This window comes from Oncorhynchus gorbuscha, linkage group LG19, assembly GCF_021184085.1.
Source record: "Oncorhynchus gorbuscha isolate QuinsamMale2020 ecotype Even-year linkage group LG19, OgorEven_v1.0, whole genome shotgun sequence".
NCBI classification, from domain to species: domain Eukaryota; kingdom Metazoa; phylum Chordata; class Actinopteri; order Salmoniformes; family Salmonidae; genus Oncorhynchus; species Oncorhynchus gorbuscha.
The window spans coordinates 17590350-17734528 of record NC_060191.1 but is presented as its reverse complement, the minus strand read 5'-3'; the positions used below and the strand labels follow the sequence as shown (position 1 = coordinate 17734528).

At 43.6% G+C, this 144179-nt stretch overlaps 6 protein-coding genes across 14 annotated transcripts in view; 3 read left to right on the top strand and 3 right to left on the bottom strand.

The window, feature by feature from the left end:
* The window catches only part of LOC124005504 (atrial natriuretic peptide receptor 1-like), a 63218-nt gene extending 22065 nt beyond the window's left edge, over window positions 1-41153 (bottom strand). The window contains exons 1-5 of one of the 2 annotated variants that reach the window (XM_046314829.1): window positions 40235-41153; window positions 38392-39206; window positions 14358-14545; window positions 13297-13410; window positions 10710-10845 (exon numbers count right to left, since the gene is read on the bottom strand). In XM_046314829.1, the coding sequence (XP_046170785.1) occupies window positions 10710-10845; window positions 13297-13410; window positions 14358-14545; window positions 38392-39157 (1204 nt within the window). In that variant the 5' untranslated portion in view covers window positions 39158-39206; window positions 40235-41153. The remainder of the gene's footprint in view (window positions 1-10709; window positions 10846-13296; window positions 13411-14357; window positions 14546-38391; window positions 39207-40234) is intronic. The other variant, XM_046314828.1, reaches the window with a different exon arrangement.
* A 6485-nt stretch (window positions 41154-47638) lies between these two features.
* Window positions 47639-55540, bottom strand: LOC124005479 (interleukin enhancer-binding factor 2 homolog). Its single transcript, XM_046314780.1, has 13 exons — window positions 55415-55540; window positions 55051-55113; window positions 54850-54892; window positions 54502-54606; window positions 51212-51289; window positions 50972-51074; window positions 50628-50693; window positions 50370-50486; window positions 50047-50125; window positions 49809-49896; window positions 49187-49363; window positions 48689-48779; window positions 47639-48588 (listed from the first exon to the last, which is right to left on the bottom strand). The coding sequence occupies exons 1-13, from the start codon at window positions 55417-55419 to the stop codon at window positions 48419-48421; spliced, it is 1185 nt and encodes a 394-aa protein (XP_046170736.1). The 5' UTR covers window positions 55420-55540; the 3' UTR covers window positions 47639-48418.
* Window positions 55541-70568: 15028 nt separating this feature from the next.
* LOC124005469 (cyclic AMP-responsive element-binding protein 3-like protein 4) lies at window positions 70569-75215 on the bottom strand. Of its 2 annotated transcripts, none has more exons than XM_046314764.1 (10): window positions 74966-75215; window positions 74084-74224; window positions 73638-73902; window positions 73378-73520; window positions 72859-72948; window positions 72547-72653; window positions 72209-72277; window positions 72026-72110; window positions 71846-71942; window positions 70569-71754 (listed from the first exon to the last, which is right to left on the bottom strand). In XM_046314764.1, exons 2-10 carry the CDS (start codon window positions 74219-74221, stop codon window positions 71423-71425), a joined length of 1326 nt encoding a protein of 441 aa, XP_046170720.1. In that variant the 5' UTR covers window positions 74222-74224; window positions 74966-75215; the 3' UTR covers window positions 70569-71422. The 2 variants fall into 2 exon arrangements, with proteins under 2 accessions (XP_046170720.1, XP_046170717.1); XM_046314761.1 differs by having other exon boundaries at window positions 74069-74224; window positions 74966-75209.
* Window positions 75216-75419: 204 nt separating this feature from the next.
* LOC124004715 (zinc transporter ZIP1-like) lies at window positions 75420-84251 on the top strand. 5 transcript variants are annotated; one of them, XR_006833514.1, is made up of 4 exons: window positions 75420-75712; window positions 75894-76114; window positions 81915-82106; window positions 83009-83137. XR_006833514.1 is itself a non-coding variant. In XM_046313430.1 (4 exons), the coding sequence occupies exons 2-4, from the start codon at window positions 76018-76020 to the stop codon at window positions 83392-83394; spliced, it is 705 nt and encodes a 234-aa protein (XP_046169386.1). In that variant the 5' UTR covers window positions 75420-75712; window positions 75894-76017; the 3' UTR covers window positions 83395-84251. The 5 variants fall into 5 exon arrangements, 4 of the variants coding, with proteins under 4 accessions (XP_046169386.1, XP_046169387.1, XP_046169389.1 ...); XM_046313430.1 differs by having other exon boundaries at window positions 81988-82209; window positions 83009-84251; XM_046313431.1 differs by having other exon boundaries at window positions 81915-82209; window positions 83009-84251.
* Window positions 84252-84591: 340 nt separating this feature from the next.
* LOC124005100 (CREB-regulated transcription coactivator 2-like) lies at window positions 84592-105458 on the top strand. The gene is given in 15 exon segments (XM_046314032.1): window positions 84592-84995; window positions 88310-88411; window positions 88620-88713; window positions 88716-88729; window positions 88951-89012; window positions 90103-90171; window positions 90569-90669; window positions 90865-90891; window positions 91038-91167; window positions 92059-92297; window positions 94121-94599; window positions 95292-95816; window positions 101067-101141; window positions 101281-101479; window positions 101740-105458. Coding segments are annotated over 15 exon segments (2490 nt in total). The 5' UTR covers window positions 84592-84821; the 3' UTR covers window positions 101940-105458.
* Window positions 105459-106657: 1199 nt separating this feature from the next.
* LOC124005061 (DENN domain-containing protein 4B-like) lies at window positions 106658-141403 on the top strand. Of its 3 annotated transcripts, none has more exons than XM_046313960.1 (27): window positions 106658-107047; window positions 121296-121613; window positions 122128-122380; window positions 122496-122565; window positions 122727-122896; window positions 126395-126636; window positions 126791-126857; window positions 127565-127623; window positions 127809-127953; window positions 128317-128492; window positions 128615-128715; window positions 128989-129204; window positions 129410-129555; window positions 129799-129935; window positions 130134-130248; window positions 131179-131514; window positions 131628-131772; window positions 131924-132076; window positions 133379-133616; window positions 133733-134015; window positions 134175-134455; window positions 134891-135041; window positions 135141-135380; window positions 135491-135590; window positions 135700-135865; window positions 138135-138193; window positions 138295-141403. In XM_046313960.1, exons 2-27 carry the CDS (start codon window positions 121315-121317, stop codon window positions 138438-138440), a joined length of 4494 nt encoding a protein of 1497 aa, XP_046169916.1. In that variant the 5' UTR covers window positions 106658-107047; window positions 121296-121314; the 3' UTR covers window positions 138441-141403. The 3 variants fall into 3 exon arrangements, with proteins under 3 accessions (XP_046169916.1, XP_046169918.1, XP_046169917.1); XM_046313962.1 differs by having other exon boundaries at window positions 106660-107047; window positions 129802-129935; XM_046313961.1 differs by lacking the exon at window positions 106658-107047 and adding an exon at window positions 117040-117058.
* The last annotated feature ends 2776 nt before the right edge of the window (window positions 141404-144179 follow it).

Genomic DNA, 144179 nt, shown 5'->3' with positions numbered 1-144179 from the left:
TCTATATCGGCCATAAGTAATGTCAAACACTTGTGAAACCCACAATTCTGGGTAAACACACGTAACCTCAATGCTTCGTCAATGAGGTGTGTGTTTGGGGGGAAGGGGGTACTGGCAGAGGAAACACAATGGAGGCCTTCCTCAGAAAGTAAGATGCTGTGTCTAACTCTTCACCCAAAAAATGTGGTAAAAAGAACAATGTATGTGTTATGAACGATAGGTGAGACTTTGTCTACTCCATGTTGAGCATTATACGACCTCGTCAATCACCTAAGTTGCCACTAAGTTGTGTGTGCTGCGTTTTATGGAAGTTTTACAAACAGAAGATTGGTCATTTTCATCAACTTTAGGTGCACAGGAAAAAGGTCACCTTACTGGATCCAGATGTATTTTTCATCCTTAAATCTATACTCTCTTAGGTCAGTGATGAATAAAAGGATGATTAAATACTTTAATTTAGAAATGCACATGTTCAGCAAGGGGACAACCTCCTCCGGTTTGGAGCGAGTGGTCGCATTGGCGCTTCGCTCCCGCAGGTAGTATAACTTTTTACATTTCATTATATTTCATTATAGCACAACGGTTTGATTTGTCTAATCTTAGCAATTTCTTCTCAGCTAGCTACATAGCCGTCTTTGTATCAAAGATAATTGCATAATTATCGTATTTCGCCGTCCTAACGTAGTCTTCACTAGCCAGCTAGCTAACGTCCACTGATTAGCTGCACTGGAGAAACTATTACACTCAACTGAACGACTTGATCAGTGTAGTGTTAGCTAGCTACATAGCTGTCTTTGCTGTCTTCGTATCTTCGTTCCAAGATAATTGTGTTGTTTAGGTTTAGAGTGTGTAGTCTTAGAGTGATTATCTTAATTTACCGAGGTTAGCTAGCCAGCTATTTGTCGTCCTTAACGTAGGAGACTCTGCTAGCTAGCCAACAGCTAGCCAACGCTAGCCAACGTCTTCTGAATAGAACTCAACAACCCGGTCGCATTCACAGGTAGTATCACATTTTCATTTCATTTCATTACAGTACAACGGTTTGATTTGTTTGATCGTAGCTAGCTACATAGCTAGCTACATAGCCGTCTTTGTATCAAAGATAATTGTGTAGTCTAGAGCGATTTTCTAGGTTAGCTAGCCAGCTATTGTCGTTCTTTTAACGCAACGTAACGTAAACAACACTACTAGCTAGCCAGCTAGCCCCGAATAGCAGCACTGTAGAAACTATTACACTCAACGGAACGACTTGATTAGTGTAGTGTCAACAACGCACCCACTGCCAGCTAGCCTACTTCAGCAGTACTTCAGCAGTACTGTATCATTTTAATCATTTTAGTCAATAAGATTCTTGCTACGTAGCTTAACTTTCTGAACATTCGAGACGTGTAGTCCACTTGTCATTCCAATCTCCTTTGCATTAGCGTAGCCTCTTCTGTAGCCTGTTAACTATGTGTCAGTTTATCCCTGTTCTCTCCTCTCTGCACAGACCATACAAACGCTCCACACCGCGTGGCCGCGGCCACCCTAATCTGGTGGTCCCAGCGCGCACGACCCACGTGGAGTTCCAGGTCTCCGGTAGCCTCTGGAATTGCCGATCTGCGGTCAACAAGGCAGAGTTCATCTCAGCCTATGCCCCCCTCCAGTCCCTCGACTTCTTGGCACTAACGGAAACATGGATCACCACAGACAACACTGCTACTCCTACTGCTCTCTCTTCGTCCGCCCACGTGTTCTCGCACACCCGAGAGCTTCTGGTCAGTGGGGTGGTGGCACCGGGATCCTCATCTCTCCCAAGTGGTCATTCTCTCTTTCTCCCCTTACCCATCTGTCTATCGCCTCCTTTGAATTCCATGCTGTCACAGTTACCAGCCCTTTCAAGCTTAACATCCTTATCATTTATCGCCCTCCAGGTTCCCTCGGAGAGTTCATCAATGAGCTTGATGCCTTGATAAGCTCCTTTCCCGAGGACGGCTCACCTCTCACAGTTCTGGGCGACTTTAACCTCCCCACGTCTACCTTTGACTCATTCCTCTCTGCCTCCTTCTTTCCACTCCTCTCCTCTTTTGACCTCACCCTCTCACCTTCCCCCTACTCACAAGGCAGGCAATACGCTCGACCTCATCTTTACTAGATGCTGTTCTTCCACTAACCTCATTGCAACTCCCCTCCAAGTCTCCGACCACTACCTTGTATCCTTTTCCCTCTCGCTCTCATCCAACACCTCCCACACTGCCCCTACTCGGATGGTATCGCGCCGTCCCAACCTTCGCTCTCTCTCCCCCGCTACTCTCTCCTCTTCCATCCTATCATCTCTTCCCTCCGCTCAAACCTTCTCCAACCTATCTCCTGATTCTGCCTCCTCAACCCTCCTCTCCTCCCTCTCTGCATCCTTTGACTCTCTATGTCCCCTATCCTCCAGGCCGGCCCGGTCCTCCCCCCTCCCGCTCCGTGGCTCGATGACTCATTGCGAGCTCACAGAACAGGGCTCCGGGCAGCCGAGCGGAAATGGAGGAAAACTCGCCTCCCTGCGGACCTGGCATCCTTTCACTCCCTCCGCTCTACATTTTCCTCCTCTGTCTCTGCTGCTAAAGCCACTTTCTACCACGCTAAATTCCAAGCATCTGCCTCTAACCCTAGGAAGCTCTTTGCCACCTTCTCCTCCCTCCTGAATCCTCCCCCCCTCCTCCCTCTCTGCAGACGACTTCGTCAACCATTTTGAAAAGAAGGTCGACGACATCCGATCCTCGTTTGCTAAGTCAAACGACACCGCTGGTTCTGCTCACACTGCCCTACCCTGTGCTCTGACCTCTTTCTCCCTCTCTCTCCAGATGAAATCTCGCGTCTTGTGACGGCCGGCCGCCCAACAACCTGCCCGCTTGACCCTATCCCCTCCCCTCTTCTCCAGACCATTTCCGGAGACCTTCTCCCTTACCTCACCTCGCTCATCAACTCATCACTGACCGCTGGCTACGTCCCTTCCGTCTTCAAGAGAGCGAGAGTTGCACCCCTTCTGAAAAAACCTACACTCGATCCCTCCGATGTCAACAATTACAGACCAGTATCCCTTCTTTCTTTTCTCTCCAAAACTCTTGAACGTGCCGTCCTTGGCCAGCTCTCCCGCTATCTCTCTCTGAATGACCTTCTTGATCCAAATCAGTCAGGTTTCAAGACTAGTCATTCAACTGAGACTGCTCTCCTCTGTATCACGGAGGCGCTCCGCACTGCTAAAGCTAACTCTCTCTCCTCTGCTCTCATCCTTCTAGATCTATCGGCTGCCTTCGATACTGTGAACCATCAGATCCTCCTCTCCACCCTCTCCGAGTTGGGCATCTCCGGGGCGGCCCACGCTTTGATTGCGTCCTACCTGACAGGTCGCTCCTACCAGGTGGCGTGGCGAGAATCTGTCTCCTCACCACGCGCTCTCACCACTGGTGTCCCCCAGGGCTCTGTTCTAGGCCCTCTCCTATTCTCGCTATACACCAAGTCACTTGGCTCTGTCATAACCTCACATGGTCTCTCCTATCATTGCTATGCAGACGACACACAACTAATCTTCTCCTTCCCCCTTCTGATGACCAGGTGGCGAATCGCATCTCTGCATGTCTGGCAGACATATCAGTGTGGATGACGGATCACCACCTCAAGCTGAACCTCGGCAAGACGGAGCTGCTCTTCCTCCCGGGGAAGGACTGCCCGTTCCATGATCTCGCCATCACGGTTGACAACTCCATTGTGTCCTCCTCCCAGAGCGCTAAGAACCTTGGTGTGATCCTGGACAACACCCTGTCGTTCTCAACCAACATCAAGGCGGTGGCCCGTTCCTGCAGGTTCATGCTCTACAACATCCGCAGAGTACGACCCTGCCTCACACAGGAAGCGGCGCAGGTCCTAATCCAGGCACTTGTCATCTCCCGTCTGGATTACTGCAACTCGCTGTTGGCTGGGCTCCCTGCCTGTGCCATTAAACCCCTTCAACTCATCCAGAACGCCGCAGCCCGTCTGGTGTTCAACCTTCCCAAGTTCTCTCACGTCACCCCGCTCCTCCGTTCTCTCCACTGGCTTCCATTTGAAGCTCGCATCCGCTACAAGACCATGGTGCTTGCCTACGGAGCTGTGAGGGGAACGGCACTGCCCTACCCTGTGCTCTGACCTCTTTCTCCCCTCTCTCTCCAGATGAAATCTCGCGTCTTGTGACGGCCGGCCGCCCAACAACCTGCCCGCTTGACCCTATCCCCTCCCCTCTTCTCCAGACCATTTCCGGAGACCTTCTCCCTTACCTCACCTCGCTCATCAACTCATCACTGACCGCTGGCTACGTCCCTTCCGTCTTCAAGAGAGCGAGAGTTGCACCCCTTCTGAAAAAACCTCCCGTCTGGATTACTGCAACTCGCTGTTGGCTGGGCTCCCTGCCTGTGCCATTAAACCCCTTCAACTCATCCAGAACGCCGCAGCCCGTCTGGTGTTCAACCTTCCCAAGTTCTCTCACGTCACCCCGCTCCTCCGTTCTCTCCACTGGCTTCCATTTGAAGCTCGCATCCGCTACAAGACCATGGTGCTTGCCTACGGAGCTGTGAGGGGAACGGCACCTCAGTACCTCCAGGCTCTGATCAGGCCCTACACCCAAACAAGGGCACTGCGTTCATCCACCTCTGGCCTGCTCACCTCCCTACCACTGAGGAAGTACAGCTCCCGCTCAGCCCAGTCAAAACTGTTCGCTGCTCTGGCCCCCCAATGGTGGAACAAACTCCCTCACGACGCCAGGACAGCGGAGTCAATCACCACCTTCCGGAGACACCTGAAACCCCACCTCTTTAAGGAATACCTAGGATAGGATAAGTATCCCCCCCCCTTTAAGATTTAGATGCACTATTGTAAAGTGACTGTTCCACTGGATGTCATAAGGTGAATGCACCAATTTGTAAGTCGCTCTGGATAAGAGCGTCTGCTAAATGACTTAAATGTAAAATGTAAATGTAATAACACAGGGGAAAAAGTCACAAAATATTTTGATGTTTTGTGGTCATAAAGATGTTATTTTATGGATTAATTTGCTTTTAAAAGACAATGATGTCACCTGATTGACACAGCTAGTGACATTCCAAGGACTGTGATAAATAACTATTTTTTTACTGAACTGGACACAATTAAATTAATTTGAATGGATTTGTGGTGTCCAGGAATGTGTTTGCTCGAAGTCGAACGGCTTGGCTACAAACCAGCTGCCAGCGGAGATGAAAAAGGTAGTTCAATAACAATGTTAGCATGTTTGGTTTCTTTTTGACACTCTTTCTTTCTTTTCCAAGATCTTCAAAAGGCCAAATGACACTACCATGGCCCGCTAATGTATCTTTTCCATTTAATATTTTCCCTGCTTTGAGGAGATCTCTGTTTTTGGCAAAAGTAACAGTCAGTATCTGGTGTGGCCACCAGCTGCATTAAGCACTGTAGTGCATCTCCTCCTCATGGACTGCACCAGATTTGCCAGTTCTTGCTGTGAGATGTTACCCCACTCTTCCAACAAGGTACCTGCAAGTTCCCAGACATTTCTGGGGGGGAATGGCCCTAGCCCTCACCCTCCGATCCAACAGGTCCCAGACGTGCTCAATGGGATTGAGATCCGGGCTCTTCGCTGGCCATGGCAGAACACTGACATTCCTGTCTTGCAGGAAATCACACACAGACGAGCAGTATGGCTGGTGGCATTGTCATGCTGGAGGGTCATGTTAGGATGAGCCTGCAGGAAGGGTACCACATGAGGGAGGAGGATGTCCTCCCTGTAATGCACAGTGTTGAGATTGACTGCAATGACAACAAGCTCAGTCCGATGATGCAGTGACACACCGCCCCAGACCATGACGCAACCTCCATCTCCAAATTGATCCCGCTCCAGAGTACAGGCCTCTGTGTAACATTCATTCCTTTGACGATAAATGCAAATCCGACCATCACCCCTGGTGAGACAAAACCGCGACTCATCAATGAAGAGCACTTCTTGCCAGTCCTGTCTGGTCCAGCGACGGTGGGTTTGTGCCCATAGGCAATGATGTTGCCGGTGATGTCTGGTGAGGACCTGCCTTACAACAGGCCTACAAGCCCTCAGTCCAGCCTCTCTCAGACCTATTGCGGACAGTCTGAGCACAGATGGAGGGATTGTGCATTCCTGGTGTAACTCGGGCAGTTTTTGTTGCCATCCTGTACCTGTCCCGCAGATGTGTTGTTCAGATGTACCGATCCTGTGCAGGTGCAGGTGTTACACGTGGTCTGCCACTGCAAGGACGATCAGCTGTCCGTCCTGTCTCCCTGTAGCACTGTCTTAGGCGTCTCACAGTACTGACATTGCAATTTATTGCCCTGGCCACATCTGCAGTCCTCATGCCTCCTTGCAGCATGCCTAAGGCATGTTCACACAGATGAGATGGGACCCTGGGCATATTTCTTTTGGTGTTTGTCGTAGCTGAATCAGAATTAGTTGGGTAACATAGATAAGATGTTTTATTTTCAGAATATGCTTGTGAGATACTTGTCATTAGAATGTTTCCATTTGGACTATAGGGTTGGCAGTTTGCAGTTATCCCTTCTCAGCTAGGCCTTAGTCACTTGGGGCCCAGAGAGGGGAGAGGTCAGATTTGTCTTCATATGTAATATATATAATAATAATAATAATAATAATAATATAATAATAATAATAATATATAATAATATAATAATATATGCCATTAATGTATATGCCCAGCTGCAGACGAAGAATTTTTTATCCAAAGCATTGGATGACTTACAGTCATGTGTGCATACATTCTACGTATGGGTGGTCCCAAACCATGGGATGCCGACGAATCCCACTACCCTGGCGTTACAAGCGCCATGCTCTACCAACTGAGCTACAGAAGGACCACAAAATGTGAATGTATCTGTTAAACCATGTGATGCTATGCAGAATATCAGAAGGGGAGGAGGACAGAATGGAACATTGCCTTCTTATGGGAATGTGTCTGTAACTATTCCTAAACCATGTGAAGGGATGGCGTGAGTAATGGGGAACCAGTTAGTTATCTCCACAATGTCTGTACGCCAGTCACTCCCTCCTTTTCTCATTGGGGGGAGGAGTATGGCAGTGTCTGGAACCCTTGTATGTCCCCTCTGATGTTGCCCATCTCTAGAACAAGTATATGACCTAGAGGCTCACTCCCCTCCGTGAGTTTGTCCAGGAGGGGGTGTATTTGAGATGGGAGTATCTAGAATTGACAGTTGATATATGCCATTGGATGAGGTAATGTTTTGGTACTATGAAGTACCAAGAACGAGATTAGAACCTCGTTTAGGAGACCAAACTAAACGATCATTTATAGCGAATGCTGTCTGGCTATGGGATACTCCTCTCTCAAGTAAAAGTATTTCTGTGTGAACAGTTCCTATTATCTGTGGTTTGTCATGTTGACTAGGGGGTGAATCTTTGCTATAAAAGATCTCAGTTGCTATTATGTTGACCACTCTCAACTTTTCATTAGAGATACTGAAATGTTGAAAGTCAAATGCTATTGCAAAAGCTTAATTATTATTAAAGGTGAAGTTTAAGTATAACTCTGACTGATGTATGGTTTGCTCTCTCATCATTTGGTAATACAGGAAATTGCCACAACATGTTTTTCAGAGTCAGTAGAAAGGCCTCTTTAGTGTCCTAAGTTTTCAAAGCTGTGACTTTAATTGCCTACCATCTGTAAGCTGTTCGTGTCTTAATGACCGTTCCACAGGTGCATGTTCATTAATTGGGAAACAGTTAATGATGGGAAACAGTGTTTAAACCCTTTACAATTAAGATCTGTGAAGTTATTTAGATTTTTACAAATTATCTTTGAAAGACAGGGCCCTGAAAAAGGGACGTTTCTTTTTTTGCTTAGTTTATATTTGCATGTAACCAAATAATTGATTAAAATACACTGTTTTCCAAGACGTTCTACAGCACTCTGTAGGACAGCACAGTCATTGGTGTAGAGAGGATTATGAAGGAGGCAGTCGCAGGTTTAGAACTACAGAATTTATTTAAGCACCATAGATCAACGCGGGACGAAACCCCAACGCTGTTGTGCTCAAAATATATCTCCATAAACAAAAAGGCACAGGGTGAACCCAAAGTGAAAAATATAAAGTACTCAGGAAATAGTAGGAGAGTCCTCTCAGGAAAACAAATAACATTTACAATGACGGACAAAGACAAATGGCAGAGGGAGTATATATACAGTGATAGAGTGGGGATTGGAACCAGATGTGTGTTATGATGACGAGACAAGTCCAGGGTTGATGAGTGAAGGCCGTTTGCCAGCAGTAGGTTCGGCAGCAGCTAGAAGAAGGCCGTCGACGCCGAACGCCTGAGCTGGACAGGAGGGGGAGCCAAACCGAGGGCTGGTGTGACATGCACCATGGTGTAGCTGGAGGACAACTAGTTTCCGTCCTCCTCTGGGTACATTTTACTTCAATACAAAACCTAGGAGGCTGGTGGTTCTCACCCGCTTACATAGACGTACACAGAAATGACAACTTCCAGAGGACGTCATCCAACCTATCAGAGGTCTTGCAGCATGAACTGACATGTTGTCCACCCAATTAAAGGATCAGATAATGAATATAGTACTAAAAGTATAAGCTACAGCTAGCTAGCACTTTTGTGCACAAAATGTGGTGAATAGTTGACTTAAATAGAGAGAAAGACAACAGTTTAAACATCTTGAACAAATTAGTGAGAGAGAGAGAGAGAGAGAGCTAGCTATATATATTTTTCTTTTAACCTTTCACTTACTTAGTTAGCTAATGCAGCTAGCTAGTTTAGTCTACTCAAACACTCAGCTCAGAGAGGGATGCTATGTTACCTAGCTGGCTATGGCTATCCTACACTGGAACTCTTCCAGGTCAAGGTAAGCTTTTGGTTTTCTTAATTTATTGCCACCGGGGTCCACCGGTGTAACTGCTAAACTGCTTGCTAACTGTACACTGTACTGCATGATTGTAGCAGGTTTACTAAGGCGTTAGTTGTAGTAGCTATGTTTTCTTGACGTGAGCCGCACACAAGCTTAAGATCAGCACGCGCAATACCAAGTGTCGGCTGGAGTGGTGTAAAGCTCGCCACCATTGGACTCGGGAGCAATGGAAACGCTTCTCTGGAGTGATGAATCACACTTCACCATCGGACAGTCTACGGACGAATCTGGGTTTGGCGGATGCCAGGAGGATGTTACCTACCCCAATGCATAGTGCCAACTGTAAAGTTTGGTGGAGGAGGAATAATGTTCTGGGGCTGTTTTTCATGGTTCAGGCTAGGCCCCTTAGTTCCAGTGAAGGGAAATCAATTTTCTATTTATCTTTTTACCCCTGCTTTCTCCCCAATTTCGTGGTATCCAATTGGTAGTTACAGTCTTGTCTCATCGCTGCAACTCCCGTACGGACTCGGGAGAGGCAAGGTCGAGAGACGTGCGTCCTTCGAAACACACGCGACCGTGTCAGTGTGCACTGCTCCCAGCCCGCCACAGGAGTTGCTAGTGCGCGATGGGACAAGGACATCCATTCCAACCAAACCCTCTACTAAACCGGACGACAGTGAGCCAATTGTGCGCCACCCCATGGGTCTCCCGGTCGCGGCTGGCTGCAACAGAGCCTGGACTCGAACCCAGAATCTCTAGTGCCACAGCTAGCACTGCAATGCAGTGCCTTAGACCACTGCACCATTCAGGAGGCAGTGAAGGGAAATCTTAACACTACAGCATACAATGACATTCTAGATAATTCTGTGCTTCCAACTTTGTGGCAATAGTTTGTGGGAGGCCCTTTCCTTTCAGCATGACAATGCATGCCCCCGTGCACAAAGCAAGGTCCACACAGAAATGGTTTGTCGAGATTTGTGTGGAAGAACTTGACTGGCCTGCACAGAGCCCTGACCTCAACCCCATCAAACACCTTTGGAATAAACTGGAAGACCGACTGCGAGCCAGACCCAATCGCCAAACATAATTCCAAACATGGAACCAATTCTCTGCCACAATGTTCATAATCTATTGGAAAGCCTTCCAAGAACAGTGGAGGTTGTTACAGCAGCAAAGGGAGGACCAACTCTATATTAATGCCTATGATTTGTATTAAATGTTTGACAAGAAGTTGTCCACATACTTTTGGTAATGTAGTGTACTTGTCCAGCATGCTGTTGAGAGCCATATGACTTTTTATGGCCTGCAACTAAATCAATCTCTTGTCTTGAAGAGCTCTTGAAGAGGTGTACATCTCATTTTAAAGGCACAAAGCACCCAATAGAAGAACCCGATAGGGACCCTCTGTCAATGAGAAGTATTTTTACATTGTGCTGGTTCTCTCTCATTCTGCCACAAATCACTCAATAATTAATCTACTGAGAAATTGCAAGGAAGACATTGAATGTGTTGTTGTTACAGAACTACCTCCTCAAAGGTGGAAACTGACAAGAGATCATAAGCCAGAGCTCTGAGTTAATCCAGCGACATGAAACATTTTGTTTTCACGCAAATCTTTTGAAATTGTCTCTGTGACAAAACGCAGACCACTGTAGTTACCAGAGACAGAGCACAGAGCTAGTGCTAGACTGAAAACATGTTCACACATGTTCTGAAAAAACACTAGAACCTTCCTGACCCCTGATTCAATGGAATAAAGATCCAGGTTATGAACTGAGGTCCGTGGAGTGGACTGACCGTTGTAAGTGCGGTTCCACATCCTCCTGGTTACGGTTTTCCCCACAGGTCTGTCCTCTGGTGAGGTCATGGTCTCATTCAGGGCGTGGGTGTACAGCATCAACCCGTCGTAGAACCCTCCGGAGATTATGTTCATCTGCAGGGAAGCAAAAGGAAATTGTAGAATAGTCATTAAATCTATCATCATCTATTTTTTTGAGATGGCTTAGATCAACCATACCATACATGTATTAATAGTACATCTATATCCCTCATCCTCATAATTTTCTATCATTAGAAAGCTACTGCATATGTCTAGCTATATTTGTGCCACAGCCATGGATAGCAGAACTTATTCTGCTAACTACTTGTCTCTTCTACAAGCTTCTCTACAGTGTTTGATATATTTCAAGTTAATGCCACTTTCCTATTTCTCACAACTATAATTATTTCCTATCATCTCCGTACCTATTTCTACCCCTTTATTAATTTCACAATTCTGCCTGAGAAACAATTTCCTCTTCCATCTCGTCATCTCTCCAAACAGTGGCCCCAAACCAAAAGAGCTGTCCACGTCAATCACAGAATGGAATATGAGGACAATAACCCATTCAGACAATTCACTCAGTTCAGTTGCATCAATTGGAAATGTACAGACACAATGTCCAGACTGGGTGAATGAGGACCAGGTAGACCAGGGCAGAGCTCTCATGCTCTGTGCCTCTCTCTCATCCTCCAGACTCAGACCTGTCTATTTATTACATTAACTGCACTTAGCTGTCTGTTACAAGTGATTCATCGGCTTGTGAGGGGTGCCAGACAGCCCTGTCTGAAACCAGGACCAATGGCGAGTCTCGCTTCCTCCCGGGGATGGAATAGAATCTCGCTTCCTCACGGGGATGGAATAGAAGCCCTGACGTACAATTCTGGATTTGTGTGCATCGAACGGGGAGGGCAGTTAGATGACATGGCCTGTCAAGCTCTTTATTTTGCTTCCCCTCCTGAAGTGTAAATTGTCAATGACACGAAAGCACACACACGCATGCAAGGACACACACCTCCATCTGGAGTCAGAGATGAACAATGGATTCGAAGGCAGTCAATCTACCATATTGAGGACACATGGATGTATCGTGCCAATCTTTGTGAGTGTGTGTGTGTGCGCACACATGTGTCTCTCTCTCATCTCCTAAACAAGACACCAGTGATTCAGCTGCAGAAGTGTGTAGAATATCATCATTGTGCACCTTTGTAGGGAACATAATAAGAAGATAAGCCCCACTAACTAAATTAGCTTTTTCTTCCAAAATAAATTGAATCAATCGTCCAGGCATTGCACGTGAGCCAATTACATATAAGCCTACTTATCGCAGCCTCTCCATCTTTCTACGCACAAACACACTCTAAGATCTGCAAACACCAATGAACTGGTACTACTGCTGAATGAACTAATACTACTGCTAAATGAACTAGTACTACTGCTAAATGATCTAGTACTACTGATAGTTCTTTGTATGTGTTGCTTTGCCTGTCAGATGTGGCTCAATCAAATGTTTCATAATGAGATGTTCTCTATAATATGATAGCCCTACACTGAGTGTACAAAACATAAGGAACACCTTCCTAATATTGAGTTGCACCCCTTTTGCCCTCAGAACAGCATCAATTTGTCGGGCATGGACTCTACAAGGTGTCGAAAACGTTCCACAGGGATGCTGGCCCTTGTTGACTCCCAATGCTCCCCAAAGTTGTGTCAAGTTGGCTGGATGTCCTTTGGGTGGTGGACCTTTCTTGATACACACGGGAAAATGTTGAGCGTGAAAAACCCGGCAGCGTTGCAGTTCTTGACACACTCAAACCGGTGCACCCGGCAACTAATACCATAACCTGTTCAAAGGCACTTACATGTTTTTTTGCCCATTCATCCTCTGAATGTCACACATACACAATCCATGTCTCAGTTGTCTCAAGACTTAAAAATCCTTCTTTAAACTGTCTCCTCCCTTCATTTACACTGATTGAAGTGAATTGAACAAGTGACATCAATAAGGGATCATAGCTTTTACCTAGATTCACCAGTCTATGTCAAGTTCATAATGTCTTGTACTCTCAGTGTATAGATTATTATATAGAGCTTTATTCTGTGTAGTAGATCTAAGTCTTCATGCCTTAGCATGTCTTCTCCTTCATATTGCCTCAAGTCTGCCATGTTGAGATCAAGTTGTCTTTTTTTAACAAATACTCCTTTTGATCTCAACTCTCTCTCTCTCTCTCTCTCTATGTCTGTGTGTGTGCAGACACTCCTCCTTTTTTACTTGCTCTTCATCTGCTTTGTTCTCTCTGCATGTTTTTCTCTCCTATTTCCTGCTTATAACCTTTTCTCCCTCTCCTTTCAGTTCTTGTCCTCTTGATCACCCACTTTCTTCCTGCAAGAGAGCACCCCCCCCCACCACACACACACACACACACACACACACACACACACACACACACACACACACACACACACACACACACACACACACACACACACACACACACACACACACACACACACACACACACACACACACACACACACACACACACACACACTTCAGCCTCTTACCAGTGAGTCCTCCACCGTAAAGTTGAACATTCTCTTGGCATCTGTCTTCAGGTCCCTCACAAAATCTTTATATTCAGGGTTCTGTGGTTCTCTATAGGTCAGGATTTTCACACTCTGAGACAGACACAAATATTTTTTTATTGTGATTCATAAGACAAAGGTTTCACTGAATTATACAGAATCATACCATATGATGGGGTCAGAAAATCAGGTTATCAATTTCTGCTAATGAATGAATGAACCACAGGTGTGAGAAACACCATTTCTGTGGTAGAAATTAACAGTATGTTCCTCTTTCCCAGGCCTGTCGCTTTTATAAACATGCAACTGTTATTAGAGCCTAGTCGCTCTATTATATGTTGTCAATGTGACCAGTCATCCAGTACACATCCTCCAAAACACCTTATAACATTAATCAAACCATCTCATCTCCCATTCCTACAGTCTGCGTAGATACAGGTCCAACCTAATTCAAGCAGAAAACTAAGGTCTGAGAAGACTAACATGTAAAAAAACAGCAGTGAGAGAAGTGTTCATACGTATGGGTTATGGCATTTGTTCCCAGACCATTAGGACCCACTTAAAATCTGTGTCAACCTAAACGAAATGACCACGACCCACCAGAAGGGCCGTATGTTGTGCACCACTGGTGTACAGTATGTGCATCAGTTACATTTTCAAAACTCAGGCCCTATGTTTTGCTTTTTCAGGCTTTGTGAGATGAGACTGATATCAACACATTGATGGGATGTCACGAAACATATAGTTATGTTGCCTCTCTCCCCCTCGATGGAGAGTCTGTTACTCACTAGGGAATTGAGAAGAAAATTAAAGTACTTCACAGTGAGAGAATGGAAAATCAACAAGATTAGATTTGTCATCTCATCTGCCTGGCAGCACATTTAACAACAATGACAACCATGGAGAAACATAGGGACATCAAAATATGATTGCTTCAGGGCCTGAGTCAGTGGAGAATACAGCAGATACCTGTTTCCAAGGTAATGATGGGAATGAGATGAGGAATGAGATGATACACTCGACTCTGATCCGAGGCTTACCTGGAAGGCCTCCTTGGCGACAAGGTCGTCTTGGTCCCCTCTGGCCCACGGTTGAGCATTCTGGGAGTCCAGGCTGTGTCCAAACATGTCAATGTAGAAGAAAACAAACTCCTCCTGAGGAAGGCCTGCCCGCCGGAAGTGAACCATCAGCTGCCTGAATGTGTCCGGAGAGCAACACACAAACACCACTACAGGGGCAGAGAGAGAGAGAAAAAGGGTTATAAAAAGAAGAGAGTAAAGACAATAGGAGTGTAATGAGTTATTGCACATATGGTCAAATATATTTTTTCTTGCAAAATACACAACAACCCACAAAAATCCTGACTTTAAATTATAGACCTGTCTAATTAAGAATAATATTGTAAATGAATGTGAAATGTAACAACTTCTGAAGCAAAAGCATGTAAGGTAATACAGTGGGGCAAAAAAAGTATTTAGTCAGCCACCAATTGTGCAAGTTCTCCCACTTATTAAAAAGATGAGAGAGGCCTGTAATTTTTTTCCACCATAATGTGCAAATAAATTCATAAAAAATCCTACAATGTGATTTTCTGGATTGTTTTTCTCTTGGTTTGTCATAGTTGAAGTGTACCTATGATGAAAAGTACAGGCCTCTCTCATCTTTTTAGGTGGGAGAACTTGCACAATTGGTGGCTGACTAAATACTTTTTTGCCCCACTGTATGTCACTTTTCTTTCAAGTGTATTCAAGAAGCATCCTAAAAAGCATCCTTTAACCAGAGCATATAGTTTTGATCACTCTTTTGTTGATGAGAATTTTCCTGCGCAGCAGAAAACTTGTAGTGTATTCAAGGTATCAACCCCTACAAAAAAAATCCAATAATTATAATACACATAATAATTCACATTTCCTGTCGCTGCAGGGTTATTTGCCTGCTGTAGCAAACTGGATCAAATTAAGATCCTGCATCTGTAACAATGTGACAGGTCTTCAATGTAGTTCATCCTGCAGGCCAATGTTGTGTGAGCAGAATGAGAAAAACACATGTCTAGCTAAATTGATAAGGTTAAGAATCTCTTAATTGTATTTGAAATGCTTTATTAGTTACTCTGGTTAGCCTAGTCACACTGATCATCTAACAGCAGGAAAATAATCTGGTAGCAACAGGAAATGTTAATTATTATGTGGTTTATAATTAATGGACATTTTTGTAGTCGATACATTTATCGTAAAGGAAAATCAAGCCTGAAATTTCAAAGTGGAAATTACAAACTTTAGAATCCTTGTTAAAGCTCAAATACACTACAAGTTCAACATTTCCTGCAACAGGGTGATCAAATTACGATCTTACATGATGAGAAAATAATACACTAAACACTTCCACTTTCAGTGATCAAATTTTCCTGCACTTTTCAATGAAACGCACATTTACATTACATTTACATTTAAGTCATTTAGCAGACGCTCTTATCCAGAGCAACTTACAAATTGGCACGTTCTGTTAAAGTCACAGCCGTGATTTAACCAGTTTTATAAACGTCTGAGTGTTTTCTATCCACACATACTAAACATATGCATATACTATATTCCTGGCATGAGTAGCAGGGCGCTGAAATGTTGCGCGATTTTTAACAGAATGTTCGAAAAAGTAGAGGGTCAACTGAAGAGGTTAACACAACAAAATATGGAAAAAATCAAGGGGTATGAATACTTTCTGAAGGTATGGTAAATAGGGGTAATGAGATAAAGGAAGGGGGACAGTCTATGTTAGCCCGCAGGCTAATTGTGCTGGGGTATAGTAGTGCCTGTGGCGGTGTGTCCAAGACAGTGATCTGAAACAGGGCTCTATTAGCTCTATGATCAGCTCTGCTCCCATCCAGAGGTTAACTGTCTCGGTCAGACCCTTCATTAGCCTGGGTAATTACTGCAGGCTGCCAAGTACCTGGCACTGCCATGGCAGCACACGGTAAGTGTGTGTGGATGTCAAACCGTGTTCAGCATTCTCTGTGCACCATTGTGTTAGTTTTGCCTGGTCCAAAAACAACCCTTAATAAGCTCTATACCCCATTAGCAGGTTGTGCTGCTGTGATCCTGTGTGGCCTGTTCTAGTACAGGTAGGTCTAGGGTTATCTAGTCTAATCTATTCTAACTTGTCATAGTCTATTGTGTTCTGGGCTGGTCAGGTCTAATGGGTTATTGTGTTATGGTCTACTTAGGGCCTTGTCCAATGACGGACTGGCTATCTGGAGCACTGAGAGTTTTCCCGGTGGGCCGCTTGATAATTGGGGCCGATGCAAATCAAAATATAAATAACCCCAACCCCCGCTTAAATAAAAATAACCAAGTGCTCTGTGTCTGACTGGCCCAGGCGAGTGGGCTGCCGGCCCACTGCAGTTGGGTATTACATCTGTCAGCCTCTCTCTCCCAGCCAATTAGTTTTGGTCCAGTCCATTTTAACTTTACCTGAGCCTCGCCCCTTTCCCATCTCAGAAGACAATAGGGATAAGATAAGCAATGTTTGGGTTTCGATAGTTGGCTATTTAGCTATATCGGGTGCCTCTTGTTGAAACAAGTGTTCGTCAATGTCACTTTTTGTGAATCGACCAATCACAGCCTGGATGGGTCGGGACATTAAAAAAAGGTTGACGTGCAACTGAAAACTTTCAAAATGTTGAACTCATTGATATGCATGAATGGTTAAGATTATTGACAAGTTAGTACTTAGCATTAACAAATTAGAGACTAACCACCAATGAAATGTAGATCATTTTTCTTGCACAAGGATTTAATGATGGAACAAAACCTACAAAAATGATAAATATTGGTTGTGTATTTCTTAAATTGCTGTATTGTCCAATTGGAATTAATATTATACTAGTGGTATATAGTATACTATTACATGAAATTATGAATATACTAACATTATGTAATTAATATTAATATTATACTAACATTATACTATTATATCAACATTATACTTTTTATTTAACATTAAAATATTATACTAATATACTAATTTATACTAATTACTCATCCAGGTTGAGGATAGTGCATCTGCAGTGGACAGATGTAGATTGAGCCAGAGCCAGGACGCCACTGCCACCCCAATTTTGGATTATTTTAAGAGGCCGAAGTCAGGGGACCGAGGTATGTTTTTTAGTTTCCACCCCCAACAAAAGTGTGAAAAGTCTGTGGTGCAGAAGGTTTTATTTTGTAAAGATGGGATCAACTGGAAGTGGCTGTCATACAGTGAAGAGAACCATGCTTTATTCTGCTTAATTTGTATGGCATTTGCAAAGCCCTTTCATGAATGGAATGTCAGACTGGAAGCATATCCATCAGAGAGATAAAGAACATTATGCATAGAGATTATGCTGAGGCCAACTTTCTATGGTCCTCCAAAGGTAACATTGAGAGCCTGTTCATTGGCAGTCAGATGTCTTCTCATAGAGAGCAAGTGAACAGAAGAGGGCAAGTGCTAGAGCGCATTATAGATGTTGTTAAAGTCCTAGGCAAGAGGGATCTGAGCTACAGAGGCATGCAGTCTGAAGCAGCTTATACGCTAGATGACAGCAGCATTGACCATGGCAACTTTTTAGAGATGATAATTCGGCTGAGAAAGTACGACCTGTGTATGAAAGAGCATCTCACTGCCTGCATAGAGAAAAGCAAAACACTGCATGAGTCTGGGTCAAGAGGGGGCAGAGGCTCTCTAATGACTCTATTGTCAAAGACTATCATCTATAACGTCATTACCACCATCCTACACACAATACAGGCCACCATAGTAAGTGAAATCCAGGAAGCTGGCATGTTTTCAGTCCATTTTGACACTACGCAGGACATTACAACACAAGATCAATGCTCTGTCATAGTCAGATTTGTCATCCAAGAGAGTCTTGTGGCTGTGGTGAAATGTATTTATCCCTGTGTTTCCTGTCTCTCTGCGCCATCAAGTCAACCACCGTTTTCTCAGTTCCTGCTTTTCCCGGTCTCTCTTTTCTCGCCCTCCTGGTTTTGACTCTTGCCGGTCCTGACTCTGAGACCGCCTCCCTGACCACTCTGACTGCCCCTGACCTCAAGCCTGCCTATCGCCTGGTACTGTTTGGACTGACCTGGTTTATGAACTCTCGCCTGCACCCGACCTGCCTTTTGCCTACCCCTTTTGCTATAATAAATATTGGAGCTCAACCTTCTGCATCCTGTGTCTGCATTTGGGTCTTGCCTGGTGTCCTTATAGTACAAACTGGCCATGACAGACCCAGCAGACTTTGACCAGCTCTGTCACATTGTCTCCCTGCAGGGAGCCACCATTGGGAGGCATGACCATTGGGAGGCAGGACCTTTTGGAAGGGCTTCGTTCCCAGACGGAACGCCTACAAGGGTTTCTACACCTGTTTCTATATGTGATTCTACACCTGCATTGCTTGCTGTTTGGAGTTTTAGGCTGGGTTTCTGTACAGCACTTTGTGACATCAGCGGATGTAAGAAGGGCTTTATAAATACATTTGATTGATTGATTGAATGGTTTAAGGTGATAATGGATCAAATTCGTGAAGCAGCTCATAGGCAGCACACCACATCTGAGACCTCCCAACCACCCAGTAACCGTTCAACTAGTTGTGGATTGGTTCAATCTACCCCGGCTCCCCGAGAACCTCGCTTACCTACCCCTGAGCGTTATGCAGGTGATCCTGGTACCTGCCGGGCATTCCTTTCCCAGTGCTCCCTCATTTTCGAACTCCAGCCCTCTGTGTTCATGTCAGACCGATCGAAGATAGCGTATTTAATCATGCTAATGTCCGGAAGGGCGCTATCCTGGGCGACGGCTGTGTGGGAGGAGCAATCCGCTTTGTGCCATAGCCTGGAGAAATTTAAGGGAGAGATGAGGAGGGTTTTTCATTCTCCGGTGCCTGGGAGGAAGGCGGCTTGAAAACTACTGCATGTACGTCAGAACTCCTGCAGTGTGGCAGACTACGCATTAGATTTTCGCACATTGGCTGCCGAGACTTTCTGGAATCCGGAGGCTCTGTTCGACACCTTCCTCCATGGACTGTCGGAAGGGATAAAGGATGAGCTCGCAGCTTGGGAAATACCACAGGACCTTGTTCCCCTCATCACCTTTTCAAGTAGGATTGATGGGCACCTATGAGAACTCCGGTGTGAGAGGAGGTCGGGCCTCGGGAACACTCGTTCATCTGTTGATGCTGACGCACGCCCTAAGGAATCCGGAAATCCCCGAAGTGTGTATTTCAGAGGAAAGATGAAAACACCAGAGGTTCCTCGAGAATCATCGACGACGGGTGAGTTGGATACTCTAGAGCCCATGCAACTGGGAAGAGCTAGATTATCGGTTGGGAAACGCTTGCGTAGGCTGAGTTCTAACTGTTGTCTGCACTGTGGAGGTGTGGGACATTATATAGTCACCTACCCTGTTAATAAACCATTTTCTCTGGTGGGTACAAGTACTGGGAGTCTCCTAATTCCCATCACCCATACACCATTTTTTGTGATTCTGCTGTGGGGAGACCAGTCTAAGACCAGTCTAACCAGTATCTGAATGGGCACTGTGTTATGGGTGACTCTTCCAATTGAGCAATAACTCTGGTGCTGATGAAAGAGTTATGGATGCTACCATGGCTTCTGAATTAGGCTTTCCCACTCAAACTCAATCTGTCCCCATGAATGCAAGGGCACTGGACGGCCCCTCAATTAGAAGAGTCACCCATAGCACAGTGCCCGTTCAGATACGGGTTTCAGGAAACCACAGTGAGACCATACAGTTCCTCCTCATCAATTCAGCACATGTTCCTGTCGTTCTGTGATTTTCTTGGCTCCAAAAACACAACCCTGTTATTGACTGGACCACAAGCTCCATCCTGGGTTGGAGCCCGTTTTGTCATTCCCATTGTCTTAAAGCGGCACAGCCGTCCCCGAGAAGTCCTCCTCAGGGCATAAGCAAAGCCTCAGATGTCTCTGCCGTTCCCACTGAGTACCATGACCTCCTAGAGATATTTAGTAAGGCACGTGCTACTTCTCTTCCCCCACATCGTCCTTATGATTGTGCCATTGATCTCCTCCCCGGCACCACACCACCTCGTGGTCGGCTATATTCTCTATCCGGGCCAGAGAACAAGGCCATGGAGGAGTACATTGAGGATTCTCTGGCTACTGGAGGCATGCGTCCGTCTGCATCTCCTGCCGGTGCATAGTTTTTCTTTGTGGAGAAGAAGGACAAGATCCTGCATCCGTGCATTGACTACCGGGGTCTTAATGATGACTCCTCTCTTCAGCTTTCGAACCTCTCCAGGGGGCCACCATTTTTTACAAGCTGGACCTTCGGAATGCCTACCACCTGGTTCGGATACGCGAAGGAGATGAGTGGAAGACAGTATTTAACACGGCCAGTGGACACTATGAGTACCAGGTCATGCCGTTTGGACTCACCAACGCCCCCGCCGTCTTCCAGGCCCTGGTAAACAATGTGCTCCAGGACATGCAAAATTGTTTTGTGTTCGTCTACATTGACGACATCCTGTTTTTTTCCCGGTCTGCCCAAGAACACGTTCTCCATGTCAGACACGTACTTCAGTGCCTCCTGGAGAACCAGTTGTTAGTGAAAGCCAGGAAGTTTGAGTTCCACCGCTCTACAATCTCCTTTCTGGGATATGTCATCGCTGGTGGAAATGTCCAAATAGACCAAGGAAAGTTGAAAGCTGTGGTAGATTGGCCTCAACCTACGTCCAGAGTGCAGTTACAATGTTTCCTGGGGTTCACTAACTTCTACCACAGTTTCATTCGGGGCTACATCACCCTGGCGGCCTCCCTCCCTGCACTCACCTCTCCCAAAGTACCATTCACATGGTCGCCAGCTGTTGACAGAGCCTTTGTGGACCCGAAGCATTGGTTCACCATAGCACCCATCCTCGTCCATCCGGACCTGTCCCATCAATTTGTGGTGGAGGTTGATGCTTCTGATGTTGGAGTGGGGGCCATCCTATCCCAACGATCTGCCCAGGACCAAAAGCTTCACCCCTGTGCCTTCCTGTCCCATCGTCTCAATCCTGCAGAAAGGAACTACGACGTAGGCAACTGAGAACTTCTGGCGGTCAAGATGGCGCTGGAAGAGTGGAGGCACTAGCTGGAAGGAGCAGAACAGCCATTTTTGGTTTGGACCTACCATAAAAATGTGGAATATCTCCGTACAGCCAAGCACCTTAACTCAAAGCAGGCCCGATGGGCTTTGTTATTTACAAGATTCAACTTCACCATTTCCTATGGCCCAATGTCCAAAAATGTGAAGCCTGACTCCCTCTCCCACCTATACAGTTCCTCAGCCACACCCTCAGTCTCCGAAACCATTCTCCCTACCTCATGCCTTGTCGCTTCTGTGGGTTGGGGTATGGAAACCTTGGTTCGCAAGGCACAACGTTCCCAGCCTGAACCTGAAGGGAGCCCGGCTAACCGGTTGTTTGTCCCAGACTCAGTCTGGTCCCGGGTCCTGGAATGGGCTAATTCCTCCAGGCTGACCTGTCATCCAGGTGCCTGTCGAACCCTAGGCACTGTGTATGAGAGAAGTAAGCTGCTGTAGAAATTGTTCATTTAAGGAGGTAGGAAATGTGTTTATTTTAATTTTATTCTATGACTTGCCTACTCACCAACACATTTCTTCCTGTATTATTTATTTTACTGGTCAGATGGTTCCAGAGATTCTTGCCACCTTGCTGCCAATATGTGCTCCTTCTAGCCAGCCTTCTCCTAAGAGCAACACGTTCCCCTTATTCTGTTTTACATATATTTTACAACAATTATTGTTATAAATATTGTTCAGTAATCTTGTTTACATAAAGTGTGGCGTATCACTGGGGGTGGGGGGGTTTGGTGGGCTGGTCTGACTCAAAATGTCCAGGGCATTTTTCATTCCTAGTCCGTCCCTGGTCTTATCTAGTTTATTGTGGTCTGGTCTGGCACCGTGTGGCGTGGAAGTCTCCAGGGGTGTGATGACATTCCTGTAGCACGCACTTCCTGTCCTGGCGGCTCTATTGTTTCAGGGTTTAATGGCCCTGGTCAGGAAGTGAGCAGTGGAACCAAACCAACAAACCCAAGGAGACTAAAAGGGATCTCCCGGGTCGCCCTGGGCTCAGGAGACTTACAAAGGTATAAGGAGGGTCTAAGTGCCCTCCTCCTGGTGAGACTCCATCCTCATCCGGATCCCCTCCAAACAATGGCGCCACACTCAACTTTTAGTGGCACCAAGATATATAACATTTGGTGCAAGACAAGCTGTTGACAACATGAGTGGATGGAAATAAACCAGGATAGCATAACAGCTAGAGGAGTGTAGAGCGGTACAAGAGGGCAAAGCCCAGGCCTGACCCCTGATCCCGGCACCGGGTGGAGCAAACACTATGACTTTACATACCTTTCATGCCTGATAAGTGCACAGTCACACACACTTCCACTCTCATCTTCAGGCAGTCTGACACTTCCTTTGAACTTCCAACCTCAGGAAGAACTGATGGTGTAGTGGTTTCACTGTGGACAGCCAGCTCATACCATGACGACTGGGTGAGAGCAAGAGTGAGGCGGAGATAGCAAATAGAATGTCTGTCACACGTCACCGCACCATCCTGTCTGATTTGTTTAGCTTCACACAAGGTTAGCAGAAGGTGACATTGAGAGATAAGAAGGGTGTTAGAAGGAGAGGGAAGGTGATGAAAGGAAGGAATAAGAACAGTTCTTACTTTTTCCATTTCCTTCTCTCCCTCCACCTTAATTTATTTTTCTTAACTTAATTCAGAGTCCACAACCGCAGAGTAGTGACAGGCTGATGGACCATTATTATATATTTACAAACTTTTGAAGATGTTTTATTTACAAACTTTAATTGGCCGTTATCGAGTCACAGATGTCTGTTTGCTGCTTTGAATTCTGTAGCCCTCTTTACTCTGTCTCTCACAACCACACACAACTTCTTCCTTTCCTAGAAATTGGTGAGTGAAAACATAATCAATCCCTCTGTGTCAGTGTAATCTCCCAAAACATTCCAGAGAAACAAAGACACTTGATTAAGTCTTTGAATTACTGTGATGTAGGACCTGTCAACTTCCTCCTGAACACACGACAATTCCGCAGTCAAGACAGCAGACTTCCCTGGTTCTTGATTAACCATTACATTATCTAATTGCATTACAATTACAAATTGCAATATGCAGACAGTGGAAGTGAATCCCAATTAATATTTTTATGCGGAATATTACTTAGAAACATTGCTGCTTGGCATACCTATTGGGATCTTTGGATGAAAGCAGGAAAACCAGTGTATGGGCACCCGAAGCTGGCACATTAAATGAGAATCATGTAACAGTATGTACCAGTAAGTACCAGTATGTCACTGTGTACTTCACTGACTTTCAGATCAAAGATGAGATGGTACAAGAGGCCACACCAGAGCTTTGAATTAAAGTTACTCGGAACATTGAGTCACACAGACTATTGGTTTTATAATAATTTTGCTCATTTCTGTCTGTGGGGGAACCTTGCCTAAGTTCAATATTTACATCATAGTGTGAACAAACCATTAGGTTTACCCTACCATAAAGACTCCTTATATAAAAGGGTCTGACCACGACAACTATTTAAAATTGGTACGACTTCACAAAAATTTCCTTGATTCCATCCTGAGATGATAACAGGCCTGTTATGGGGCGGCAGGGTAGCCTAGTGGTTAAAGCGTTAGACTAGTAACCGGAAGGTTGCGAGTTCAAACCCCCGAGCTGACAAGGTACAAACCTCCTAGGCCGTCATTGAAAATAAGAATTTGTTCTTAACTGACTTGCCTGGTTAAACAAAGAAAAAATAAATATCCCTAACATTTCAACATTGAATTGTGAGTGGTGGAAGACAGTCTAAACAGGGTCAGCTTTCAAAATGTAAAATTCTCTATGCTAATTGAGAGATTAGGTGATGTCAACAAGAGTCTTGAATTTAGTCCTGTGCTATCTCTCTCTCAGAACATTTCAACATTGAATTGTGAGTGGTGGAAGACAGTCTAAACAGGGTCAGCTTTCAAAATGTAAAATTCTCTATGCTAATTGAGAGATTAGGTGATGTCAACAAGAGTCTTGAATTTAGTCCTGTGCTATCTCTCTCTCAGAACAAAAGGTTGTGTTGTTTTTTATGACACGTCAAGTTCTGACATCATGATTTTCCTCAGCAGGAGATGTACTCAGAGAGTCTGCGTGCGTGTGTGTGTGTGTGTGTGTGTGTGTGTGTGTGTGTGTGTGTGTGTGTGTGTGTGTGTGTGTGTGTGTGTGTGTGTGTGTGTGTGTGTGTGTGTGTGTGTGTGTGTGTGTGTGTGTGTGTGTGTGTGTGTGTGTGTGTGTTCATGCTAGACACCCTGGGAGTTAATCGTCCCAAAATGTGGTAGAGAAGGAATGGAACTACCAGCCATGACTAAACTACAATCCAGTGTCTAGTTTAGAGCAATTATTTTCTAAACACTCTTAGAAAAAGAGTTCCAAAAGGGTTCTTTGGCTGTCCCCATAGGATAACCTTTTCTTGGTTCCATATAGAAACCTTTCTGGTTTCAAATATATTCTACCAGGAACCAAAAGGGTTCTTCAAAAGGTTATTCTATTGGGACAACAGAAGAACGCTTTTAGGTTCTAGATAGCACCTTAATTTCAAGAGTGTACATCCAACATAATACAGAAAACATCCAATTATACAATGTCTAAATATAAAAAGATTTGTTAGATGTTAAACTAGGATGGGAGTGCGTTCAAAGCTGAACCATTACGGCAGAAGCAGCCTCCGTCCCTCCCAGGACTCCAGACTCCACCTGTGATGAACAGCAGGCCTCACGAAGATAACTCAATGTGTGTGTTGACTCATCTGTGTGTAATCATGCAAACCAACAAATCTAAAACCAACCACAACCATCACCACTACCATCTCCCCCTAGCTTGAAGGCAAACTTATAGGCCTACATGTTTGACTCCCCTCCTTCTCCTTGCCTCTCCAGGATTCCAGGATATTAATTTTTAACTAATGCCAGATGGACTGGGCCGAGGGGGCTGAGGGGGAGGAAAGGGAAAGGCAAGGCTGGGTGCGGCCTTGTGGGTAGTTAAGTTCAGCATGGCCACCTTCTGCCTCAGCAACCATAGCGACGGGAGGAGGCGAGCTAGAAGAGATGGAAGCTCCAGGGTCTTGAAGGGGTCATGTCGAGGCAAGGGTGATGTCAACAACCCCACAGAGTTACAGGTCCCTCTTAACACTGGGATAACAAGCTCAACTGCCAAAACTCTCTCGCTCATCAACATTTTCTACAATCTCTACAAAGATCTGCCACCATGAAAGGTAATTGAAAAATCACCCCCTCCCTTTCACAAGTAGTGTGATGTTCTTAACAGTGTATAGACATTTCTTTATAGACAGGTAATCCCATTGGGATGAATTGAGTGCTCCTATCTCGTCGAGCAATTGGGTGTTGTACATTTCCTCAACTAATGATTAACAACCCAAGCATTGCTTTTGGATATGCAGTGTATAACTTTTCTACTCGCATACTGTACTCTCACTAACTTATAGAAGTTATGTAATCACTGGGCATGTGGGTGTGTGTAGTGAGAAGGAAAAGAACTTTTCTTTGATCGTCTTTCTTTGGAAGTGATTATCTTTACTGTATGGCTTTGGCAGTAGATAGAGTTTCTCATCAATAAGATGAATGGGACTGATACTGAACCACCTGTGAAGCTACACCATCCTTGATTAAAACAGCCCGTTCCAAAATATAACTGATTAGCATACCAAGGTGAGGGTGGGGGTGAGGAGAGCAAAGAGAAGGGCAAAATGAAGGTAGAGAAGAGAGGGGGTGGCAAGGGGAGAGCTGTGTCCACATGGGTCCATTATTTTTGTAATACATTTAAGTGATATATTTACTAACATCAAAGTCGAAATGAAAAATCACTTTCACACTTTTTCTAAGTCACCCCAGAAATGTTAAATTAAGGTCAGGAATGTGTGTGAATATACAGTTAAAGTCAGAAGTTTACATACACTTATGTTGGAGTCATTAAAACTGTTTTTTCAACCGCTCCACAAATTTCTTGTTAACAAACTATAGTTTTGGCAAGTCGGTTAGGACATCTACTTTGTGCATGACACAAGTCATTTTTCCAACAATTGTTTACAGACAGATTGTTTCACTTATAATTCACTGTATAACATTTCCTGTAGGTCAGAAGTTTACTGTGACTTTAAACAGCTTAGAAAATTCCAGAAATTATGTCATAGCTTTAGAAGCGTCTGATAGGCTAATTGACATAATTTGAGTCAATTGGAGGTGTACCTGTGGATGTATTTCAAGGCCTACCTTCAAACACAATGCCTCTTTGCTTGACATCATGGGAAGATCAAAAGAAATCAGCCAAGACCTCAGAAAAAAAATTGTGGACCTCCACAAGTCTGCTTCATCCTTGGGAGCAATTTCCAAATGCCTGAAGGTACCACGTTCATCTGTACAAACAATAGTATGCAAGTATAAACACCATCAGACCACGCAGTCGTCATACCGCTCAGGAAGGAGACGCGTTCTGTCTCCTAGAGATGAACGTACTTTGGTGTGAAAAGTGCAAATCAATCCCAGAACAACAGCAAAGGACATTGTGAAGATGCTGGAGGAAACAGGTACAAAAGTATCTATATCCACAGTAAAACGAGTCCTATATTGACATAACCTGAAAGGCTGCTCAGCAAGGAAGAAGCCACTGCTCCAAAACCGCCATAAAAAAGCCAGTCTACGGCTTGCAACTGCACATGGGGACAAATCGTAAATGTCCTCTGGTCTGATGAATTAAAAATAGAACTGTTTGGCCATAATAACCATTGTTATGTGTGGAGGAAAAGGGGGGAAGCTTGCAAGCCAAAGAACACCATCCCAACCGTGAAGCACGGGGGTGGCAGCATCATGTTGTGGGGGTGCTTTGCTGCAGGAAGGACTGGTGCACTTCACAAAATAAATGGCATCATAAGAAAGGAAAATTATGTGGATATATTGAAGCAACATTTCAAGACATCAGTCAGGAAGTTAAAAGCTTGGTCGCAAATGGGTCTTCCAAATGGACAATGACCCCAAGCATACTTCCAAAGTTGTGGCAAAATGGCTTAAGGACAACAAAGTCAAGGTATTGGAGTAGCCATCACAATGCTCTGACCTCAATCCTATATGAAAATGTGTGGGCAGAACTGAAAAAGCGTGTGTGAGCAAGGAGGCCTACAAACGTGGCTCAGTTACACCAGCTCTGTCAGGAGGAATGGGCCAAAATTCACCCAAATTATTGTGGGAAGCTTGTGGAAGGCTACCCGAAACGTTTGACCCAAGTTAAACAATTTAAATGCAATGCTACCAAATACTAATTGAGTGTATGTAAACTTCTGACCCACTGGGAATGTGATGAAAGAAATAAAAGCTGAAATAAATAATTCTCTCTACTATTATTTTGACATTTCACATTCTTAAAATAAAGTGGTGATCCTAACTGGCCTAAAACAGGGACATTTTACTTGGATTAAATGTCAGGAATTGTGAAAAACTGAGTTTAAATCTATTTGGCTAAGGGGTATGTAAACTTCTGACTTCAACTGTAGGTTGATAAACGCCCCATTCACATGATTCCATGGCTTGTGTAATTAACTGATTGAAATTAAACAAGAACCAATCTGGTCTTTCATAATACAAAATATTGTGAAAAAATGTTACGACATTGATACATTTCTTGTGTTCTGTCCAACCATTTCATCAAAGTAGATAAAAAATGCAGACTTTGCCAAATGTTTTTGGTTGTTGCTCTTTTTGTGTGCAGTCAATTGGGTTGCCTGATAGCGACGGCAGACACACACACACACACACACACGTGGGGAAGATTACTACTCCAGATGTTAAAAACAGCTAACCAAACAGAGCTGTCCTGAAATAAACGCTGCTCCTTCCACACACAGCATTAATTTATTGATTAGTCTATGTAGGCTTACCTCTTCAGAGGAGAACTACTCCTACTGTAGCCTATGTGAAATGACGTTTAATTAGTGATGCTACGAGCTCTGAAACCTTGAAGTAGTTGTTTTGCTTGTCCTGTAAGGGCCCACGGCTTTTGTGGAGCGATAGGTAACGATGCTTCCTGGGTGACAGTTGTCGATGTGTTCATAGGGTCCATGGTTCGAGCCCAGGTTGGGATAAGCAGAGGAACGGAAGCTACACTGTTACACTACTAATACAGAGACAGCGATTTGTTACTCCCAGAAAAACTTTTTCTGACAGGAAATAACATTTACAGGTTCATTTTAAGGAATTAACACCAAAATAATTGACAAGAAGTGCAGTCAACTGTGTGAATCCACTCATAAAATATGTATGATCAGTGGACTGGAGGAAATCCTTCACAAGATTCAACTCTTCCTTTCTTTATAAGATTATCTCATTAAAAACCTCATGATCAATTATTGCAAATATGGTCATGGTTATTGCATCTGATAAATGCTGTGCTTGTGAAAGGACTTGGTGAAACAAAAGGCAACAGGGACAACAGACACACGGGTCTCTACATTGCAGATGAGCTGAAGGCAGTCATCAATGACCTTGGACCACAGAAGGTAATTGACAGAATGCACTGGTGACAGAATGCTGTGAACATGAAGGCTGCTTGGTCTAAAGTGGAGGAGTCCTACCCTAACATCACACACATTGGCTGTGCTGCTCATGCATTGAATCTGCTCCTCAAGGACATCATGGCACTGAAAACAATGAATACACTCTACAAGAGAGCCAATTAAATGGTTAGGTATGTGAAGGGTCATGAAGTTATAGCAACAATCTACCTCACCAAGCAAAGTGAGAAGAATAAGAACACCACATTGAAGCTGCCGGGCAACACCTATTGGGGTGGTGTTGTCATCATGTTTGACAGTCTCCTGGAGGACAAGAAGTCTCTCCAAGAAATGGCCATATCACAGTCTGCCGATATGGACAGCCCCATCAAGAGGATCCTCCTGGATGATGCACTTTGGGAGTGAGTGGTAAGCAGCCTGAAACTCCTGAAACCAATAGCAGTAGCCATTGCATGGATTGAGGGAGACAATGCCATCCTGTCTGATGTTCAGACTCTGCTTGCAGATGTAAGAGAAGAAGAAATCCGTACTGCCCTGCCCACTTTACTGTTGCTCCAAGCAGAGGAAACTGCAGTTCTGAAATACATCAAAAAGCATGAAGACTTCTGCCTGAAGCCCATACATGCCACAGCGTACATGTTGGACGGCGGACCAATACAAGGCGGACCAATACAAGGGTTGAAAAATTGGTGGCTATCCGGGCAAATGTGAGGCTTTTGAGCCTGACAACGAGCCATCCTCGACAAGGTTGGAAAGTGACAGTGAAGATGAGGCCTCAGAGTCTGATGTTCAAGAGGTGAACATTGAGGTGGTCCAGGGAGAAGACACGGAAGCCTGAGAGGAAGACAACCAAAGCTTTAGTTTCTAGACTATCATTTTACAGAATAGTCAACTAATTTAATTAAAGTTCAATACGTAACTAAATTGTTTTTTAAATTTCTATTTGAAGGATTCAATCATTTGCAATTATGTCTACTTATGATAAGGTAAAATGTTTATGTTTCTGTCTCCATATGATATGGTAAATATATCCAATGCAAAAAACATCTACATTTAAATGGTATTTATATTAATATCGTTAATTCCCATATATTCCCAATACATCCCACGGAAAATTTCCACCTCTGAATATTATGTACTACCCTACTAACAAAACAAGAGAAAAACTGCTGATCCACAACCATATTTTGAAATTGCACCTTGTATATTCTAGTATTCTAACTCACAACAGAACATTGAGACCTCGACCTATCCCTGTTCTAAAACCACAACAATGCTTAAACCACATGAGGAGACCACTTTAAAGGTCTGTGGAAAATCTAAGACATTTTCATTTTGGGGTGTAGACACACACACACAAGGAGATATGAGAGACCACACTTTCAGTCTTTTCTCCTGGAGTATTGTTAAGGCCCCTGAAGCAATAATGAAACCAGTCCAAAACAATACAAGCCATGTTCTTTTTCAGTAAAAGGGGCAATTGGGTGAAGCAACAGTTGTTGAGACAATGAATGCACCCAAACAACAGACTGAGGTCCCTGCAGCACGCAAACCGTCTCTGGTGTCATTTCCTCATCATAATGGTGTGCGTATTTATTTATTGCTCCCTACCGATGGCGGCAGGGGGTGGTGAGGTGGGGGAACATATTGTGAAAGGCTTCCTCTCTCTTGATGAGTGCTGAGGAAAAGGTCACAGCACTGCTGGTGAGTGTGACAGATGTGTGTCTATGTGTTACGGTGGCCTGGGGAGGCTGTTAAAATATATTTTCGCACCACACACACATTTTTTTTTTTGCACATTGAGCACTCCTGACCCTCACTCTCTCCAACCATAGCGTGAGATCGGTGTTGGTGTTGTTGCGGTATTACTTGTCTCTGAGCTGAGAAGAGCAATGCATAAAATCTGAATATAAAGCAGGTCTGTCTGATCCTCAAACCATCTTCTGTTCTGAAACAAACTGACAACCACCACAACAACATGTAAATCAACTGCTGATTGTGTGCTCTGACAGAATAGAGTTACAATCAGGAACATAATCAGGAAGTATTTTTGTACTCTCATATAGTGTGTAGTCTAACCCAAATGTTCCACTTGCTACTTTTCTTAAGTCATATTTCCACTATAAATCGTCCATGGATATTCTTTTAAATGGAGTTGTACAAATGGCTGTTTCAAGCATTGGAGATTTGCTGATAAATAAATGGGAATTTAGTTTTGATTCCTAACTGGGCCATGGCAGAGGTTATATTCAGGAAACAGCCTTTTTACCAAATTATTATTTATATTTTACACCGGTCCCAATCTAATGAAACATTGCATCCCCTACGATGGCTTTTTCCCAGGCAGGTGTATGAGCAATAAAAAACATATGTCTACGAAGGTTTTTGGGTTAAACATTTCCCGACTGTTAATGCTAAATAGACACTTTAAAATGGGAATCAGTAGTTTAAAAAATAAAGTTGTCATGCAGGTGAATGAGGACCCAAAAGCGACTTGGCGAAAACAGAGTCTTTAATCCAGTAAAGTATTTCTACAAACATAAGACATAATTCCACTCGTAATGACGAGAACAGACTGGAGACTCGATCAAGAACTGCAGGTTGCCTCGGGAAGGCACTTGAACCTAGCAGACTCAGACACCTGCTCTCCACGCAGCATCTGAGGGAAACACGACACGACAGGGCGATACACAGACACAGCACGGTGAACAATAGACAAGGATCCGACAGGACAGGAACGGAAAACAAGGGAAGAAATAGGGACTCTAATCAGGGGAAAAGATAAGGAACAGGTGTGGGAAGACTAAATGATTGATTAGGGGAATAGGAACAGCTGGGAGCAGGAACGGAACGATAGAGAGAAGAGAGAGAGGAAGGGAGAGAGAAAAAGGGGAACGAACCTAAAAAGACCAGCAGGGGAAAATGAACAGAAGGGAAAGCATAATGACAAGACAATCTAAGACAAAACATGACAGTACCCCCCACTCACCGAGCGCCTCCTGGCGCACTCGAGGAGGAATCCTGGCGGCAACGGAGGAAATCATCAATGAGTGAACGGTCCAGCACGTCCCGAGACGGAACCCAACTCCTCTCCTCAGGACCGTAACCCTCCCAATCCACAAAGTATTGGTGACCCCGTCCCCGAGAACGCATGTCCATGATCCTACGTACCTTGTAAATAGGTGCGCTCGATCGACAAGGACGGGAGGGGGGAGGGAAGACGAACGGGGGTGCGAAGAAAGGGCTTGACACAGGAGACATGGAAGACAGGATGGACGCGACGAAGATGTCGCGGAAGAAGCAGTCGCACAGCGACAGGATTGACGACCTGGGAGACACGGAACGGACCAATGAACCGCGGAGTCAACTTACGAGAAGCTGTCGTAAGAGGAAGGTTGCGAGTGGAAAGCCACACTCTCTGGCCGCAACAATACCTAGGACTCTTAATCCTGCGTTTATTGGCGGCTCTCACAGTCTGTGCCCTGTAACGGCAAAGTGCAGACCTCACCCTCCTCCAGGTGCGCTCACAACGTTGGACAAACGCTTGAGCGGAGGGAACGCTGGACTCGGCAAGCTGGGATGAGAACAGAGGAGGCTGGTAACCCAGACTACTCTGAAACGGAGATAACCCGGTAGCAGACGAAGGAAGCGAGTTGTGAGCGTATTCTGCCCAGGGGAGCTGTTCTGCCCAAGACGCAGGGTTTCTGAAAGAAAGGCTGCGTAGTATGCGACCAATCGTCTGATTGGCCCTCTCTGCTTGACCGTTAGACTGGGGATGAAACCCGGAAGAGAGACTGACGGACGCACCAATCAAACGACAGAACTCCCTCCAAAACTGTGACGTGAATTGCGGGCCTCTGTCTGAAACGGCGTCTAACGGGAGGCCATGAATTCTGAACACATTCTCGATGATGATTTGTGCCGTCTCCTTAGCGGAAGGAAGTTTAGCGAGGGGAATGAAATGTGCCGCCTTAGAGAACCTATCGACAACCGTAAGAATCACAGTCTTCCCCGCAGACAAAGGCAGACCGGTAATGAAGTCTAGGGCGATGTGAGACCATGGTCGAGAAGGAATGGGGAGCGGTCTGAGACGACCGGCAGGAGGAGAGTTACCCGACTTAGTCTGCGCGCAGTCCGAACAAGCAGCCACGAAACGGCGCGTGTCACGCTCCTGAGTCGGCCACCAAAAGCGCTGGCGAATAGACGCAAGAGTGCCTCGAACACCGGGATGACCAGCTAACTTGGCAGAGTGAGCCCACTGAAGAACAGCCAGACGAGTGGAAACAGGAACGAAAAGGAGGTTACTAGGACAAGCGCGCGGCGACGCAGTGTGCGTGAGTGCTTGCTTAACCTGTCTTTCAATTCCCCAGACTGTCAACCCGACAACACGCCCATAAGGAAGAATCCCCTCGGGATCAGTAGAAGCCACAGAAGAACTAAACAGACGGGATAAGGCATCAGGCTTGGTGTTTTTGCTACCCGGACGGTAAGAAATCACAAACTCGAAACGAGCGAAAAACAACGCCCAACGAGCTTGACGGGCATTAAGTCGTTTGGCAGAACGGATGTACTCAAGGTTCTTATGGTCTGTCCAAACGACAAAGGAACGGTCGCCCCCTCCAACCACTGTCGCCATTCGCCTAGGGCTAAGCGGATGGCGAGCAGTTCGCGGTTACCCACATCATAGTTGCGTTCAGATGGCGACAGGCGATGAGAAAAATAAGCGCAAGGATGAACCTTATCGTCAGACTGGAAGCGCTGGGATAGAATGGCTCCCACGCCTACCTCTGAAGCGTCAACCTCGACAATGAATTGTCTAGTGACGTCAGGAGTAACGAGGATAGGAGCGGACGTAAAACGTTCTTTTAGAAGATCAAAAGCTCCCTGGGCGGAACCGGACCACTTAAAACACGTCTTGACAGAAGTAAGAGCTGTGAGAGGGGCAGCAACTTGACCGAAATTACGAATGAAACGCCGATAGAAATTAGCGAAACCTAAAAAGCGCTGCAACTCGACACGTGACCTTGGAACGGGCCAATCACTGACAGCTTGGACCTTAGCGGAATCCATCTGAATGCCTTCAGCGGAAATAACGGAACCGAGAAAAGTAACGGAGGAGACATGAAAAGAGCACTTCTCAGCCTTCACGTAGAGACAATTCTCTAAAAGGCGCTGTAGAACACGTCGAACGTGCTGAACATGAATCTCGAGTGACGGTGAAAAAATCAGGATATCGTCAAGATAGACAAAAACAAAGATGTTCAGCATGTCTCTCAGAACATCATTAACTAATGCCTGAAAAACAGCTGGCGCATTGGCGAGACCAAACGGCAGAACCCGGTACTCAAAATGCCCTAACGGAGTGTTAAACGCCGTTTTCCACTCCCCCCCTCTCTGATGCGCACGAGATGGTAAGCGTTACGAAGGTCCAACTTAGTAAAGCACCTGGTTCCCTGCAGAATCTCGAAGGCTGATGACATAAGGGGAAGCGGATAACGATTCTTAACCGTTATGTCATTCAGCCCTCGATAATCCACGCAGGGGCGCAGAGTACCGTCCTTCTTCTTAACAAAAAGAACCCCGCCCCGGCCGGAGAGGAAGAAGGCACTATGGTACCGGCGTCAAGAGACACAGATAAATAATCCTCGAGAGCCTTACGTTCGGGAGCCGACAGAGAGTATAGTCTACCCCGAGGGGGAGTGGTCCCCGGAAGGAGATCAATACTACAATCATACGACCGGTGAGGAGGAAGGGAGTTGGCTCGGGACCGACTGAAGACCGTGCGCAGATCATGATATTCCTCCGGCACTCCTGTCAAATCGCCAGGTTCCTCCTGAGAAGTGGGAACAGAAGAAATGGGAGGGATGGCAGACATTAAACACTTCACATGACAAGAAACGTTCCAGGATAGGATAGAATTACTAGACCAATTAATAGAAGGATTATGACATACTAGCCAGGGATGACCCAAAACAACAGGTGTAAAAGGTGAACGAAAAATCAAAAAGAAATAGTCTCACTGTGGTTACCAGATACTGTGAGAGTTAAAGGTAGTGTCTCAAATCTGATACTGGGAAGATGACTACCATCTAAGGCAAACATGGGCGTAGGCTTGTCTAACTGTCTGAAAGGAATGTCATGTTTCCGAGCCCATGCTTCGTCCATGAAACAACCCTCAGCCCCGAGTCAATCAAGGCACTGCATGTAGCACCCGAACCGATCCAGCGTAGATGGACCGACATAGTAGTACAGGATCTAGATGAAGAGACCTGAGTAGTAGCGCTCACCAGTAGCCCTCCGCTTACTGATGAGCTCTGGCCTTTTACTGGACATGAATTGACAAAATGTCCATCAAATCCGCAATAGAGGCACAGGCGGTTGGTGATCCTCCGTTCCCTCTCCTTAGTCGAGATGCGAATACCTCCCAGCTGCATGGGCTCAGTCTCTGAGCCAGAGGAGGGAGATGGTTGCGATGCGGAGCAGGGAAACACCGTTGACGCGAGCTCTCTTCCACGAGCTTGGTGACGAAGATCTACCCGTCGTTCTATGCGGATGGCGAGAGCAATCAAAGAGTCCACACTGGAGGGAACCTCCCGAGAGAGAATCTCATCTTTGACCACTGCGTGGAGTCCCTCCAGAAAACGAGCGAGCAGCGCCGGCTCGTTCCAGTCACTAGAGGCAGCAAGAGTGCGAAACTCTATAGAGTAATCCGTTATGGATCGATCACCTTGGCATAGGGAAGCCAGGGCCCTAGAAGCCTCCCTACCAAAAACTGAACGGTCAAAAACCCGAATCATCTCCTCTTTAAAGTTCTGGTAATTGTTTGAACAATCAGCCCTTGCCTCCCAGATAGCTGTGCCCCACTCTCGAGCCCGGCCAGTAAGGAGTGAAATGACGTAAGCAACCCGAGCTCTCTCGCTAGAGTATGTGTTGGGTTGGAGAGAGAACACAATATCACACTGGGTGAGAAAGGAGCGGCACTCCGTGGGCTGCCCGGAGTAGCAAGGTGGGTTATTAACCCTAGGTTCCGGAGGCTCGGCAGGCCAGGAAGTAACAGGTGGCACGAGACGAAGACTCTGGAACTGTCCAGAGAGGTCGGAAACCTGAGCGGACAGGTTCTCCACGGCATGGCGAGCAGCAGACAATTCCTGCTCGTGTCTGCCGAGCATGGCTCCTTGGATCTCGACGGCAGTGTTACGAACGTCTGTAGTCGCTGGGTCCATTCTTTGGTCGGATCCTTCTGTCATGCAGGTGAATGAGGACCCAAAAGCGACTTGGCGAAAACAGAGTCTTTAATCCAGTAAAGTATTTCTACAAACATAAGACATAATTCCACTCGTAATGACGAGAACAGACTGGAGACTCGATCAAGAACTGCAGGTTGCCTCGGGAAGGCACTTGAACCTAGCAGACTCAGACACCTGCTCTCCACGCAGCATCTGAGGGAAACACGACACGACAGGGCGATACACAGACACAGCACGGTGAACAATAGACAAGGATCCGACAGGACAGGAACGGAAAACAAGGGAAGAAATAGGGACTCTAATCAGGGGAAAAGATAAGGAACAGGTGTGGGAAGACTAAATGATTGATTAGGGGAATAGGAACAGCTGGGAGCAGGAACGGAACGATAGAGAGAAGAGAGAGAGGAAGGGAGAGAGAAAAAGGGGAACGAACCTAAAAAGACCAGCAGGGGGAAAATGAACAGAAGGGAAAGCATAATGACAAGACAATCTAAGACAAAACATGACAAAAGTCATCTCTGTTTCGGTACAAATCTGAGGGATGGGCCTGGAGAAATGTAACCACTCTCAAATTCATAGACAGAGCTATGGATGCCAGGACTGACCATCCATGATATTAAAATAATAGATATAACCATGTTTTGCAGCTATATAGTTTATATTTACTTTGTTTACAAACACTGGAGTAAAACAAGCTTGTATTTTGGGTTCTGATGGGGTATGGCAGTTGGACTAAGCTCATGAGGCATTTATAAGTTATATTCTTCAAGAATCAATGGGTACATATAATTAATTTATAATTCCAAACATGGATGTAGCAACTGCAGATTGCCCCTTTAACCTAAATACATAAAACAACTCATAAGTTATGCGCACACAGGTCAACTGCACTCCATCAAAATGCATGGCTTAGTGTGGCCATTCTACCAGATCTCAGTTAAAAAAAACTTAACTAAAAGCCATAATCAATCACACCATGATGCCTGTGAATTTGGAATAAGCCAAAGACAACAGTATTCTGGCGCTCCATAAAGTACACATTTGGATCCATGTAACCAAAACAACGAAGTTCACAGTGTGAAAACAAAAAGAAACATGGTAAATCACGCATGCTTTCTTGTTGAACAGAAATACTCATATTTAGTACTTGTTCCAGGACATGGATTACCTCTGTTTTGTTTGAACACATCCCTAATTTGACTCAGTCCATAATTTGCTCACCTCTGGTTAGATATGATGAACTGCAGACCAACAAAAAGCAAAGGGCCAGGGTAATTAGCCCAATGACAGAGTCTGTTTAGCAGGAAATACCTACAGATCTGATATGTTGACTGCAGCTCCCTTATAATGTCGCAGGGCTCTTGACCTCTGTTAATATATGTCTTCTCTGGAGATGTTTTTATACCCGTGTGGGAACGGGAGAGTGAAGCTCATAGAGAACTAATCGAGAGGCTTATCTATCTATTTGTTGACTCACTTGACTTTGCAAAGAAAGTGATAGATTGGAGTAGCAATGGATTATATTTGCTTTGTACTCACTGTGTCCATTTCCTCAAAGGCAGCAGAAGGGTAAACTGAACCAAAATACAGTGAAAACAATTTGAGGGGTTTCATAAAACTGCTGTATCATCTAATGACGCCGATCTTTTTATCTCTGTCTGTCCTAAGGACAGGCCATTTGCAGCAGTGAGTTGTCTGATCTGCACAGCATCGATTGAGCTCATAATTCTTGCTCAGGCTGCCAGGGCATCCATGCCCTGCAGCAAGGATCAAAAGCTAATATCCACGCTTAACAAGCCCTGCTGCTAAGAATCATTCAGAGGGCAGGAGCCATCAAATATCATAGGTAATAAGTTAAACACATACACACACACAATCTTAAATATGAAAACAAGCACATACAGTTTAGTTATTTTTGTACAGCTGTGTCAACAAAGAAATATATGTCATGAGGGCTTAGGCTGAATAAATAACATGCTCCAAGAAGGTTCTTTTCAGGCTGTTCTTAGGCTGACAAGCCTAACCATAATGAAATAATTTCCAGACAGAAATTAAAACGAAAAGACACCGTGCCAACCCACTCAACATTAACAGATTTGCTCTCACAATATGTAGTATACAAAGCTGTGAATAAAGTGTAGTGAATATAGGGGACCCACCTCGGCCATCTTGCTTGATGTTGTGGAGCAGGTCAGAGTAGTTGACTGGTCCAGTGTTCTCCTCAAACACCAGGTCCACCGAGGTGATGTTGTTCAAGTGCAGCTCTGTGTAGAGGCCCTCCACAGCGAAGTAGCACGGTCGGTCGTCCTTCTTGTTGTCACTGAACATGAGCAGCACCTGCTCCTTCCACTCAAAGTGCTTGCAGATATGGAGGCCAAACTTGCCCAGCTTCTTGTGCGTGGGGCCCGTGTTGGTGATGGACGGGTACATGTTGATTCCGTTGAAGCCCACAGCTGGGGCGCCCGCTGTTACCATGGGGATGTCCCAGTGGGTGGTGAAGAGGCCCACTGGGGAGGAGGTGTAGTCACAGCCCGGCCCAATGAAAGCCCAGGGGTCGTGGGCGAACTTGAGGTCAACAGCCATGAGTGGGGCGATGGACTCAGAGCAGATGCCCTCCTCGTTCTCGCTGTTCTCAAACACGTAACCCAGGTGGTGGCCAGGGAGGAGCGCTGGGTCAGTGTTGATGGTGTCAATGGCTCGTTCCAGAGCCGGACCCACACGGGGCCAGGCCCAGGGGTAGGCAGTGTTTCTCTGTGGTAGGATGATGGCCAGCGTGATGTTCCGGTGCTGCCGATGGTCCCGGTGCTCTCTGGGGCGTCGGTGTGAATCACGGTGCCGGGATGACCTGCCAGACTGGACCCACTGGAGACAGGCACCCAGCAGCAGAAGAAAAACCAGCAACAGTTTCTCTCCCTGCATCCTCATCCTGTTAGGCTGTTGAATAATGTCCTTGTGAATTATTTATCCTGTTGAGCTTAAGAGGGAGACATAGGGAGACTATTGTACACACACATACACACACAGTTTGGAGTCTCTTCATGTCTGTTCAACTCTGTTCAAAGAGCTGTTTTTCTTTGTCACAGCTGAATTCCCTCAAACTATTTTTCTTCATGTCACGTTTGAGTGGCCTTTGCACTACCATGTTATAGAACATATATGAGAGGGTGACTCCCTTATACCAGACTGGAGTTACTGAGTTACTGGGCAGTTCTGATCCCTCAAATCAGATATATACTCAGGAGTTGAGAATATAAACAGAATAATTAACCATGCATCAAAGAATGTCAACGTGTGTGACAAAATACTTGTCACAGCTTCCTTTAGTAAGTTATAGTGAAGGTGAACTTTCTTAGACAATTACATGGTTGTTAATTGCCTCTATCAAACTGGTAGACCATTAAGCTTGCACCTGACAGGATATGCAGTGATTTAATTGTTTAACTGCACTCGTTGAGATTTGTTTGGCATCAAAGCCCGGTACACCAACAAATACCTAAACAATGGAGCAATAATCGAAAGTGCTTTGCATGGCATTTTCAAATGCATGTAGGCAAGATAGAGCGGTGTTCAGTCTGAGGGCAATTACTTTTATTCATTTGAAGCAATAGGCTAACGTTACATCTTGTTTATAAAGTATTTTATTAAAAACAAAAACAATTGAGTCATAGGGCGCTTAGGGTTATGATAAACTCATGTTTGAAATCAGATAAAGGATTTTTCTAGTAGATAACAAACATTTAGAACATCTACATGTATACATAACAAAACCTTAAAACGTTATAAGGAGGGTATACCTGTTTGTTTGTTTTCCAGCTAACGTTATTAGCCTTATATTAGGCCTAAAGATTTGTTCTCACATCATAGCCTAACGTTACACTCAAAAGTCATTTTGGAGTAAATGTGGTGCACTGTCTGGCTGTAGGCGATATAATTTAACATGGATTAAAATGTGTTGCAGCTACAAAAACATATTTAACATTTGCCTAAATACAATACAATTACCTTAAATTGAGTTTACTCCCTCCATGTCAAGCTCCGGTTTATGCCGACGTCTTGGCATCTGTGACTGTCAGTGACTGAGGTGAAATACCAGCTGGGAGGCTCGAGCTGTGTGTGGGCAGAGGAGCTGATGGGTAAGCGAAACCCGCGAAAAGGCAACGCGTGGTTCACAAAAGCGGGGGATATCGGCCCAAAAAAACATCAATGAAGTTCTTCTTTTAGTGCGCACAAAGAAACCAGAATAAAATTAATAGGAGAATCAACCGAATGAATGCACAGCCACAGTCAGTAATTTGAGAGGTACTAGCTCCCACCTCTTATTACCAAAGAAAACAGACTGGACAAAGTTGGCGTTGGCTTTCCTGATTCAATTATTTTAGGCTAAGCAAAGACAGTCCTTGATTATTTGCTGTGTCAGACAAAGTAGCATATCTCTGCAGAAAATGTGCCTGTTGTTTCATAGTTGAAGCATGAGACCATTTTGCCTCAATTATAAAATATTCCAGGGAAAGTCTAGCAAAGTACCAGCACTGCTCAGCACCTTTAGCTGTGTTCCAAGTCCACAACTCAGGGAAGCTGATTCTATGCCTGCATGGGTCAGCTGTTGAACTCCAGGGTCAGGAAATCACACGGCATCAGGTAAAGAACACGAGATGACAACTGCCGTCACACACCAAGAAAATCCTCTACAGCCACAGGTCAAAGAAACACGCACACACACACTCTGCCTCCATTCGTCTGGTCTGAGGGTGTGTCCGGCTCCTCACACAGCTGTATATCCATGTGTCTGTGTGTGTATGTTTGGTTTCATGCCAGTATCCCCTGTACTCTGTATATTTCAGTGTTACGCTGGATAGCTTGAGGCTATCCATATGAGGCAGCCTTGGCCAGTCGGAGTAGAGACTGACTGCCTGGCGCTGGAACAGTGTGTATGTGCTTGTATGAAAGTGTTTGTGTTCACCTCGTGGCGGCGTCTTACTCATTCATGCACAGGGGTAGGCTTTCGTTTCCACTGGAGTGGGAGGGAAGGAGAGAGAATGCGAGAAATGAGGAGTGGATCTATACAAATATTTATTCTCAAGCAATTAGCACAATGGTAAATCATTCTACCACAGATGAGCTGTATTTAAAAGCATGTCCAAACAGTCTATGTTGAGAGAAATGTTACCAGTTGTTGAGTGCATGCATCTTTCTCATAAAATATCATGGGTTGAACATGTATATCAGGTTACACACACACAGTAGATTTACATGGACAGTAATAATACTATATTGAACTGATTATGGCAGTAGGCAGATTATGCAATAGTAATTTACACATTACTCTGTTTATCTTAATCGGCGTACAGTCAAAACCTAAGCATACACCAATTAAAACACCAGCAATCTGTCGAATTATGTAGGCCTAAACACGGAAGTTCCAGATGTGAATTTGATCTGCGGATGTGCTAGCACCAACCGAGAGAGCCTCTCTCTTTGAAACGAGTTCGAAACAACTGAATGTATGCGTTTAGTAGCTTTCACAAACAAACTTTATATGCCCGAACTCAGAATCAAAAATGCTTTCCAAAAATAGCACAGTCACAATGGTAGAACATTTATTTTGATTGCCGATCTTCTGCATTTATCAGTGTCATCGGGTAGCCTGGTTTCAGATGTGTCCATGTAAATAGGATTATTAGGGAAAATCGTTCTTCTTGCAAAGCATATAGGTTAATTAACCTAACGTTTTAATCGAACTGTTATATTAATCTGACTATCCACAATAATGTCATTATTGTGTGCAGGTAACCATACTCATATAGTGAGCGAATATTTTTTTCTGATTCAATTGTTTGTGACATGTGAAGGCAATGGTCAGGGCCGCCAACTACTGCATTTGGGGCCACGGGCAACGACCTCCAGGGGCCCACAGAGAGGGTCAGGAAGATTTTAATAGTCATTGCCTTCCGATATTATATTTAAAATAAAGCTAGGGCACCATACATTATAAGCAAGCTGTGTAGGTGAAGCAAAATGCTTGAGTGAAAAATGCATTCTGTACATTTCCATGTGAATGCCATGAACATTGTCCCCCCTTAATCCTTCCTCTGTTCCCTGAAGAGCTGTAGAATCCTACAGTCTTTTCCTCACCCTAATGTCTTCCTCCCCCCTCACATTTTTGTGGTATTCTTTCTCTAGGGCTTATCTTTCCTCTCACCCAACAACAGTTTACAGAGCAATAAACTCAACAAATCCATTTGACAAATAAAAAAATAATTATAGGAGAAAAACAAGGAAGGGAGACGCCCCTCGTAAATCACATTTGCCAGTGAACTGGCTTTCAACCAATCGGTTTATCTCTCTTGTGGCCAATGTGGTAAACTGTGGGGTGTTGGGTTGAGCGTGCAGAGATTAACACAGAGACAGGGAGGTTCTAGTCAGCAAACATGATTTTACTAGGCAATAACATAAACATAACAATGAAATCACGTAGATTTGGCTTGGTCCTTCTTCTTAGCTTCTGCTATGTGTCGGTCTCTCTGTTATCCCCGCGGTGTGCCACAGTGCTCCTTTTATGGCCTCCATGGCTCCCTAATTACCTCTGCCTGGAGCCATACGTGTCGGGGTGCCCAACCTGTGTACTCCCAGCAGAGGGAGCCAAGTCCCCTTTTTCCCTCCAAACATAACAATGGTCATTATGGCCAAACAGCTCTATTTTTGTTTCATCAGACCAGAGGACATTTACAATTTGTCCCCATGTGCAGTTGCAAACTGTAGTCTGACTTTTTATGGCGGTTTTGGAGCAGTGGCTTTTTCCTTGCTGAGTGGCCTTTCAGGTTATGTCGATATAGGACTCATTTTACTGTGGATATAGGTACTTTTGTACCTGTTTTCTCCAGCATCTTCACAATGTTCTTTGTCCTTTGCACACTAAAGTACGTTCATCTTGCTCAGCAGCAGGACAACATTTTTTTTACCTTGTCAGCTCAGGGATTCGATCCAACAAACTTCCAGTTACTGACCCAACGCTCTAACCACTAGGCTACCTGCCGCCCCTAGGTGCACCTTGTGATGGGGACAATGAAAGGCCACTAAAATGTGCAGTTTTGTCAGTCAACACAATGCCACAGATGTCTCAAGTTTTGGCATGCTGCCTGCACGAATTGAATGTTAATTTCTCCATCGTCGTTTTAGAGAAAAACTTGTCAATATGTCCAACCAGCCTCAAAACCACAGACCACGTGTAACCACGCCAGCTCAGGACCTTCAAATGCAGCTTCTTCACCTGCGGGATCGCCTGAGACCATCCACCCGGACAGCTGATGAAACTGAGGAGTATTTCTGTCTGTAATAAAGCCCCCTTGTGGGGAAAAACTCCTTCTGATTGGCTGGGCCTAGCTCCCAAGTGGGTGGGCCTATGTATGTTGCATATTGTGTTTTTATTTTTGTTCAGTATAGTTCCACTTTGACATTATGGGTTATTGTGTGTAGGCCAGTGACAAACAATCTCTATTTAATCAATTTTCATTTCAGGCTGTAACACAAAATGTGGAAAAAGTCAAAGGGTGTGAATGATTTCTGAAGGCACTGTATTTTGTGCTAACACAGACTAGCAGATGCTTCTACATATCCTTTTCACTTGCTTGATCACTGAATATTTCATATTTAACCATGACCTTTACATCAAACCCAACGGGTAACAAGAAAACCATGTCTTGTTCCACTACAGACTAGGGAAATCATGTTGCGCTCTGGCACTGTGCCACCATAGCATTGGATTTTATTACCTCTGTCTATCTTAGCACGTTTCCATCCACAATTGTTACGTGAGTAAAGTCATATTGAACAAAAAAAATCACGACAGCTTTGATGGAAACAGGAAGTTTCGGTACAAATTAAGTATGCAAGAAATGATGGTGGAAACTCCTTTATGCGCAAATATTGAATAATACTCATGATATCGAAGCAAACTTAGTCACTCAATGATATGGCGGTTAGTCTATGACTTGGTAAACTATGCCATTTATTAAGCTAAAGATTAAATACATTCTGATGAACTTCACAGGGTGGTGAAAGTGGACGATGATGTGCTTGATGCTCCTTTCCAACAAATATCGAGGGTCTTGACATGAAAGGTGCTTGACTGCCATTTGACAAATAAAACTATTCTTGCTCTTATCCATAATAATCTCATTACGTAGACTAGCCTACCTGCACTGTATATGCAAGCTGTTGGCTAGAGTGCACTCACCAAGACCAGAGTAGGTACATTTGCCATTTAAAGCAACAGTTCTTGTGACAAAACTATCAGTAGCATTGAAAATGCGATGGAAACACATTGAACTTTACATTTTTATTCAGTACATAAAAACGTTAGTGAAAAAGTACATTTTGTGTGCACTATGTCATCAAATACTGATTTTTATCCGCAACAATTCAGTTTGTTGGAAACACCATTGGTGAGAAAATGTGCATATTTTCTTTATGCAGATTTTGGAATATTTGCATGAAAATCTGTCACCAATTGGATGGAAACCTAGCTATGTATACACACCATTTCATTTTCATCTATGGTTAATACTGTTGATTTTCATCACAATTTTTATCAACCTGTTCCTGCATTATATTTCCTTCCTCAGTTTTGCTAAAACAGTCCATGAAAGGGAGGGGTAAGTGGTGGGGAGGGAGGTCCGTCCATTAGTGGGTTAACAAAGTGTTAGAGTCTGTCATGTCAGCTTCCTCTCTGGTGACCTCTAGCCCTGCACCCCTCTCAAGTACAGATTACTGCACCACTCCTCAGGGCTCCATGCTAAGCAAAACTAAGTGTGGCTTTGGCATTTATTAATGTATTGTTGTTTCCAGTATTGGGCTATTTTAGGATAAATAGGAATACCCCCCCAGTACAGCCAAGATATATATAGGATATATGTTGTTAATTAGATTGATATAAATTACCATATTATGTGGTGATATTTTCCAGAATATCACCACATAAGAACCTCATATAAAGTGAATTTTGTGCAGCATGAACAGATCACTTGGTTGGCAAAATGAACATGGCATTGGGACAGCAGTATACCCTGCTGCAAATTAGGTTTCTGTTATGTCTCACTGTTGTTCCCATGAGATGCTGACTGGGAGGGAAGAATAGAGTTCCTGAGTGAAAGAACTGTTTATTCAATCTGAGTCAGTATACTTACGTACTATTGTGTGTACAGATGAACGTGGTACATTCAGGCATTTGGAAATTGCTCCCAAGGATGAACCAGACTTGTGGGAGGTCAATTTATTTTCTGAGGTCTTGTCTGATTTCTTTTGATTTTCCCATGACGTCAAGCAAAGAGGCACTGAGTTTGAAGGTAGGCCTTGAAATACATCCACAGGTACACCTCCAATTGACTCAAAGGATGTCAATTAGCCTACCGGAAGCTTCTAAAGCCATGACATAATTTTCTGGAATTTTCCAAGCTGTTTAAAGGCACAGTCAAGATAGTGTTTGTAAACTTCTGACCCGCTGGAATAGTGATAAAGTGAATTATAAGTGAAATAATCTGTAAATAATTGCTGGGAAAATTACTTGTGTCATGGCACAAAGTAGATGTCCTAACCGACACGCCAAAACTATAGTTTGAGTGTTTGAAAAATGAGCTTCAGCCTATGTGTATGTTAACTTCAACTGTATATTTTTTGCTATTCACGATTATCATTTGGCTGACCAACTACCGTCATCCAAAATCCATGAGTCACAGGCCTACACACACACACACACACCTCTCGTCAAATACCAGCTCCAAAATGTTAAATGGGGTTAGAGGCTGTTTATTATAATTGTTTTGCCTCCAGTCATTTTACTTTTTTCTATTATCAGAATGGCTCTGCTACAGCATAGCAACGGGATAACCTCTGCTGAAGGCCAAATTCTCTCATGCAGATTTAATTACATTGTCCTCAGTCACTGAATTCCAAAGACATAAATTGCTTAATTACATGTGTGGAAATTGGCTTATATGGACAGGGATAAATTGAAACGTTTCTTACAGAAATATGGAAATTATATGCATACCCATGGTAGCTATTAAAAGGGAACAGTTGAGATTATGTGGAAATTAATAGACTAAAAGGACAACAGTTCACCTGACAAGACAATCCAAACATTAGTTGATTTTATGTACATTTTACATTTACTGTACTTTGCCACTTTTGTTAGTAAGGAAATCTAAAAATACACTGGATACATTCAGTAACATAAGAACATTCTTGGAAAATTTGGGGTAGGGGCAACATAAGACAAATATGGGTTTGAGTGAGAGGACTAACTGGTGTCTCCAACTGGCCACACCTCTACAAAGTGTGCACAGTTCCTAAGTAATTTCAATGCACTTACGACTAAAAGACAAGTCTTCGACTATAAGGTGATTTGAGTCTCCTAGCTCTGCCATTGAGGAACTAGAGCAAGAACACTTGTTTGGAACACAGCCCTGCCTTTACACAATCAAAAAACAGCCCATTATAAATCACAATCTGGGTCAGGTGGGTATAATTTGAAAGCTTGTTCCATTGCCAACATGACTAGCAAAAAGATAAAATATGATCTTACAGTGCTAGGCTTTCTCAAGACAATTCAAAGCAGGTCATAATTGGTGAGCATAGAATGGAGTCATGAGTGCATTCAGATGTGTGGTAGACTGCAAATCTTCACAATACAACAAACATGGTCTCATTCTGTCCAGTACAACCCAGGGTATAACCCCATAACATCTAGTAACTGTACATCAAACTGTACATTGACACTATATTACAAGTTTCATATGGTAATGTGAAGTACCCATTTGTACTCACCGGTGTTTGGTTTGCTTGTATGACATCAAAGTTGTATTTATTACCCTCATCGTCTCATCTTTGAAATACAGAGTACCGGTAATCCTAATTTACAGCAAAAAATATATATAATTTTAAAAATGCCCAATTAGGGGGAGGGATGGGGCAACTTGTCCTACGTGGTGCAAGTTCAGAACAGCTGTGTCAAAACCCATACGGAGCTGTGAAGCGCAGAGCTCTGATATCATGTATAGCATGTTACAGTACAGAGGTCCAATTTAGATACTTGTCCAAATCTGCCATTTTCAACCAGTATACAGCTAGACAGATACTGCAAATCAACAACCCAATGAAAAGCTAACCATTGTCAAGGTCCAAGAGCCAATTATTAACAATTTGTACCACTGATGAGAAAAACTTTTGAAAACAATAGCAAGCACTTTTGTTATTGACACAACAGCATTTTTTTCTCAGAATGGTTGGAACACTCGGAAGGATGCAAAAGTTTAAACCTCTGCCATCTGAGGACAAGTACTCCAATACCAGTTGCAACATTCCATTTGAAGGGGATGTGGTTAGTCAGCTGGAGAATCAACAATAACTACGGCATGTTTATTCAGCTTTATTATTCAAGAAAAGGTTAACACATTGAAAAAGCTCTGTTCACTGTGCGGAGCAGAATACATCCTTGAGTTTAAGGGCCAATAGCATAGTATTTTATGCACTTATATCAAACAAAATAGATGATATTCTATCAGCCATGGCTCGATCAAGATCTCCGTCTAGCCAGAGAAAACCTCAATAAGCCAGCCTTGGGTTTTAATTGCCGAGCACTAGCAGCCTCCCCCTCCCTTCACAGCTCCTCTAACGATTATGACTGTTTCCAGGTCTGCCGTCAAAGGACTCCGTAATTGGGTTCATTGATTAAAGCCCAGTTATTACTGACAACACCACCGCTGTATGTAATAGTCCAGATGACATTATAAACAGACACGTCTCCACTGGCTGCTCAGTAACTTCAGACACCAAACTGACATGATCTATCCATTTTTGACTGTGAGAAACTGTACACTGGAGCGACATCAATTGGGAGTGGACCATAGAAATCAGAATTTTCAATAAAAGTTTTTTTTAATCAAAATCTTTGCCATACAATAAGCCAAGAGAAAATAGTTCAATTTCTGTTTAGACTTGATATAAACCAAAACATAAAAAAAACATTAGAAGCCACACCTTGTGTCCCTAGTATCAGGGTTGTCTGAAAACAAAACAAGCCCTTAAACTAGGCGCGTGTAGGAGACAGTACAAAAAGAAATCCCCATCCCTCCTCAGAATGGAACCATTCAAAACAGTTGAATGACAAACTGAAAAAGTCTGTCACCACAATCACTCTTTAGTGTCCATGACCTCTTTAGCATCCATGCTCTCCATTTCTGCATCATCATCATCATCATCATCATCATCCACCTCCAATTCCACCTCCGGCATCTTCTCATATGCCTTCTCAGAAGGCTTCACTGTCACTCCATCCCACGTGGATGTCTCCACCACTAGATCTGACCAGAGAGGACAGAACAGGTAAACACGTGTGGGGGAGAAAGTTCAATCACTAATAAAAGTGCTGTAAATGCCTCAAGTTCAGGTGAGTTGACTTACGGCTAGCGTCTCCATCCAGACCCAGAATCTTCATGTAGCCGCCATGAGACAACAACCTCACCAGGGTCTGAGCAGTGAGGCACACCATGTCCTGGACAGAGCAAATATGTCATCATCTTGGTATGGTGAAGAAGATACTGAAAATGTATTGTTTGATACACTAGTATTATAAATTAGGCCACGACTACTGTCTTGCGGACTACGGTTTAGACAAGCTAAAAAAATGGAATTCAAACAGAATAATTCAAGGTTACATTCAGAAAGTTCAGGTTTACACTCTTACAAGATAAGAGACCGGCAGGTAGCCTAGCGCTTAAGAGTGCTGAGCCAGTAACCGAAAGGTTGCTGGTTTGAATCCCTGAGCAGACTACCTGAAAAATCTGTCAATGTGCCGTTGAGTAAGGCACTTAACCCTAATTGCTCCTGTTAAGTCATTCTGGATAAGAACATCTGCTAAATGACCAAAAATGCAATGGAGAGAGGCCAGCAGGCAAGTACCTGTTGCTCCAGGTTCATGACAGTGAATACACGGTAGTGTCCATTCTCACAGGGGTCTGCAATTCCAGCTGAACCAGGCAAGAAAAGCCCCGATGACAGCATCTGCAAGCTCCGCCTGAAGGCCACATTGAGGGCTAGCGGCTGTCTGCTGGGGTTGTTCATGACTGCAGAGTGACCCTGGACAGAGAGCGAGAGAAACTGAAAATCTTCACCACGGAAAAACTGACTATTCAGGCAACGTCTTGTGCCAGTACACATATTGACGATTTAGTTTCAACGCTAAAATAGCAGGGCCGACCATTTCTTCTGCCTCGTAAAGTGCATTTTGCGTGGGTAATAAAAGACACCTAGAGACCCTTGAATACGTCTCCAACTGCTGAGCAGACCAAAAACTCTGCTCTAAATTAAGCTTGTCAGGAGCAGGCCCACTACATGAGTTTTAGGAAATTAGAATAAGGCCAACACTGAAGTCTAATGAGCACATTAACATACAGGAGTGCTTTTTTACACCTCTTCAGGCTAAACAATCTTTCCAACGACGACAACTAGTTTGCTTAAATAGGGTCAGGACAGACATACACTCAATTTATGTTGTATGCAGACAGTTGTGCATGGGGCTCACCAGTAAGTCCAACATCCAGGGGGTAAGGGGTTCAAACCCTGGGAAGCGGATCCTCAGGTCCTTCAGCAAACGGACCAGGACCTTCACTCTGATAGGGCAAAACCAGACCACACACACAAATTGACATGTTTGGATAGGTATATTTAACATCAACAACATTTCCATTCTCTATTCAATCCAAAATTGACCGTTAAAAAATAAAACCACTGATGGGTGGGAGTTCGCATTGGCAGCTCACGTGGAGTGGGAGGCATTTTCTTCAAACCAGCGAGCGTGGCGAACAGCAGCCAGGGAGTTCTGCAGGAGCTTCATATCGACTGTAGAGAAGGGAGACAGACAATCACTCAATATGTCTGGCTAAACCTGATGACATTGATGTTTTAGTCCCTCGTGTCAGCTATAACAGCAATATTTCAACGACTGGCTTCTTCGATCAGAGGATACACAGTAGAAGTGAAAGTTTAACAGCGAAACCATCTCCATATCTCTGGTTGCCTCCATCCACCCTTCAACCCCCCCATCCATTGTAAGAGTGCGACTGTTAATCCTTGCTATACGTACTGTGCACATCAGGCTCCAGCTTTCGCATGTTGTGGGGCACGGTGGCAATGAGGATCTTCACAGTGGCGTCGGCCGAACTGATCTCAAAGCCCGTCTCGTTGGGCAGCATGGAGAGTACTGGGGAAACATATTCAAACACATACTGTAGATTACCAATATAATCTCAGAAAACCAGACCTAAAATCGTGCATAATTACGCCAGATACTTCATTAGGTTCTAAGACCAATGAGAACGTAAAGAAAAGTGATGTGCATTACCTTCCGAAGGGTCCTGTGTGCGTAGGGTCTCCACCACCTTGGTTCCCAGAGCGGTCACTGTCTCCACTGGGAGAAACAGACATATTAGTGGTCAGTTGATAATAATATAATAATAATAATAAATGCCATTTAGCAGACGCTTTTATCCAAAGCGACTTACAGTCATGTGTGCATACATTCTACGTATGGGTGGTCCCGGGAATCGAACCCACTACCCTGGCGTTACAAGCGCCATGCTCTACCAACTGAGCTACAGACCATGTTCCATCCACTACCACCATTTCCTCTGAGTAGTGATCATCACGTAATAGTGACATTAGAAATGCATTTAGGTAAAAACTTACCAGAAGGCAATATCTTCAGAATGACAGCAAGGTCTGCAACATTGTGTCCTGTTGTCATAGTGCCTTTCTTGTAGGAGCCTACCTGTCTCATTTCCTCAATTTCCTAGAGTTAGAAAAGTTTGAAAACAATTCATCACATTCAACTCAACTAACTGGTTTGAAATACCCTCATCCCTGCATTTGAGGATTCACCAAACTGTATTTCTCTGGCGAGATTAAATCTGACACTGTAGTACGTACCACTTCATCAGCCCCAGCTGAAACGATGAAGTTGTCAATGACGTTGGTAATTTTGGTGACCAGTGACAAGATGGATGACTAGAAGAAAGAGAGAAAAGGTCAAACTACTGTCTGACGGCAGTTCTAACGTGCTAGTTCTAACTGGAGTCATCTTGGACACTGGTTCAAAATGGTTTAAGAAACACTGGTCTATGAAGCAGACAGCTGGAGTTAAGTAACACATTGGGCGCCACTAAACTATGGAGTAGGCTGCCACCAAGTGTCTGAAATCAAACTGCCATAAACACACAACTTGTTGAGCACTTGAAATCCACATTCCTGCCACAACAGTTCTTGCCCGAGAACATTGCAGACATGCCAGATCTTACAACGTATTAGGTATTTGTAATGGGAAATTATACTACCTATTTTCCTGTATTTGAGTTACTGTGGATATGGATTGATAAATAAACGTTTATTACCTAACTAGGCAAGTCAGTTAAGAACAAATTCTTATTTACAATGACGGCCTACCAAAAGGCCTCCTGCGGAGACAGGGAATGGGATTAAAAATTTATTAAATACAAATAAGACAAAACCCATCACGACAAGAGACAACACTACATAAAGGGAGACATAAGACATCATAGCATGGCAGCAACACAACATGCCAAACATTATTTGGCACAGACAACAGCACAAAGGGCAAGAAAGTAGTGCAAAGCAGCCACAACTGTCAGTAAGTGTCCATGATTGAGTATTTGAATGAAGAAATTGAGATAAAACTGTCCAGTTTGATTGATTGTTGCAGCTCGTTCCAGTTGCTCGCTGCAGCGAACTGAAAAGACGAGCGATCCAGGGATGTGTGTGCTTTGGGGACCTTTAACAGAATGTGACTGGCAGAACGGGTGTTGTGTGTAGAGGGGAAGGGTTGCAGTAGATAGTAACATGATTGTATATGTGGGGAGATCCAGCCAGAATCACTCCCTTGGGGAAGGGAAAAAGGAATTAACCATGAATGTTTAAGTACCATATTTAATGAAGCAGTTTGGTGCCTGTTTATCATTATCTGATGTAACTATGTACTGATGATCTTACCTTTGATCTGTATCGAATGTCTGCCAAGTGTTGAATGTTGTGGATTTAGTTTACTGACAGTAGCTAGGCTTCCATCCAATCGGTGACAAATTTTCATGTGAAGGTTCTAAAATCAGCATAAAAACTAAATCCATTTTCTCACCAGAGATGTGTTTCAATCAAATTACAGTGTGCGCAATGACGTAGAGCACATAACTGTAGCGGTTAAATTCCCATGTACTGAACACAAGAATACAAGTTAAATGGGTTTCTATCACGTTCTCAACTCGACTTTTGGTTTGGTAAGAAATGTTGTGTTATACAGCATATCTCGTCTTGGCAAGTGCACTCTAGCCAACAGCTCAGATACAGTGCAGGTAGGCTACCTACATGATTAAAGAGATCATTTTAACAAACTAAAATAACAGTCAAACATTGATCACCATGTCATCAGAATAACACACTCAAGCTTATCACCATGCACTGTACTTCCTGACGGGCCGCCCCCAGTTGGTAAGAGTAGGCAACAATACATCTGCCACGCTGGTCCTTAACACTGGAGCCCCTTGGGAGTGTGTACTTAGTCCCCTCCTGTATTCCCTGTTCACCCACGACTGCGTGGTCAAACATGACTCCAACACCAACATTAAGTTGGCTGACGACACAGAAGCGGTAGGCCTGATCACCGACAACGATGAGACGGCCTATAGGGAGGAGGTCAGAGAACTGGCAGTGTGGTGCAAGGACAACAACCTCTCCCTCATTGTGAGCAAGAGAAAGGAGCTGATCGTGGACTACAGGAAAAGGCGGCCGAACAAGCCCCCATTAACATCAACGGGGTTGTAGTGGAGTGTCGAGAGTTAAGTTCCTTGGTTTCCACAGCACCAACAAACTATCATGGTCCAAATATACCAAGACAGTCGTGAAGAAGGCACGACAAAACCTTTTCCCCCCTCGGTAGACTGAAAAGATTTGGCATGGGCCCTCAGATCCTCAAAAGGTTCTACAGCTGCACCATCGAGAGCATCCTGACCGGTTGCATCACCGCCTGGTATGGCAACTGCTCGGCATATGACCGTAAGGTGCTACAGAGAGTAGTGCGAACGGCCCAGTACATCACTGGGGCCAAGCTTCCTGCCATCCAGGACCTATATAATAGGCGTTGTCAGAGGAAAGGCCATAAAATTGTCAGAGACTCCAGTCACCCAAGTTATAGACTGTTCTCTCTGCTACCGCACTGCAAGCGGTACCGGAGCGCTTAGTCAAGGACCAAAAGGCTCCTCAACAGCTTCTACCCCCAAGCCATTACACTGCGGAACAATTCATAAGAATCCCCCTTGTTTGTTTGTTACATCTGCAGTCACTTCGCCCCCAGTTACAGATTACCTCAACTAGCCTGTATCCCTGCACACCGACTCAGCACCCCCTGTATATAGCGTAGTTATTGTTATGTTACTTTTTTTCAAACTTTTTATTTTCATCTACTTGGTAAATATTTTCTTCTTCTTGAACTGCACTGTTGATTAAGGGCTAGTAAGTAAGCATTTCACAGTCAAGTCTACATTTGTTGTATTCGGCGCATGTGGCAAATGAAGTTTGATTTGATTTAACCACCCTGTAAAGTTCATAACATATTTAATCTGTAGCTAAATAAAGCATGTTTTCCCGAGGCGTAGTGAGAGGACCACACAAGATCATTGCATGACTCCCAGTTTACGTTGATATGATGGTTATTATATAAATAGTTGTGAATAAAAGGCATTTCCACCACCATCTCACACTTAATTTATCGACACAAAAAAATCCCACCTCGTCTAGCGTATTTTGTTTTTTCGACATTTGGAAAGGTAACAAATTTGCTGTTTCCATCAGACCTGTCGTGACATTTATCCCTCATGTAGTTTACTTGCATAAAAAGGATGGAAACCTGGTTACTGTGTTATTCTGACAATTCTGCTGCAAAATGTTTTGCAACAGAAACCATTTACTCCAAAACAGAAAACAAGTTTCTATTTGACAAATTCAAGTAGGTCCCTCCCCATTTCGTTCCATTTGTTTCTTAACAACATAAATGGATATTATTCGCAGCTTATATTACAGACACAGAACTAAAAAGGGCACTTGCTGCTATAGTGTCTCATCAAACCACCTCACTTGAATTACTCCAGTTGTAAGGTCTGCTGCATGTGAACACGTTTAAAATAGTAAATGGTCATGTGTGTTTAGTCACAGACCTGTTCAACAGAGGTGGGGCCAAGGTCCTGGTTCCTCTTCAGTAGGGCCTCACTGAAGGCTGTCTCATCGGGGGCAGGCTTCAGACGAGGGAAGGCTATTTCACACTGATGGGGAAATTGATATTTATTAACACAATGGTACAAATATAATCTCAGTCATGTTGTATTATGTAAGTAGCAACATATTCCCATCAGTCATCTCTAGTAGAAGGAAACTATGCATCGAAAGAGTGCTGTGAAGCAGGGTCTTGAGAAGAAATGTGGAAGCTCAAGGATGGAAATATTAACCATAACTTGTGTTCAAAACATCAACATGTCATTTCTTTGAAACTGAACAAGAATACTCACCACGTAGAGGTCAAAGGGGATGTGAGGGACAAATGGGCGAAACCTACAAACGGACAGGGCAATTTCACAGATTAATTTTAGAAATGCATTTGAATTTCAATGCATTTCCTGAGTTGGTTTGAGTTTAAATATAATTTACCTCAAACATTACTAAGGGCGCACACTTTGCAATGTTCAGTGTGGTGCTCAGAAGGTGCTTACCCTGGCACAGGTCCTCCCCCCCGAACCCCAAAACGGCCACCACGGCCTCGACCCCTCTCGCCTCTGGCAAATGAACACATTCATTAACTTGATTCAAAGTATTGAACACAAAGCAACATTAAACGACGTTCAAAGTGATGTATTAATAAACAAGTAAGGGGCGTGCTCTAGCACAATAGCTAGCTAGCGAGTTCCCTGAACTCTGTATACAACACGAGGTAACGTTACGCTTACGACGCTAACGTTAGCTAGCTAGAACACCTCGAGCGAAGTTTTAACTAGTGTTTAAGCGTGGTGAAATGCGTTTGGTAATTTATTATTGAAAGCCATCTAAATCACATACGTGTAAATATATGTACTTTACCTCATTATGTGAGACGTTGTGGAAACTTCCTTGAAATCGATATGGAAAATGTGCACTTCTGCTGCTATGAGTGTTCGAACCGGCTGCGTTGGCTTGTTAGTGGGTGTGGATTCTTCTTCTTCTTTTTTGAGGTTTAATGGCAGACTACAACCTACTGTGTATTGCCGCCACCTACTGTTAGAGGTAGTGAAACAAAAAATGCATATTGCGGGAAAGCTGTGTGTGTGTGTGTGTGTGTGGGGGGGGGGGGGTGTGGGGGGGGGGGGGGGGGGGGGCGACATCATACAAAATACAGTATCTAAATCAAAAACATTCCCAGTCCTTCAGTCACAGTTCAAATAACATCCCTACAGGGGCATGTGAGGTCGACAGGATTCCTTGCGATGCCTAAAATCAATTATTTCTTCAATGTCACTCCTTTCTTCCCCTCTTCTCACCACCTCCGTAGAGGAGTCATGTTGGACAGCCCTTATTCTTGCCACCTCCGTCTCCTTCACACTAACAGAGCAATTCAGGAATTCAGGCCCATGTTCACCACCATAATTGCAGCATATATGCTCTGCTGGCATACAATACTTCTCTCATCTATACACACTTGACCAAATAAAGTGTTGAATTATTGAAGAAGAGAAACTCTTCTTCAATAAACAATAGAATGGATAGAGTGGGCTTCCTCACTCTATCAACCACGTGGGTCAGATGGTGAGCACCAACCACTTGATCCAATTCTTCACATATATCCTTTGCTTCTAGCACCACCCCAGACATATCCCCCCCTTGATAGGCACCCTGCTCCAAAGATCCACAACCTAAAATCCAATATCTTATTGAAGCGCAGAGTATGCTCTTTCTGTTCTACTGATAGACAGAAAACCAAAAGAAATCCACTTCTTGTTACACTCACCTTCTCCAACGCATCCACGATTTTCAGACTTAAAATGATTCCCCCAGGTAACTCCATCAATTCAAAAACCCTCACTCTCACCCCAAAAAATATCAGAACTAGGCTTGGATTTACCAACTTCAACTACCACTTTACTTCATTTATTTCCTTTCGTATTCACCACTGATTCCAATCCTTCTCATCTCCACTCGATAACGCCACATTTACATTACAAAAGGCACATCTCAATGGGAATCCAGATAAGTCATGAAAGCACAAGTGATAGCACTTATTTTTTCAACAAATCAATACATTAAGAGCATGGGGAAACATAAATATATATAAATAACATAGAAAGGATAATTGGGCTAGGGGGTACAATATCACATATATTTGTCTTAAAATATAGTTCAATTTCTTTTTGTAGGGTAAGAAAATGTGGTGTTTTGTTTGTAAATTTGAAATTTGTGAATATGAATTTTGGCCAAAAGAATAATGAAATTACATAAAAATGTTCAACTTATTTCTATCATAGGTAAAGAATCCAAGCAGTACATCTCTCCACAATAGTGTAAAATCTTCATAAATGTGTTCAGTTATAAATCTACTGATGTCTTGCCACAGTTTCATTACATGAATACAATGAAGAAGATGCAACACCGTTTCTGGGTGGTCATTACAAGGTACAATTTGAGTTTCTTTTTCTTAAACTTCATCATATAGTGGTTGGCAGGATAATATTTATGAATAATTTTAAAGGAAACTTCCTTAATTTTGTTAACCAGTAGATATGTGTGTGGCAACATCCAAACTTTTTTCCAACAGATATTAGCAATAAAACCGTTCCAATAAGGCATGACTTAAGGTACAACATCCTGCTGAAACAAGGTTCGTATCGGTCTGTTGTTGAATGGACCAAAGCAGAAACAAATCTTTCTTACTAATGAGTCAACAGGGTTAATAGAAGGTAGTTCTGGGGGTCAGGTCTTGACACGTTCCTGAATAATAAAGCAACACCTGAGGGAATGGCATCTAAAACAACAGCAAAATCTTTGGGTGTTACAGGGACCTTGTAAAGTGATGAGAATTCCTTATAACTAAGTAAAAAAACATTTACAAGTTGGCTCACCAATAGGATATTATTTCGGAACCAATATTCTAAAAACAAAGACGTATTTTTATACAATATATCCCGATTATTCCATATAATTTATGTGTGGAGAAAACATGCTTATAAATTAAGGACCATGGCAAGAAAACATGCCGATGAAAAGCAGAGTTTCACTGGAACTTTGTCAATATTATAATTGCAAACCAACATGAAGTTAAGGCCACCAAAAGTAAAGAAGACAGGAATACAATACTACATAGAAGTGGCTCCAATTGATCCTGAAAGTATTATTTAAGGTAGTAAAGTCCAGAGAATTCAGCCCACCATACTCATAAGTGTTCATTACAACAGTTTTCCTAATGTTGTCACGGTTTTCATGTGGTGAAGGAGAGTCGGACCAAACTGCAGCGTGTATATTGCGATCCATGTTTAATCACACAACGTAACACGAATCCAAAACACAAACTCTACAAAACAATAAACATAATGAAAACCGAAACAGCCTAATCTGGTGCAAACTAACACAGACTAAGGCCGTCAAGACACTCAGGACAATCACCCACGACAAACTCAAAGAATATGGCTGCCTAAATATGGTTCCCAATCAGAGACAACGATAAGCACCTGCCTCTGATTGAGAACCACTCCAGACAGCCATAGACTTTGCTAGATAACCCCACTAGCTACAATCCCAAATACATACACACCAAAACCCCAAGACAAAACACACCACAATACAAAAACTCCATGCCACACCCTGGCCTGACCAATACATGAAGAAAAACACAAAATACTTAGACCAGGGCGTGACAAATGTAATGGGTACGGTTTCTCCACAGAAAGTTGAAAAGCATCTGGTCTATCCCCTTGCTTATTTTACCATCAAGATATAAAGATAGAGCGCCATATGTTAGTCTCGAGATACCTTCTGCCTTGGTTATTAGGATTCTTCCTTTTAAAGATAAGATCCTTAGTAATGGTTATGCCTAAATATGTAAGTTCTTCTTTCATTGGAATACCATAATATGAAGGTATCACACAATCTTCGACAGCCATGAGTTCACATTTATTCATGTTAAGATGTAGACCAGACACTTTGGAGAAGGATTGTATCATATGGGAATTTGGTTGGCATCTTTCAGAAAAAGTGTAGTATCGTCAGCCAGCTGGCTTATAATCATTTCTTTACCAGCTATGGAAATACCTTGTACAGGACTATTATTTAAAGAATTTGTAAAGACGTTGGGTGATTAATAAAAACAGATTCTGTATCGCCGATCGAGTGAACATTATTTAGTGAGTCAAAAAACATATTTACGGATTTCTGAGAGTACGTAGAGCTATACAATTTCCTATAAAAATTACTACAGTATTTAGCGATTCATTTTTGGTCATCTGTAATAACACCATCAATGTGTAATTTATGGATAGTGTTATTTGTAGAATTAAATTTCTCAAATCTAAAAGAAATAGGATGAATTCTGTTCTCCCTCCTCAAGTAATTTTTTCCTAGATCTAATAAAGGCTCCTTCTGCTTTTAAACTATAAACAGTTGAAGTCAGAAGTTTACATAGACCTTAGCCAAGTACATTTAAGTTCAGTTGTTCACAATTCCTGACATTTAATCCAGGAAAAAAACGCTTTCTTAGGTCAGTTAGCATCACCACTTTATTTTAAGAATGTGAAATGTCAGAATAATAGTAGAGATAATGATTTATTTCAGCTTTAATTTATTTCATCACATTCCCAGTGGGTCAGAAGTTTACATACACTCAATTAGTATTTGGTAGCATTGCCTCTAAATTGTTTAACTTGGGTCAAATGTTTCGGGTAGCCTTCCACAAGCTTCCCACAATAAGTTGGGTGAATTTTGGCCCATTCCTCCTGAAAGAGTTGGTGAAACTGAGGCAAGTTTGTAGGCCTTTACATTTACATTACATTTAAGTCATTTAGCAGACGCTCTTATCCAGAGCGACTTACAAATTGGTGCATTCACCTTATGACATCCAGTGGAACAGCCACTTTACAATAGTGCATCTAAATATTTTAAGGGGGGAGGGGGTGAGAAGGATTACTTTATCCTATCCTAAGTATTCCTTAAAGAGGTGGGGTTTCAGGTGTCTCCGGAAGGTGGTGATTGACTCCGCTGTCCTGGCGTCGTGAGGGAGTTTGTTCCACCATTGGGGAGCCAGAGCAGCGAACAGTTTTGACTGGGCTGAGCGGGAACTGTACTTCCTCAGTGGTAGGGAGGCGAGCAGGCCAGAGGTGGATGAACGCAGTGCCCTTATTTGGGTGTAGGGCCTGATCAGAGCCTGGAGGTACTGAGGTGCCGTTCCCCTCACAGCTCCGTAGGCAAGCACCATGGTCTTGTAGCGGATGCGAGCTTCAACTGGAAGCCAGTGGAGAGAGCGGAGGAGCGGGGTGACGTGAGAGAACTTGGGAAGGTTGAACACTAGACGGGCTGCGGCGTTCTGGATGAGTTGTAGGGGTTTAATGGCACAGGCAGGGAGCCCAGCCAACAGCGAGTTGCAATAATCCAGACGAGAGATGACAAGTGCCTGGATTAGGACCTGCGCCGCTTCCTGTGTGAGGCAGGGTCGTACTCTGCGGATGTTGTAGAGCATGAACCTACAGGAACGGGCCACCGCCTTGATGTTAGTTGAGAACGACAGGGTGTTGTCCAGGATCACGCCAAGGTTCTTAGCGCTCTGGGAGGAGGACACAATGGAGTTGTCAACCGTGATGGCGAGATCATGGAACGGGCAGTCCTTCCCCGGGAGGAAGAGCAGCTCCGTCTTGCCGAAGTTCAGCTTGAGGTGGTGATCCGTCATCCACACTGATATGTCTGCCAGACATGCAGAGATGCGATTCACCACCTGGTCATCAGAAGGGGGAAAGGAGAAGATTAATTGTGTGTCGTCTGCATAGCAATGATAGGAGAGACCATGTGAGGTTATGACAGAGCCAAGTGACTTGGTGTATAGCGAGAATAGGAGAGGGCCTAGAACAGAGCCCTGGGGGACACCAGTGGTGAGAGCACGTGGTGAGGAGACAGATTCTCGCCACGCCACCTGGTAGGAGCGACCTGTCAGGTAGGACGCAATCCAAGCGTGGGCCGCGCCGGAGATGCCCAACTCGGAGAGGGTGGAGAGGAGGATCTGATGGTTCACAGTATCGAAGGCAGCCGATAGGTCTAGAAGGATGAGAGCAGAGGAGAGAGAGTTAGCTTTAGCGGTGCGGAGCGCCTCCGTGATACAGAGAAGAGCAGTCTCAGAGCAGTCTCAGTTGAATGACTAGCCTTTGCTCACACAAGCTTTTTCAGTTCTGCCCACACAGTTTCTATAGGATTGAGGTCAGGGCTTTGTGATGGCCACTTCAATACCTTGACTTTGTTGTCCTTAAACCATTTTGCCACATCTTTGGAAGTAAGCTTGGGGTCATTGTCCATTTGGAAGACCCATTTACGACTAAGATTTAACTTTCTGACTGATGTCCTGAGATGTTGCTTCAATATATCCACATAATTTTCCTTTCTCATGAAGCCATCTATTTTGTGAAGTGCACCAGTCCCTCCTGCAGCAAAGCACCCCCACAACATGATGCTGCTTCACGGTTGGGATGGTGTTCTTTGGCTTGCAAGCCTTCCTCTTTTTCCTCCAAACATAACGACGGTCATTATGGCCAAACAGTTCTATTTTTGTTTCATCAGACCAGAGGACATTTCTCCAAAAAGTACCATCTTTGTCCCCATGTGCAGTTGTTCTCCCTCCTCCCTCCTTTTTATGGCAGTTTTGGAGCAGTGGCTTCTTCCTTGATGAGCAATAATCTATATATACACTGCTCAAAAAAATAAAGGGAACACTTAAACAACACAATGTAACTCCAAGTCAATCACACTTCTGTGAAATCAAACTGTCCACTTAGGAAGCAACACTGATTGACAATAATTTCACATGCTGTTGTGCAAATGGAATATACAACAGGTGGAAATTATAGGCAATTAGCAAGACACCCCCAATAAAGGAGTGGTTCTGCAGGTGGTGACCACAGACCACTTCTCAGTTCCTATGCTTCCTGGCTGATGTTTTGGTCACTTTTGAATGCTGGTGGTGCTTTCACTCTAGTGGTAGCATGAGACGGAGTCTACAACCCACACATGTGGCTCAGGTAGTGCAGCTCATCCAGGATGGCACATCAATGCGAGCTGTGGCAAGAAGGTTTGCTGTGTCTGTCAGTGTAGTGCCCAGAGCATGGAGGCGCTACCAGGAGACTGGCCAGTACATCAGGAGACGTGGAGGAGGCCGTAGGAGGGCAACAGCAGGACCGCTACCTCCGCCTTTGTGCAAGGAGGAACACTGCCAGAGCCCTGCAAAATGACCTCCAGCAGGCCACAAATGTGTATGTGTTTGCTCAAACGGTCAGAAATAGACTCCATGAGGGTGGTATGAGGGCCCGACGTCCACAGGTGGGGGTTGTGCTTACAGCCCAACACCGTGCAGGACGTTTGGCATTTGCCAGAGAACACCAAGATTGGCAAATTCGCCACTGGCGCCCTGTGCTCTTCACAGATGAAAGCAGGTTCACACTGAGCACATGTGACAGACGTGACAGAGTCTGGAGACGCTGTGGAGAACGTTCTACTGCCTGCAACATCCTCCAGCATGACCGGTTTGGCGGTGTGGGGTGGCATTTCTTTGGGGGGCCGCACAGCGCTCCATGTGCTCGCCAGATGTAGCCTGACTGCCATTAGGTACCGAAATGACATCTTCAGACCCCCTGTGAGACCATATGCTGGTGCGGTTGGCCCTGGGTTCCTCCTAATGCAAGACAATGCTATACCTCATGTGGCTGGAGTGTGTCAGCAGTTCCTGCAAGAGGAAGGCATTGATGCCATGGACTGGCCCGCCCGTTCCCCAGCCCTGAATCCTATTGAGCACATCTGGGACATAATGTCTCGCTCCATCCACCAACGCCACGTTGCACCACAGACTGTCCAGGAGTTGGCGGATGCTTTAGTCCAAGTCTGGGAGGAGATCCCTCAGGAGACCATCCGCCGCCTCATCAGGAGCATGCCCAGGTGTTGTAGGGAGGTCATACAGGCACGTGGAGGCCACACACACTACTGAGCCTCATTTTGTCTTGTTTTAAGGACATTACATCAAAGTTGGATCAGCCTGTAGTGTGGTTTTCTACTTTAATTTTGAGTGTGACTCCAAATCCAGACCTCCATGGGTTGATAAATTTGATTTCCATTGATAATGTTTGTGTGATTTTGTTGTCAGCACATTCAACTATGTAAAGAAAAAAGTATTTAATAAGAATATTTAATTCATTCAGATCTAGGATGTGTTATTTTAGTGTTCCCTTTATTTCTCTGAGCAGTGTATATTATCAAGTTGATTTACATTTATTATCCAGTTTATTTAATCTATATATATTATCCAGTTGATTTAATCTATATTTATTATCCAGTTTATTTAATCTATATATATTATCCAGTTTATTTAATCTATATTTATTATCCAGTTTATTTAATCCATATATATATTATCCAGTTGATTTCATCTATATTTATTATCCAGTTGAATTAATCTATATATATTATCCAGTTTATATTAATATATATATATATATTGTCCAGTTTTTTTGTAACTCAATCAGTTCGATCTTCTCCCCCAAGTGAGGACCTCTGAGACCTCTGAGAAAGGTTTTAGCAAGATTACTACCATATTTTCTAAGGAGTTTGGACACCTCAAATTTAAAGACCTCACAGTTCTTGCAATAAGATTTTTATTCACAAGCCTTTTCCCAAAAGTGTGAGAGCAGACCTTTAACCCCAACCTTAACTATATCATTATTTAATAACAAGCTATTTAGCTTCCAGTAGGATGCTCTACCAAGGTTAGTATCAGGGGTAAATATTTTGATATCAATGTAAATGGCCCGTTGCTCTGTGAGGGGAGTAGTACAAATATTTGTAGTAACACACTCACTATCAATACATTTGGATATAAGCCACAAATCTATTCTGGATTGTCTGGAACCGGTTTTGTTACTCCAAGTGAAAGATCTGTCGGCCAGAAAACTCTCCATCCATAACACCCTAGCATTAAGATCAAGTATAGACAAAGACAAAACAACAAAGATAATATAAAAGTATACATTGTAGGATGAGTCAAAAATGTAGGAGCAGTGAACATAAGCGATAAGGAACCAAGATCTGCACCATTTAAGTCAACTTAAAGTGAAAATAGCTTATACCATAAACTTTGAGCTAGTTGTTATCCGGCTTTTGAAATTCAACTCAACAGAAAATTATGTTCAAGACCAAACCAAGGGTTCTCTGTAGTAAAAGAGAATAAAAACCCTCTTTATGTCACGACTTCCGCCCGGGTCCTCTCCAAGTCGGGTCCTCTCCATGTTCGTGCGGCACTCAGCGACGCCGGTCTTCTAGCCATCATCAATCCACTTTTCATTTTCCATGTATTTTGTCTTGTTTTTCCTCACACCTGGTTTCAATTCCCTCAATCACTTGTTGTGTATTTAACCTTCTGTTCCTCCAATGTCTTTGTGTGGGATTGTTTATTGTAAGTGCTTGTGCACGTGTTTATTGGTGGGCGACAGGTTTTTGTACCCAATATATTGTTATTTTTATGGAGTTGGTTTTGTTATTAAACTGCTCCGGATATTGCCAAGTTCTGCTCTCCTGTGTCTGACTTCCCTGCCACCGGTTACGCACCCCTTACACTTTAGTGTAATCAGGGACTATTCTAAGAAATAAAAATAAAATACTTTTTTTTATTTTTTTAAAAGGGAACTTTTAGGGAAATTTTAAATAAATATGAAAACTGATCATTAAAAAAATTAAGAGTAAAAAGGTTTTACATTTACACATTCTAAGACCCATTTTACTTGGAAATAAGTATTAATATCTAAATAGAACAATAACTGTGTAAAGTCAGAGCAGAGTTGTATGCCCCTTTAAAACAGTATCTTAGTTACTGTATAAATAAAATAAAAAAATACAACTTTCAGTCTTCTTCGTGAGTTTGTAAACACAATAGGCTTTCTTCTGGTCCAGTCATACAAGAACAAGCTAATAAATTATTGAGGTACCTGAGTGTTCTGAAAAATAGTCACCTGAGGCTTGTTAGGTAATCAGTACAAGGAAAATGAGAATACCATGGCTGAAACCATCAATGTGTTCTCTCTGGTGAGATTCTAGGGAGGAATATCAATTTTCGAACCGTTGATGAAGCCTCGTCCTCCGACAAAGTAAGCAGCCTTTCCCTCATTTCGTGCTTTCTTGAATGTTGGCCATAACTTGTTCCTTCTTTCTATGTCCTCCGGGCTGAGATGCTTGGCGAAACGCAAACTATGACTCTGAAGGAACGCCTTCTTCCTAGCAGCTTTCCAGACAGCATCCATGTATAATCTGTCAGTCAAGAGGATGATGATACCCTTTGGTCTTGAATCGTTTTGCTGTTCATTCTTGCCGAGACAATGCACAACATTGATGGTATCACCAAATTCGTTCTTCTCTGCAGGCATAACTTCTTGGCAGATGCGGATAGCCTCTCGTCGCACATCTTCATTCTCCACCTCTGGCAAGCCGTAGTCTCAGGTTCCATCTTCTTGTGTATTGTTCCAGATCAGTGAGACGTCTATGGTAGACATTGTTATTCTGTTCCACCTTTAACACACGTTTTTAACTTTAGCCACTCTCATTTTCCCATCCTTGATTACACCACATGCAAACTCTACAGTCTTTTTCAAGCCTTCGATAACCATGGGGTTCGCACCTACCATTTTCTCAATGGCGTCAGACCTGGAGTTCATGAGTAAGGAGAGGGTAGCCACGATGTCAGAGTCCATGTTTGGTTTTTTGGAGGGTGGAGGTTTGCACTGAGTAACCGGTAAAGACGGGAACTAGTCATCTTCAACAGCATTCGAAAGCATGAGATTATCCATAGGGCAAGCGTAGTTATGGCAGTCAATACTGTCACGCCTTGGTCTTAGTGTTTTGTGTTTTCGTTGATTGTTTGTTCAGGCCATGGTGTGACATGGGTTTGTTTTGTTGTATTTATTTATTGGGGTTTTGTGGTTATTGGGATTGCGGCTGAGTAGGGGAGTTGTATGGGCTTGGCTGCCTGAGGCGGTTCTCAATCAGAGTTAGGTGATTCTCATTGTCTCTGATTGGGAACCGTATTTAGGTAGCCTGGGTTTCGCTTTGTATTTCGTGGGTGATTGTTCCTGTCTCTGTGTAGTGTTCACCAGATAGGCTGTAATAGGTTTCACGTTCCGTTTGTTGTTTTTGTATTTATTAGTTATTTAATGTATCGTACCGTTTTTCTTCATTAAAGTCATGAGTAACCACCACGCTGCATTTCTGTCCGACTCTCTTTTGACAAACGAAGAACGCCGTTACAGAATCACCCACCACACACGGACCGAGCAGCGTGTTAACAGGCAGCGACAGCATGAGCAGCGAAAGGAGGATGAATTATTTGGAGAATGGACATGGGAAGACGTTATGGACAGCAGAGGTATGGAGTATACTACGTGGGAAGAAATAGACAGGTGGGCGGTCGACCCAGAGAGAGTGCCGGAGCCCGCCTGGGATTCGCTGGAGCAGTGCGAAGAGGGCTATAGGAGAATGGAGTCGAAGAGAAAGACACGGCGGCGCAGAAAGAAACCCGAGAGTCACCCCCCGAAAATGTATTGGGGGAGGGCTCAGGGAGAGAGTGGCAGAGTCAGGATTCAGACCTGAGCCAACTCTCCCTGTTAATCGTAAGGAGCAGCGATCAAAGGACTTCTGGACTTGGGAGGAGATATTAGACGGAAAAGGACCCTGGGCTCAGCCTGGAGAATATCGCCGTCCCAAGGAAGAACTGGAGGTGGAAAAGCGGAGAGGCGCTGGTATGAGGAGGCAGCACGGCGACGTGGATGGAAGCCCGAAAAGCAGCCCCAAAAAATTATTGGGGGGGTGGCTTACAGAGAGTATGGCTATGCCAGGTAGCCAAGCCCAAGGCAGGCAATACGCTCGACCTCATCTTTACTAGATGCTGTTCTTCCACTAACCTCATTGCAACTCCCCTCCACGTCTCCGACCACTGCCTTGTATCCTTTTCCCTCTCGCTCTCATCCAACACCTCCCACACTGCCCCTACTCGGATGGTATCGCGCCGTCCCAACCTTCGCTCTCTCTCCCCCGCTACTCTCTCCTCTTCCATCCTATCATCTCTTCCCTCCGCTCAAACCTTCTCCCACCTATCTCCTGATTCTGCCTCCTCAACCCTCCTCTCCTCCCTCTCTGCATCCCTTGACTCTCTATGTCCCCTATCCTCCAGGCCGGCTCGGTCCTCCCCTCCCGCTCCGTGGCTCGATGACTCATTGCGAGCTCACAGAACAGGGCTCCGGGCAGCCGAGCGGAAATGGAGGAAAACTCGCCTCCCTGCGGACCTGGCATCCTTTCACTCCCTCCTCTCTACATTTTCCTCCTCTGTCTCTGCTGCTAAAGCCACTTTCTACCACGCTAAATTCCAAGCATCTGCCTCTAACCCTAGGAAGCTCTTTGCCACCTTCTCCTCCCTCCTGAATCCTCCGCCCCCTCCCCCCTCCTCCCTCTCTGCAGATGACTTCGTCAACCATTTTGAAAAGAAGGTCGACGACATCCGATCCTCGTTTGCTAAGTCAAACGACACCGCTGGTTCTGCTCACACTGCCCTACCCTGTGCTCTGACCTCTTTCTCCCCTCTCTCTCCAGATGAAATCTCGCGTCTTGTGACGGCCGGCCGCCCAACAACCTGCCCGCTTGACCCTATCCCCTCCTCTCTTCTCCAGACCATTTCCGGAGACCTTCTCCCTTACCTCACCTCGCTCATCAACTCATCCCTGACCGCTGGCTACGTCCCTTCCATCTTCAAGAGAGCGAGAGTTGCACCCCTTCTGAAAAAACCTACACTCGATCCCTCCGATGTCAACAATTACAGACCAGTATCCCTTCTTTCTTTTCTCTTCAAAACTCTTGAACGTGCCGTCCTTGGCCAGCTCTCCCGCTATCTCTCTCTGAATGACCTTCTTGATCCAAATCAGTCAGGTTTCAAGACTAGTCATTCAACTGAGACTGCTCTCCTCTGTATCACGGAGGCGCTCCGCACTGCTAAAGCTAACTCTCTCTCCTCTGCTCTCATCCTTCTAGATCTATCGGCTGCCTTCGATACTGTGAACCATCAGATCCTCCTCTCCACCCTCTCCGAGTTGGGCATCTCCGGCGCGGCCCACGCTTGGATTGCGTCCTACCTGACAGGTCGCTCCTACCAGGTGGCGTGGCGAGAATCTGTCTCCTCACCACGCGCTCTCACCACTGGTGTCCCCCAGGGCTCTGTTCTTGGCCCTCTCCTATTCTCGCTATACACCAAGTCACTTGGCTCTGTCATAACCTCACATGGTCTCTCTTATCATTGCTATGCAGACGACACACAATTAATCTTCTCCTTTCCCCCTTCTGATGACCAGGTGGCGAATCGCATCTCTGCATGTCTGGCAGACATATCAGTGTGGATGACGGATCACCACCTCAAGCTGAACCTCGGCAAGACGGAGCTGCTCTTCCTCCCGGGAAGGACTGCCCGTTCCATGATCTCGCCATCACGGTTGACAACTCCATTGTGTCCTCCTCCCAGAGCGCCAAGAACCTTGGCATGATCCTGGACAACACCCTGTCGTTCTCAACCAACATCAAGGCGGTGGCCCGTTCCTGTAGGTTCATGCTCTACAACATCCGCAGAGTACGACCCTGCCTCACACAGGAAGCGGCGCAGGTCCTAATCCAGGCACTTGTCATCTCCCGTCTGGATTACTGCAACTCGCTGTTGGCTGGGCTCCCTGCCTGTGCCATTAAACCCCTTCAACTCATCCAGAACGCCGCAGCCCGTCTGGTGTTCAACCTTCCCAAGTTCTCTCACGTCACCCCGCTCCTCCGTTCTCTCCACTGGCTTCCAGTTGAAGCTCGCATCCGCTACAAGACCATGGTGCTTGCCTACGGAGCTGTGAGGGGAACGGCACCTCAGTACCTCCAGGCTCTGATCAGGCCCTACACCCAAACAAGGGCACTGCGTTCATCCACCTCTGGCCTGCTCGCCTCCCTACCACTGAGGAAGTACAGCTCCCGCTCAGCCCAGTCAAAACTGTTCGCTGCCCTGGCCCCCCCAATGGTGGAACAAACTCCCTCACGACGCCAGGACAGCGGAGTCAATCACCACCTTCCGGAGACACCTGAAACCCCACCTCTTTAAGGAATACCTAGGATAGGATAAGTAATCCCTCTCACCCCACCCCCCCTAAGTTTTAGATGCACTATTGTTAAGTGACTGTCCCACTGGATGTCATAAGGTGAATGCACCAATTTGTAAGTCGCTCTGGATAAGAGCGTCTGCTAAATGACTTAAATGTAAATGTAAATGTAAAGTAGGAGACCTGCGCAAACTCCCTGTGCTTACCGGGGGGGCTAGAGAGACCGGGCAGGCACCGTGTTATGCTATGGAGCGCACGGTGTTTCCAGTGCGGGTGCATAGCCCGGTGCGGTTTATCCCAGCCCTTCGTATTGGCCGGGCTAGAGTGGGCATCGAGCCAGGTAAGGTTGGGCAGGCTCGGTGCTCAAGAGCTCCAGTGCGCCTGCACGGTCCAGTCTATCCAGAGCCACCTCCACACACCAGTCCTCCGGTAGCAGCTCCCCGCACCAGGCTTCCTGTGCGTGTCCTCGCTCCAGTATCACCAGTGCCAGCACCATGCATCAGGCCTACAGTGTGCCTCGCCTCTCCTGTGCTGTCGGAGTCTCCTGTTTGTTCAGCGCTATCAGAGCCTTCCTTCCCTCCTGCGCTGTCGGAGTCTCCCGCCTGTTCAGCGCTATCAGAGCCTTCCTCCTCTACAGCGCTGCCGGAGCCTCCTGCCTGTTCGGAGCAGCCTGAGCTGTCAGTCTGCATGAAGCAGTCAGAGCTGTCAGTCCGCATGAAGCAGCCAGAGCTGTCAGTCTGTAAGGAGATGTCAGTCTGCAAGGAGCTGCCAGTCTGCATAGAGCAGCTAGATCCGCCAGTCAGCCATGATCTTCTAGATTTGCCAGTCAACCAGAATCATCCAGATCTGCTAGTCAACCAGAATCTTCCAGATCCGCCAGCCAGCCAGGATCTACCGGAGCTGGCTACCTACCTGAGCTTCATCTCAGTACTGGGCTTCCTCTCAGTACTGGGCTTCCCCTCAGTTCCGGGCTGCCCCTCAGTCCCGGGCTTCCCCTCAGTTCCGGGCTGCCCCTCAGTTCCGGACTGCCCCTCAGTCTCGAGCTGCCCCTCAGTCTCGAGCTGCCCCTCAGTCCCGATCTGCCACCTCAGTCCCGAGCAGCCCCTCAGTCCCGAGCTGTCCCTCAGTCCCGAGCTGAGGGACAGCTCGGTTCAGTGGGGTTCTGGGTGAGGACTATTAGGCCATGGTCGGCGGCGAGGGTGAATTATCCCAGGACGCGAAGGGGAGGAACTATGACTTTAATGGAGTGGGGTCCACGTCCCGAGCCGGAAACGCCACCATGGGACAGACGCCCACCCGGACCCTCCCTATGGTTTTGAGGTGCGTCCGGGAGTCCACACCTTAGGGCGGGGGGGTTCTGTCACGCCTTGGTCTTAGTGTTTTGTGTTTTCGATGATTGTTTGGTCAGGCCAGGGTGTGACATGGGTTTGTTTTGTTGTATTTAGTATTGGGGTTTTGTGGTTATTGGGATTGCGGCTGAGTAGGGGTGTTGTATAGGCTTGGCTGCCTGAGGCGGTTCTCAATCAGAGTCAGGTTATTCTCGTTGTCTCTGATTTTGAACCGTATTTAGGTAGCCTGGGTTTCGTTTGTATTTCGTGAGTGATTGTTCCTGTCTCTGTGTAGTGTTCACCAGATAGGCTGTAATAGGTTTCACGTTCCGTTTGTTGTTTTTGTATTTATTAGTTATTTCATGTATCGTACCGTTTTTCTTCATTAAAGACATGAGTAACCACCACGCTACATTTCGGTCCGACTCTCTTTTGACAAACGAAGAACGCCGTTACAAATACATTTTTTTATGGATTTCTTCAATGCTCTGAATAATCAATCTTCAGGTGGGCTATTTAATTACCATAAAGCAAAACCAGTATTGTTCCCATTTAATAAATATAAAAAGTAAAGTAAAGCACATAAAATAGGACACCAGCAACCACTAAAATTAGGATAGCAAGTTCTGTGAAGAGTATACATTTGGACCACAATGTCATGCTTAAGATAAGGATATGTTTGGATTGTACACACTGTTTATCTCTTAACCGAATGAGGGCCAAAGGACATTTTTAAGTATGCGCAAAAGATATGACAGTTTGCTTACAGTGCAAAATGAGTCTCTCAGCATTCAGTTATGGGAGCTGCAAACTACATTGAGCACAGATGCCAGTCAGAAACTAGCTAGGCAGTTTCACAAACATGTTAATGTACACATAAGTAAGGTAGTTAGTCAAAAACATAATCCATCGGTGTAGGCTCACTTTCAAGGAGTGTGTGTGTGGTGTACACTAAGACTTGCTTTAAGAATGCATAGCCAAAACAATATATTCATATCTGTGGTGTTTTTCCAGCTACAATCGAACAACCTTCATCCTTCCCACAGGATGTACTAACTAACTCCTCAGAGTTCAAAGTTAGAAACCTTTTCCACACAAACATTAAGAAGTGGTACTTAAATAGAAAAGTCAAAAATGTTTAACCCATTTTGAAGACCATTCCACCGAATCCCAGATTAAACCTTGTTTGCACCACAGCACCAAAAAAGAGTAAGGCAATGGTTAGGCATTGAAGGCACCCAAAGGGGTCTTGTTGAAAACCAATGTGGTAATGGGGCAGCATATTGGACTCGCCCAAGCATATTCCTTCCATTGTCCATAATGAAGGCAAGGAGCTTTGAAGAGCTCTATAAAGCAAATTGAATGCAGTCAAACTAGTTCATCAACACTGTCTACATCTCATCAGCGTGGGCTGGTTTGGTGGGATCAAGGCTTGTGCTCCCTTTTCCTGTTGCTGACAGCAGGCCCAGGGCCAGAGGTTCAGTCTGCCCGTCAACCAGAGTCGAGCTGTTCCCTGGTTGGCTCTCCTCCAGGGCCACACCCTCAATGTCAGTGATTTTGGGACTTTCTATTGGTTGCTTTAGTATTCTGGAAGCATCCGGGGGATCTGATTGACTGAGGTCACGGGAAACGGGTAGGGAATCTGGCTGAATGATATGGTTATCCACATCCTCAGCAGCTTGCAAGGATGAAGCAGGATCTGTGAGGATGTTTCTGGAGATAACTGAAACGGTAAAGAAGAGGGAAGGCTATTTAACTTTCATAGTTTTCATAAGAGAAATAATCCATTATTAATTCCTAAATGGATAACTAACCCCCTTTTGGTGTATAGTCCTCTTCTATTGATGAGGAGCCCCAGTTGAAGGGGCTGTAACTTGGGAAGATGATGAGGCCCAGAGAGAAGAGGATAATCTGATGGGGAAACAACAGACACACGTTCAATTCACTTATTTTAAAGATCACCCTGAAAGTACACAAAGGCATGGAGGTCTCACCATGACGCAGGTGCTGGTCTGTGCTGCTTTAGTGACCGTCTGCTTGATCAGCGACTGTAGTCTGCGCAGCTGAGCCAGGAGAGACCTGTGCATGGAGATATTATAAAAACACCAGAACTAACAAGACACACACATCATCATTGAGCATCATCAGTGCAAAAAGGTGATAGCCAATTTACTTACATGTTGTGTTTCTCCAGCTGTTCCACGGTCCTCTGTAGCTCTTTGTTTTGCGCTGAGCAAGCTGCTGCCCTGAGACACAGAAAATACCTAGGGTCACTGACAGAAAAGTATTCCTACTGTCCGACAGTGTCGGCCCATTGGGGAGAGTCAACAATAACTCAGTGGCAGAATAGAACAGAAGGACCCATTGTCATAACTTCCTACTGCACATGCCTCGCTGTTGTAACACAAATGAAAATGCTAAGGAAATGCAAGTGACTTGTTTGTAGAGGTTATCCACCATGAACTACAAAGTGGGTCCAATTTTCATGGAGCCAAATAGAAGCCTCAGGCCTCACCTGCTCTCAAGCCCATCCACATAGTCCTTCTTCCTGCGACGGCTGTCTTGGGCTGACTGTTTGTTGCGTATTTTGCGTCTCACTTTTTTCAGAACCCGTTCCTCAGCCTAGAAGGGAATTCAGTCCAGTACATTTAGATGCAATTCAACTCAGAGCTAAACAATTTCAGTCAAATCATAAAAAAATATACAACAAAGTCATTTGTCATGTCAAAGTTGTTATGCAAAAGTAATGTAATCCAAGTGCATGCAGGGGAGTAATGGATTTGGGTACATTGAATAGTGTAACATCTACCGTGCGTGTGTGTCTGACCTTGGTAAGGGGCAGGTTGTTGGGCAGAGAGATCCCCTCTTGGTTCAGCAGTTTCTGCTCCTCCTCAGTCAGCGTGAGATCAGGGTAAAGCTGATCAGGAGAAGAGAGTATTGTGTTTATAATCCTCACCGCCATAATCCCATAGAGAGACACTTGAACAACCACCTGGGGTCTCAGACTAACTATCCCCCTCCCCCACTATCTTCATATTGTGCCTATCTTGTGTGCCTATCTTGTCCATTCATTAGGGACTGAGGCCTATGGATTTCACCACATCTTTACAATACATTTGCAGGCCTCAATTATAAGTAAGCAGGAAAGATTGTCACTGTTTACATCTAATTAGATGGTAAAAACATTCCCTATTCATTTGGGATTGAGCCCTGCAACTTTGTCCTAATGCATACGGCAGGATCTTCACAACAGATGCCATTGAATATGGACTTATCTTGGCATTAGACCACTTTTGTGGTCTGAAAATTCTGATTTTTGAGTCAACTTGCCCCTTTTAGGTCTCACCAGTGGGCTATCTGGACTGGTGGGGCCTGAGGTGGAAGCAGAGTGGGTAGAAAGGTGACCATGGTCAAATCTCCCAGCGGATACTTGAGGTAACTCGTTGACAATACAGGACTCCGAGATCAACATCTGAGAACGCCACTCATCTGACATAGGAAAAGAGAGTAAACTCCCACCCAACACACATGGACTCACACACACACACACACACACATGCATGTGTGCAAGCGTACACATACATACATAAACACACACACACACACCGAGTTCTATGGAAATGACATCGACACTATGCTGCTCTGGCTCCGTCTTGATGTTGGCCAGGGTGCTGATGTCATAGACCACCTGATAGATAGTTGTGGGGGCCTGAGAGGGGTCCACCGTGGCAGCTAGGGGGCTCTCGGAGCAAGGTTCCTCAGAGATGCCACTGTCGCTCTCTGAGGAGGTCTCCACTGGGGCTCTGGTAGGGAAGACATCATTTGGGTTGATGGCATAAAGCACATCCTCTGGCTCGCTGTCGTTTAGACCCTGTAACAAATGAAGAGGAATTTGGTAATAATTTAAGCAAATGGTATAATACATGATTACATGTTAATAATGTGTTAAGAAATAAAGTTGAGAAAATATAGCCCCAGATCTTTGCAAATTTGCTCACTATATTGTACAACTAGTTATAATTGGAAACATTCCGCACACTTTGGGGGTCTACCGTGCATTCATCCAGGGTTTTTTCAGAGCCAGCATAGATGACATCAGAGCAAGAAAATGGCCCTTCCAGTCCCCAACTCTCCTCTGTCATACTGTCCTCCTTGTGTCTGAAAAACAGCTCTCCATTCTCTACATCCATGTCCTAGAAGAAACAAAACAGCAGTTAGAAGTACTACAAAATATTTAGCAATTCAGTTCACTTTTGTGTACTTCTCTTATTGCACTGTCAGTGTTACAACTCTTTGTTATTAAAGTATTTGTAACTCATATCTATGTTGTTGTAAATTAAGATTTATAAAGCATGAAGAATGTGTGGCAACTGCTCATTGAGCTGTTAAAGGGTGGAGCTATATATATTATTACTGTTTAATCAGTGGGAGTCCTTTCGCAAGCGGATATCAGCATCCTGGTACACGCACGCACGCGCACGCACACACAGTTGCATTAAAAAACTGATAGGCTTTCTCAATAGCAATAGCAACCCCTCATAAAATCACAATCATTAGACTTTTTTGACCTCAAATGTAATATGTAGACCTACAAGTTAGGCTAGCAAAAATAATAATATCACGTGACCCACACCAGTATTATTTAATAAACTATAGTCTGTCTATACGTATGTTTTCTGTATTGTAGGCCATTGTCGGCATATTTCTGCCAAGTGTTAAGAGAATGATCTCAAACTATTACATTGCGGAACTTGAATAAAGTTGATCCATTAAAATTCAACATTCGTAAACGATTGCCTTATTGGTTCGAATTAGATGTTGAGTTTGACACTATACCTCGGTCATGTGTAGGATTCCCTTCCCTGTCAAGCAGTATAAGTAAGAGTTACATTGTACTCCCCGACTATAGCTTCATGTCACCACAAACAACTTACTTGTCTGCTGCTGTTTTCAGAAGCGATGTTGTTCAGAATATATATGTAGGTCTACTTCAAGAGCATTACAACAATAGTAGGCCCAACCAGAGGAGAAAAATGCAGACGAGTAGTATTTAAAGATCAACCAGTGTAAGACGCATTTCTCCCAAAAATCCAGCTGGCAATTCTTATGTCAATCATCCCGTAGGGCGAATAACCATACTAACACGGCGGATGTGCGTCGCCTAAGCGCAACCTGTTGGCTCTAAAATCACTAACTGATAGAGTATATGGATTTCTCTCTGTTTCTTACTTATGCCATAATGCAAAAACATGTATCTTTTATAAATCAGTACATTTACACCGACGTTGTGCAGTTCATAATCGTCAAATAACCCCGAAGTCCCTCCCACTTTACGCATTTGATTGGCCAGGGCAATTTACCAATAAAAAAAACAGAAGAGGGTGTGAATACTTTGGAGGCAAAATGTAGCAGTGTGTTAGAGATGATACTGGACATACTGGAAAGGATCAGTTACAGTATCGTATTGAGTTCTGAAGTAAGCAAAGGCCTATACTTTTGCCAACATTCAGGGGATCATGGCAAAATCTAAAAGTGCGTCACACCACCTGGAGTTCTGACTTTGAACAGGTCATGGATATCTCAAAGCAGTTTTGATGGTTTGGACTACATGCCTGGCACATCAATGATGGCTGGAAGAGCCTGGTCTGTTGGTGTTCCTTGCAAAAATGGATAGCAGGGTGGTGAGTCAATCTTTGTATGTGCTCACTGCTCTCTTTGCACTTATCTATTTACAATAGACACGGATCATTTTGTCTCATTATTCTTTGTAGTTGATTGACTGATCAACAATGGAAAAGGCAGCCAAATGTTGTGATCTTGAATGCAACTTCGTGAAATTGTATCATTCCCTTTACCCTGTAGGTGGCGGCAAAGTCTGTCCTGCTGGTGGATGGTGGGGAGACCATTTGGGTGCAAGCGCTGGGGGTGACTCCTAGTGTGCTTGGCCAGGGAATTACTGGTGCCATCCAGAGACATGTGACAGAGTATGCCTGCAGTCACTTTCCACAGCTCACTTGCCCGAAAACTGTGCCCAGGACAGACCCATCATCTGAAAAACGGTCTATCGCCTGTTGGCCAAAGAGGTAGGCCTTCATAGCTTGCATGCCAGTGTGGTTTTTATTGAGCAGGGATGTGCACAACTGCAGTCCTTGATGGCCACAGTTCTGAGGTCCAGTCATTTGACATAGAACATTCTCTAGTTGTGTTATTTATAATTATATGTATGGACATGCATCATGCAATGTATCTTGAGCTGAAATAGCCTATTCTCTTCAATCACCTATTGTGTCTATGTTAGGGAATTCTTTCTTGGTGTTGTGAGGTAGGTGACATAGGATCTTTCGTTGAGGAACTACAACAGAGACTCGACCAAAAGTACAAGTACAAGTATGAGGCCTTTAACCCAGTGACCCTGAGCAAAGCAGGCAAAGCAGGCAGAAGAAGCAGTGCTGAGCACACGTGGTTGAAAACCTCTCTGTTGTGTGGCACCATTATCAATGACAGGGAGCCACTGAAGCTAATAGAGGCTAATATGGAAGTGTTTCGCAGGAGGGGGCTGAACTGGGTAGTAGTCTGCCCACTCAGGCCCAATGTCTCTGCACCATACCCAGTGCCCTATTGCCCTCCGTTTAAACATCAACATTTTTGGTCACCGCCTTGATTCAGTCTGTGCTCTGATCCTGGCACAGCTTAGAATCCACTGATGCTTGGTACTTACAGTACCAGTCAAAAGTTTGGAAACACCTACTCATTCAAGGGTTTTTCTTTATTTTCACTATTTTCTACATTGCAGAATAATAGTGAAGACCTAAAAACTATGAAATAACACACATACTCTGCGTCTCACAAAGACACGGCGGTTGGAACCAAAAATCTCACATTTGGACTCAACAGACCAAAGGACAGATTTCCACCAGTCTAATGTCCATTAGTCGTGTTTCTTGGCCCAAGCAAATCTCTTCTTACTGGTGTCTTTTTAGTACTGGTTTCTTTGCAGCAATTGGACCATTAAGACCTGATTCACGCAGTCTTCTCTGAACAGTTGTTGTTGAGTTGTTTTTGTTACTTGGACTCTGTGAAGCATTTCTTTTTTGGGCTGCAATTTCTGAGGCTGGTAAATCTAATGAACTTATCCTTTCGTCTTTCTTTCCTGTGGCAGTCCTCATGAGAGCCAGTTTCATCATAGCACTTGATGGTTTTTGCGACTGCACTTGAAGAAACTTAAAAAGTTCTTGAAATTTTCAGATTGACTGATCTTCAGGTCTTAAAGTAATGATGGACTGTCGTTTCTCTTTGCTTATATGAGCTGTACTTGCCATAATGAGCATGGTCTTTTACCAAATAGGGCTATCTTCAGTATACCCCCCTACCTTGTCACAACACAACTGACTGGCTCAAACGCATTAATGAAAGAAATTCCACAAATGAACTTAACATGGCATACCTGTTAATTGAAATGCATTCCAGGTGACTACCTCATGAAGCTTGTTGAGAGAATGTGCCAAGAGTGTGCAAAGCTGGCATCAAGGCGGCTACTTTGAATAATCTAAAATATCAAATATATTTTGATTTGTTTACAAAAGAAAGATGTGTTATTTCATAGTTGAGGTCTTCTATTTTTCTACAATGTAAAAAAATAGTAAAAATAAAGAAAACCCCTGGAATGAATAGGTGTGTCCAAACTTTTGCCCGGTACTGTGTGTGCATCCCAGTATCCATCCTGGGCTAAAGCAGTTTTGTTAGAACCCTTCCAGTGTCACGTTCTTCAAGGATTATTGAGAGGAGCTTTTGCCAGAGACCTTTAACAATATCTGGAGCTGGAGGAAACACAGTGTCGTTGAGCATTCATGTACATATAATAACACCATACATTCAAAAGCTGTATCTACATGCTGAATCCCAAACCAGGCCTTTAGCCAAAATGTCAGAGAATGTATTTAATATATTAATGTCCTTTATATTGTGTTTGTTTTATTATGGCAAATATACACGGGATAGGATCTCCTGTATACTATTGCAAAATAGGGCAGTTATGACTCATGCAACTCCGTTTTCTTAAACAAGGCAAGGTTTGCCTCTTTATGATCTCACCTCATAAGAACTGGGTTGTGGCATCAGCAATTTCTGCCTCTCAATAAATACAGAAAATAATTGGTGATCTTTTGAAAAACACAGATGGGCCTAAATTCTAAACAATATTATATGCAATCAAGATATTTTTATTCAATACAGGAAGTAATAACATACATTACCTAGTAAGCAACATTTCCATATGTGCATTTCAGGTGCTGAATGAAAGGTTAGAAGACATCTTATAGGGACATCAAATATGTCTGTAACAGATGTCAAAAAGACATTATTTACAGATGTGAAAAACCATTTATTTTCCTGTCATTGATTCTATGGACAAATTTCAACTGCACATACATTCTCAATGAAGCGTTCTATCACAAAAATATAGGAAAGACTGCAACTGAAGACTGCAACAGAATATTTATTATTGTTCCCATCTGTCACATGCACTTAAGGTTAGCTTTTTCAAAAGCTTTAACTTGTGGCCATGATGTTCAAATTAGTCCAACCTCCAGAATAAATCAACAGACCACTTCAACTACAATAACATTCTTAGTAACAGTTAGATGTTTTTTTTCATGCTATGACTGTGATATGTTCTTTATCTACCTTAGTTGAATGCCCTGACTGTCAGTCTCTCTAGATATGAGCGTCTGCTGAATGACCAAATAAAAAACTTGGAATGATGGCAGCCTTGTGAGGAAACAGAGAGAGAGAGATGCTTCTTATAAACATGGCAAGGTGACCGGGCACAATTGCATGGTTAAACAGAATAAATATGATCAATACAGATCGATTAAGATAAGACACAAGTATAGGGACAAAGTGGAGGGGCAATTCAGTGGGTCTGACACAAGACGTACCTCACCCACCTGGACAAAAGGAATGCATATGTGAGGACGCTGTTCGACTATAGCTCTGCCTTCAATACCATAGTGCCCTCTATGTTCACCACAACGCTCACGGCTCTGGGACTGAACTCCTTCCTCTGCAACTGGGTCCTGGAATTCCTGACCAGGTGGTGAAGGTAGGCAACATCACCTCCACACTGATCCTCAAAAAAAGGGGCCCACATGGGTGCTTTCTCAGTCCCCTCCTGTACTCCTTTTATACCCACCACAGTGTGGCCTCACACAGTTCCAACTCCATCATCAAGTTCACTGACAACACAACAGTAGTAGGCATGATTACCAACACTGGCAAGACTGCCTACAAAGAGGAGGTAGGAACTCTGCCGGCGTGGTGCCAGGTAAACAACCTCTCCTTCAACATCAGCAAAACAAAGGAGCCGATTGTGGACTTCAGTAGGAACGAGGCTGGGCACATCCTCATCAACAGAGCCACTGTGACGATGGTCCAAAACTTCAAGTTCCTCAGCTTATACATCTCCAAGGAGTTAAAATGGTCAAACCACATGGACACTGTGGTGAAGGCACTACAGTGACTCTTCAACCTCAGGAGGCTGAAGAAATGTGTCCTGTCCCATCACAGTTTCTACAGGAGCACCATTGAGAGCATACTGTCGGGCTGCATCACAGCCTGGTACGGCAACTCCACCGCCGATGACCGCAAGGCTCTACAGGGAGTGGTACGCTCAGCCAGTATGTTTAACAAGTTTAAACATCACATTAGAGTATGTGTAACAGTATAACTTTAGACCGTCCCCTCGCCCATACCCGGGCGCGAACCAGGGACCCTCTGCACACATCAACAACAGTCACCCACAAAGCATCGTTACCCATCGCTCCACAAAAGCCTCGGCCCTTGCAGAGCAAGGGGAACTACTACTTCAAGGTCTCAGAGCAAGTGACGTCACCGATTGGAACGCTATTTAGCACGAACACCGCTAACTAGCTAGCCATTTCACATCCGTTACATATGGCAGTTTAGTACAGTAGAGCACAGTACGGCACGGTACAGGACAGTCAAGTTGTATTCAGTAGAGTACAATAGAGTACATTAAAAGTAGAGTATAGTTTAGTAGAGTAAAGTAGGGTACAATAGAGACCTATTAAAAAAAGAATTAGATATCGAAAAGACATCAATGTCTGTAAAATCTTAATGGGATGTGTTGGCCTACACTCATTCGCTACAGTATTTCCCACAAATCTAAGGAGATTCCAGCATTTTGCTAAGGCTACTCATAATGTTTCATGGTCATGGCTGCCATCCCATTTCTGACACCAGTGTAGCGAACAACATACTCAGTTCTTGGTGTGAAAGGCAAACACCCTACCAGACCAATCAATAGAAGTCTATATGTGGCCAAATCAACTTCAGTCTGGACCTGACCAAATCTAAACCAATCAAAGACATCTGTTGACGTTGAAATCAAGGCCAGTCCGGACCACAGCAAAAAAAAAAAAAAAACTGCTCCACACAGGACCAGAAAAGAATAAGTCCAAATTACGTTGCCTGACTGTAACGGTTTTCTTCCGCTGAAGAGAGGAGGACCAAAATGCAGCGTGATTAGAGTTCAACATGTTTAATCAAGACCATACACGAGAACACTACAAAATAACAAATGCAAAAACCAAAACAGTCCTATCTGGTGCAATGACAGAAGACAATCACCCACAAAATACCCAAAGAACATGGCTGCCTAAATATGGTTCCCAATCAGAGACAACGACAGACAGCTGCCTCTAATTGAGAACCAATCTAGGCAACCATAGACATACTAAAAACTACCTAGAAAGGAAACAGCCCCATAAACATACAAAACCCCTAGACCAGACAAAACACATTAATCCCCCATGTCACACCCTGACCTAACCAAAATAATAAAGAAAACAAAGATAACTAAGGCCAGGGCATGACAGACTGACTGTACATGCTTCGCGGGTATGTATCCTACTAGATTAGAGAATGCAGCAGAGGTGTGGTACTGGCACTCATGACATTGTCATATTTTGCACATTTACTGGACTGATACAAAGTCTAGAGATGGCTCATGATGTCCTCTCAATCCTTCATCTGTTGCAATTGTGTGCGATTTAATGAGTGATACAATGTACAGTATCTTGTCTCAAAAGTCCACGAATGAATAGACCGCGAAAGTAAGAAGTTGCTCCGAAACAACTGATGAATGATCTGTTTAGCTGACCCCCAATCTTGAGATGAAATATCGACAGCTAAAACGCAGATCTGACTTGAGATCAGATTTCACTGAGCGCTGATGAAACAATGATATGACCCTCCCTCGAGGTCGTTCCAGCCTCATTCTGATCAGCTGACTCACCACTTCCCATACGGAGTGCAATTTTTTGGAATAGCAGTAATGTAATTTTGCTGCCTTTTCCCCACTTGTTATTAAGTCTGTGCCAATACAAGCTGCTCACCAAGGCTGTCCTTTTATGAGATAATACGATAGAAGGTAATACATTATTTATTGCTTGCGATTTGTAATGTGAGAGATGCCATAGGCAGAAAGCTATACGTTTAGTCAAATTGTTGAAAACTTTTGATGGAATAGCTAGTAAAACTTTCTAACCAGCTATACATGATATTATCACAGGCCCAGTAAAGCATTGTAATGTTATCTGATGTTAGATCAGTCACATGCTTTCTATGCCCCCCTTTCCTACACTAACTTTACATTCCAAATCCTTTCACATAGTGTATCTGGGAATTCATATTATTTGTTTGCCAAGATCCTAGAGCAGATGTTACAATGTGACATTTTCACAGATGTCTCTCACCCTAAACCATGGGCACTATGAAAATGTATGCAATAAATGTAAAACTGCGTTTATTTGTATTGACTTGATTTGAATGTAGGCAAATGTTCCTCAAACTTCTCTGGTGTAGGTGGTCTCCCCTCCCCATTTGACTGTAAGCCAATGGAGGGTGTCTGAGAGCTACACTTTGCTGTTTCACTCAGACTTGAGAGAGAAGCAGGTTGTGCAGACATGGCTCTCAGAAAAGGATCTTCTTCTGTTGCCCTCTCCGGGGTGGTCATCTGAAGTGCAGATGAACCCAGCTGATGTCCCTGGCCTGGAGGTAAAGCTGGGAGCATTGGTTGTTCTTTTCTCCATAACACTGGTTTGTGGCTTCGCCCCTTTGTGCTTAGTCAGGGGGGCAGGGAGGTGCAATGTAGACCCAGGTAAGTGGCACTTTAGATCAAAATTCATTTAGAGAATGTGACTTAAAGGTAAAGCCATTTGTATTAAATCACTTTTTGACAGCACCCATTTTCAATTGAATAGAACCTTCCTTACATATTTTCCCATTGTAAAAGTGCTCAGAAAGTTACTTTTTGGACCTGAATGCCAAAATAGTCAAAAGATAAAAGTCCTCAAAGTTGACCTATTTTGCATACACACCATACCATGAGACATACATGTCTTCATCACTGGAAAATATAAACAGTTGAGATTTCTATATTTAAAAGCTTATGAACAGGGTTTTAATATTATTTCATAATTTCTTTAAAAATATGTTTTTTGAATTAAAAAAAAACGTTTTTTCTTAAATGTCAATTACACACAATGTTGACATGTCTGGGAATATCAGTTGTTTAATATTATACTGTCAATTCTCCATAGGAAACCTATTGAAATCATAGAAATATAGATCATAGAATATACATGATCATTTAAGTTGACATTCGACAATGGGTGGACCAGCGGCAATTTTCTCTTAGTAATTAGAAGCTAAAATGTCAATGGTGTACCAGCTAAATTGGAGAGGTCTGAAGGGATAGGTCCATTCTATGAATTATATTTATATGATTAAAATGACATCCGCCCTGTATTCAAGAGCATGTTGTGTTTCAAGATACTCCCACCACTCCCATGGTAGGGAGGAACTAGGGGGAGAGGATTCCCACTTTCATGTGGACTTTAACTCCACCTCGGCCATCCGGGCCTTCATTCTAGTATTTTCTTTATCTCTGCACTCAGTGTTCGAGGGCCTGGCTGTGGGGTTACAGGAGGACAGTCAAGAGGTGCTGGAGATCTGTGTTGCTCTACTCCTCCACAAGAGCATCATCTCTTTCAGTCTAGCCCTAAAGCTGGCCCAGGGCAAGCTGCGGCAGTCAGCCGTGGTAGGTTGCCTCCTGCTCTTTGCTCTCATGTCCCCGTTGGGCACTGCCGTCACCAAGACCAAGTCGTCCCCCCAGCACCAGCTGGACAGGTCCACCTTAGAAGGCCTGGCATCTGGCACCTTTATGTATATCACCTTCATGGAGATCCTGCTCCATGAGCTAAGCTCCCCGCAGAACCCCAAGGTGGCCATGATTCTCACTGGTTTCGCAGTGGTCACTGGGGTGCTGTTCATCAAAATGTAAATATTCTGTAGATCAATCCTTAGAGTCTGATTCTTTGAAAAACTGACAACCCTTTGCACCGTGAGAATGCAATTTGGACTGATAAGCATTAAACAATGTTTACAGCATGAGACCAAAAGATACTCAACTGTACCATTAATTCAAACATATTTCCTTAAGGTGCAGGGAGAATGCTGGTTACACTGGAAACTTTTGATTCAGTAGAGGTCTTTTAGTTTTATTATGTAGATGAATGTTATTCATTATGATTTAAAAAAAGGGATATATGCTAATCCTGCCATGCTTTTAAATTATCCTCATAACATTTTCTATTTTAGATATTTGAAAATTTTAATATATCTATATTTTTTTTACATAAACAATGACATACTTCACAAACATATTTATGTATACCGTGATGATGTGGTCAAAATTACAGAATTAAAAAAGGAAATATGAGTACTTTTGAGTAATTTATAACTCCTGGATTGATATTATAGCAATCCTAATGTTGTTCTGGCTGTGAAATCTGACTAGCAGTGTCCTGAATTGTACACAGAACATTTGTTTGTTCAGTAGTATGACTGCCTAGCCCCTGCATAAACATAATAAGAGCATATACAGCTGGCTATTACTTTAAATCCTTAAAAAGCTAAATGGAGTGTTTGCTCTTTGTCAGAGCCTTACATTGAGATAAACATATAGGCCCTTATTTCACTGCCATGTGGTGAGAAAGCTTTGAGATATAGTCCTCTATTATCTTGTAAAACTTGAGTTTGAATAATTGAAATGGCTGCTCTTGTTTTTATGTTCACTTTTAAACTTTGACTTGTTTAGCTGTACCTGGTTGACTGATGATTAAAAGTAATCTGAAATACTTTTCAACATGTTGCCTAGTTATTTTTCCCCTGGAGAGTGATAGGATTTGTGATGAGTATGATAGTGATCAGACAACCAGTGTGGCAGTGTATTTTACGACTGAATAATCTTGTTTATATGCAGCCCTTTTATTTGAGGAAACCAACCAATACAATAGTTAACGTTTTTTAATCAATATCCAAAATATCCATTATACAGAACTGTAATTTATGTATTGATCGAGCCTTATATATATATATAAAAAAATAAAAAATAAACTACATGTCCCAGATTGCGTTTGGGCGCTCTGACTTTCTCCTCCACTCTTGACCTCCCACAAGTCAGATGGTTTCGACTAGCTAGTTACCACAGACATAAAGTAAACATGGGCTTTATCGTACAAATTCATGAAAAAAATAGCTTTTTGGTCTTCGTTTAAGGTTAACTGTGTTGTTCATGTTAGGTTTAAAATAACATTTTAAGAAGATAAATTGTACAAATAGGCGGCCCTTATCACTTTGTGGCTATGGTAACTAACGTTCGTGACGGCCAAGTCAGATCATCCCACTGCGTGAAGTCGTTTGGCAAAGATGTCTGCTACGGATGTAGGCGGTTGTGGACCCGGAGCAGGACCCAGTTCGGGTGCTGGGTCCGGGGCATCAAACCCTCGAAAATTTAGCGAGAAAATAGCTCTACATACCCAACGTCAGGCTGAAGAAACTGCCGCTTTTCAGGAGGTTATGATGGACATCACCTCTACCAGGGTAAGTCGGAGGGGGGAGGCAAGAGAGGAAAGCTGGAGTAAGTACAGGCCCGGGGCTTGTCAAGAGGGTAAACAAAAAAATAAGAACATTATAAACTAGTATAACGTTAGCTAGCTAACTAACTCTAGCCAAGAATGAACGTTATCCACGATTTGCCTTTTATCTGTTGGAGTTTGAATGTCTAGTTATTTCACCTAACGTTAACTAGCTAACTACGATGTTGATTGCTATCTTATCTAACTTGTCAAAAGTGTCATGAGAACCAGCTAGCTAGTTAACTAACGTTAGCGTAAATAAACGAGTTAGCTAGCCCTGAGTTAGCCACCTGTGGCTAAATAGTATTTCAAATTCAGTAGCTAACGTTAACTAGTTAGTTACGTTACTTAACGTTAGCTAGCTAACTACTTAGCAAGCTAATGTTAACGAGACATTGTAGTTATAAACAACTTTTATATATATTTTCATTTCTCCTACATTTACAAACCAAACTACGTAAGAACTGCTGAATTGTGTGACTGGTTGATAACGTTAGTTACCAGCCATGTTTTGGCATAACGTTAGCTTTTCAATGCTGAGTTAGTTAGCTAGTTTGTCAAATAAGACTGTACATCAAGTGAAGTGGTTCATAGTGGCTGCTGTCAACCAGAACAGATTGCAAACTCTTGGCATACTGCAACCAACTCAATTATTTTTCCACTGAGTTTAACATTCACAAAATGGTGTTTATAGGAACTCCACGGCTGCATTAATTACGCCGATTCTGATGCAAGCCGTTTACTCCAAACATTTTTTTTAACGAAAACGAGAGTTTCTATTGGACAAATTCCGGTAGGTCTTCCCCCACTTTTCATCGTTTGCTCTGTTTGTGTACGTTTGGTTCTTAAACAGGTTTCCGTTGCAAGACAATGTATACACCCCAGAGTTTATTCTAAGGATCTTTCAATTTGAAGTAAATATGCTTGAACTGATTTTCAAACAGATAAAAATTATTAATTTGGTTATTAATGAATTTATGAACTTTTGAACATTCAATCTTTTAGAAACATGTTAATGCCAACAATTTCCCACCTCTACGAATAGCCTATACTTTTTGAGGTGAATGTGATGGAGACTGAGACGGAGGAATAGAAAGGAGAAGAGGGCAAATCAAAATCAGTGATTCAATTTTTTTTAACCTTTATTTAACTAGGCAAGTCAGTTAAGAACAAATTCTTATTTATAATGACTGCCAAACCCTGACGAGGCTGGGCCAATTATGCACTGTCCAATGGGGACTCCCAATCATGACCAGATGTGATGCAGCCTAGATTCGAACCAGGGACTGTAGTGATGCAGTGCCTTAGACCGCTGCGCCACTCTGGAGCCCAAAGACTCACCCTCTCATAAATTGCATTGTTGAGCAGCACATTCAATGGCTCAAGTCTTGGCTCATAACACCCTACTTCCTTCATTCACGGTAAATCCCCATTGCCATCTCAACCACTGCCTTTTCTGGGAATTCCGCTGAGTCTTGTCCTTTACAACCTTCCCATCTAATATACTTTTTGTCAGGGTGGTCCAATCAGCCTAATAGCAAGGCAGGGGCACAGTTACCGGTAAATGGAGACGGAGCATGCTGCGAAACGTGTGTGTGTGTGTGTGTGTGTGTGTGTGTGTGTGCGCAGGCACGAACTATGCAGTAAAGTAGTACAGAATTATGCTGAGACTTCACTTTAATATGTATGTCAAACAAAAACAATTGATTTCAAATTTTAACAAACCATGCAATTCTATGCACAATGACTACTTTGAACAATTTACTCAGTAAATTAAAAACATCAACTGGAAAAACTGTGCAGGTGCAAAGTTTGATAACAGAATTTCGGTAAATTCTCACTCAGTTTTATTCTGTTTCCAGACTTTGTATCTGCACAGTTCATCCTGTAAATGTGCTTTTGTACAATGTTCAATGGAAATTGTTAAAAGTAGTACTTGTGAATAGAGTTCTATGGTTTGTTAAACTTATAAATCAATGTTTTCTTTGTTTGGTATTAATCGGAGTCTGTGCGAATCTGTTACCATGGATTTGCCCACTGCCATTCATTTATTGTATTTATTCATCAGTTTGGTTGTACAGCCTGTATATGTGTGGAGAATTCATATTGTCACCAGTGTGATGAATACTGAAAGCTCTAGCTACTGTAATCCTATTCGCCTGTGGCTAGGCCTATGTTAAAGAGAGGGGATTGAATCTGCAGTAGGGGAAACGGCTTCACCTTCCGCCCCATGGTCGTTGTTATTGCATTTGTTTTGTTGATGAAGTGAAGGTGAGGAGCGTCACCCATCATAGTAAAAATTGTAGCACATACTCTGCTGTTCTATCACTGGTGCAGTGATGTCAGAGGGGAAAGAAACTGTGTTTGTTAACTTCTTTGTTGTAATATTGCAGTTTCACAATTAAGGATTCCAACTTTAATGCTTTTGGGTATTTTTAGGTGGGTTTGTAAAATATGATATAGTAGGTCTATCTAATCTCTATTCTGGAACAGTAGTGGTTCATATTAGTCAATTTCGGAAGGGAACGTTGTAAGAGCAGATTTAATCTTCTGTCCTATGAAGACCTTGTCTCAAATTGTTCTGCTGTCATAATATTTTACACTGCTAATGTCACAAAGGTACACAAAGCAGTATTTTCTCACTGTCACCTCGCTGGAAATGTTTTGTCCAACTTGAAATGTATTAGTTAACTCCTGGGTGTTATTATCAATATCCAATATGCTGGTGGGGATGTTGTTGCTTTGTGACTGTTTTCAAAGTTCTTATTTTTCTTAGAAATAATAATTTAGCAGCTTTTCCTCAGTACGTGTGGTTTTCCCTGTGAATGATTGTCCATATATTTTACAATGATGAACTCACTGCCCTCTGTTTTAAAGGTTGAGAGACTGCATGAAAGATGTCAGAGGCAGGACGGCACATTATAACATGTCAAGTTCTTACTCAAAAGAACAAGGTCTGAAAAGACACCAAGATGTTTGCCTGTGTCATTAATGAAAATGGCCGGACAGTGTCTTACTAAAAGAATGGGCCAGCTCATTTCAAACATTCTATTGTGACATAGGACAACCACAGCTTTGCAGGTGATAAAGCACACAACAACAAACTCTTGATGATCTTGTTACCCATTTGATTATCTCAATCCACTGATGTGGCATCTGTCTCTGTGTAGGCTATGCAGCAATCCAGCAGTGAAATATTTCAAGGACACACATATTGTAGTTTGTCTTACAGAAGACATTAGGTATTCATAAAGTCTCCATTGCCTCTTTGTTCTCCAGATCCAGGCTCAGAAAGTGCGTCTGGCTAGAACCCAGGGCCCATACTATGGGGGCTCCCTACCCAACGTTAATCAGATCGGCAGGAACCCAGGCGACTTTCAGGTGAGGGAGGCTCACCTTTTAAAAAAATACTCAGTGTGTGTGTAGGTCCACATTAATATATAGCCTAAAAATCTATCCATACAATTACTTGACACCAATTTAAACACCATGGCATCTCTCCCTCTTCTCTTGCACCCCTCTTTATCCTCTCTCCCTTTCTGTTTCTCTGTTCTTCTACTTGTTTCTCTCATCTTTCCCCCTCTCTTAGGGTTTATTCCACTCTAACCTGGACTCCAGTCGCTCCACACGGCACCACGGCCTGGTAGAGCGGGTCCAGAGGGACAGACGCTTCATCTCCCCAGGCGTCCCTACAGGAGAGTAAGTATCCTTCACAATACCTCTTAGACCAGAGTCTGGGAGGTATTCCACAAAGCACAATCTTGGAGCTAATCTAGAGTTTTGCTCTATTTAGGCAAAGGACTGCTTTGATAATATATTATTTAGTCATTTTCTATGTTGTGCTGACCAAATCCCTGGTTGTAAATCCCTGATTGTGGATGAGAAGAGTAGATTTAGTTGTTGCCTTGTGTGCTCCTCAGGTGGACAGCTCTCCATACAACTCAGCCTATCTGTCCCCACCTCCGGACACCAGTTGGAGAAGGTAATGTTCTGGAGTGGACCCCAATCTGCAGAGACATGGGTATCCCCAGGGAAGCCTGTTCATTTTTTTATGTATCGTGCTTAGTTGTTTTTCTCTGCAGCATTATAGCTTGCTCTCAAGGTAACCATGCATACTAACGCAATTGGGACTGACTAACAAGACGCCTGATTTTAGCTTTCCTTCAAAGCCTCGAATTCAGTTGCTTTTCAGAACTTTTAGTTGTTTAATTTTCTCCACTTGCCTCCATTTTCTGGCATCTGAATACACTTACTCTTTTTTTCTTCAAGTTTTGGAAAGAAACTCCCACCGCTTTTCTCTTGCCAGTCCTCTTCTTTCTTTTCTTTCTTTTCTTTCTTTCTCTGCTAAATGGAAGAGGACATACTCTTTGAGAAAGGGAAGCTGGCTTTGACATGAAATTATGACTCTTACACATCTCCCAACAGTTCCACTTATCTTAATCTCTGCAAAAAGTAAAGGCATGTCGAGTAGACATATACATTTGCTTTGACATGAATAAAATGAAGGCCGCTCTAAACCAGCGTTTCTCATCCCTGCTCGCTTGGATGCTGCACTTTGGGGAATGGCCTCCATTAATCAGGTGAATGGAGGGAGCTGCTCCTGAAGTTTGTTTATGGTGGAGTCGGCACAAGTCTGTCCGATTCTTTCCAGATCAGCACTGGAGTCTGGAAACACTGATAAACAGCCTCGTAAGCTCTACTGATGTGAACCAATCGCTGCAAGACCCCATTTTAGCAGAGAATTTAAGAACCTCTTTCATAATAGCCATTCTTACAGAAGCACATGAGCACACGGATGCATGAGCGCAAGCTCACTCTTGTGAATGCATACATTTGTGCACATGAGCATGCAGTAACACACACCCAATATTCTCTGTATCCACCAACATGAGTGAAAAGTATCTATTGGATGGGCCATGTGTTCTGTAGAATGTCAATCTCCATCTTTTCCTCCCTCTGTCTCTGCATCTCCTATGCTCACGGTGTGTCCCAAGCCTTCTATCTTTACATTTTTAAAAATGTATTATCCTTCTTTGGAGATTAATGGCCATTTTTGTTGTTGATCACGAAAGGAACTGTTCGGGCAACTTCCCAGGAGACAAAAGCCAGTTATTTCACCTCCCCACCATGGCACTCAACAGGTGAATCCCGCCCTCTCCATCTATCTGCTCTTCTCCCCCTCAACATAGGGCATCAACTTACTGTCCTGGGGAAGACATTAACAGATGATTGTGCCAGTGCGAGATGGCCATTCAAAGATCTTCCAAGAGCTTGTATATTTTATTTGTTGATCCTTTTTTATATTGAATGAATTTATATTTAAGACTGAGTTCCAACATATCATGGATGGAGTTAGTTTGTGGCTGAGTAGAAGTAAAAGTCAAGTGGTGATTGTCATGATGTGGTTACCGGAGGACTTTTCTAATGAGTCATGGATTGACTTAAGTAGTTTGGAGAATGTGTTTGTGGTTGATGTGGCAATGGAAAGAGACCCCCTGGATATATCTTTCTCCTCTCCTGATGCTTTTCTCTATGCAGGACCAACTCAGACTCTGCCCTCCACACCAGTGTGATGAACCCCCCTGCAGGAGACCCCTTCAGTGCTGGACACACACTCACCCCTCAGGGCAGACTCACAGGTGAGGACTCACTAAAGACTAAAACTAGAGCATATGTTTTTAGTTAACAAATCGGAGTGGGAGTTGACGGTTTGCAACTTAGATAAGTGTCTGCTAAATGACTATATTGTTATAATTGCTTAAGTGTGATTGTGCCTTAAGCCCATTCCCAGTTTGCCCCAGTGCTCTGACTTGTGTCTCTCTGTGCTCCTCCAGGTCAGAGTGAAGGAGAGGGGAGAAGAAGTGAGCCTAAAAGTCCCACTCGCTGTACACTAACAATTCTGTCCTACTTTCAACACACCACAAATAATCTTGACAATTGAAAGAAATCCTTGTGACCAGGAGACGGTGAATTTGATTTCCTCAATCATGTTGTTTGTCACCCACAGTGTTTCCGTACCCAGTTCCCCCCATTGAGGAGAACGTTCTGGATCAGGGCATACTGCTCAAGCCCTGGGACACCAAGAAGTTGCCCCTGCTGTCTTCTCGACCCAAGTCCTGTGAAGTTCCCGGTATTAAGTAAGTCCATCCTTCTAAAACACATCCAAATAATTTCTACAGCTTTTCTCACAGGATAGAATAACTTTTGTGGAAATGTCTGTGGCTTTTGAAGTTTGAACACAATTATCTACAGTAATCTGTTTCAGTGGAGACACACGGTTATGAAAGCCTGCGATGTTGTGCATTAATGTAGACCTAATGTAATATGTCGTTGCTGCTTACATTTAATGTAATTTGTTTAATTTAATGTGAATCAGCGATATATGGAGGGGAGTCTGATAGGAGACAGTATTGTCCTATGGCTGGCGTGTGCCCTCAGGTATGACCAATTAATCCATGGCTGATTTTCTGTTGAACACTATCTGTTCAATCTCCATTTGTTCTCCATTGAAACAGCCATTTGAAATATCTTCCTCCGTTTTCAGCCTCTTGTCTATCCTCCTCTTCTTGGTCATGACTAGCAGTCGGTGTAATCAGGGATGCAGAGGGCTGTTTGACATGACGTTACACTCCCCCGTAGCCTTTCCGTTGCTCATTATTTTATCTTTCTCTTATAGCTGGGGTTTAGATTGGAATGTGTGGAGTGGACTTTATTTTTCCCTCTCTTTCACTTGCTCTTTATCTCCCATGTCTTTTTTTCCTCTTGTTCTCTCTCCTCTGTAATTTATTCTCTTGTTCGCTTTCTCCCCTCGGTCTATTCTTCTGTTCTTTTTCTCTCTCTGTTTTCTCTTTCTTGCTGTGTGTGTCTGGAGGCTGATGTTGGGTGTGAGTCAGGGTGACCTCAGTGTCCAAGAACTAAACTATCTGTCTGGAAATCACACGCACCACAGTGTCTAATTCTTGCCGAATGTGAGAGACCACTGTGGTTTCTCTTGTCTTTCTAAATAGTTTCTCCATCTCCTCCTCCAGTATCTTCCCCTCCCCGGACCAGCACTCCAGCACCCCCCATGCCCCCTCAGCCCTGAACACGGGGGGCTCCCTGCCCGACCTCTCCAGCCTGCACTTCCCGTCGCCGCTGCCCACCCCGCTGGACCCAGACGAGCCGGGCTACCCTTCGTCCCTGAGTGGGGGCAGCAGCACTGGCAACCTGGCCACTACCCTCACCCAGCTGGGTATTAATGCCAGCAACGCCTTCCGCCACTTGCCAGGTACAGGGAGGGGCGGTGGGACAGAGGCTGAAGAGTGTGTGTGCTATTGTATCCCATGTTGATTTTCAGCACCTCTCTCTTGCGTGTATGTTCGTGTGTGCTCTCATGCAGGCATGCTAGGAACAATACTACAACCCTTTCTGTCACACAAGCTAAAATGTATAAGTTGTGAATCAAACAGAGGAAGCTAGTGGGTGCAAGAGGGAGACAGGCCGATATTCATTTAGGTGGGTGCGTGTACGATTTATTTAGAAAGTGAAACTGTAGGTTAAGTGCAGGGCTGTGCATTCGGAAGAAGTAGCTGTCCTAGGGCCCTAAAAAATCCCTGATGCAGAGAACGTGGACAGAATCAGATAATCTAGACAATAAAATGTAATTCAACAATGTAAAAAAAAATGTATTGAACTTAGTAGGGAGTCAACGAAATGTAGTGAAAATGAATGAATTTGCCCAGGTTTATCATAAGACATGACCAGAATGCATCAGTGATTGGTATTTCCTGCAACTTTCTGAAGAGGCAACGAGAATTCCCCTATCTGTATATGTGCGGTGCACGCAGTTACCACTTTGTGTAAGCTGTTAGCGATGATGCTAATGAAAACAGTCTTCTGGTAGATGGAAAGACTTTCCCAAAAACCTTCTAAATTAAATGTTAACTGCAAAGCCTATGCCTACCTGGCAGAAGGATATCATGATTATTTGCATCAATCCAGTGGGTGTTTGTTTTGCAAAATCTATCATAACAAGAACACAGCTGAACAGCCTCTTGCTAGGTGTGCGCTGGATTTAAAGGGTAACTACACTCAAAAGTTACCCCAAAAATTCCCAGACCTCAAAAGTGGTCTCCTTATGTGGTTTAAGCATTGTTGTGGGGAAAACGGAGACCTGGAAAAACTCTACGGAATTTGGGTAAATAAAACTAACTATAATCGGGCAAGAAATTAAACAGATTTTATATGGCCTAACCGACCTTAGCTGTGTTGAGGTGATTTGGCCGACCACACACTTCAGTCTAGAGGCAAGGCCTAGGGTGCATGTCAATAGTCTGAGGTGGCTTGCTCTTCTCGTCTTGTCTCTTCGTCACTGATGGAAACAGGTGAAAACAGTATGGTGAAAGCTTACCAGATATTTGCTGTTATTATTGTATTTCTTTCACATCAGTACAAATTAAGGATAGGAGACAATGAAAGGAAACCTAGTTTCACTCCAGAGATGCACCCTGCAGCTCAGGGCCTCTTCAGGGGACTGAGCTAGCGTTATACCTCCTGATATGATCGCCAGGAGACAATCTGTCTCAATACATCTTCAGTCAATTTTGATGTTCGTAGTCTTCTATACTAAACAAAAATATAAAGATTTTAGTTACAGTTCATATAAGGAAACCAGGCAATAGGAATTTATTTCAATCAATGGATTTTACATGACTGAGAATACAGATATGCATCTGTTCCTCACAGATAGTCCCTTTAAAAAAGGGTTGGGGCGTGTAACAGAACCCAGTCAGTATCTGGTGTGACCACCATTTCCCACATCTCCTTCGCATAGAGTTGATCAGCCTGTTGATTGTGGCCTGTACAATTTTGTCCCACTCCTTTTCAATGGCAAACAAATTTGTCCGCAAAGTTTGAGAGACATAAGCTTTTTGTGCAAATGGAACATTTCTTTGATCTTTTATTTCAGCTCATGAAACATGGGACCAAAACTTTACATATTCTTGTCCAGTGTATTATGTACGCATTACCACAACTTTTCACACCAGGACTGAAAATGCGTGTTTTATTTAGCTATATATTCTGATCTGTTTATTTGTCTTATTTGAACAGGTCTCCTGGCATCTCTTCAGGGCACTCTCAGTAACCCCTCCTTGCAGTCCTCGCTAAGCAACCCCAACATCCAATCGTCTCTCAGTAGCCACTCCTTCCCCAACTCCCTCAGCTCCACCTCCTTGCACTCGTCGCTTAGCAACCCATCCCTGCAGTCCTCCCTTAGTTCCTCCCCCTCCCTTCAGTCTTCCCTCAGCAACCAATCCCTGCACTCCTGCCTCAGCAACTCCTCCCTGAGTGGCCAGTCCCTCCAGACCGCAGCCACTAACCCTAGTTACAGTAGCGGGGTGGGAGGGTCCGGCTCGTGCGCCTCTTATTCGCCATTGTTAACTAGCCAGGGGCAGTCGCCTCTCAGCACGTCGCCACGGAGACGAGCTCAGCTCTCCCCTCTGATCCTACCCATGGGAGGGGAGTCTCGCCGGCACCACTCCAAACAGTTCTCCCCCACCATCTCTCCTAACTTGTCCTCCATAACACAGGTAATGTCTACCTACGTTCTCCTTTTACCATGACTTAATCACAGGCCAGAATAAGCACTGCCCTGGGGTTGGGCAGTATCCAGATGTTTATACCTTCATGCCGTTCCTGTGCTGCACACAAAACAAATGGATGTCAGGGATCTTGATCCAGCAGGGGATTTGTCTCTGCTGTAACCAAGAAGATTGATCTTGCAAGCTAGCCACTTAGTTAGCCAAAAGAGCCTGACTAGATGTTAATTACTTCTCTCTCTGGTTGGAACTATGCTATGCCAGAATGTGGACGCCACGGAGCTGGCGCGAGATATGGCTCGGAAAACGTACCTCAATCCAGGGATGGGAGATGGCGCTGTACTTCTAATTATGATGAATCGAGAAGATTGAAATACTGCTAGTTTAAGTAAACTGCCCTTTTCGTCAGCATGCAAGGGTAGCTAATGCTGTTTTATCTATTAACCTCGTGCACACGTTGACTGTAGGTGTTTATTTAAAAATAACAAGTATTCAAATTGATTAAAAAACGAACTCAATTGTTTTGACGTATTGAAAATCATGCCATGGGTATTTCAAAAATACCACAGTGTATAGTTTATACTGTATCCAGCTCAAGCCTACATGGCACCATATCATTAGCTGACCTGCATGCCAATTGAGTTTGTATTCCATTTCCAATCAATGTGTTTATCTCCTCCCAGGGCGTCCCTCTGGACACCAGCAAACTGCCCATGGACCAGAGGCTCCCTCCCTACCCCTTCAGCCAACCCCAGCAGCAGCTTCATCAGCCAGGTCCTCCAACATCCCAGCAGGCCTCTCAGGCAGGACAACAGCTCTCCCAGCCGTCCGTGGTACTACAACAACAACAACAACAACAGCAGCAGCATCAACACCAACACCATCAGCTGCATTTGCAATACCAGCTGCACCAGCAGCAACGTGCCCAGTCTCAGCAGGCCCTCCAGCAGCTGCACCTGCAGAACATGCGCAATGTCCAGAACCAGCAGCAGCAGCATAGGGTGTCAGTCAAAATTGAGAAGCAGGGTGAGCAGGGCCAGAACTCCCAGTGCCTGCAGACGCAAGACCTCCAGTCGACCCAGCAACAGCAGCAGCAACAGGACCAGCAAGACCAACAGCAGCAGATGGAGCAGCAAAGGCAGCAGGGAAGTCTTCCCCAGCTGCAGCACATCAGCCACTCCCTGGCCACAGACCTGGGCCTCTACAACGTGAGTGGAGTCAGTGCCAGCCCATACACACAACACACTCCTGCCAATTGGCCGAATAAAGCCACAATTTCCTCTGTCCTCCTACTATCGGTCCGTCACGGTTAACCTACCTCACCACTCTGGGACAGAGGGGCATGACAGCCAGCGTGGGCTGATGTCTTTGTAAACGCATGGTTTTAAAGCAAGCGCAATGTTGTGATAGAAACTGAGGTCAACTAGAATGATCTGGATGATGTAATCATCTGCACATCTATTATGAAGACCATAACAAGTGTCAGCCTGATGGCTTCTGGTCACACCAGGACATATTTTAAGAGTTCACTCTGTCATCTAACTAGAATTAGCTCACTATTTTGTATTGTATATTTATATAATCAGCTGATTTATTTATACATTTGGCCATGCAAATGAGTGTGTGACATCCTCAAGTATCAAATAGTATAATATCTTTATCTCTTTACATATGACACATTACTCTGCTGTCATGGGATATACAGTACCAGTCAAAAGTTTGGATTTTTTTTTTCTTCATTTGTACTATTTTCTACATTGTAGAATAAAAATGGTAAACAAATCTAAATCTATTTTATATTTAAGATTCTTCAAAGTAGCCACCCTTTGCCTTGATGACAGCTTTGCACACTCTTGACATTCTCTCAACAAGATTCATGAATGCATTTCAATTTGTTAAAAGTTAATTTGTGGAATTTATTTTCTTAATGCATTTGAGCCAATCAGTTGTGTTGTGACAAGGTAGGGATGGTATACAGAAGATAGCCCTATCTGGTAAAAGACCAAGTCCATATTATGGCAAGAACAGCTCAAATAAGCAAAGAGACATGACAGTCCATTATTACTTTAAGACATGAAGGTCGGTCAATATGGTACATTTCAAGAACTTTTAAAGTTTCTTCAAGTGCAGTCACAAAAAACGTCAAGCTTTATGATGAAGCTGGCTCTCATGAGGACCGCCACAGGAAAGGAAGACTCAGAGTTACCTCTGCTGCAGAGGATACTAAAGGACATCAACAATAAGAAGACTTGCTTGGGCCAAGAAACACGAGCAATGGACAATAGACCGGTGGAAATCTACTTGGGTCTGATGAGTCCAAATCTGAGATTTCTGTGTCTATGTGGGACGCAGAGTAGGTGGAAAAATTCTCTGCATGTGTGGTTCCCACCGTGAAGCATGGAGGAGGAGGTGTGATGGTGTGGGGGTGCTTTGTTGGTGACACTGTCTGTGATTTTAGAAATCAAGGCACACTTAACCAGCATGGCTACCACAGCATTCTGCAGCAATATGCCATCCCATCTAGTTTGCACTTGGGAAAAGGGGATATCTAGTGAGTTGTAAAACTAAATGCATTCAACTGAAAATGTGTCTTCCGCATTTAACCCAACCCCTCTGAATCAGAGATGTGCGGGGTGGCTGCCATAACTGACATCCATGTCTTTGGTGCCCGGTGAACAGTGGGGTTAACTGCCTTGCTCAGTGCCAGAACGACAGATTTTTACCTTGTCAACTCAGGCTTAGTGGGACTATCATTTGTTTTTCAACAGTACAGTGACCCAAAACACACCTCCAGGCTTGTGTAAGATATATATTTCACCACAAAGGAGAGAGATGGAGTGCTGCACCAGATGATCTGGCCTCTACAATCACCCAAACTCAACCCAATTGAGATGGTTTGGAATGAGTTAGACCGCTGAATGAAGGAAAAGAAGCCAACAAGTGCTCAGCACACAGTTGAAGTCAGAAGTTTACATACACCTTAGACAAATACATTTAAACTCAGTTTCACAATTCCTGACATTTAATCCAGGAAAAAAATCCCTGTTTTAGGTCAGTTAGGATCACCACTTTATTTTAATAATGTGAAATGTCCGAATAATAGTAGAGTGATTTATTTCAGCTTTTATTTCCTTCATCACATTCCCAGAGGGTCAGTTGACATACACTCAACTCAATTAGTATTTAGTAGCATTGCCTTTAAATTGTTTAACTTGTTATGGCTGCAATCCCGATATCGGGATATGTGTCATCACCAACCGCTGAATAGCATAGCGCTACATGCAATAAATATTACTATAAATATTTATATTCATGAAATCACAAGTATAATATAAGAAAACACAGCGTAGCCTTTTGTTAATCCACCTGTCGTGTCAGATTTTTAAATTATGCTTTACAGCGAAAGCAATCCAAGCGTTTGTGTAAGTTTATCGATCGCACAATAAAACATTGAGTACACTTAGCATCCGGTAGCTCGGTCACGAAAATCAGAAAAGCAATCAAATTAATCGTTTACCTTTGATCTTCGGATGTTTTCACTCACGAGACTCCCAGTTACACAACAAATGTTCCTTTTGTTCCATAAAGATTATTTTTAGAACCAAAATACCTCCGTTTGTTTGTCGCGTTATGTTCAGAAATCCACAGGAAAGAGTGGTCACGACAACGCAGACACGAATTCCAAATAGTTTCCATAATGTCCACAGAAACATGTCAAACGTTTTTTATAATCATTCCTCAGGTTGTTTTTAAAATACATAATCGATAATATATCAACCGCAAATGTCTTTCACAGTAGGAGAGGGGAAAACAATGGGTGTCCAAATTCTGTTGCACGAGCAAAACTCATGTGACCACTTGAAGTGATGTTATCGTTCTGGCTCATTTTTTCAAAATAAAAGCCTGAAACTATGTCTGAAGACTTGACACCTTGAGGAAGCGATAGGAAAAGGAATCTGGTTCATATCCCTTTAAATCCAGCAAAGGGAGGCTATGGAACATGGAGTTTTCAAAATAGAAGCCACTTCCTGTTTTGATTTCCTCAGGGTTTCGCCTGAAATATAAGTTCTGTTATACTCACAGACAACAGTTTTGGAAACTTTAGTGTTTTACTATCCAATACTACTAATAATATGCATATATTAGCATCTGAGACTGAGGAGCTGGCCGTTTTACAATGGGCACCTTTTCATCCAAGCTACTCAATACTGCCCCTGCAGCCATAAAAAGTTAACTTGGGTCAAACATTTTGGGTAGCCTTCCACAAGCTTCCCACAATAAGTTGGGTGAATTTTGGCCCATTCCTCCTGACAGCTGGTGTAACTGAGTCTGGTTTGTAGGCCTCCTTGCTCGCACACGCCTTTTCAGTTCTGCCCACACATTTTCTATAAGATTGAGGTCAGGGATTTTTGATGGCCACTCCAATACCTTGACTTTGTTGTCCTTAAGACATTTTGCAACAGCTTTGGAAGTATGCTTGGGGTCATTGTCCATTTGGCAGACCCATTTGCAACCAAGCTTTAACTTCACAGTAGGAGAGGGGAAAACAATGGCTGTCCAAATTCTGTTGCACGAGCAAAACTCATGTGACCACTTGCCGCGATGTAGACCTCTACTGATGTCTTGAGATGTTGTTTCAATATATCCACATACTTTTCCTACCTCGTGATGCCATCTATTTTGTGAAGTGCACCAGTCCCTCCTGCAACAAAGCACCCCCGCAACATGATGCTGCCACCCCCGTGCTTTACGGTTGGGATGGTGTTCTTTGGCTTGCAAGCGTCCCCCTTTTTCCTCCAAACATAACGATGGTCATTATGGCCAAACAGTTCTATTTTTGTTTCATCAGAAGACATTTAAACAAAAAGTACGATCTTTGTCCCCATGTGCAGTTGCAAACCATAGTCTGGCATTTTTATGGCGGTTTTGGAGCAGTGGCTTCTTCCTTGCTGAGCAGCCTTTCAGGTTTTGTCGATATAGGGCTCGTTTTACTGTGGATATAGATACTTTTGTACCGGTTTCCTCCAGCATCTTGACAATGTCCTTTTGCTGTTTTTCTGGGATTGATTTGCACATTTCGTACCAAAGTACGTTCATTTCTAGGAGACAGAACGCCTCTCCTTCCTGAGCGGTATGACTGCTGCGTGGTCCCATGCTGTTTATACTTGCATATTATTGTTTGTATAGATGAACGTGGTACCTTCAGGCATTTGGAAATTGCTCCCAAGGATGAATCAGACTTGTGGAGGTCTACAATTATTTTTATGAGGTCTTGGCTGATTTATTTGTATTTTTCCCATGATGTCAAGCAAAGAGGCACTGAGTTTGAAGGTAGGCCTTGAAATACATCCACAGGTACACCTCCAATTGACTCAAATGATGTCAATTAGCCTATCGGACGCTTCTAAAGCCATTACATAATTTTCTGGAATTTTCCAAGCTGTTTAAAGGCACAGTCAACTTCTGACCCACTGGAATTGTGATACAGTGAATTATACGTGAAATCTGTCTGTAAACAATTGTTGGAAAAATGACTTGTCATGCACAAAGTAGATGTCCTAACAGACTTGCCAAAACTATAGTTTGTTAATAAGAAATTTGTGGAGCGGTTGAAACACTTAAGTTGGAGTCAATAAAACTTGTTTATGTAAACTTCCGACTTCAACTGTATGTGGGAACTCCTTCCAGACTGTTGGAAAACCATTCCAGGAAAACCTCATGAAGCTGTTTGAGAGAATACAAAGCTGTCATCAAGGCAAAGGGTGGCTACTTTGAAGAATCTCAAATATAAAATATATTTTCATTTAACACTTTTTTTTTTGGTTACTACATGATTTCTTATTTCATAGTTTTGTGTTCACTGTCTACAATGCAGAAAATAGTTTAAAATATTTTTAAAAACATGAATGAGTTGGTGTTCTAAAAATAAATTGACTGGTACTGTATTTATTAAACAGAACTTGGGCTATTCAGGAGGCCTTATTATAACCTCGGCTCAATAATTTCCTTCTTGATGCTTCACATTTCCTGGACCTGTATAGTTTCTCAATACATTTCCAATGCTCACTCAAGTCGGCTCCATAACTAGCCACTGGAGATTGTTTCACAACTTCCTTCTGACAGATGACGTCATTGAACATGCGCACAAGTTTATTTCGCTGTAGAATGTGCTGGGTGGAAATTGAGAGGGGACGCTGATGTCATGCCCAAGTGAGGTGAAATGGATCCCGGGCTCTGTTGTTGAATGGCTCTATTAATAGCAGTCCAGAGAGCAGACTATCTTTGTGTGCTGGGGGTTTGTGACATTGGCACCACAGTGAAATTGGCCTGTAGGATGTAGCATCAATGAAGCCCCACTTCATTACTACAATACATATTGTAGGTGATGTTACTCAACATAACTTGGTATGTCGTGTTGTTCTGCCTTTACACTAAAGTACCTGTGTTTTGTGTTGTAGGACACATTACTGTTAAACTCTCTGTTGAATGATCCCTACCTGGGCCTGCAGATCGCCTCCAGACAGAACCAGCAGGTATACTATATCTGCAGACACTTTATTTCTCTCTGGCTCATATTTATATTGACTACTGCATCTCTGCTTTCATTGCTGAGTTCTGTTATACTGTATTTGTTTGCCTGAGTTTACGTTTGGTGTTTTGTTCCCGTCTCAGTTCAACATGGAGACTCCAGGAGACATGTCATTCAACCATGGTGGCTTGGGCTGTGGGAGTGGTGGAAAGGACCAGGAGGAATCATACCACTCCAACCATGGCTTCCTGGAGCTCCACGATTCAGGGGATAGGCAGCACCTTAACAACCAGAACTTTGGGGGAGAGGGATGCCACAACGTCCCTAACATCATCCTCACAGGTGAGATATGGGCTACCACTTCGGCTATTTCTCCCTTGTAGGAGAGGAATGCTTTCCTACAACTAACTAATCTAATCCTGAGTGGCTCAGTGGGTAGAGTATGGCACTTTCAATGTCAAGGGTTGTGGATTTGGTTCCTGCTTGGGCCACCCATTCAAAAATGTATGCGCACATGACTGTAAGTCCCTTTGGATAAAAGCGTCTGCTCAATGGAACATTTATTATTATGTATTACTAGCCCTCTTTTCTTTCTTCACCAGGAGACAATTCGTTGGGCCTCTCCAAGGAGATCGCCAGCGCACTGTCCCACGTGCCAGGGTTTGAGATGGACTCCTTTGCCCTGGACGACCCCCTCAGGATGGACCCTCTGGCCCTTGAAGGGCTGGGCATGCTGGATGGGGACCTCATGCTGACCGACCCCGCCGTGGAAGACTCCTTCCGCTCCGACCGCCTCAAGTAACCCCCCACCCCCTGGCCTGGAGTGGATACTGAGGAGTGTGGAGGGAAGGGGCTTGGAACAACCCCGGGCTGAAGCAGAACAGGTGGGGTTGAGCCCTGCTTTGCTTCCCCCTCCTTGGCGATTGACCCAACCACAGGATCTGCGAATACGAGGTCAGGTGGGAGGTTTTGGACAGTCTAGTGCAGGGTTCTCTGACTGGTCCTGGAGAGAAACTGGGGAGCAGGCTTTTGATCCACCATAGTACTAATATACCTGTCAAATAATCAGCTAATCGCAGTCTTCAATCTGTACCTTGATTATTTGAATCGTGTGTGTTAGTCCTGGGCTTGAATAGAATTCTACATGCTCTCCAGGACCAGAGTTGGAGGCACCTGGTCTAGTGGGGACGTCTCCACATGCTTTTTGTGAGGTGATGTGGTGGTGGGGAAGGTTTGAGGACAGGACTGACATGTCAGTGGTGGAGCAAGTTTGTTAAAGGTTCTTTCTGCTACATCCAGGCATTTATCGAAAACGCACTTATGATGCTTAAGAGAAAAAAAGAAAATATCGGCATTAGCTTGTACGAGTCTTATCTGCATGTAAACAAATGCACTTCGGATAATGCATAAATGCAGGGATCACGCATGAGGTCAGTTACACTTGAAAATGCCGCCTTGAAAACCATACAATATGCATTCTATAAGACAGGACTTTTCCGACTGGTATTTTGGCTTTGTCTGTCGGTGTTCCATCATTCCAACGCCAGTATGGGGAGGCTGGAATATCAGCTATGTTTGCCATCATTCTACTGCAAGAACATACAGTAGATCTGGGGTATTTTCTGGATTACATCAACCCAACCAGAGACTGTTCAACCAATAGTGGCCAATTGACATGTCATTAAGTGTTTCTGTTTTATTTAAGTTTGGTGAAGGTAATTCAATGGCGGACCTTGCTAGCTATTGTTCAGATGGAGTTCAGTGTTTCAACGGACAAAGAGAAGAAAGTGTGTTTTTGGAGAGGTGACTTTCTCAGTCCCTTGGGACAAGTTGGCACTTACGGGGCCATTTTAGTGTCTGGACAGCATATTCGTCTGTAAGATTATCACTGTCTGTGTTCTAGACCCAGCTAAATTGACCTTTCTCATTTGACGTCTGTTAACTCGAATCATCTTGATCGTTCCGAATCTAAAAAATAACTAAATCGATCGTGTAAGGATATTGTCCTCCTATTGAATCAAGTAGTCCTTAGAGTCCATTATCCTGTCTATTAAAAACAACACATAAAATAACATATTTCACTGCACCTATCTGGTGTATGTGACAAACATTTGTATATGTATTTTTTTTATATATGTCCCAACATGGCAGCTGTTGCCATTCTGCCAGCCTTTTGCTATGTACCACCTCTGTGTGCCTGCTATCCTGCTAGCTCCCCCTTAGATCTTAGACCTACCCTCTTCTACACATTCCCTTTGAAGCAACTAGGGACTGTTTGTTTTTAAATGTGTACTATTCACAAAGTGTCTGCCTTCCATCAAGAGAATTGGCATTGTTGACATGAAAAAGAAAGGGGGACAAAAGCCCTCAATACATTTCAATGACATTAGTTGTATGTTTTATCATTGAATAATTGGGAAACGACAAGGCCAAAACCATGTGAATGCATAGCAACATTTTTGCCATAGTATGTATTGTAACTGTTACTACTATCCTAAGGCCTTGGAGCTTTAGTGTCCGTTTTAGTCAGGTAATCCTAGCCACTGTGATTGACACCTCTAACCCCTCCCACCTACTGCACCTGTCTTGCCACAGCAAGGGCCATAGCCAGATTATAGTAACATATTTTTATGTAACAAAGTAGTTATTACTATGAAGTTTTATTTTTTAATTAAAGGTGGTCTTTGTATATAAATGTATAAATAACTGAATATATTTAAGAAGAGAAGCCGTTTGGTTCCGCAACACCCTGAAACCGGTTGCATGATTTGAAAAGCAACATATTCTGAACAATGTAGTCCATTTGCTATGCAAAATGTTCTTGTGCATGTCTTGTGACTGTCTGGGAGTTGTCAAATACAAATTTTCAGATAGTACATTTGCATCATACTATTGTAGCGAAAATACATTTTTTGTCAAATATTTTTTTGCGTTTTTAAATTGTCATTTTGCTTTGGTGACAATTTGATATTGGTGTCTAAAGACTACTGTAAATTTGACATTGTGTGGCAGCAACAGGAAGTTAGAGCGCTTGAGATAATATCATTTAACTTTCATAATGACAAAGATTATGGAAATCAGCCCTTCTTTCCAGTGTGGACTGAAAGAGGCCATGTTTGACAGACTTAATAAAACACAAGCTTTGCTACTTGGATATAGAAAGCTGTATGCAACTGTTACATCATAGATTGGTGGTAACATCCATCCTAAAATGAAGTAGTGCTGTTCTGACGTTGTGCTAACATAGAGTTTAACCCCCTTATTGACAGATATTGAAGTACCTCTAATTACCGGTGTGCTTTATTTCTACCATATTGCTTTTACACTGATCATATGAGCCAAATGCAAATCTGTTTTGACAGGGAGTGGTGGTTGAAGTGGTTTGAGTATCAAACCTATGGAAAAACCTATTCACTACGGCCTCCTATCCAACAGTAATAGTGTGCGTTTGCAAAGTCCCTTTTACCACTGTGAGCCAATGTTGTGCCTTGGTGTATATCTTGCTTCTTACTAGGCTGGTGGTATTGGCAAGCCCACAAGTCGTTTTGAAGAGCCATAATAATGCATTTCCAATTTAGCCATTAATGAGGGGAGGTATAAAAATAAAGTTAGCGTGAAAATCATATTTGAAAGTGTTTCCGCATTGCTTAGTCCTGTGTTCCCTATTTTCTGTGGCATGTTTCCTGTATTTTCTGATTTTGTTTAGTACTGCAACGTGGACCATTCCTAACCAAAACTGAAAATATTATTTTGAAGTGATATTTGAATTGATAGGCTATACAATGGAGATTTTATTGAGGCTTTTTAAAATTGGACTGAAGAGTGGATGAAATGTCTTGTCTGTTTAGGAGGAATCATGTAAGTGTGGGTGGTATATTTTGGATTTGGTCTGAAGGGTATTCTGAGGAAGTACCAGTTAATTTCAGTGTCAGCGCTGGCAGTTGACTCGAGAGGTGTGATGATTATATGATCTCCATCTTCACCTGGTGTGAGAACAGACATGAAATGCAGAGAAAGTCATTTTACTGTTATTCTGCACATTGTCATTTGAAAATCCAAGAGCATGCCCGCCATTGATAGTCCTGCTTGATTAGTCCAGGGTGAAGCATGTTTGCTCTACCAGTTGTTTGATTTCGAATCTGTGACAATATTACGCAATGCCTCAGAGAAATATAAGTCACTTTTCTTCAGGTTATTATTATATTTAAATAAAAAAATAAAAAAAAATTTTTTTTTTTAATAGGCATGTCAGTTAAGAACAAATTCTCATTTACAATGACGGCCTAACCTGGCCAAACCCTAACGACGCTGGGCCAATTGTGTGCCGCCCTAAGGGACTCCCATCACGGCCGGTTATGATACAGCCTGGAATCAAACCAGGGTCTGTAGTGACGCCTCAAGCACTGTGATGTAGTGCCTTAGACCGCTGTGCCACTCGAGAGGCCAAAATTATCATGTGTATCCAAAAGTTTGATTATGTACACTGCAGTTTTTTTTGCTGCGAAAAGGAGCAATAATTGATCATGGTTTCCCCCTCTGCATTATTTAGTTATACCAAGTGAATTTGTCTCACATCTTGGCAATTCTTCACAGCTGCAATTTGATGCTTTAGCTGTCATGCCTTTAGAAAGCAATAATAATGTGGTCGTTTTGTAGGCACTAACAGAGCTAGGCTATGGAGAAATTATTTTGTGGTTTGTTTTGATAAACACATCAGGTCTGTGTGGAGAACACAGGCTTGGGAGATTTTATGTTTTGTTCTATGAGATCATCTATCACCAAGTTATTTTTTTTGTACATTTTGAAGCATTTATGTAATCAAAATAGGCTTCATAATTCATAAAGGTTGTGTTCATAGACATATCTCATTGAACGAAACATAGAAAATCATCAAAGCATGTGTTAACCTCGGACCTTATTTTCGGCGTTTATCCCCAAACCACATTCATTTCCTCCATAGGAACGGCTGAACGAACCTGAGGCTTAATTTCCGATTTTTAAGACTACAAGGAGGCTGCGCTAACAACTTCATTGATCTCTCAGCATCTGTGTTATGCAGTAACGTTGTAGTTGAAGACCATGCACGGCAATAACATTGCCAGTAGGGGTTGCTGTTGAACAGTGAAGCTATGTGTGATAGGGATCAGTCAGATGGCCATATTAATTGCTGTGTTATTGTTCAGTGATTTCTACGGTTGTAGTTAACGTTTTTGCTTCATGTTTAGGGTCAAAACCATATGTAATTACATTTAAAAGTTTAAAATAAACTTGTAATATCCAGGGAACCCATCGATGTTGTAAATAATGTTCCTAAACCACTGCATCTTAAACCTAACAAGAAAATATTTATACCTTTTCACATTATTTTACAAAAAAATAAAGCATTTAAAAAATCCTGTCAAAGGCTGGTTTTATATTGTATTATTATCTGCGTTGTCATAACAGATTCACTGGTCTCCAGTACAGTGACAGCTGCATGCACGCGGGTGTCCACCAAATTGTTTGTACTCACGCAATTTCCTTTCCTCTAGTTTTATAATATTACCACAGCAAACATGTTTTTAAATGCATAACAATAGGCTGCAGGGAGTTTCACAAATTAATAACTAGTTTGTATGTATTATTGAAATAGTAGCGCAAGTGTCTGTGTTCTGAGAGCTCTTTCGGTCTGTGGCACTGGAAGTACGACAGTGTTTTAGTTTCCCATCTCGACCGCAGGAGCTGTTTGCAGCTAACCTCCCGACCAGCCAGCAAGAAGCGGACTGATACGACAGACATCTACACTGGCTCTAATTAGAAACCGACTCCATGGTACACACGACCTCCAACATGGACGCTAAATGTCTAAATATTACCTAAGCAGGATGATATCCAAAGTGAGCAATCGGAACAGCCAGCAAGGATTACAAGGTAAATAGATTGCCAGTTAAATAGTGGTAGTGTCCCCACAATATTTTGTTAGCTAGCTAGGAGGCTAAGTAACGTTAGCTAGCTAATGCTTGCAACTGCTTTAGATTAATGGCACACAATTCAGGTATGGTGCGCCAGCGGTGACAACTCAAACCCAAATCCCCTCCCGATTTGTTTTATTCGAAACCCACAATAATAGTTGTTAGCCATTATACCAACGTATCTGTGGTCGTAGTGCTGCGCTAACCGGCTAATGTGCGAAGCGATACAACAGTAACGTTAGTGTGTAACGTCAGGCTATTTCTGGGTGTAACGTTAGGCTATTGTCGTGATCCAATGAGTGGTACCAAGCATTGACCCAAATGTATATGGTATATGGATTTTAAAGCAATTAAAGGTTGGTAGTTATACTACATCGCCTGGTGCTCCCTGCCCCTAGTCCAAAATGTTAAAATATGTCCGCTAGTGCGGACATTAATCAATTTCACGTTGTACTGCGCGTGCATCACGTTTTGCATTGGAACGCATTTTCTACATTTGCCATCTCATATACTGTGTTGTCCATTCATGGTACTTTGTGGATTATGAAAATGCATTATGTGCATTTATCGTGTTTCTGCTTGAGTATTCAGCATACATAAATCCTGCAGACGCCTCATATTCCACGATTATTTGGGAATACCAGTTGCGTAGCGCAGTTTCGTGGGCCCCTCAAGGTTCGAGCAATATTTATTCAGAATATTGACCAGGAAAAATATTGACTTCAATCATTGACGGAGTTGACAACAGATACTCAAGACAGGCATACTTGTTGATCTTAACTTTTTGAAACATTTAGAAACTATATATAAATACATTTGTAAAATATAGTAAATGATTCATTTGAAAATACCCTATTCAACCATTCTATCAGATCTTCAGGCATTCTGATGGAATTTGTTTTACGGAGTTGACAAAAATAGTACATTTTTTCGTCTTTATTCAAGTGGTACACACAGACAGTATCAACAACAAAAAAATCAACAGTTGCTTTATGATTCTAGAACCCAATTAAGTATGGTGTATTTGAACAAGGAACATGATGTCCATGTCTCAAGGCTTAAAAATTATTCTTTAATCTGTCTGCTCCCCTTCATCTACATTGATTGAAGTGGATTTAACAAGTGACATCATAGCTTTAACCTGGTCAGTCTAAGTCATGGAATGTTTTGTACACTCAGTGTATAGTGTCGGTCTCATGGCATGGTCTCACTATCTGTTCCTGATGTTTAAACATTGCTGTGTTACAAACCCCTGTTGTTAAAATAACAATTTGCACATGTCATATTTGTATTTTATTTAACCTTCATTTAACTAGGCAAGTCAGTTAAGAACAAATTCTTATTTACAATGACTGCCTAGGAACAGTGTTCAGGGGCAGAACGACAGACTTTTACCTTGTCAGTTCAGGGATTCAATCTAGCAACCTTTCGGTTACTGGCCCAACGCTCTTACCACTAGGCTACCTGCCGCCCCTGAGCTCAATTTCGACATGCTGTCAGTAATCCTCACCATCTATTCTTGCCCTTTCATTCCTTACAGATTACTCAATTCCAGACAAAATATAATAAATACGATTTCAACTTGACACACTTAGATTTTCATGTAGGGGAAAATAAGCTGTAGATGTGTGGGCCTACTTTGTTGTGGTGTACTGAGCTGGCATAGAGAAGCACCCTATCTAAATGTATCTAGATGTTGTGGGCACAGGTTTGGACAGATGGTTCAGATGATATGTTTCTTTACACTAATTTCTAAAATGGAGATTAGCTATTAGCTAAGTAGTAGAGGAACTGAGCCTACTTGACATGAAATTAGTAATATTGCAACCGCTATTTGCTGCTGGCTGACCTACTTAGCTGCAACTCTGCATAGACAACGGAGGCTTGCATTGTTGATTGTTCCATATCTTTGTCACCTATTTTCCACTAGTGTAAGGTTAGATTAACCATACGCCAACTAATTAATCAGCATTGATTTAGCAAAACTCATTTGGTACAGTACCATCTGAATTCCTCTACCTAGTTTGGGATCTTCATAATGAATAGCCTCTAACGACTTTGTAACACAAAAGTTTACCCATACATTTATGAACAAGGTCATGCAGGATAATGTGTGTTTCTTTGGGGAAGTCTTTTTGTGACACAACTAAAAGTCTACTGACTATGTTTCCATTCATCGTCACAAAACCCATAAGGCATAGTGACAACTTTCTCAAAACCCCCATGCATCTAAAGCACTCAATGTAGCCCAGGAGTAGAATTTGGGACATAGTTTCCGGAGTGTACTCTCAGTCCTCATTTAGGCCTACCTATCAGCTTTTGCTAAATATACCTCTCCATGGCTCTCCAGTGTTCTTTCAGACTCCTCCTCCTCATGTCAGTAGACAGTAGTCTGTCTGCATGATACCTGAGATTGTGATCACACCTGGGACCTGTCACCTCTTGTTAGGGGTTTGTTACAGCTGGGGAATGTTTCTTGAAGAAAGGCACCTCAAAGCAACACATTGTTAGTGTTTATAACTTTCACTAGGGTTGGGGGTCAATTACATTTAAATTCAGTCAAGAAATTCAAATTCCAGAATTGAAGGTTGCTTTTTACTTTGAATTATGATTTTTCAATTTCTGAATAGAATCTGAATTCTCAAAGTATAGTCTGATCATGAAGTGTTAGAGCCTAGTCTTCAACAGTCTGTGCCTCACTTCTTACCTACTCTCCTCAGCATTCCACCTTTAGTGTTTACACTACCTCCCAGGACTCCCAGTTCCCATTCACATCATATCTCATTGCAGAGGTAGGCTATGCTTTGTGCATGAGGGATTGCGTATGTTTCTGCTAAACCTTTCACATTAGTGCTACATTTACATAAAAGCCTGTAAGTTAATGCAAAATATAATGGTCCATGTCGAATGTCATAACAATGAAGTGGAAACGGAATGTTTAGAAGGAGGAACCAGGGTTTGTCTTGAGACATGTTCAGTTGGCTAATACAGGGAGGGTGTCAGTATGATGTCATCGTACCAGCCAGCAGTCATATTCCATTTCTTCTCAATAGTGAAATTTGGCATCATTCCTCACCAAGTTTATCAAACCACTGACCCTTGCTTTATGACCCAGTGTCACACAGATTCTCCCTCGCCCTCCATTTGGAAAATTTGACCATAATTATATCCTCCTGATTCCTGCTTACAAGCAAAAACTAAAGCAGGAAGTACCAGTGACTCGCTCAATACGGAAGTGGTCAGATGACGCGGATGCTACACAACAGGACTGTTTTGCTAGCACAGACTGGAATATGTTTCGGGATTCATCCAATAGCATTGAGGAGTATACCACCTCAGTCACCTGCTTCATCAATCAGTGCATCGACGACGGCTCAGACAATTCAACGGCTCAGACACGAGGTATGTGGCAGGGTCTACAGTCAATCACAGATTACAAAAAGAAAACCAGCCCAGTCACGGACCAGGATGCCTTGCTACCAGGCAGACTAAATAACTTTTTTGCCTGCTTTGAGGACAATACAGTTCCACTGACACGGCCCGCAACCAAAACATGCAGACTCTCCTTCACGGCAGCCGAGGTGAGTAAAACATTTAAACGTTTTAACCCTCGCAAGGCTGCAGGCCCAGACGGCAACCCCAGCCGCGTCCTCAGAGCATGTGCAGACCAGCTGGCTGGTGTGTTTACGGACATATTCAATCAATCCCTATCCCAGTCTGTTGTTCCCACATGCTTCAAGAGGGCCACCATTGTTCCTGTTCCCAAGAAAGCTAAGGTAACTGAGCTTGATTTGATTGATTTTGATTTACATACAGTGCCTTGCAAAAGTATTCGGCCCACTTGAACTTTGTGACCTTTTGCCACATTTCAGGCTTCAAACATAAAGATATAAAACTGTATTTTTTTGTGAAGAATCAACAACAAGGTGGGACACAATCATGAAGTGGAACAACATTTATTGGATATTTCAAACTTTTTTTAACAAATCAAAAACTGAAAACATGGATGTGCAAAATTATACAGCCCCCTTAAGTTAATACTTTGTAGCGCCACCTTTTGCTGCGATTACAGCTGTAAGTCGCTTGGGGTATGTCTCTATCAGTTTTGCACATCGAGAGACTGAAATTTTTTCCCATTCCTCCTTGCAAAACAGCTCGAGCTCAGTGAGGTTGGATGGAGAGCATTTGTGAACAGCAGTTTTCAGTTCTTTCCACAGATTCTCGATTGGATTCAGGTCTAGACTTTGACTTGGCCATTCTAACACCTGGATATGTTTATTTTAGAACTATTCCATTGTAGATTTTGCTTTATGTTTTGGATCATTGTCTTGTTGGAAGACAAATCTCCGTCCCAGTCTCAGGTCTTTTGCAAACTCCATCAGGTTCTCTTCCAGAATGGTCCTGTATTTGGCTCCATCCATCTTCCCATCAATTTTAACCATCATCCCTGTCCCTGCTGAAGAAAAGCAGGCCCAAACCATGATGCTGCCACCACCATGTTTGACAGTGGGGATGGTGTGTTCAGGGTGATGTGCTGTGTTGCTTTTATGCCAAACATAACGTTTTGCATTGTTGCCAAAAAGTTCAATTTTAGTTTCATCTGACCAGAGCACCTTCTTCCACATGTTTGGTGTGTCTCCCAGGTGGCTTGTGGCAAACTTTAAATGACACTTTTTATGGATATCTTTAAGAAATGGCTTTCTGAGGAAAGAGGAACGAGGTCTTACATTTGCGTGTTGAAAGTGCTTTAGGCAGCTGCCAGAAAGAAATAATACAATCTGAGGAAGTGGCATGTCATCCAACTACTGAATATCAGATTCGGAAGTGGGGGTAGTGTTGGGACAATATGAAGTGAGTAGGTTTGTGGGATGATGCAGGTTGGGTCTACTTCTGGTGGAGTCCAGGTGCAGCCTCTCATACAGGGTCACTCCTAAAAGCAAACCTGATGTTGTTGAAGAAACAAACTTAGTAACAGTCAGCCAGTCTGTCACCTGTTCAAGAATCTCTCCTTTGTACTGCTGTAACAGCAGCATTATACACTGTGCTTTAGGGCCTGGTTCACAATGCTTAGCCCTGTATTGCAACTGTTGGGTCGTCTGCACTCGCATACACTCTGATTAGCTCTGAGAACAGCTCTATAGCCTTCAGCTCCATTGGCAAACGGCCAATGTCAAGATTATGTAACCATTTGCGATGGATGTCTCCTCTTTTCACTTGCATCCTGTATGGCTAACGCAGTACAAATGACTGTTTTCAAAACAGAGCATCACTTAAGACTCATACTGTGTGTAATATGTTGGACTACTGTATGCTGCGTTATGCAACACAAAGAGGATAAATTATGTTTTAGTAGGGAAATGCATGAATATCAGTTATATGCACATACTCACACAGCCTCAAACACAAAGCAAACACTGCACCAGCCAGCCACTTTTATAGTCCACCTCATTCAACGTCAGGGAGTATATTGTCCACTGTAATGTAATGATCATCCGACTTGTGCTTGCTAAATCAAACCTGGCGACGCCTCAAAATAAACCTCTCTACACTTCCTTCCTCTCCTTTTCTCTTTCTGTCTATCATGCTCTCTGCCACTGCCCTGTCATCTGTCCCTTCAATACTCTCTTCCTCTGCTCATACTTTCTGTCAGCCCTAGCTGGATATGGCAACCGTCAGTGTGTCACCTACACAAATACGCACACACTTTGCACCTATCCCCCCTGTCGTACACACAGAGATCCAGTTCTCTTGCTACAGCCTGTAGTTCATTCCTCCTTTCTCTTTCCAAACTCCATCTCTGCCAGCTAAAGGCACAGTCTGTCCCTCCTTCTATCCACTAAACTAGCATAAACACTTTAGCCACATTACCATAGGGGTTAGGTAAAAGCCCAGTGCATATCACAACAAGGAAAAGAGGTCTTCCAAGACCTATCTCACAGTTACTGGCAATTGCCCACACCAAAATCTCTAGCATTGTCTAGTACCCTACCTACTGCTAAATGTGGATGGATACATCTTGGTTCTAGCGTCTAAAAAAAATTACAGACACTTTATTTTCATGGATACTATACAAAATCGAGATAATGAGACAGTTGGTTGGTGCATCATATTGTAAACTTAAGCCAGCATTGACTGAAGTGCCTTTCATGATGCTCTCAGCCTCTCACAGTAGGGAGTCTTGGATATTTATAACTTTAGATATCTTAATCTCCTTCAAGTGTCTGTCATTTCTCTCCCATTTCAACAGTTAGGTCTGTCGGCTTTTCCCATGTTTTTGTTTGGCAATAGGCTAATCCTTAAAATGTTGACGTGGCCCACGGGAGACAGTTTTCCAGAAATCCTGAGAAGCTGCTGTTTGTTGAAGTGCTAGTCAGTTATCACACCAATACCTGGAGACGTTTGAATTTGAATTCTAATACTTCAGCAACAACCGAGAGAGAAGACGAGAGCTGCTGAAGCTGTCTGAAGCAGGTCTCTTTATTAGAGGCAGAACCGACTCTGAGCAGGCTTTAAATAGAAGCGTTGTTTGAAATAATCAAATCAAAGTTTATATGTCACGTGTCCCGAATACAACAGGCATAGACCTTACAGTGAAATGCTTACTTTCAGGCTCTAACCAATAGTAAGAAAAAAAGGTGTGTGTAGGTAAGTAAAATAAATAAAACAACAGTGAAAAGACATTTGAAAATATGAGTAGCAAGGCTATATACAGACACTGGTTAGTCAGGCTTATTGAGGTAGTATGTACATGTAGGTATTGTTAAAGTGACTTTGCATATATGATTAACAGAGAGTAGCAGTAGCGTAAAGAGAGGGGTTGGCAGGTGGTGGGACACAATGCAGATAGCCTGGTTAGGCAATGTGCGGGAGCACTGGTTGGTCGGGCCAATTGAGGTAGTATGTACATGAACGTATAGTTAAAGTGACTATGCATATAAGATAAACAGAGTAGCAGCAGCGTAAAAGAGGGGTTGGGTGGGAACACAATGCAAATAGTCCGGTTAACCATTTGGTTACCTGTTCAGGAGTCTTATGGCTTGGGGGTAAACACTGTTGAGAAGCCTTTTTGTCCTAGACTTGGCACTCCGGTACCATTTGCCATGCGGTAGTAGAGAGAACAGTCTATGACAATTTTTAGGGCCTTCCTCTGGCATCGCCTGGTGTAGAGGTCCTGGATGGCAGGCAGGCAGCTTTGCCCCAGTGATGTACTGGGCCGTACGCACTACCCTCTGAAGTGCTTTGCGGTCGGAGGCCGAGCACTTGCCATACCAGGCAGTGATACAACCGGTCAGGATGCTCTCGATGTTGCAGCTGTTGAACCTTTTGAGGATCTCAGGACCCATGCCAAATATTTTTAGTTTCCTGAGGGGGAATAGGTTTTGTCGTGCCCTCTTCACGACTGTCTTGGTGTGTTTGGACCATTCTAGTTTGTTGTTGATGTGGACACCAAGAACTTGAAGCTCTAGACCTGCTCCACTACAGCCCCATCGATGAGAATGGGGGTGTGCTTGGTGCTCCTTTTCCTGTTGTCCAAAATCATCTCCTTAGTATTGGTTACGTTGAGGGATAGGTTGTTATTCTGGCACCACCCGGCCAGGTCTCTGACCTCCTCCCTATTGGCTGTATCGTCGTTGTCGGTGATCAGGCCTACCTCTGTTATGTCGTCTGCAAACTTAATGATGGTATTGGTGTTGGAGTACAGGAGGGGACTGAGCACGCTCCCCTGGGGAGCTCCAGTGTTGAGGATCAGCGTGGCAGATGTGTTGCTTTCAGGAGTACTGATAGTCAGAGACAGTGCCAGCCACATGGCTCGATGGATGCTGCTGGAGGGGAATTAACAGCGCTTGTGGCATGAACCCTGGTGTTAGGGCCACCGAGACCTCGGAATCTGTTTGGCTCTATGACTTTGGGTTAACCAACTAGAACTGTTATTAGAATCTTCTGTGGTCTTTAGAGTGGTGTGTCTTCCTTGCCCTGAGGTATTACCAGGGTGAATTCAGACACCCTGGACAATGTTGCGTTTTGATGTGGTCAGGGGACCATGCAGCCTGAGAGGATCTCTGTGTTGGTTTTGTTCTCAAACCCTTTTAGTTTATGGCCTAGGAAAATGAGTAGGAGGAGAGTGACTAGCAGAGGAATACATTTTGTTTGAGGTTGAGAATTGAGACCAAGTAGGCCTAGTCATACTTTTTTGTAGTAAGTGAAATGACTAACCTTTCCCACTTAAATGACAAACCTTCCCCACTTACATGCAACTACAGTGGGAAAGGTTAGTCATTTATCAAGTTTCCTGAATTGAATTGTGGATGGCATTTAGATTGATCAAAGCATTATCAAGGATCAACTCTGGAAGTTATCCACATCGAAGACACTCTTGCTCCCTGATCCTTAAGTTCTGCCAGTCTGTGTTGCAAGACATCATGTGTCATGTGTCATCAAGAGAGGTGTCAATAAGTGTTTCCCAACCCCTGGACTGTGGACTGGCACTGGCCCATGAGATGTCACTTACTCGTAAATCCGATGATCTCACACAAATTTTAGTCTACCCTCTAGTGCTAGTTTTAGTTAAGAAGTACTTACTCCGAGAAGGAGAAGCATAGCTTGTCGAATCCTGATAACTTCCAAATACACTGGTGTAGGTCATGCCTTCTCTTCAGTGGTCTAATGGGCCAAGATCACCTTCATAACAACATGCTGATTGGACAGAGAAGGATTTGTCCCCCCACCACCCTACAGTATTTAATCATCATACCCTTCAAGTTAAGTTCACACTAATGGAAGGCTCCACTATCGCTCTTCTAGGCCTACATTTTGCTCCAGGCAGCTCTGTTAAGTCAGAGTTGTGGTATTTGGTAAACAGTGTGTGATAATGTACTTTTCCCACTGTCAACGCTTTGGATAATGCTATTTATTGTGGTGAGCTTGTGAAATGACCATTGTGGTACAGTACTCCCCTCTGGGCCTCACTCTGTTCACTGTGTGTGTGTGTGAATGTATTTCCCCTCTTAACATCATCACGTGCTTGCCCCGTGCACACAAAAGGAGCATTGTGGGCTGTCCGGGCCTCCATTTTAGGGTGGTATTGTGGTGATGCCCCTGAGTTTGTGGGCGTGGTTGTACCAGCTACCAGGCATCTCTCTCCCCGTCGCTGACTTCCAGCATCATCTCGCTGGGAAGAGCAACCCTGAATACCTCCTCTGTCACTAGCTGTGGCTCTGGTTGAAGGCCAGCTATGGCAGCAGCATTCTGACAAGCACAAAGGCACTGCCTCTTGGCAGCATTCATCCCTAACAACTTTATCTTAAGCATTGTTTAGACAGGTAAATCATCTGGCAAGCATATTTTGAGAAATAATGTTTTGCATTAAGTTGCAAGATACAAGTATTTGTAACAGCTGTTAGCACTGTACATTTCTGCTGTATTTAAAATACATTTTGTGAGTGCTGTGGTGAGTATTTGAAATTATCTGGGAGTTTTTTTTAGTTTTTTTTTTTTTTTTAGATCTCCACAATTTTGTAATGTCAAAATGTTGCCCCAGCTATTGCATAACACAAAGTAAAAATCAGTACTTTTGAGGGTAATATTGACAAATCCATGCAGGAATGTTGACATGTGAAATGATGAGTGTAGCCCCTCTTCACACACACAATTTCACACATTCTCAAACATGTCAGGAGTTTGAGAACCTGCTGTATAGGAAGAGTGAGAGGGCCAGTCTGCCAGTTCGGGGGCAGGATTTCTAGCTGCCAAGCCTGAACAGAGCTCTCCTTGTCCGTTTGGGGTGTTCTTATCACAAGCTCACACCTGGAGAGATGTGGGGGCGCGGGTTGAGTGTTGTCACTCCACTGGCTCAGAAATAACTCTTCTCAATCCGTTGGAGGCAAGGCTACTCTGTAATTCACACACACATACACAGTGAGCTATAAGTAACTGCTATATTTGACTGGTATGGGGATTTAACCTACGTAAGGTAGGGAATCTCTCCTTTCCTCAAACATTCATTGAGATGACTCATTCCTCAGTAGCTTGCGTTTAGAGGTTTATAATCGTGTGGAAATATATATTCAAGCCTTTCCTGGCTGGTGCTCAACAAAAGCAGGTGAATTAAAAGAAGAACCAAACCCACGACCTGTTTTAAATATCTTGTGGCTCTTTTTATTTCCTGCTTGTTTGAAGCTACTGTTCTGAGGAGGTTGAGGTATGATGCGAGTTGCTGGAAGGCTTTCAATTGACTTTTGTTTCTGAGCATTAGCTAGCCTATTTTGAGAAATTGCATAAGCCACTGTTTCTCAATGAATTCTTGGTGAACCCTCAGGCAGCACACAACACACTTTGTTTTCTATGTTTAAGTATTGTATCACCCCACTGAATAATCACATCAGTAAATTATTATCTGGAAAAACAGCTGGCTGATAAGTTCAAGATGCAGTACAGACTAGATGGAGAAGTGGGTAGCGACCTGAATTCATGTGCTCAACTTGTTTGAATCTTATGTCATTTCTATGGATGTTATTTATGAGTTATGAGTCAGAAACTCTTTGACATTAGTTCCACCAAGCAGGGATGCATAACTCTAGTCCTTGATGTCCGCACTTGGTCTGATTTAGCACTGATCGGTCTGATTTAGCACTGATCAGTCTGATTTAGCACTGATCAGTCTGATTTATCAATGAAGTGCCAGGGAGGAAAGAACGAGCAGAATGACAGACTAAAACAACCCCTCTTCTTAGCTCCACTTCTTCTTCCATAGTAGGCCATGGTCCAATACTTCACATTCAGCTCGTGTGATCATGGTGGTGGTCCACTGCTTCCAGGCTTGAAGGGCACTGTCAGACACGGTGCCATTCTGGGGAATAAGACCTTTACTGCTTTCTTGTTGCTTGTCTAAATATGGCGTATTCAATTCTATATCTATGATGCACTGGGTTTCATACGAATGGGACTTCAAAAGCCTCGTCAGGATGTGGGCACTCTAGTTCCAGAGCTCGCTCTCGCTTGCTCTCGCTTGCTTTCTCGCTCAAACTACTGACAATTTAAATGAATTCATTTCTCACTTATGTTGACAAGGATATTGAAATGACTTGCAGTTGCAAGGATTGTGACCAATATTAAGACATGTGGGACATTGGGGCAATTCAGTAGTCAAAAGGGTTTTTCCAGTGTGTGTGTTTTGTGTGTACATTCGCGAGCGCAAGCGTGGGTGTCAGAGAGAGACAGTGCACGTTACCATGTATGTAGGATATTATGAAAAGGGAACCAACAATTATTAGCCTACATCAGCAATTTCTGGAAAACCCCGAGGTTCAGTGTCCTTGATAAGTTCCCAGCAGGGCAACACCCTTTTGTTATAGTACCATTGTAGGCCTTAAGGCCTAACAGATCCGTTATACTGGTGTGGTTGTTTTGCAATCAAATTCTGCACTGAAATATTCATTTTCATAAGATAATAATACAATGAACTCAAACCTTTGACAGTAATACATTTTTTGCTGTTTGGTTATGTACTCCAGCACTGGATTTGAAATGATACAATGACACTGAGGTTAAAGTGCAAACTGAGGCTATTTTAATACATATCGGGGGAACCGTTTAGAAATTGGATGAAATTTGGAGGCTAGCATGATTACGGACAATCCTGAATGAATTGTGAATAATGTTGAGAGAGAAAGTTAGACGTGCAAATATCATACCCCGAAGATGTACTACCCTGTCAACATTACAATAACAGGAGAGGTTAGCGTTATTGGGGGGTATTAAATTTGTGCGTCTAACTTTCTCTCTCAACATTATTCACAATTCATTCAGGATTTTCCGTAATCATGCTCGCATCCACATTAATGTAGAAGTGTTCAGAAATATGTTCTATTCTTATTTACAATAAAAGTGACTCCAAAATGACACACTACATTATTTAACATTCATTTCTATTGGGCACAAAATGATCTGAAAGACAACCAAAACAAAGAGCAAATACATCCATCAAATATCTATCTACAGTTAAACAACAAAAAATAGTAATTTTGTCATCACTGTATATTACCACCTCCTGTGTCCTGTCATAATTTCCCCCCTGAAGAAGTGTCACCATGCTCCAGTGTCACTAGGAAGCTACTGATGAACTCTTGGAATATAACAGGAAACAGGCTGCCAGTGGCCACTTCCTGTTTGCCAGTTAACCTTTGGAGCCCAACCTGCATCGATTTCCTCTACTCTCACTTTTTCAAGGCCCTTTTAGTCATTCTCTCACTCTCTAGGCATGTATAGTACTCTTACATGTTAGATGTGCTAACTACAGTAGGCTACTAGTCTCAAGTGTACCTGGTAGCAGGCTACAACTTTCGTTAGCCTAATCTCTGTTCATTCTAATGACTCTGCTCTCTCGTTCTGGGAATTCCTGAAAAGCAGTTCTATCAGTGCTTTATCAGAGAGCAACAGATTGACAGCCCAAAGCAAACCCCCAGTCATCCCAAGCCTATTACGACTAGAAAGAACAAGAGAAAAACATTGGGCTGGTTGCAGAGAGCGAAAGAGAGGGGGAGTGCCTAGGTTACATAAGAGGGGTTTACTGGTACAGTTTCTACTGACTGTGACACAACAGCATCCTATTTTTATGCCCTCCAACTCTCCCCTCCATGCTCAGTGCAATTTTAGTTTAATCACACATTCATTTTGTAACTAAGCACAGTTAGAGACTTATCTCCCTCACCAACTGATCGCTGCAGCTGTACATAGTCCATCGGAAAATAGCCCACCCAATTTACCTACCTCATCCCGATACTGTTTTTATTTATTTACTTTTCTGCTCTTTTGCACACCAGTATCTCTACCTGCACATGACCATCTGATCATTTATCACTCCAGGGTTAATCTGCTAAATTGTAATTATTCGCCTACCTCCTCATGCCTTTTGCACACAATGTATATAGACTCATTTTTTTTCCTACTGTTTTATTGACTTGTTTATTTTTTACTCCATGTGTAACTCTGTTGTTGTCTGTTCACACTGCTATGCTTTATCTTGGCCTGGTCGCAGTTGTAAATGAGAACTTGTTCTCAACTAGCCTACCTGGTTAAATAAAGGTGAAATAAAAAAATAAAAACAGTGGAAATAAAAAGGCAACACACTGTCCTGTCTTCCTAACAGTCGAGACTAAATGACTCATCCGCTCTGTGAGGATGGCCTATCCATCCCGTATAAATGCTGTTCTAGACTAATGCTCACTCTGAAATGATTGGAGAGGGAATCCAGAGGGGAAAATTACATTCATGTGAATGGCCCCTTATGATAAAAAAAAATTACTGACTTTTCATCCACATTATTTGTTTCTAATAATTTGCTGAATTGTTTTTTAAATCCGTTTTTAATTAGATTTGACGTATCGGTTGGTTGGTTTGGTTTACCAAACTATCAATGTTAACTAGCTAGCTAGCTTTAAATAACTAGCTTTGAATACCGCAACACTGCAGAAGCAAATAGGACTGCATTAGCAGAGATGGCTTGCAGTAGTGAAGGTTGTCCACTACTCTGACTGGCACAAAATGTATGGTGAGCCTGTGCACCAGTGGCAGGAGTGGCATCTACAAAGGGTTAGGCTTATCTACGAAGCCCAACCGACGGAGAGGAAGTTGGTAATGGAGGGGTGTGCTCTATGCTGCTGAGGCTACGGACTTCCGCAGACCATCCGAAGAGCAACAACGAGCCGGATCCCATCCATGACTTCTGAACTTTCTTGATTTGCCAACTATCACATTTTTGTTTTCTTGTTGTATTTCCTGATGCATATGAAATCCAACTTTTAGTTGCCATGTATACTGAAATAAACTAACTAAACTAATGGGTGAGTGGTAATTGGTGGGATCTCCCCTCTCAGCAGAACTCAGCAGCTTATTGTTGACCTCTTAGACTGGTCAGATCTGTATGAAATGAGAATGACTAAAGGCCTTTGAGTCAAAAATAAATATTTGTGTGTGGGACTGTGTGTGCATCCACATGCAGTGATATTGTTATCACTGTCCTGGTTGTTGATCTACTGCCAATAATAATAATGTTATGTTTCTATAAGACAGTGGGAAGGAAGAAATCCATTATTCATCAACTGTTAAGCCAGTTGTATGTTTACATAAACGAGATTGCACAATCTCACCTTGGTTCCCCCTCCCTCTACTTCTCCTTCTCTTTTTCTCCCCCTCTCCCTCCCTCTCCACAGAAGTTGGCAGACAGGCGGCATGACGGAGGAGAAATGCCCCCAGCTAGTGGACTACTTTGTGGTGGCAGGGCTGTCTCCGGGGGGCTCGGCCCCACTGGACGAAGAGGGCCAGCAGAGAGGGGGCCGGGTGGTGGAGCCGGTCATAGACCTGGCGGTGATCGCCCGGGGCTTGGGGGAGGAGGTGCCCGAGGGCTTCACCTGCATCGAGAAGACCCAGGGGGGCCACCCGGCCGGGCTGAGCGCCGGGCTCATCAACAACCCCCACATGTACCTGTGTTACCGCCGTGGGCATGACAAGCCACCCATCCTCGACCTTGGGTGAGACACTCCAGCAGTGATGAAAAAAATGATCATTCTATTCTGTGTGCTGGAGTCAGACATTAGCCACAACATCAATTTAAAGCTATGCATGATTCTTGGACTTCACCGACTGGAGTTCACATACTATAGCTAATGCATAACATAGGTTTGAGCTTGCATTATGCAATTATTGACATACTGCATGCTGTAACCATGTACGTGTGACCACAAAGCTTTTATTGTATGCTATTGCTATGTAGCCCTAAACTGCCATAGTCATTCAATTAAGTATGTCTGGCCAAGCCATACATGACTGCAAAATGTAATTGTATATATACCCATTGATTATTTAATGAAAGAGCTATGCACGTCACATGATACATTCATTCTGGACAAAGTGTGGGATGTCTTCTTAAACATGAAAAGAAAAGCTTTCCTTGATTGAGTGATAGAAATTGGTTTCTGTGAACTGGGTAACTAGTGACATTGACTGACTCATTGTCCTGACTCTGCCCCCTCCCCCGGTCCGCAGGGTGCTGTACGAGGGCAAAGAGGTGGTGAAGCAGGGCTGGAATGTGATCGAGACCACCCCCTACAGCCGCTCAGCCAGCCTGAGCTCCGGGGGGCCTGCCACCCACCGCACCTTCCTGACCTACCGCCGGGCCCCAGAGTCCCAGGCCCTCCACACCCTGGGGGTCACAGACATCTCCCTCCTGCTGCCCAGCAAGGGGGAGGTGGCCCCCCACACCTTCTGCCGGGTGGAGAAGAACCTCAACACTGGCATAGTGCGTTTGAAGAGCTCTGTTTTTCTACTCTATTTTTTAAAACTTAATTCTTAATCTCTCTCTCTCCCTCCATCCCCTCTCTCTCTCACTGTGCTTTGTTGTTTTGGCTCCACAGTGGGGTCCAGCCTTATACCTGTGCTACAAGAGAGCTGTAGCCAAAGCCAACGCCCTAGTCTATGAAGCAGGTGAGTGTAGACTGTTCCATTCTGATGGTATCACAGCACTCATTCTGCTGCGTCACCATATGTGACGTTCTAAACAGAGTCCTATTGACCTACTTTTTCATAATCACTAATCAAAATGGTACTTTTTATTAACCGTCTGTCTCTGTGTGTGTGTTTCCCAGGTCTGATCAGTCGGTATCCTGAAGCGGACGTGGAGTCGTTCCCCCTGCCAGAGTCTGTGCCTATGTTCTGTCTGCCCATGGGTGTGACGGTGGAGAGCTGGCCCCTCAACACCAAGTACCAGCTCCCTGTCTTCTCTACCTTCGTCCTCACCAGCGCCTGTGGCGACAAGGTGGGTCCACCTGCCTCCCTTCCACACACACTCTAACACTGCACAGTGGCTGAGCTGTTGAATCCATTGGGTGATGTGCTAAGCTGTGTAGGAAGGTTCTCTATATGCAAGTCACCGGTTCAGTCAATTTCAACAAATGACAGTAACTGAAGATGCCATTATTTGTCAGACATTGAAATACTTCACTCATCCATGATGCCTGCAGTAACAGTGATAATCATAATGGTAATAGTAAAGTTTCCTAATTCATATTAAATCCAGACAACAAGCAAAAATTTTCGAATAAAAGCTCAGTTTATTCCGAAAAGTAAATCATATCATCCTAGTAGGATGTGCCCAGGATGAACCTGACCCCTTTCTTCAACCGTTTCCAGACCCTCCTCAGACCTATATCAAGCCAAACCACTCCTTTATTCTTTCCCTGCACAATCATCATCATCTCCATCATCTCCCTCCTCCCCTTTCCTTTCCTTTTCCTTTCTCTGTTCCCTATCCTTCCTTTTCTGCTCTTCTCAGCCTTTTTCTCAAGCCGTGTTTTCTTATCCCCTGCCTTGTACTGTCCTGTCACCAAGGGGACCTGGCCATTCTTCTAAGAAAGATGACAAGTATTGTTTAACTGCAATAACTAAATACTAGTATACCTACTGAACCATGTTTAGTTGTACTACTGCTTCTACTGTATTTGTTGAAAATATGATAGTTTACTCAACAGAAGGATAGTAGAATCAACATTATAGTGCTGAAATAGTCACTAAAGCTCACCTTTGATTGACCACTCTTTGTTTCTCCGTCTTTCTCTGTGAACAAATCAAATGCCTGGACTCGCCAAGCCATGTCCTCTAGCAATCCCTCCATCTTGGCTAGGTATCTTCCCTCGACGTCCAGTTTTCTCTGTCTCCATAGGATCTCCCTCTTTCTGATCTCACTGCTCTTGTCCTCCAACCACCCCCCCTCGCTCTTTAACATTCTGTTACATTTCTGTTCAAAAGGGGTTAGGTCCTGTTTTTTCCTCATGTGATCTCCCCCTGCTTTCTGAGGGTGCTCTACTGTTTGGGAGTCAGTGGGAGTCAGTGCAGGTTCCACTGTTTGGGAGTCCGTGCCATCTCTCTCCTTTGTCTGGATCTGTTGAGACAAAATGAAACGACTATGAGCCTATATGGAAATTTAGCCGAGACAACTTTCACATTTGCCTTCACTTGAAACAGAGGAGAAAAGTGAATCAGAAAATGCCAGTGTTTACGGAAGTTGGGCAGTGGCGTCTGGTCCTGGATCTGCCCCTCTCACGGCAGACAGTTTTCTCGTCTTCCTGAAAAAATAAAAGGTTTTCATATAATCATGACATTGATCAAGAATGGTTAGCATATGGCATCAGAAAATCTGACAATAGGCAGCAGTGTTTTGACAATATTTCTGAGTGAATTTTTTTGCTCACAGTTATTGGCCTTCTTGGTCGGATAGACACACTGCGTCCGCGATTCATTACATTCCCCTCTGCCTTCTGTGGCTGTTCCACTGTTTGGTTCACAGAGTCAGTGGCGTCTCTCTCCTGTGTACGGATCTGTTAGGGCAAATGGAACAACACTTAGCCTATATGGAGAGTTTGTTTAGCCAAGGCCACTCTGACATTTGCCTTCACTTGAAACAGATCTGAAAAAAATGTAAATGCCAGTGAATATATGGGCTGAATTACCGAAGTTGGGCAGTGACGTCTGGTCCTAGATCTGCCTCTCTCACGGCAGACAGCTTTCTCGTCTTCCTGAAAAAAGAAAAGGTTTCAATTATCATTATGACAAGAACATGACATGGTTCAAGATTGATTGGCATATGTCATGATATTAAGAATTTGAGATTAGTGTAGCATGTTCTTAAAGCTTTTTTGTATGTTTTTTTAACTCACATTTTTTGCTATTCTTTGAGGGATAGATGGCACACTCCATCCGTGAGTCATTACATCCCTCTCTGCGTTCTGAGAGTAGTCCACTGTTTGGGACACAGAGTCAGTGCCTCTCTTTGTATGGATCTTTTAAGACAATGAAATAACTTTTAGACTACTTTGAAAGTTGAGGCGGAAACCGGTATAAAATATTTTTTTAAATACTTTTCAGAAAATGTCTGTTCCTCCATACTGTATTTATCGATGAATAGAAGGGCTGGTTTACCAAAATTGGACAGTGGCGTCTGATCCTGAATCTGCCTCTCTCACGGCAAACACATTTCTCGTCCTGCTGAAAATAGAACATGTTTTATCACCATGAACATGACATGGATCAAGAATGATTAGTATATGGCATCAGATTAAGAAATCTGAGATTTAGCTATCGTATTAAAACAACATTTTCATATGATTTCTTTACATTTACAGATCTTGCCCTTCTTCGAGGGACAGACGCACTCCGTCCACGATTCATTACGTCCTTCTCTGCCTTCTGAGGGTGTTTCACTATTTGGGTCACAGAGTCAGGGCCTTCTCTCTCCTTTGTATGGACAAAATTAAACAACTCTCAGCCAAGACCATTCTCAAATTTGCATTAATTTGAAACAAAACAGAAAAAGTTTATTACAGAACATCTGTGTTATTAATAATTACAGTCTTCTATATTGGCTGGTTTACCGAAGTAGGGCAGTGGCATCTAGCCCTCGATCGGCCTCTCCCACGGCTGACAATTTTCTCATCATCAGAAACTGCACTCCTTCGGGTCATGGACACACTTAGTCGTCGATTCATTGCTTTGTTGAACAGAGGGTCCAATGAATGTGTGATATCAGCTTGAAAAAATCTGCAGAAATAGCAAGTTTGTCTCTTCAAAGGAATTTTCACAGACTGACAATTTTGGAATATGATGTTCCATTGATTTTGTTTGATGATATAGTAATCATCACTATGGTAACTCAGAACTCATCTGATTGTGATCAGGGAATCAGCATCACGAGTGATGACATCACAGTGACACGCCAGTGAGGCCACCAGTAAGGAGTATGTTGCTAATTCTATGGTTGCTACAACAAAATCTAATTCTAGAACCAAATGAGCTGAAATATTTCTAATTCCACAAAATTCCTTTGACCTACGGTGGCTGACAAGGTTCAGAAATACACACTCACAAAGAAATGTATATCAAGTGTGAGATATGAAGATTGCCAAACCCTAATGTTCTAATGTTGATAAATACCAACTATTTGTTGCTTGACTTGTGTGTGTAGTTATTTACCAATGCAGCTATTCAATATCATGCTTGCCTACCTCAATTACAAGTTTTAAATTGGCCCACTGTATAGACTTTATCTGCGACAGCAGTAAGAAGCTATAAAAACAACAACATTGAGATGCAAATGACTTCAGTATGAACTCGCTCACAGTTTAATTTTAAAAATGTAACTCCACTATTTCTCACAGTATCTAGCATTTGCTAAATGCAAACTGGTTACACAGTTCAAAGCATCTAGCGTTAGCTGAATCCTTACTTCTTAACACTCCCGTGTCTTCTCTTCCCGCCCCAGGTTTACGGTGCTGCCATCCAGTTCTACGAGGCGTTCCCACGGGAGTGCCTCTCGGAGCGGCAGAGCGTCCGTCTGGGCCTGGTGAGTGTGGTGGACCGGCGGCCTATCACCAACCGCACCCTGCAAGTGAAGAAGAGCGTGTGTGTTCTCTCCCACTGGCCCTTCTTCACCGTCTTCCAGAAGTTCCTCACCTTCGTCTACCGATACTCCATCTCCGGACCCCACGTGCTGCCACTTGAGAAGTCAGTGGTCCTTCATGGCAAATATCAGCTATGTGACTTTATAAACCTAAACTGGCTAATCTACTGGCTGACATACCTTCAGCCTATTGGCCATTGATTCATGTTATGGTTGGTTGTTTGGTTGATTTATTAACAGGAACTCTGCTCTCTCCAGGCACATCTCCAGCTTCATGCACAACGTCCCGTTCCCCTCCCCTCAGCGACCTCGCATCCTAGTGCAGGTAGGGACACCTGTCTTTAACTCAATTCACATTCTCCTTGTTATCTTTATTCCTTATTAACACATCAAAGCACTTTAAAGCATCAGACGGGTGGAGTGGAAAACCTTGCTAAGCATTGGTTTAGCTCAGGGCTATACAGAAGGCAGCATTAAAAACACCTAATTCAAGTACGGCATGACTGTGATTATTAGCTGAATCAGGTGTTTTAGTGCTAGTTTAGAACAAAATCTTGCTCTGTGTGCATTACAAGCGGAACCTCAGCTTGAGTTCTATTTGAGCTTGACACCAGTAGCATTGTGGTGTTTCTCACTAAAGATTTGACTTCCTCCCCCACAGGAAATGGACGTTTAATGAATTGATGGTTTCACTGGTTAGTGTGTGCAGATGGACAGGGTAAAAATAACAGCCAATCAAAACAATCGATAATTTACTGTGGATTTAAAATCATTTAACATCGCTGAATGATCCTTCTGGCTCTAGAAAGTAGAGACGATTGTTTAAGTTGTTTGGGGATTTCTAGAAAACTCAAATCGAGTCTCATGGGGCTTTTCAAACTTGATTCCTAATGGCTTGTTTCAAATCAACAGATATCAATTTGGTGAATGGTGGTCTATGAAATTGAAGCATGGCTAAACTTTCTTCCTTAGACCTATAGATTATTGTCCACCATGTTGATTTGTTAATGAAAAATGTTTGTGTCATTTCAGCTCTCCCCCTATGATAACCTTCTCCTCTGTCAGCCTGTCTCCTCCCCCTTACTACTCAGGTCAGTACAGTAAATCTGCATTAGGTCGAGTCGCAATAAACTGTAGTGGAATGCGTTCTTCTGCGCTAGGCTCTATTGTTCCAACCATGCCTTAGTTTCCCCTGAGGGATTTCTATTATCATATTGAAGTTAATCCATTAAAACAATAATTCATTGATAAAGAGGCTGTTCTTTTCTGTCTGTAGTGGTGCCAGCTTTGTGAAGCTGCTGCAGAACCTGGGCCCTGAGAACGCCTGTGTCCTGCTGCTGGCTGTGCTGACGGAGCACAAACTACTGCTACACTCCCTCCGCCCCGACGTTCTCACCTCCGTCAGCGAGGCCCTGGTATCTGTGAGTCACACACACGCCAAACCTACACATACACACACACACACACACACACACACACACACACACACACACACACACACACACACACCGCCATACACACATACAAAGACATATACGTACACACACACTCATTCCAAGGGGACAGCAGGTAGCCTAGTCATTGGTGCGTTGGGCCAGTAACCGAAAGGCTGCTAGATCGAATCCCCAAGCCGATAAGGTAAAGATCTGTCGTTCTGCCCCTGAACAAGGCAGTTAACCCACTGTTCCTAGGCCGTCATTGTAAATAAAAAAAATGTTCTTAACTGACTTGCCTAGTTAAATAATGTAAAAAATAAAATAAAAGAATGCACTCTATCCCTCTAGATGACGTTCCCTCTGCGTTGGCACTGCCCGTACATCCCCCTGTGCCCGCTGCGGCTGGCAGACGTACTGTGTGCCCCAATGCCCTTCATTGTGGGCGTCCACTCCAGCTACTTTGACCTCTATGACCCCCCTACTGACGTGGTGTGTGTTGACCTGGACACCAACACCATCTTTCAGTGAGTACACTGACCTTGAAGTCCTGGACCAGAATGCAACTGACGGAAGAGGAAGCAACAACCCAAACATACGCACGTTTGAAAGGATGAAATCCATAGTTTTGTTTTCTCTTCTCCTGCAGAGCAGAGGACAAGAAGCCGTTGTCATGGCGATCACTACCAAGGAAGCAAGGCAAGATGCTGGTGAATACCCTCACCAACTTGATGAAGACACTGGAGAAAAGTGAGTGATCGCTGGAGACCATGCATGACATGCATTCTCTTCTCAACCCCCTTCTTTCAATCATTTTACATAATCTAGCCTACTTATTCTGAAGCCCATCTAGGGACTGATGCTGGAAAATGAGTACAAGCTAAAACATATTGGTGCAATACATCTGACTCTTGATAATTCTATGTGCCAATGCTTTGTATCTTCATAAATTTCTCTCTGTGCCTCTCCACCACTACCCCCATTTCCATCACTTTCCCTCTCCCACACATTCCCCTCAATCAGTCTACACCACTGGCCAAGAGGAGGCCACCCTGGAGTTCCTGCTGACGGACTATGACCTGATCTACGGGCGTCAGAAGCAGCTGGAGCTGGAGATCCAGGAGGCCTTCCTGCGTTTCATGAGCTGCCTGCTCAGGGGCTACCGTGCCTACCTGCTGCCCATCACCCAGGCCCCCTCAGACAGGACCACCGACTGCAGCTCCCTCTTCAACCTGCAGGGTCAGTGAGGGTGGGAGGGGGTGGTTGCCTGTGTGTGTGAGACTCATATTTTTTTTTAGATGTACACAAATATTATATAACATTCTAGCTGAGTATGTGTGTGTGTGTGGGTGTTTTACCTCACCTACTTACTGTGTCCATAAGCAACACCCCTGTGAAGCTAGTGTTTTAATGTGTGAAGTTAACCCCTCCCTGGCTCTTGCAGGCTTCCTGAAGTCTCGTGAACGCACCCACCAGAAGTTCTACACCCAGCTGACCAGGACCCAGATGTTCACTCAGTTCATCGAGGAGTGCTCCTTCGTCAGTGACCGCCACGCCTGTCTGGAGTTCTTCGACGAGTGTGTCCAGAAGGTCAATATCACATCTTCTTGTTTTACAGGATGTTTAGTGACGCACCATATCTTATGGAAGCCTTTAGTGTGTTGATTCTAATACTGAAACCGGATGAGCCTTTTTTGTATTTGCACAACTAATAGAAATGTGTGTGATCCCATTCCTGCCCTCTATGTTGTCAATGTTTGTGTATTTCTGTGTATGTGACCTGTGTTGGCGGCGTGTGTATATATATATATATATGTATGCGGTGTGTGTAAGCAGTCGGATGTGGAGAAGCCTGAGGAGGTGCGTCTGATAGACCTGGACGAGGCCCACAGTGGGGAGCACACGGTCTTCATCATGCCCCCAGAGGAACCCCAGGAGCCAGACGGTTCAGAGTGCCCCACTCACTACAGGTAACACAGGCTCTACATATAGCAGAGTTCGTGTTCACTAAGCTTCTCAAAGTAGGGCTGGGACTAGGATCAGTTTAGTCTTTTAAATTATAACGAATAAGAGGGTTTATCTGATTCTAGATGAGCACAAATAAGGGCCCCGGCACTTTATTCTGTCTGATGCTGTGACCAGTGACAGCGTGTTTTGTCTGTTTACAGCTATGAGACATTCCCTGTGCTCTGCATGGATTTGTTTGACCGGCCTCAGGACCAGCTACGTGTCCCTACCAAGGGGAGTGCCCCCAGCAGCCCTGCCCCGCGACGGACTAAACAGGTACAGACCCCAACATGCTGCGCCAGAGCCCCTTAAAACACACTGCAACCCCGTTGAAAGCCAACACAACTATACAATAATATTAAGAGGCTGACTCACACAGTTTAATTTCAATCTTTATTATTTTATTAAGGGCATTACCCTGCCTGCAAATCAAAACAAGTGATGTACTGGGCCGTACGCACTACCCTCTGTAGTGCTTTGTGGTCGGAGGCCGAGCAATTGCCATACTAAGTAGTGATGCAACCAGTCAGGATGCTCTCGATGTTGCAGCTGTTGAACCATTTGAGGACTATTTGTGTTGTGTGCCTCCCCTCAACCCCTCTTTTACGCTGCAGCTGCTCTCTATTTCTCATATCTGCATAGTCACTTTAACTATACATTCCTGTACATACTAACTCAATAGGCCTGACTAACCGGTGCCTGTATGTAGCCTCGCTACTGTTATTTTTCACTGTTTTTTAAAACTTTGGTTTTTATTTCTTTACTTACCTATTGTTCACCTAATACCTTTTTTGCACTATTGGTTAGAGCCTGTAAGTAAGCATTTCACTGTAAGGTCTTACACCTGTTGTATTCAGCGCACGTGACAAATAAACGTTGATTTGATTTGTATTGGCATCAATCAACTTGATCTGTTCAAGACTCCCCATTTAGCTTTATGATAACCCAATTTCCACAGCTAAATAGGGAACATGCTTCACTCTTTTTTTCTATGCCATTTTGAATTTAATGAGCATTCATATTTCATCCTTCATTCAATATTTAAAAGCAGGAAGCACAGTGGCGGCTGTGTATTTTGGGTGAATACCCCAAGCACCCTTCAGGGTTGTTAAGTTCTCCTACTAGGACACATAGGAACCACATTATTACGGCTTTAGTAAATCTAGATTGGATGACCTAACTCCTCTGTATCTCTCTCTCCTTTAGGAGATTAAGCTGGCACAGAAGCGGGCACAGATATACTCGGCAGTGCCCGACATGTGGTCCAAATGCCTGCTGGGCCACTGCTATGGGCTGTGGTTCATATACCTGCCCACCTTTGTGCGGGCGGAGAGTGCCAAGGTGCGTGCGTTGCAAACGGCATACGAGGTGCTCAAGCACATGGAGACCAGGAAGGTGGTACTACCAGATGAGGTGTGTTACAGGATCCTGATGCAGCTGTGTGGACAGTACGGGCAGCCAGTGCTCGCTGTTAGGGTACTTCTGGAGATGAAGAAAGCTGGGATCACACCCAACACCATCACCTATGCATACTACAACAAGGTGAGACATTATTTACTTCAATTAAAAATAGAGTTGAATCCCGTCTGTGATCCCATCTGACGTGTTTTTTCTCTCCATATTGACTCTCCTCTGGCTCGGCCCTCTCTCTTCAGGCAGTGCTGGAGAGCAAGTGGCCCTCCACCAATCAGGGTGGCCGTCTGCGCTGGGCCAAGTTGCGCAACGTTCTGATGGCCGTGGCGCAGTTCAGACAGCCAATCAAACAACTGCTGAAGAGTGGTTCAGTACGCTCACGGACAGGTCAGGACATATTTACATGTTATTTGTTTTTTACTATTGTTTGTAACAATAAATAGTAATTGGTTTTAGAGTGGCCTTTTTAATGGTTTTAATTCAAATCATTATATATGTTAAAACATTGAGGTGAAACATGTTTTGTCTTTTTAAAAAGATACAATGGACAGTAACCAACGGTCCCGCCCACAATCTAACCTGATTCGTCAGTCCAGCTGGAGCGGCCTGAGTGAAAGCTCCAGCCACGAATCGCTGACGGGGTCTATGGTGAAGAGCAACAGCCTGAACAGCATGAGAGGCTCAACAGACAGTGAGTGACGGATATCTATTTTATAGAAATAGCACGGTCATTGGAATGTTATATGGCATTGAGGAGTACACCAACTCAGTCACCGGTTTCATCAATAAGTGCATTGACGACGTCGTCCCAACAGTGACCGTACGTACATATCCCAACCAGAAGCCATGGATTACAAGCAACATTTGCACTGAGTTAAATGCTGCCGCCTTCAAGGAGCAGGACACTCATCCGGGCGCTTATAATAAATCTTGCTATGCCCTCAGACGAACCATCAAACAGGCAAAGCGTCAATACAGGACTAAGATTGAATCCTACTACACCAGCTCTGACGCTCGTCGGATGTGGCAGGGCTTGCAAACTGTTACGGACTACAAAGGGAAACCCAGCCGTGAGTTGCTCCCTCAACGTGAGCAAGACAAAGAAGCTGATCGTGGACTATAGGAAAAGGAGGGCCGAACACGCCTCCATTGACATCGCTGGGGCTGTAGTGGAGCGGGTAGAGTTTCAAGTTCATTGGTGTTCACATCGCCAACAAACTACCATGGTCGAATCACACCAAGACAGTCGTGAAGAGGGCACAACAACACCTTTTCCCCCTAAGGAGACTGAAAAGATTTGGCCAAAAGTTTTACAGCTGCACCATCCAGAGCATCCTGACCGGTTGCATCACCGTCTGGTATGGCAACTGCTCGGAATCCGACCGGAAGGCGCTACAGAGGGTAGAGCGTGTGGCCCAGTGCATCAATGGGGTCAAACTTTCTGCCATCGACACTGCCACCAGGTCAGAGGAAAGCCCACAAAATGGTCAGACTCCAGTAACCTAAGTCATAGACTGTTCTCTCTGCTACTACACGGCAAGTGGTACCGGAGTGCCAAGTCTAGGTCCAAAGGGCTCCTTAACAGCTTCTACCCCCAAGCCATAAGACTGCTGAACAATTAATAAAATGGCCACCTGGACTATTTCCATTTTTACACTGCTGCTACTCACTATTTATTATCAACGCATAGTCACTTTACCAGTACCTACATGTACAAATTACTGACTAACCTATACCTGCACACATTGACTCGGTACCGGTACCCCCAGTATTTTTACTTTATTTAGTAGATATTTTCTTAACTCTATTTCTTTAACTGCATTGTTGGTTAAGGGCATGTGAGAAGCATTTCCCCGTAAGGTCTACTCCTGTTATTGCCGCATATGAGAAATAAAATGTGATTTGATTTAAGGTTTAATGTAACATAACACTCTCATCAAACAACTGTGTCTAATGTTTGGGAACCACCCTCCTAACAATTTCCACCCCACAGAATCTAAGCTCTCAATGAAAGCGGTGCTCGGGAACCCAGGTGCCAATGGCTGCAGCAATCCTGCCTCCCGTAAACCCCCCGTGGGGCCACGAGACACCACCACCCCTTCTCCCTTTCCCCCTGGTGGTGTCCTGGTGCGCCGCGACCAGGTGTGCCTGTCCACCTTCTACAAAGACTGTGCCGAGACGGCCGTCTCTGACCCCGACTGCAGCTGCCAGCCTGAGGACAGAGACGGCAGGTGAGGGTGTGGAGAAGCTGGGACTGATATGTTCTGGTATGTTTTTGGATTACAGTTTGAGTATCACTCAGATATACTATAAGAGTATGTCTCCCATTCCTCTGTTCTCAATGTAGGCCACCTGGGCCGAGAGACACCGTGAGCCGCAAGGCCGTGGATGAGAACTACAATAATGTGTCACCTCCGAGTCGGGGAAGCCTGGCAGGGAAACTACAGCAGCTGCTCACACCTACTCGCCATCGAGTCTCGGGGCGGCGGGCCGCAAGTGTAGACGCTCGGCGCTCGGGGGGTGAAAACGGGCCGGTGCGCAGGGTGTCGGAACAGAGGCTGTCCCGAAAAGCCCAGGTGGCTGAGAGCCTGCTGAAGGCTAAGGAGAGGCTCTACACTGCTACCTCTGAGGTGAGGGGACAACATGTGGGTTGTTGTAGCTTATAGTCTTACTCTACTGTATTGCCCAAATGATTTAGTTTACTGTGGTAAACTGCATTTGCAGATGTAGGGAGAGTTATCAAACCTGTCAAAATGTGCTTAATGTTTCTCCATCCTTTTCCTCTGTAGAGTTCTCTGTCGGTGGGGAGTGACGTCGACCTTCCTGAAACCACCAATTTGGCCTTTCCTCTCCGCAAGTCCTGGGACACCAACCAAGAGGGAGCAGGATTAGAGGTGTCGATGTCGAGCTGCTCCCTGTGTCGGAGCTGTAACTCCCTGGTCTATGATGAGGAGATAATGGCCGGGTGGACGTCTGACGACTCCAACCTCAACTCCAGCTGTCCCTTCTGCTCGACCACCTTCGTCCCCCTTCTCAACGCTGAGATCTGTGACCTAGGACCCATCAGCAGGTAGGACTACTCCTCTCATCACCCTAACATTTATGTGTGTCTCAAATGACACCCTATTCCCTATATAGTGCACTACTTTTGACCAGGGCCTTTTGACTCCTATTCTTATTCAATCTGTCTATTCAGGGCCATGTGCAGTTCTCACCATATGTATTTGGAAAGTGAAGCTACGGTTTTACTTTCTAAATACATATGGTGAGGACTGTGTAATGTATGGTGAGGACTGTGTAATGTATGGTGAGGACTGTGTAATGTATGGTGAGGACTGTGTAATGTATGGTGAGGACTGTGTAATGTATGGTGAGGACTGTGTAATGTATGGTGAGGATTGTATGGTGCGGACGGTATGATGTATGGTGAGGACTGTATGGTGCGTATGGTGAGGACTGTATGATTCTTAAACAGATTTTTTTTTAAACAAAACGCTCACCACAGCCTGGAACGTACCAATTGGAACATGGACGAGGAGGTGGAAAGCGCAGCCAAGTCCACTGGTGACCAGGAGGCCATCCTGGGTCACAACGGTGTGAGTGAGGACTCCAGCTCTGAGACCAGCAGTTATTCTGAGAGCAGCAGCGCTACCATGGTATTCTACCAACACTGGTTTATTTCTCATCTTTATCTGTTGGCTTCTGGGAAATATTCAGTCGAGCTATACCCACAGTTAACGTGTTATTGACTCCAGGGATCATCGGTGGGCGGGTCGCCCCAGGTGACGGTGGCCTACCTGAGCCCATTGGTGCTGCGCAAGGAGCTTGAGAGCCTGCTGGAGAACGAGGGTGAGGCGGTGCTGTCGCAGGGCCAGCTCCTGGACAGCCACTCCATCATCTTCTGGAACATGGTTTGGTACTTCCATCGCCTGGGCCTGCCCAGCAATCTGCTACAGCTGGTTCGCTCCTCACCGCTGGCCAACCAACTAGCACAGGTAACTCCACTCCCAGGCTTTTCTTGGGGCCTAGTGATTAATTATTAGCATTAGTATATTACAATACATAATGTCCTCATACTAATGTTGAGCTCCTATCTGTGTGTCAGACTTCAGAGAACTCAGCAGTGAGGGTGAGGCTGCTGTGGGACACACTGACCCCTGACACAGACTACTGGCCCCCCCTCTACATCCTGTGGAGGATACACAGTAAGATAAACACGTTATTCACTTGGAAATAGTCAGATGATACAGGTTCAGATCCTTTCATGAATTACATCTCTCGCTCTCTCTCGCTCTCACTCTCTCACTCTCTCAGGTGGCGTACCCATGCGGAACCACAGCTGGCGGAGGCACAACCACCCCTTCACCCTGGCCTTCCTGGAGGAAGTGCTGCGCTGGGTCGGCATGAACGAGGTACACAAGGGAATCACTCTCTTCCTGGAAACCATTGCCAAGCAACCAGGCACGCCCAAGATACAAAGGTGAGTGCAGAAAATTGCCTCTGAATCATCAATTGTTGATAGCATTTTTTGTTTGTGTAAGTAATAGTGTCTTCAGAAAGTATTCACACCCCTTGACTTTTTTCACATTTTGTTGTTACACTCGGAATTTAAAATGGATTAAAAAAATACAAAATTGTCACTGGCCTACACACTCATTAATTAAAAATGAAAAGCTGAAATGTCTTCAGTCAATAAGTAATAAACCCCTTTGTTATGGCAAGCCTAAATATATTGAAAAAAATATATAAATGCATGTAAAGTGTTAGTCCCATGTTTCATTAGCTGAAATAAAAGATACCAGAAATGTTACTTACGCACAAAAGCAAATTTCTCTCAAATGTTGTACACAAATGTGTTTACGTCCCTGTTAGTGAGCATGTCTCCTCTATCCACCTGACAGGTGTGACATAATCAAGAAGCAGATTAAACAGCATAATAACTACACAGGTGCACCTTGTGCCTGGGACAATAAATGGCCACTATAAAATGTGCCGTTGTCACACAACACAATGCCACAGATGCGCCGTTGGTTGACTGCAGGAATTTCCATTGTTACTAGAGAATTTGATGTTAATTCCTCTACTATAAGCTCTAAAAGCTTATAAAAACTCAATTCAACATCGTTTTAGAGAATTTGGCAGTACGTCCAACCGGCCTCACAACCGCAGACCACATGTAACCACGCCTGCCCAGGACCTCCACACCCGACTTCTGAGGAGTATTTCTGTATGAAAGCCCTTTTGTGGGGGAAAAACTCATTCTGATTAGAGGCGGGCAGAGACGCCCCCTGCCCAGTCATGTGAAATCTATAGATTAGGGCCTAATTTATTTATTTAAATTGACTGATTTACTTATATGAACTGTAACTCAGTGAAATCATTCAAATTATTGCATGTTGCATTTTATATAGTTCATGAGTAATAAATTGCTTAACAAGTCACAAGTTTCATGAATAGTGTTTAACATGATTTTTAGTACTTAATCTCTGTACCCGACACATACAATTATCTGTAAGGTCCCTCAGTTGAGCAGTGATTTTCAAACACAGATTCAACCACGAAGACCAGGGAGGTTTTGCAATGCCTCGCAAAGAAGGGCACCTATTGGTAGATGGGTAAAAAAATAAAAATAATGACATTGAATATCCTTGATGAAGTGATTAATTACAATTTGGATGGTGTATCAATAAACCCAGTCACAACAAAGATGCAGGCGTCATTCCTAACTCAGTTGTAGGAGAGAAAGGAAACCGCTCAGGGATTTCACTATGAGGCCAATGGTGACTTTAAAACAGTTACAGAGTTTAATGGCTGTGATAGGAGAACAATGAGAATGGATCAACAACATTGTAGTTAGTGCACAATACTAACCTAATTGACAGAATGAAAAGGAAGCCTGTACATAATAAGAAGATTCCAAAACATGCATCCTGTTTGCAACAAGGCATTAAAGTAATACTGCAAAAAATGATGTGGCAAAGCAATTCACTTTTTGTATTGAATACAAAGTGTTAGGTTTGGGAAAATCCAATACAACATATTACTTGAGTACCACTCCATATTTTCAAGCGTAGTGGTGGCTGCATCATGATATGGGAATGCTTGTAATCATTAAGGACTGGGGAGTTTTTCAGGATAAAAAAGAAACCGAATGGAGCTAAGCACAGAGGAAAACCTGATTGTCTGCTTTTCACCAGTAGGATAATAACCTAAAGCACAAGGTCAAATCTATACTAGAGTTGCTTGCCAAGAAGACAGTGAATGGTTCCTGAGTGTCCGAGTTAGAGTTTTGACTTAAATCTACTTGAAATCTATGGCAAGACCAATGAAAATGGTTGTCTAGCAATGATCAACAACAAACTTGACAGATCTTGAAGAGTTTTGAAAAGAATAATGGGCAAATGTTTCACAATCCAGGTGTGGAAAGCTCTTTGAGACTTACCCAGAAAGACTGACAGCTGTAATTGCTGCCAAAAGTGTGTCTTCAAAGTATTGACTCAGGGGTATGAATACTTACGTAAATGAGATTTAATTTTCAATTAAATTTCTAAACATGTTTTTACTTCATCATTTTGGGGCATTGTGTGTAAATGGGTGAGGAAAAAATCAATTTAATCCATTTTGAATTCAGGGTGTAACACAACAATGTGGAATAAGTCAAGGGGTATGATACTGTATTTTCTCAAGGCACTGTTTTGGTTATATAATTGCACAATTGTGATCGATAGTACTTTGTGTTGTGTGTCCAGGAGTCTGTACAGAGAGATGCTCTTCCTCACGCTGGCTGCCATGGGTAGAGATCACGTTGGTAAGCAGCATCTGACACTTTAAACCCAGTTGGAATACTAGAACTTCACAATAGTTTCAAACCAACCAGGCTTATTGCTTACAGCACTTTCTGTCTTTTAGCTGCGTTTGATAAGAAATACAAGGCTGCGTACCAACGGCTGAGTGGCTCCTTGGGCCGCGAGGAGCTCCGCAGGAAGCGAGCCCAGCCACCTAGCCCCAAGGCTGTGGACTGCAGACGGAGCTTCCTTCTGCCCCTCGAGTGTTAATACCACCTGCAGGCTCCACCCACTCCAATCCAGATCCGCCCCCATCGCTGCTGCCACCGCTCCCTAGAACACTGATACCCAGCTGCCAAGAAGAAGGGATTGGAGAAGTTAGACCGAAAACAACAGACAGAAAATTCTGCCTTCACTTTGGACTTCTCCGCTGTGCTGCCACCTAGCACAGCTTGGCCACACTATAAAAGCCCCTTGACTATGTAACCACACCTCACTATCCTTGTTTATGTGAACCCGATATCTACATTTGACCTTCATTAATTTCCATTGTGCAACTGGCCTTTGGACAGCTTCCTCAATAACTAAACACAACCCACTGGTCCTATAGTTTGGCTACAGGGATTATTGGACCTGGTACATACAGCCCAGCCCCCTTGGACTTTGCTCATTGCTCGTATATACATGGCCTCTGCCTCACCAATATAACTCATACTGGTTTGTAGGTCATAAAAAATGCATTTCATTCGTATGCAACATGTAAGGCATATTACCGACCTGCGATCTATGCATTCAATGTGAATATATTCTATAATTTGCATTGCTTTCAGACAGAAAATCTAATGAGTGGGAGATGTCTAGTGATCCTTGATGTGATGGGAAGTGTCTATCATCGAACTGTAACATACATTACATTGCAAGGGTACATACCAGTCACTCACAGTCACAGTCAAAACCTTTAGATTAGATCGCATTTCATGCCTCTCTTGCTCTTTTTCACCCTCTGGAATGAATTCTGTCAACTGGACATTGGTGGTAAAGTCTATCACTTTGGGATGAGACTGCTTCAGCAAGCCAATCCAAAACGAGGATGTTTACTCTGGGAGAGGATGATATTGAATATCGACCTCTGGTGAGGATATCTTCGGGAGGATTATGTCAGCTCAGATGTCGAATCTGGGAGAGAATTATGTCAACTAAGAAAGGATGATGTTGACTGGGGGAGGATGATGTTTCCTATTGATTTTGGGAGAGTATGATGTTAACTATCGGTTTTGGGAGCAGATGGTGAGTTGTGGTGATCAGCAATGTAATGGTTTGATCACTATCACTATGGTTTTCTTAGTGTGTGTGTTTTACAGCTCATGGTGTGGAATGGGGCTATGGTCAAACTTTGGGTATGGCAGGAAATAGTTTATGCAGAGTTGCCAGAAATGCTAACATCTGGTTTTCAGGGATACAGTATTTTCAACCTGACGGAAGTGGGAACTCTGCTCAGGCGTCTTTCAATGCCTGCAACATTAGGTTAGGCAGGAAGTGGAGGGGGGGGTGACTGGGAACAGACACTGACAGTCAAGGAAAATCCACGAGTCCTATAAAACCCCAGTCCTGCACCCCTACATCACAACCAGGAAGGACTTTTCATACAAGGACACACATACATATTGCATACAGGATTTATCAGTTGTATTGTGTTTTTGAATTCCCTGTACTGTTCTTGTGAATTTGAAGTGTGATTGGGGGTTCTCAGTTCAAGAACTGATTCTCAGTGATTGAGGCATTTGTTGTAGAAAGTGGCTGACAGAAGAATAGAAGAAAAATGTGTAGAAGGGGGGTTGATAATGGTATGTATGATGTGTTTTCTCATGTTTTACGTGTATTTACCTCATCTCATACCTCTTTTCCCGTGTTAAACAGGAGTGATTTGTCTGGGAGGATGGTCCACAAGGAAATGACTGTGATGGACCTTTAGTAGTAGTAGACTGTGATGGAACTTGAGTCACACATCACCAGTTTTTCATTCACCACACATTGAGGCCAGTAGTGGGTTAAGAATTTTTGGCAGAGATCAAAGTTCAGAAGATCCAGTTGAGTGGAAGGGTTTAAGGAGAGGAAGGTACTTCACTGTGGAGCACATACTTACCTACTAGGTTCTTGTTTTAATGTACAGTACCTGTGAGGCCTTTTCCCCTCTTAGTTTAACACTTTATTTGTTGTTGGACTTTGTATATGAAAACAAATTAATTGCACAATGGACTTTTCATTTTCTTTCAATTTCATATGATGTTGCCACACTGTTAAATGCCTCTGTTACCGTCATACCTTGTTTTTGATCTTGCAGTGTTATATAGCAGAGTCGCGAGAGAACGCCTTGTGTTCTGCCTTTGAAGATTGTGTGAGTGACAGAAATTATTGTCCCACCTGGGAAGTAAAGCTGTATTTACAACTAAGGGATGTGAAGTTGTTGCGAGAGCAATTTTCAGATCTCATATTTTAGTCCTGAGGGTGAGATATATTTCAGATGGCACTGATATCATTGTGAGTCTACCCATATGTCATTAAAGTACAAGGGAGACATTGTTTGCACACAGCCATCCAGTCAACAGGGATATACAGACTGGAGCAAAGCATTGAGCATTCTCAGCCAGTAGAGGGCAGTAGGGCATACAGAGTCCAGTTCTAGCCATTGGTAGGGTGAATTGGGCTTGATCATGCTAAGGCAACCCTGGTCTTGGAATTGACACGTCTTTAGTAATAACATGGTGGGAACCTGTTTATTCAAATTGCCTATCAGTGGTCATGACGTAAAGGACACCCAAGAGGGAATGCTGTTTAAAAGTTAAGACTTGAGTTATTGTCAGCGTCTCTAATTACACCCTATTTGGCTCTTGGTCAAAAGTAGTGAACTGTATGGATAGTAGGTTGATAAAATGGTGTATATTTTGAGATTTCCCAGCCTGAAGTTAGATTGTAAAAATAAGGTAGGTAGATTTGTTCCCCAATGTAGGCAATATTACATTTATGGCCACTATTTCAATGCACCGGACTGCAAGTGAATATAAGGGACATTTATATTGTCTGTTCCTTTATTGGTCAAGTGAGCAAAGAAATGAAGAGTATACGGAGTATCTGTATTTAAAATATATTGTGTTTGCTGTTGTAATTTATATGGATGTGACTTCAGTTGTAAATGTCTTGTTTTATAGAAGGAAAATACAAACAGATTCCCCAAAGTTCTGTTTTCTTGTGTGATTTAATGTATGATTTTCTCTCTGCCTAACAATAGTATTAGAGCGGCTCTAAATTACATCCTAAAATAGTTTTCTCTGACCCGTCTTTGTTCTGAAGTATTGAAAAGTTTTCAGGCCAGATAAAGCAGCAACTATTGTTCAATTGTGTAAATATACAGTACCAGTCAAAAGTTTGGATACCTACTCATTCTAGGGGTTTTCTTTATTTTTACTATTTTCTACATTGTAGAATTAATAGTGAAGACATCAGAACTATGAAATAACACATATGGAATCATATAGTAACCAAAAAACTGTTAAACAAATGTAAATATATTTTATATTTCAGATTCTTCGAAGTAGCCACCCTTTGCCTTGATGACAGCTTTGCACAATTATCTTTGTAACCTGCTTACTGACGGTAGGCAATTGAGGTCACAGTTATGAAAACTTAGGACACTAAAGAGGCCTTTCTACTGACTCAAACCCCCAAAAGAAAGATGCCCAGGGTCCCTGCTCATCTGCGTGAACGTGCCTTAGGCATGCTGCAAAGAGGCATGAGGACTGCAGATGTGGTCAGGGCAATAAATTGCAATATCCGTACTGTGAGACGCCTAAGACAGCATTACAGGGAGACACGGGGTGGACAGCTTGTAGTCATCGCAGTGGCAGACGACGTGTAACAACACCTGCACAGGATTGGTACATCTGAACATCACACCTGTGGGACAGGTACAGGATGGCAACAACAACTGCCCGAGTTACACGAGGAACGCACAATCCCTCCATCAGTGCTCAGACTGTCCGCAATAGGCTGAGAAGAGGCTGGACCGAGGGCATCACCGGCAACAACTGCGCCATGGGCGAACACATGGTCGGATTCGCGTTTAATGCCAAAGGAATGAGTGTTACACCGAAGCCTGTACTCTGGAGTGGGATTGATTTGGTGTTTGAGGGTCTGTCATGGTCTGGGGCGGTGTTTCACAGCATCATCTGACTGAGCTTGTTATCATTGCAAGCAATCTCAATGCTGTGCGTTACAGGGAAGACATCCTCCTCCCTCACGTGGTACCCTTCCTGCAGGCTCATCCTGACATGGCCCTCCAGCATGACAATGCCACCAGCCATACTGCTCGTTCTGTGTGTGATTTTCTGCAAGACAGGAATGTCAGTCCCCTGCCACGGCCAGCGAAGAGTTCCGGATCTCAATCCCATTGAGCACGTCTGGGACCTGTTGGATCGGAGGGTGAGGGCTAGGGCCATTCCCCCCAGAAATGTCTGGGAAGTTGCAGGTGCCTTGGTGGAAGAGTAGGGTAAAATCTCACAGCAAGAACTGGGAAATCTGGTGCAGTCCATGAGGAGGAGATGCACTGCAGTACTTAATGCAACTGGTGGCCGCACCAGATACTGATTGTTACTTTTGATTTTGACCCCCCCTTTGTTCAGGGACACATTATTCCTTTTCTGTTAGTCACATACAGTGGGGGAAAAAAATATTTAGTCATTCACCAATTGTGCAAGTTCTCCCACTTAAAAAGATGAGAGGCCTGTAATTCTCATCATAGGTACACTTCAACTATGACAGACGAAATGAGAAAAAAATCCAGAAAATCATATTGTAGGATTTTTAATGAATTTATTTGCAAATTATGGTGGAAAATAAGTCTTTGGTCACCTACAAATAAGCCAGATTTCTGCCACTCACAGACCTGTAACGTCTTTAATAGGCTCCTCTGTCCTCCACTCGTTACCTGTATTAATGGCACCTGTTTGAACTTGTTATCAGAATAAAAGACACCTGTCCACAACCTCAAACCGTCACACTCCAAACTCCACTATGGCCAAGACCAAAGAGCTGTCAAAGGACACCAGAAACAAAGTTGTAGACCTGCACCAGGCTGGGAAGACTGAATCTGCAATAGGTAAGCAGCTTGGTTTGAAGAAATCAACTGTGGGAGCAATTATTACGAAATGGAAGACATACAAGACCACTGATAATCTCCCTCGATCTGGAGCTCCACGCAAGATCTCACCCTGTGGGGTCAAAATGATCACAAGAACGGTGAGCAATAATCACAGAACCACACAGGGGGACCTAGTGAACCTAGTGAAGCATGGGGGTGGAAACAACATGCTGTTTTTCTGCAAAGGGACCAGGACGACTGATCCGTGTAAAGGAAAGAATGAATGGGGCCATGTATCATGAAATTTTGAGTGAAAACCTCCTTCCATCAGCAAGGGCATTGAAGATGAAATGTGGCTGGGTCTTTCAGCATGACAATGATCCCAAACACACCGCCCGGGCAACGGAGTGGCTTCGTAAGAAGCATTTCAAGGTCCTGGAGTGGCCTAGCCAGTCTCCAGATCTCAACCCCATAGAAAATCTTTGGAGGGAGTTGAAAGTCCGTGTTGCCCAGCAACAGCCCCAAAACATCACTGCTCTAGAGGAGATCTGCATGGAGGAATGGGCCAAAATACCAGCAACAGTGTGTGAAAACCTTGTGAAGACTTACAGAAAACTTTTGACCTCTGTCATTGCCAACAAAGGGTATATAACAAAGTATTGAGAGAAACTTCTGTTATTGACCAAATACTTATTTTCCACCATAATTTGCAAATGAATTAATAAAAAATCCTACAATGTGATTTTCTGGATTTATTTTCCTCCTTGTGTGTGTCATAGTTGAAGTGTACCTATGATGAAAATTACAGGCCTCTCTCATCTTTTTAAGTGGGAGAACTTGCACAATTGGTGGCTGACTAAATACGTTTTTTGCTC

What these genes read in the sequence shown, in the direction of transcription:
- LOC124005479 (XM_046314780.1), bottom strand. An exon ending in CAGCTGGGGCTGATGAAGTG is followed by an intron (nt 51,075 to 51,211) that starts GTACGTACTACA and finishes TTCTAACTCTAG; the next exon opens with GAAATTGAGGAAATGAGACA. An exon ending in GCTGGAGCCTGATGTGCACA is followed by an intron (nt 50,126 to 50,369) that starts GTACGTATAGCA and finishes CCTTCTCTACAG; the next exon opens with TCGATATGAAGCTCCTGCAG.
- LOC124005469 (XM_046314761.1), bottom strand. Translation starts at nt 74,221, where the DNA reads ATGGATGTAGAGAATGGAGAGCTGTTTTTCAGACACAAGGAGGACAGT. An exon ending in TGTCATTTCCATAGAACTCG is followed by an intron (nt 73,521 to 73,637) that starts GTGTGTGTGTGT and finishes TTCCTATGTCAG; the next exon opens with ATGAGTGGCGTTCTCAGATG. An exon ending in CCAGTCCAGATAGCCCACTG is followed by an intron (nt 72,949 to 73,377) that starts GTGAGACCTAAA and finishes TCTCCTGATCAG; the next exon opens with CTTTACCCTGATCTCACGCT.
- LOC124004715 (XM_046313430.1), top strand. Translation starts at nt 76,018, where the DNA reads ATGCCTGCAGTCACTTTCCACAGCTCACTTGCCCGAAAACTGTGCCCA. An exon ending in ATCGCCTGTTGGCCAAAGAG is followed by an intron (nt 76,115 to 81,987) that starts GTAGGCCTTCAT and finishes TGTTTCACTCAG; the next exon opens with ACTTGAGAGAGAAGCAGGTT. An exon ending in GAGGTGCAATGTAGACCCAG is followed by an intron (nt 82,210 to 83,008) that starts GTAAGTGGCACT and finishes CTCTGCACTCAG; the next exon opens with TGTTCGAGGGCCTGGCTGTG.
- LOC124005061 (XM_046313960.1), top strand. Translation starts at nt 121,315, where the DNA reads ATGACGGAGGAGAAATGCCCCCAGCTAGTGGACTACTTTGTGGTGGCA. An exon ending in TCAGCGAGGCCCTGGTATCT is followed by an intron (nt 127,954 to 128,316) that starts GTGAGTCACACA and finishes CTATCCCTCTAG; the next exon opens with ATGACGTTCCCTCTGCGTTG. An exon ending in CATGGGTAGAGATCACGTTG is followed by an intron (nt 138,194 to 138,294) that starts GTAAGCAGCATC and finishes TCTGTCTTTTAG; the next exon opens with CTGCGTTTGATAAGAAATAC.